A 121896-nucleotide genomic window follows, 5' to 3' on the forward strand; every position below is an offset into this window, starting at 1 on the left:
AGCCATTTTATGGTTTTTCTTCTAACCACAAGTGCACATTAAACTAGATTTCCAGATATATTCATTAAAAGGAAAACAGTCTACCTGCCAAAAAATCTTGGCCATGTCCTCTGGCCCTGGGTGACAGCGGGAGCTATTCATCCTTTCTAAATTAGTGAACGTTCACATCTCTGTCTGCAGGGGTGTGTGGCGGACTCAAGTACTTGTTAGCACTGCCTCTGATCATTAGATGGACAAACCTTGTGTTTTTCTGACACTGTCCTTACGTCTTCTTGCCCATTAGTCAGGCAGGATCAACAGAGCCCAGGGAACAACTGGCCCAGGGCTACACCCCTGGGAAGCAGAATGGCTCTCCATGATCTCCTGAACTCATCTGAGATTTCTTACTTTATTCCAAAGAAGGTTTGCTTTCTGAAAAAAATTTTGGCCACACAGTGCCATATGCAGGACCTTAGTTCCCTGACCAGGGATATTGAACCCATGTTCCCTGGAGTGGCAGCATAGTCTTAACCACTGGATTGTCAAGGAAGGAAGTCCCCAAAAGAAGGTTTCCTTTGCCATAGCAACCGATTACACCACAAAAGCTATTATTGTTAATATACCTTTAGAAAAGTCAAGGCACACAGGATAAATCAAAAATGCATCCTCAAGGAACTTGATTCCCTTTTCACTGTACCTGTTATTCTTGGTTATGCAAAATGTTATCAGTGCACATAGGCTACTGTCAAAATATTTATACAAGGCAATGAAAACATGCTTAGAATGTAATAGTCTGCAAGATCCTAATTGCCTAACGACAGTTCAGAGTGCTACAACACACTGCTTCAGTCTCTGGACCACCCAGATAGAATGCTGAGGTATACTCTTTTAAATGAATAAAAATAATTGGAGTTACAAGCACAAAGATCTTAAAAACATCAAGTCATCATTGCCAGGTTCTTTGACAGGGCTCGGAAACACATATGCTTTCATAGTGGCCTTAAATAAAATATCTGAATTTGATGGTGGTTTTAATGTATAACACATTTAATTTCATGAAACCCATCTGTTGAGTTGGTGATGTTTCCATTAGCTGTTTATTGTTTTAATAGATATATACTACTTCAGTAATATGAAAAGGAAAACATGCTAGAAGGTAAGTTATGGGGTGTGTATATATGTATATACACATAAGAAATATTATCAATAATACTGTAATAACTTTTTATGGGGACAGATGGTTATTAGACATTGTAGTAATCATTTTTTGTGTGTATCTAATGTAAAATCATTTTGTGGTACACCTGAAACTACCGTAGTACTGTATGTTAACTATGATACAGTACAAAAAAAACAGTGTAATAATTGAAAGAAAAGCATGCAATGTTTGCCTTCCTATATTTTTCTTACAGTTAATTTACTCATCCCTCTACACGTTCACACACCACACTGCCACAACTTGTAGACATATACATGTCTGTGTACATGTACTGCTGCTGCCGCTAAGTCACCTCAGTGGTGTCTGACTCTGTGTGACCCATAGATGGCAGCCCACCAGGCCCCCCGTCCCTGGGATTCTCCAGGCAAGAACATTGGAGTGGGTTGTCATTTCCTCCTCCAATGCATGAAAGTGAAAAGTGAAAGTGAAGTCGCTCAGTCGTGTCGGGCTCTTCGTGACTCCATGGACTGCAGGCTACCAGCCTCCTCCACCCATGGGATTTTCCAGGCAAGAGTACTGGAGTGGGTTGCCACTAACATACAGTATATATGTAGATAGACTTATTTATTTTTATCAAGGTAAAATTATGATTTGCATATCATTCTGTAGTTATTCCCACTCTCTACAACATGTTTATTTTTCTTAGTTAATACCTCAAACTTCCTTAATTTTTAAATACTGAAAACATTGGATTAAATTAATACAACACTGTTTAGCTATTTTAATTTTAATTGTTTTCAATTTTATTTATAACAAACAATGCTGGAATGCGCTAACTTATTTTTTCATAATAAATATACTTCGTTTGGACTTCCCTGGTGGCATAGAGGGTAAAGAATCACCTGCAATGCAGGAAACCCAGGTTTGATCCCTGGGTCAGAAAGATCTCCTGGCAAAGGAAATGGCACCCCACTCCAGTATTCTTTCCTGGAGAATCCAATGGACGTAGAAACCCTGCTGGCTACAGTCCATGGGGTGACAAAGAGTCAGACACAACTTAGCCACTAAAGGACCGCAACAAATACTTAGCTTGCTGCTGCTGCTGCTTCTAAGTGGCTTCAGTTGTGTCCTACTCTGTGCGACCCCATAGCTTAGGGGTACTCATATTTTCGACCCTTCCTATCTGAGATGGCAAATGTGAGTTTTTTCAAGATCCCAACTACTATACTGATGCAAAGTGTTGGAAACCACTCTTTGAACTGCTACTGATGCAGTGAGATCACAAATCAGATCACGTCATCATTAGGAATTATATCCTTGGCTACTTCAGTCTCCCCTACATGAACACAAAAGTCTATTCTTTGTGTTAAGCTTGTTCCTGTCAACATGGGGTCTCAAAAAGTCAGACATGACTGAGTGATGATGAAAACATTAACATTGCTATCACTTGTTTCTGATCTATTATAAAATATTTTTCCTTGCAAAGGAAACTAAAACTTTATTTGCTTTAAAGCAAATAAAAGAAATGCTACATTTATTCCCTCATTAGATCTGTATTCAGGGTGTTGTGTAAGATGAGGAAATTAAGAACCCACCCAGCTAAGGTTACTGAATGGTGGTTTGGCTGGAAATTTCCAATAATGTAAATAAACTTAACCTAATGATGTGAATGGTGTATTTAGGGACAGTTCAGTTCAGTTCAGTCGCTCAATCGTGTCCAACTCTTTGCCACCCCATGAATTGCAGCACGCCATGCCTCCCTGTCCATCACCAACTCCCGGAGTTCACTCAAACTCACGCCCATTGAGTCAGTGATGCCATCCACCATCTCATCCTCGGTCATCCCCTTCTCCTCCTGCCGCCAATCCCTCTCAGCATCAGAGTCCTTTCCAATGAGTCAACTCTTTGCATGAGGCGACCAAAGTACTGGAGTTTCAGCTTCAGCATCATTCCTTCCAAAGAAATCCCAGGGCTGATCTCCTTCAGAATGGACTGGTTGGATCTCTTTGCAGTCCAAGGGACTCTCAAGAGTCTTCTCCAACACCACAGTTCAAAAGCATCAAAAAGAAGTGCTCAGCCTTCTTCACAGTCCAACTCTCACATCCATACATGACTACTGGAAAAACCATAGCCTTGACTAGATGGACCTTTGTTGGCAAAGCAGTGTCTCTGCTTTTGAATATGCTATCTAGGTTGGTCATAACTTTTCTTCCAAGGAGCAAGCATCTTTTAATTTCATGGCTGCAGTCACCATCTGCAGTGATTTTGGAGCCCAGAAAAATAAAGTCTGCCACTGTTTCCACTGTTTCCACATCTATTTCACATGAAGTGATGGGACCGGATGCCATGATCTTCGTTTTCTGAATGTTGACTTTAAGCCAACCCTTTCACTCTCCTCTTTCACTTTCATCAAGAGGCTTTTTAGTTCCTCTTCACTCTCTGCCATAGGGGTGGTGTCATCTACATATTTGAGGTTATTGATATTTCTCCCGGCAATCTTGATTCCAGCTTGTGCTTCTTCCAGCCCAGCATTTCTCATGATATACTCTGCATAGAAGTTAAATAAGCAGGATGACAATATACAACCTTGATGTACTCCTTTTCTTATTTGGAAGCAGTCTGTTGTTCCATGCCCAGTTCTAACTGTGACTACCTGACGTGCATATAAGTTTCTCAAGAGGCAGGTCAGGTGGTCTGGTATGCCCATCTCTTTCAGAATTTTCCACAGTTTCTTGTGATCCACACAGTCAAAGGCTTTGGCATAGTCAATAAAGCAGAAAGAGATGTTTTTTCTGGAACTCTCTTGCTTTTTCCATGATCCAGCAGATGTTGGCAATTTGATCTCTGGTTCCTCTGCCTTTTCTAAAACCACCTTGAACATCTGGAAGTTCACAGTTCACTCATTGCTGAAGTCTGGCTTGGAGGATTTTGAGCATTATACTACTAGTGTGTGAGATGAGTGCAATTGTGAGGTAGTTTGAGCATTCTTTGGCATTGCCTTTCTTTGGGATTGGAATGAAAACTGACCTTTTCCAGTCCTGCGGCCACTGCTGAGTTTTCCAAATTTGCTGGCATATTGAGTGCAGCACTTTCACAGCATCATCTTTCAGGATTTGAAATAGCTCCACTGGAATTCCATCACCTCCACTAGCTTTGTTCATAGTGATGCTTTCTAAGGCCCACTTGACTTCACATTCCATGATGTATGGCTCTAGATGAGTGATCACACCATCGTGATTTTCTTGGTCTTGAAGATCTTTTTTGTACAGTTCTGTGTATTCTTGCCACCTCTTCCTAATATCTTCTGCTTCTGTTAGGTCCATACCATTTCTGTCCTTTATTGTGCCCATCTTTGCATGAAATGTTCCCTTGGTATCTCTAATTTTCTTGAAGAGATCTCTAGTCTTTCCCATTCTGTTCTTTTCCTCTATTTCTTTGCATTGATTGCTGAAGACGGCTTTCTTATCTCTTCTTGCTATTCTTTGGAACTCGGCATTCAGATGCTTATATCTTTCCTTTTCTCCTTTGCTTTTCGCTTCTCTTCTTTTCACAGCTATTTGTAAGGGACAGTAGTCAGAAATCAAATACACAATGTAACCTGCCCAGCTCCTTAGACAGAGATTAACATTGTTGATAAAGGCAAGCACTATTAGAATTACATCACTTCATTCCACTATTTCTGGTTTTCAAAGGAAGGAGTAAATCCCTGAAAGGGGCTGGGAGACACTTAATAAAAATATTTATCACTTCTAACTCCTAAGATTAGAATCTTAGGATTCTAAGTGATAGAATTCCTGTCACTTCTAAGTCCATAAAATTATTCCTAAGCAAATAACATGTAATTTTTATAAGAATAGAGACTGAGTTGTGTTCTAATAATTGAATCATTTGTCCAGTAAGAGTCATTCATCCTAGGTCTCCCAGGTCTGTGTTCAGTACCTGGGCATCACCACTTCCCCTGACATGAACAGCATCACCAAGATAACCTATCCTTTCACAGCCACTGTACAAATCCAGTGCTGTCCCTTGCAGTCCTCAGAATGGGCTATTTTTCATTTAGCAGGCTGGCTTCTATCTTGCTAAATGAGAGCTATCCTATGCACCCTCTAGCAGTTTTTTCCTACATCTCTTCTTCTATGAAATTGAAAGATTTTTCTGAAATGTTATCCCGCTGATACAACCTTGACTGCCTGTTCCCCTGGAGAGGAAACAACAGCTCAAAGAATCAAGCTATAGCTTTTTTTTCTTTTAATATCTGACAATGTTTCAGACCCTAAGGATGTTCTTAAATGGTGGCTACGGTTACACTGTACTAGTAGTGCCCAGACCTTGAGGACAGAGGGGAGCATTAGAGCTCTGGAAAGGAGTTGCGCTTTGCTAAGAACCAGACCATGGCAGTGAGCACTTGGACAACTCACTCTGTGGGCATTGACCCTGGGCGGGATATGCCTCAGTAGGCTGCCTGCTCTCTATCAGCCAGCACACAGACTGCTAGGGTTGAGATGAGGAGACCCAGGAATCAGAGCACCTGGAGAGATCCAGAGAGTCGAAGACAACTAGGAGTGGGTATCTGGAAAAGTCTTTCTATCCTCCACTTACTTCCAAGCCCCCATTCCATCCCCTCCTTTCCTCCCTCCCTCACTGCTTCCCCTACCACCACTCTATGCACTTAGAGGATAAAGCAGTGAAATTAATGCACCACTCTATATACCTGTGGATTTTTGTAGGAAATATCTAATTCCAACTAACCCCATCTTGCATCTGATCCAATCGATGTTTACTTTTCAAAGAGAGGGGATAGCGGTCTTCAGCCTGGGTGACAGGGAATTTAGGGATGTGCCTATGATAATCCCAGGGGTGTGCCTGGGATATAACTGGTGGAGGGTAGGGATTGTGTTATATATACATTTTTTAGTGATTACCTTGTGAACATTATGACCATTAAACATTGAGAAATAGTTTGTCTTTCCTCACTTATTGGGGGTAGAGGGCAAAGAATCAGGATGATCCACAGCACTGCCCGTGAGAGGAGGTGAAATCCAAAGCACTCCACAGTGAGCTCTAAGCAAACTCAAGACAAACTTTGGTTCAGGAGCTTTCCAGTCTCTGGGCTTCACTCAAAAGAAATGATCAATATGATCTCCAGGTGGGGTTTGGTTTTCTCACAGCTTATAGTATGTATAGCAAGGAGATCAAGTTAGTCAATCCTAAAGGAAATCAACCCTGAATATTCATTGGAAAGACTGATGCTAAAGCTGAAGCTCCAATACTTCGACCACCTGATGCAACGAGCTGACTCATTGGAAAAGACCCAGATGCTGGGAAAGATTGAAGGCAAAAAGAGAAGAGGGCGACAGAGGATGAGATGGTTAGATAGCATCACCAGCTCAATGGACATGAACTTGAGCCAGCTCCAGGAAATAGTGGAGGACAGGGAAGCCTGACTTGCTGCAGTCCATGGGGTTGCAAAGAGTTGGCCATGACTTAACAACTGAACAACAACAAAAGCACATATTTCTGATGTCTGGCTATTGCGTGCAGATTTGAAAATATCCCCACGCTTCAAATCACTGTTGATTTGATCACTTCAAATCACTCTAAATTAACAGAGTGGCTTAATTCCCCAGACATTACTTTTCAAAGACACTGCAGCATGAGATATGTTTGCTTACCCTGTAGTTAGCACTGCATCCAGCCACTTGATAAACTAGAATTTATGGAACAATTTCCCACAGTTCTACCCTACACAACGATAAAAGACGTAGTGTTAGAAACATTAATCCCTTGGCTGAATTCCTCCTCTCCTCTTTCTACCTCTTCACTCCCACCCCCACTTTCATCCATACCCTTAGCCTCTGAAATCCATTCTGGGGCCATGACCGCTGCAGGGTCCACATGCTGATGATGGCACCCAGTGTGCCTGTGAGATGAGCATCGCCATGGGTTTAGAAGAGAAATCAAACACCCCTCTGATGTGTCCTCAGCGACCTCAGTGCAAGGACCGCTGCGACAATGTTTCATTTACACTGTGATCACAAAAATGTCTGAAAACACAAAAAGTTTCCCACCATGGCTCTGATCTCAGTTTCCTGAGTGCAGTCCTTCACAGAGAAACGAAATGATCTTATCTAACAACTGGGTTTCTCCAAAAGGTTTGAAACACTGAATTCAATTGACGAGAACACAACTGAGCAGCTACTGGATACACTGTGAGTAGCCCACAGGTGCACAGGGGGAAACACAAAACCTGGCCCCTACTTCCCAAGGAACCACTATTCAGTGATTCCAGAAAGAAATACACGCATGTAACAATATTTTCAAATCTAACTAGGATAGTAAGTATAGCAAAGTGCAATTAAAAAAGGGAAGAATGGTGAATTTTGACTGGAAGAGAAATAGATTGATATATTACTTGTATTCATGTCTAAATATAGTTTGGAACAAACAATGATCTTTTAAGATAAGTCGTTTTTCTTGTCTTTATATTTTCCTTCCCTAATACACAAATACACATGGCATCACAATCGTGGATTTCCTTTGAAGTGGCACCATTAAGAATTTGCCATATGGGGAATGGTGGGAAGCTGGGGATTCAAGTAATTTAAAAATAATTTCAAAAGGAACTTCAGCCTTGGGGCATCTACAGATACCAGCACAGCAATCTGTTCTGAGAAGGAACATTTACCACTATTTTCTGTCATCTCTGAAACATGTCTTCCAAAAGTATAAGTCAGGATGTGTATTATCCTGTACGAGAAATAAATTGAAAATAAACCTCACTGAGAAATCACCTCTTACAAGCTTAGCTCGCTACACATATATTGTTTATAAAGTATTAGAAGTTGAAAATATTGTTCAGCTTGGTACAATGAGACTATATCTTTAAATGTCCACATATAACCAACTCCCTTTTAGATAATATTTTGCTGCAGATGAAATGATTGTCATAGAGGTGGATGACACGAAGCAGCCTTTTATGTTGCATATTCAAATAACCAGCATAGCACAGATCAAAGTACAGAGTACACAGGGTCCACTGACATATTGTCTCAATTTGTTGAAACCTTTAAAAATATCAAGTCATTTAATAACCAAAGAAATACAAGGATGGGTTCTTCAATAACAGGACAAGAATGCAAACAAAGAGTGCAAGGCAGAGATAGGATATACTGCCTGGGATGTGGATAGTGTGAGTAACCAAAATACTGAATGCTGTTCAGAATATCTTAATCAGAAAATCTGAGTAAGCCAGGTGTCTCTTTTGTTCTTGCTGAACTGTTACTCAAAAAGCCACTTTGTATCACATTAACACTCAGAAGAGTATGAGTCTATATATGACCATATATATACATACATACTGTGAAGAAAGCTGAGCCCCAAAGAACTGATGCTTTTGAACTGTGCTGTTGGAGAAGACTCTTGAGAGTCCCTTGGACTGCAAGGAGATCCAACCAGTCTATCCTAAAGGAGATCAGTCCTGGGTGTTCATTGGAAGGACTGATGCTAAAGCTGAAACTCCTAATACTTTGGCCACCTCATGCGAAGAGTTGACTCATTGGAAAAGACTCTGATGCTGGGAGGGATTGGGGGCAGGAGGAGAAGGTGACGACAGAGGATGAGATGGCTGGATGGCATCACTGACTCGATGGACATGAGTTTGAATGAACTCTGGGGGTTGGTGATGGATAGGGAGCCCTGGCGTGCTGCGATTTGTGGGGTTGCAAAGAGTCAGACAAGACTGAGCAACTGAACTGAACTGAACTGATATGTATATATATAATCAAAAATTTAGCAAAAAGCTCTTGCCAAATGGAAATGAGTACTGGGGCTCACTGCTTCATTTGTAGAGAATCCACTAGTGACTTTTCTTCCACTGTGTTCCCCCTATATTTATCATTCTTTTGTATTTCTGTTTATTAATATTTACACTATAAAGTCTGCAGCAGCATCTAAAAAGACATTGACAGCTAGTTATTGATTTTTCCCATAGGCAGAGATAATGAAAAATTGTTCTGTCATTTTGCTACTGCAATAAAATTATTAACGGCTCTTAAGGCACTAGGAGACTGAATTAATTTTGTTAATCATTGTATGTTTTGCATATTTGATATATTTCTTTAGGGAAGACTAAATCATCAAGGTCTATTGGATAGAAATTACATCTTTTAGCAAACACTTTTTCCTTAGTAAAAAATCACATCCTGAATACAGGTTAATATGTCAGGATCTCTGAAATCTTATAAAGCAAATCTTCCCATTGACTTTTCCAGGGACTTCATGACCAGACCAGCCCTCCAACTTCAGTTCCAACTCAGCCATAGGGATGAAAAAATAGCAACAAGAAAACAAAGGATTATACCTTTAGAGGCAGGACCTGTATCTCAGTTATTCATTTGACTTTGCTCAAAATAGAAATACGTTTAAATATTCAGCGTTTTTATTCACTCATTCATTGATTTAACCCAAGAGGAGAAACTAAAGGCTATTGTAAAAGCCCAGTTTTAAGGTCAGTAGAATGATTTTGCAGAGAAGGCAGTGGCACCCCACTCTAGTACTCTTGCCTGGAAAATCCTGTGGACAGAAGATCCTGGTAGGCTGCAGTCCATGGGGTCATGAAGAGTCAGACACGACTAAACGACTTCACTTTCACTTTTCACTTTCATGCATTGGAGAAGGAAATGGCAACCCACTCCAGTGTTCTTGCCTGGAGAATCCCAGGGACGGGGGAGCCTGGTGGGCTGTGGTCTATGGGTTCGCACAGAGTCAGACATGACTGAAACGACTTAGCAGCAGCAGTAGCAGAATGATTTTGAATGTTTTTGATGACCAGGGTGAAAACGGACAGGGGGTAGGGAAGATGATATTAATTCACAGGCCTCTGGAAAGCTTTCAAAATGTATTTGGAACAACCAAGTCTTTGAAAAAAAAAAAAACTTGTGAATTTAATAATTAACCTGCCTTGTTAGAGCCAGCACGTTTGCTTTACACTGATTTATGGTGCAGTAAGACCTTACCCGTAGTGTGTCTTATGTTCCCTCCCCAGCAAACTGAGGACTTTTGCACCATCAGAATGAGTGGTTTATTAGCAAGCACTTATTAGAGCCTCCAAAGTCATCTCAATATTTTAAGTGAGTATAAAAGGTTGAAACTGTTACATTTTCAGTTTTAGGAAAGCCTGGTAGAATTAGGCACAATTTGATTATAGTTTTGTTTTTTTTAAGAAAAATAATCTCTGATTATAATATGTTCCCAGAGGCAAATATGGCTGATTTTATGTCATGAAGAAATGCCTTGCTATTAGAATTGGAGCCCCTTTCTAATGCACTTAGAAAACACAAGGGTTTTAGCAAGGTATGTGAATAATGACCTTAGACTTGCCATGCCTCGTGTGTGCTCAGCTGTGTCCAACTCTTTTGTGACCCCATAGACTATAGCGCTCCAGGCTCCTCTGTCCATGGGATTTTTCCAGGCAAGAATACCAGAGTCAGTTGCCAATTCTTCTCCATGCCTACTAGTCAACAAGTCTCATCTCAGTGCAGTGGCTGGTGGTGGCCATATTGAGTAAGACTCAGAGGGAACACACAGATAAAGTGGAGGAAACTATCAAGTTGACAGCCCACGGTTAGGGCTGGGATTCTCACACAATCTCTTTGTCTTCGCTTGTCTGGTCTAGTATCTAACAGCTTTCATAAACAATTTCTTAGTCACATGATCTAAAAGAAATTTCCTACTTCACTACATATTCATAAAGCTTCTCTTACTACTACTGCTGCTGCTGCTAAGTCGCTTCAGTTGTGTCCAACTCTGTGCGACCCCATAGACGGCAGCCCACCAGGCTCCCCCGTCCCTGGGATTCTCCAGGCAAGAACACTGGAGTGGGTTGCCATTTCCTTCTCCAATGCATTAAAGTGAAAAGTGAAAGTGAAGTCGCTCAGTCGTGCCCGACTCTTAGTGACCCCATGGACTGCAGCCCACCAGGCTCCTTCGTCTGCGGGATTTTCCAGGCAAGAGTACTGGAGTGGGGTGCCATTGCCTTCTCCGCTCTTACTACTAAACCCCCCTATTTGTGTTGGGAGGAGTGGGGGATGATTATGACAAAAAATTTAATTCTAAATATCCATAAATATTTTCTTAAAAACAAATTCTGAAATCCTGTATACATTTTTTTAAACCAACTTTAAAAATTAAAATTAAAAAAAAAAAATCCCTGGATTACAGTTACATGTTTGCTGGTGTCAGCTGTCCCCTTTCAGTGGGACATCAGACACACTTTAACTTGTGGTATATGGAGATGAACAGTACATGGTTCCTGACTTCGGCAAATACACCATCAGATGCATGGTACAGACACATTGCAAATAATTGCATTACCCATGTGCAGTGTTAAATAAACCACGAGCACAAAACAGTGAAGGGAGGTCAGGAAGAGAGAGAGCATCAAGAAAGGCTGCCTGGAGGAGAAGACATGCAAACTGATCTTGAAAGGATATATACATTCCAAAGGATACGTATTAACCAAGAAACCAGAATCTTTTCAAGCTTTCCAGCTCCTTGCGTTCTAGCCCTGCCTTCTTCATCCTTTCCTGGGTTATAACCCTGGCCTCTTCCTACCTCTCTCACTGCTCCCACACCGATGGCATTCTTAGGTTTTCTAGCTCTCCTTCGTGCCTCAGGGACACCTGGAATGCTCTTTCCAGTGTCTGGAGCTGTCTTCTACACAGATTCATTCTTACCCATTCTTCAAAGCTCAGTTCATATGTTAGTTTCTCAAGGAAGCCTTCCTGTCACTACAAGTCTAAGGCAAATAGATATAAAAAGTGGTTAACATATTTGAAAAACAGAGTAACCACAAATCAAAAACATACAATAAACTCACAGAAACCAGGAAAAAGAGAACATAAATATAACACAAAAGAAAATCATCAAACCACAAAAGGAGAAACAAAAAGGAAACAGAGAGACAAAGAAGAAATATAAAATCAGTGGGAAAACACAGTTTAAAATGGCAATAAATATGTATCTGTTAATAATGACCTTAAATGTCAATGGAATAAATGCTCCAATTAAAACACAGAGTGGATTAAATTGGATGAAAAAAAAAAAAAAACAAGAGGCAACAATATGCTGCCTTCAAGAAATCCACTTTAAGGCTAAGGACACACATAGATTGAAAGTAAAGGGATAGAAAATGGTATTTCATGTACACAGAAATGACAAGAAAGCAGGGGCCACAATACTCGTATCAGACAAAATAGACTTTAAAACAAAAGCTATAAAGAAAGATAAAGAAAGACCCTATATAATAGAAAAAGGATCAAAAAAAGAAGAGGATTTTACACTCATCAGTGTATGTGCACCTAATATGTTGTTGTTTAGTTGCTAAACCATGTCCAACACTTTGGGGCCCCTCTGTCAATGAGATTTCACAGGTAAGAACACTGGAGTGAGTTGCCACTTCCTTCCACAGGGGATCTTCCTGAGTCAGTGATCAAACCCTTGTTCCTGAATTGGCAGGTTGATTCTTTACTGCTGAACCACCAGGTAAGCCCACACCTAATATCAATTCAGTTCAATTCAGTTCAGTCGCTCAGTCGTGTCCAACTCTTTGCGACCCCATGAATCACAGCACGCCAGGCCTCCCTGTCCATCACCAACCCCCAGAGTTCACTCAAACTCACGTCCGTCAAGTCAGTGACACCTAATATAGGAGCACCTAAATACATAAATACTAACAGACATAAAAGGAGAAACCGACAGGAATACAATAATATTAAAAGACTTTAATACCCCATTTATATCAATGGACAGATCTTTTAGACAAAGAATCAGTAAGGCAACAGAGAATCTAAATTATACAATAGCACAATTAAACTTAATTGATAGTTTCAGAACATTCAGTCGGTTCAGTCACTCAGACATGTCCACCTCTTTGTGACCCCATGGACAGCAGCACGCCAAGCTTCCCTGTCCATCACCAACTCCCGGAGCTTACTCAACCTCATGTCCATTGAGTCAGTGATGCCATCCAACCATCTCATCCTCAGGCATCCCCTTCTCCTTCTACCACCAATCTTTCCCAGCATCAGAGTCTTTTCCAGTGAGTCAGTTCTTTGCATCAGGTGGCCAAGGTATTGGGGTTTCAACCTCAGCAACAGTTCTTCCAATGAATATTCAGGACTAATTTCCTTCAGGATTGACTGGTTTGATTTCTTTGCTGTCCAAGAGACTCTCAAGAGTCTTCGCCAACACCACAGTTCAAAAGCATCAATTCTTCTGCGCTCAGCTCTCTTTATAGTCCAACTCTCATACCCATACATGACTACTGGAAAAACCATAGCCTTGACTAGATGGACCTTAGTCGGCAAAGTAATGTCTCTGCTTTTTAATATGCTATCTAGGTTGGTCATAACTTTCCTGCCAAGGAGTAAGTGTCTTTTAATTTCATGGCTGCAGTCACCATCTGCAGTGATTTTGGAGCCCAGAAATATAAAGTCTGACACTGTTTCCACTGTTTCCCTGTCTATTTGCCATGAAGTGATGGGACAAGATGCCATGATCTTCATTTTCTGAATGTTGAGCTTTAAGCTGACTTTTTCACTCTCCTCTTTCACTTTCATCAAGGGGCTCTTTAGGTCTTCTTCACTTTCTACCATAAGGGTGGTGTCATCTGCATATCTGAGGTTATTGATATTTCTCCCAGCAATCTTGATTCCAGCTTGTGCTTTATCCAGTCTAGCATTTCTCACGATGTACTCTGCGTAGCAGTTAAATAAGCAGGGTGACAATATACAGCCTTGACATACTCCTTTTCCTATTAGGAACCAGTCTGTTGTTCTATGTCCAGTTCTAAATGTTGTTTCCTGACATGCATACAGGTTTCTCAAGAGGCAGGTCAGGTGGTCTGGTATTCCCATCTCTTTCAGAATTTTCCAGTTTGTTGTGATCCACACAGTCAAAGGTTTTGATGTAGTCAATAAAACAGAAGTAGATGTTTTTCTGGAATTCTCTTGCTGTTTTGATGATTCAGTGGATGTTGGCAATTTGATCTCTGGTTCCTCTGCCTTTTCTAAATCCAGCTTGAACATCTGGAAGTTCATGGTTCATGTACTGTTGAAGCCTGGCTTGGAGAATTTTGAGCATTACTTCGCTAGCGTGTGAGATGAGTGAAATTCTGCAGTAGTTTGAACATTCTTTGGCACTGATTTTCTTTGGGATTGGAATGAAAACTGACCTTTTCCAGTTCTGTGGCCACTGCTGAGTTTTCCAAATTTGCTGGCATATCTAGTGCAGCACTTTCACAGCATCATCTTTCAGGATTTGAAATAGCTCCACTGGAATTCCATCACCTCCACTAGCTTTGTTTGTAGTGATGCTTCCTAAGGCCCACTTGACTTTGCATTCCAGGATGTCTGGCTCTAGGTGAGTGATCACACCATCGTGATTTTCTTGGTCTTGAAGATCTTTTTTGTACAGTTCTGTGTATTCTTGCCGTCTCTTCTTAATATCTTCTGCTTCTGTTAGGTCCATACCATTTCTGTCCTTTATTGTGTCCATCTTTGCTTGAAATGTTCCCTTGGTATCTCTAATTTTCTTCAAGAGATCTCTAGTCTTTCCCATTCTATTGTTTTCCTCTATTTGTTTGCATAATCACTGAGGAAGGCTTTCTTATCTCTCCTTGCTATTCTTTGGAACTCTGCATTCAAATGGGTATATCCTTCCTTTTCTCCTTAGCGTCTCTTGTTTTCATCCTCTCTCATCCCTTGTTACTTCTTTCACTCTGCTTCCAGAGCATCCCTCCCTCTTCCTAGGAGAGAGTTAATCTGTGAGGCTGTGTCTTTGCCTGAAATATGGAACAAGGTCGATTCCATTGTTCCCTCCCTGAATTCCATATAAAGAGGACTTGTAGTTTTGCCTTTCCCTTTCTCAACCTCAGGGCCTTCTCAGCCGAGAATGAATACAGAATGGGATCATTTAAAGCCTACCACCATTTATTATGCTTGTCTGTAGAGAAAGACAAAGTTGGGGCTGGAAATAAATGAATTATCATCCATTTTCTAGTATCTCAAACATTTCTTCCCCATCCATACCCATTCCTCCAAACCACCTACCATAGTACTAGTATTTGTAGTTTCAATGTATATAGCAATCCTTGTCTCTCTTAGGCAATTTTGGTCAAGAATTTAAATCTCAAGTAAAGTTTGCCATCTTTGGAGAAACAACTCGTCATGTAATAGGATGGACTCTCCAAGTTCTCAGCCTGTAATCCTGGAAGGAATTTCAGTAAATATTTATGTAACTAGAGAAATATATCAAATATGAAGTATATCTCCTTAAGTGGAAGAAATTTGACTTGCCTTTCAAAGCCTTAGGATAACCACAGTTTACTTAAGTGGAACAAATTTGTATCTTTGATCCAATTGATAAAGAAACCCTGGAATGTTCCTAAATCCCTCAAGGACTTGGCTCCAGAGTACAGGACTCACACTGAATGTCTGCCTGGATCTATCCAGTCTATCAACTGAGAGCTACCTGGTGCTGATTCTCACTCTACTTTGGCAAGTTTTTGCCATAATTGTTCTCTCTCTCTCTTCTGTCTCAAACGCTTCCTCAAGTTTTCTTTTTTCTTTTTTTAATAAACAGAAATTTTTTCTCACAGTTCTGGAGGCTAGAAGTTAAAGCTCAAGATACCAGCAGATTAGATGTCTGGTAAGAGAGAGCCCCCTTCTTGGCTCATAGATGGTCTTTTTCCTGCATCCTCAGTGACAGAAGGGGCAAGGGAACTTCCTGGGTCTCTTTGACAAGTGCACTAATCTCATTCAAGGCGGCACAGTGGTAAAGAATCCTCCTGCCAATGCAGGAGATGCGGGTTCAATTCCTGGGTCAGGAAAATCCCCTGGAAGAGGAAATGGCAACCCACTCCAGTGTTCTTGCCTGGAAAATTTTATGGACAGAGAAGTCCGATGGGCCACAGTGCATAGGGTCACAAAGAGTTGGACACAAGTGAACACAAGCACAAGCACAATCCCACAAGCACAAGCACACTTCCCCATTCACGAGGGCTCCACCCCCATGACTGAATCATCTCCCAAAGACCCCCATCTCCAAACACCATCACACCGGGGTTCCGGGTTCTATATAGAAATTTAGCAGAGACAAAAACGTACACTTTTATTTTTCCTAAACATTCAATAATTCAACAATTCCTATTGTTACATGCCCATGACTAGGAAGGCTACTGATTAGTGCTGGAACTGACAGTCTAAGTCCTATAAAACAGCATCTTCACCATACAGAGCTCTATGTAATGGCCAAGTTGAGGAGATAACCATGGCAATGCCTCAGATAAACAAAACCATCAGATGAAAAGAGGTTCAAACAGCAAAGTTATATATGTCCAGAGGCAGACTTCTGTTATTGAAGCTCTTACTTAGATCAAGGGATGAGGTTCAAGGTTCATATTACTTAACTATACATCCCTTAGGTACAAAATACTAGTGACTCACTTCACTTCCATGGTGATATTTTATATCCTTGGCACAAACTGGCATAGCACATGACTAATTCTAAGCGTGTAACCAATTAACTGTGGAGAGTGCTGTGCCTATAATACACATGCCCACCTTCTCCTGCTGCTGTGCCATATCATACACTCTGACCTTGGGAACCATATCACCTCAAAGTGTCCCCAGCTTTGACTTTGCTCCACTGATACAGCAAGTTCTAATGACCTAATTGTTCCAGGTCAACCCCTGCTGGGAAAGTCTGGCTCCTTGATTTTAAGCCAACAGCAGGGAGTTCAGGTTGTTTGTTGAGAATGATTGTGACTCATGTAAAATCAGAACAATATTCCCAGATGCAAAACCACTGTTGCTTTGCCTCCACATGTTAAGAAGGCCACCGTAGAGAAATGAAATGCATATGATCAAAACTAAGTGGATATAACATCCCTCTTCCTTCACCCACATGCATCTTCAGACTGCTCTCTGTGAGTTTTTCTTCTCCTACAAGGCTGCTTTTGCTGGATATATTATCCCATTTCACCAGGTTATGTGTATTCCATGTAAGTTTGCCTCACAGCCCTTCCCCCTTCATTCCCCGCATAAACCCATAGCAAGACTAAGATTAAAGTAGCTCATAAAGGGAGGAGTATATTGGGGAGTATGGTAAACTCCTGGTGTCTTCTCCTATTTGGTTAATTGCTATCTCATCAGCTATTCTATCCTCTCCATGAGAATAAATAAAATAAGGACATAACAAAGGAAAATAAAATTCTTCTCTAGTAGATGACTCTAATAGACAATTCCCTCTTTAGTTCTGGAGTTCCCTATGAAAGACCAGACAATCATATTGGTGACTGCAGTTTTCCCCTTTCTTTAGAGATAGTACTTTTTCCAAGAATCCTAGAATCTCAGCATGGGCATAGACCTTTAAAAGTCCTACGCTTTATCCAATGCAAAAATTGCCTCTTCATCCAGGAATCGGTGTCTGCTTTCAGCCCTAATCATCCTAGCAACAGACAACATTGTCTGTTCCATTTTTGGACACGTCAAGTTGATGGAAAGTTTAGATCTTGTATGACCTTGGTTAAGACTTTAGAAGCACTAAGCATTAAAAAGATTATGGTGTTTCCTGTCTTGTAGGCAATAGGTAATTTGAAATGTAAAAACATTGAATTCTAAAGTAAGGAAAGCAAATTTCATTCTAAATGTCCTCATAATGAAAACTTTGATGTGTTGTTTTAAATCTTAAATGTAAAATTCTTTTTTTAAAATTCTTTAATATCCTTTCAGCTTTCGATGCATGCTTGTGGTGTCCTATGCTTATGAGTAATTTGCTAGGAATCTATCATGGCCCTTCTAAGTTTTCCCTTCTTCAAACTCAATAGTCTTTTTCACTATACCTCAGAGATCACAGTTTTCAGAGTTTTCAGCTTTCTCCTCTAGTTGTGCTCCAATTCACCAGTGCTCTGCTTTCCACTATCAATATATCCAATTAGTTTGGACATTGACTACCCACCTCCACCCCGCCTCCTACTCTGAATATGGCGTGTCAAGGATTACCCTCCCCAGCTCATTGTTGATCACACTATTTTATTAGTTCACTGAGTTCATAGTTAGACAAAACCTCTCACTTGTATTTCCCCAAGCCTTCATACCTCTGCTTTACGGTGACATTTCGGAAATAAGGAAAAAATATTGTCTCTGGATGGACACAGTTCCTGCTCATGTCCTCAGCCAGGCACCTGTGTGCAGGATCAGTTCAGTCCAGTCTCTCAGTCGTGTCTGACTCTTTGTGACGTCATGAACTGCAGCACATCAGGCTTCCCTGTCCATCACCAACTCCTGGAGTTCACCGAAACCCATGTCCATTGAGTCGGTGATGCCATCCAACCATCTCATTCTCTGTCATCCCCTTCTCCTCCTGCCATCAATCTTTCCCAGCATCAGGGTCTTTTCAAATGAGTCAGCTCTTTGCATGAGGTGGCCAAAGTACTGGAGTTTCAGCTTCAGCATCAGTCCTTGCAAAGAACACCCAGGACTGATCTCCTTTAGGATGGACTGGTTGGATCTCCTTGCAGTCCAAGGGACTCTCAAGAGTCTTCTCCAACACCATAGATCAAAAGAATCAATACTTCTGCACTCAGCTTTCTTTATAGTCCAACTCTCACATCCATACATGACTACAGGAAAAATCATAGCCCTGACTACACGGATCTTTGTTAGCAAAGTAATGTCTCTGCTTTTTAATATGTTGTCTAGGTCGGTAATAACTTTTCTTCCAAGGAGCAAGCATCTTTTAATTTCATGGCTGAGTCACCATCTGCAGTGATTTTGGAGCCCAGAAAAATAAAGTCTGACACTGTTCCCACTGTTTCCCCATCTATTTGCCATAGGACCAGATGCCATGATCTTCATTTTCTGAGTGTTGAGCTTTAAGCCAAATGTTTCACTCTCCTCTTTCACTATCATCATGAGACTCTTTAGTTCTTCTTCACTTTCTGCCATAAGGGTGGTGTCATCTGCATATCTGAGGTTATTGATATTTTTCCCGGCAATCTTGATTCCAGCTTGTGCTTCATCCAGCCCAGCATTTCTCATGATGTACTTTGCATAGAAGTTAAATAATTGTATCCTGTGTGCAAGATACAATCTGTTTAAATCTTGGAGTTGGCCTTGCAATCTGCCCACTCCTCCTGTGTTTGTGTTGTTAATTTTCTGGAACAAAGGGAAACCTTTATATTTCTCCTTTCTACTTTTTATCTTGTTAGATTTGGCCCATTGTTCAACCCTGTCAAGCTATTTTGGGTTCCAACAGGCTTGCCCTCTTACCCAGCTGCAGAGTCCCCAAGAGATGGTGAGATATTCAGTCTCCTGGCTCCATGGTCTGACCAAACGAAAGTGAAGTCTCGAAAGGGAGTTCTTATTCATCTCATTCTAACTTAAATGAGCTACCGGCTCATAATGACAATCCACTTCAAAGTGTTTTTCAGTATTAATATCAAATTTTCCACTTTGTGGTCTGCAGAGTCTAAATTTCTTCCCCTTTCAGAAAACTGAGATATCTCCTCTTTCCCATCCAGTCTCAGGGCACATTTTCTTTGCTCCACAATTCTTCAACCAGCAATGACAATGATTTTCCATTAAATCACACAGAGCCAAGGGTAGAGGTCACCTGAAATTTCTTTTGAAGTAGCTGAACTGGATTTTTCACAAATACATGGAAAATTGCTATGATATAGGGTTTTTTTTTTTTTTTAACTACAGTTTAGAAGTTCCTTTACTCACCTTTTTCAGGAAGGGCAAACTGCTATACATTACTTATTGTATTTTGTGTGTGTGTGTGTGCAACAAAAAGCTTCCAATAACTACAGAAACAATGATTTCATATATATATATAAATACACATAAAATTTTTGTTCCTTTTCCTGTTTATCATGCAAGTTATTTTCCCTTATTTGGGAACCTTATTTGGAACAGTTTCAAAGCATAATTAGTGTCTTATCTTGTTTATGAGTTAGAATCCAGCACATAAATCTTATTTATAATTTTATATAATCATATTGCTGTAATTATGTAGCTCTATTGTTAGTGAATTGTTTTTAATCTATCTTTTAACTATTATCAAAAAAAATAGAATATACTGAGCTCTTTAGATCAAAGCTGCATCACTAGATAAAAAATCCAATCTCTACTTAGCATTGCTTCTGAATGGCATAAAGAAAAAGGTAATGGAGACATTTTTTTCCTATAAGTGAGCCATTTTAAAACTATTTAAAGTATACCTACAGAAAAAATAATTTCAGCCAACAAACATTTATTTTCCACACTTATATTGCCAAAAAGCATATTATCCTGCCCATATTCTCATTTCTCTGATTGCCAAGTTGCCTAAATAAGAAATTATGGGCATCTGCCAGCACCTTATATAGTCAAAGATTTCTCAGCTAATTCCATTGCTTTACTGCATATGTAGTGATATCAAGAAGCCAAAGGAAGATATGTGCCATTCAAACAGGAAGAATCTTTCTTATCCAAAGTTGATATGGGGCAATCACTCAAGCCTAAACTAGGGTTCAAAAGTGAAAATGGGGTACAGTGACTAGAATAGCTGGAAAAGACTTATGTATTAGAACAGTACTAAATAAAGGAGAAGTTGTATTTTTAGCCTAATAAGTCTAAGTAATGTGAAACTATTGTTACTACTATTAATAGTAAACTATTGCTACTACTTTTTACATAGTTGGATAATATGCAAAGAATCCTTAGTTTTTAGTACTGAAATCCCCCAAAGCACATGAATTTTTAGTGGCCAGAGGGGCGGGATGGGGAGGGAGATGGGAGGGAGTTTCAAGAGGGAGGCAACATATGTATACCTATGACTCATTCATGTTGATATTTGGCAGAAAACAACAAACTTCTGTAAAGCAATTATCCTTCAATTAAATAATAAATTAATTTAAAAAAATGATGATTACTAAATATTTCACAGATCAAGGGCATGGTACCTGATTCAAAGGTAAGCTTGCAAAAGTTGACAAGCAGAGAAAGGCTTTTGCTTTTATAATGATGTCAGACTCAATGGACATGAGTTTGAGCAAGCTCTGGGAGTTGGTGATAGACAGGGAAGCTTGTCGTGCTGCAGTCCATGGGGTCTCAAAGTCAGACCCGACTGAGTGACTGAACTGAACTGATTGAAACAGTCTTTCATTTAACAGGAAATTATTAGTACATATAAATGCTGGTTTAAAGCCTAGGGATATTTAATTTTATCCTAGCCATTATTCTTTATTCAGGTGCTAGTGTCCACAACTATTGTTCAAAGCGTAACAGAAACAAATCTGGTAGCAGGAAGCCCAGGGCCCACTCAAAGACACCTGTTACAACTTGAACCACAAGTGGTACATATAAGACAATGCATATGGATGCCAACAAGACAGCAGCAAGTGTAACCACTGGCAATGCCTCTCTAACACAGAGGGGATGACAACTCCATGGGAACAGTAGACACAGAGGAGCTGGAATGAAAGAAGTATCTGATCAATTATTAACAGACACTCAGGACACTAGCCAATTTTGCTGTGCCAGGCAGCAATTCCTGTTGGATGAGCTCTCCATCAGAAGATTTCTGTCCTTAACTATCACAGAAATAGACCCACCCCTGGACAGGCATGCTCAAAAGGTGTGAAGGCCAGAGTCCACCTCGCTCACCTCGTGACCCCACACTGTGAAGGGGGAGGAGCCAGACAGAGTAACAGAGGACGAGGTCTACAAATCACTGGCCATGTTTCATTTTTCATGTTGTTCATTTTTAACCAAACCTTTTATTGAACTTATAAACTGCCAAGTTAAATGTATCATTTAGTACAGTCACTTGAATAGAAAGAGCCCCACCAACTTTGCAGTTACTCTTGGGGTCCCACTAGGCAGAACAGATAAGTCCTGTTCATCACACGATAGGAATACACTGCCCTGGGGAAGCTGATCACACACAGCATCCAAAAATGTGTTTCCATGTGCTCTGAACAAAAACAAACCAAAAATAAATAAATAAATGTAGCATTTGTTGTAAGATTCATGTCTGCCCATAAAAACAATTTAGAATATTCATAAAAATATAAAGTTAAAATATTAAAAATATCCATTATCCTCCAACATAGAAAAAAGAACTACAGATAACTTCTGATTTCTTTCCCTCCTGTTGTTATTTTTGTTTTCCTAAATTTATACACAAACACATTCTTTTTCCTTGTTTCCCTGCCACCACCACCTCCTCCAATATTCAGATCACATTGTTCTGTATTCTGATTTTTCTTTAAGAGTATATAATTGGCATTTCATTTTGTCATTATTCTTAGAAATGCAGCTTCTAAAGATTGCATAATAGGCCATGATATGGATCTCTCAAATTTTGCTAATTATTTAATTGAATATTTGTGTTTTCTTAATATTGCATCAAAAGATAAAATGTCACATCAATATACTCACACAAAAATAATTGCTACATCTCTTATTATTCTCTTTGGGTAAATTCTTAAAAGTTCAATTTTTGTATCAAAATGCAATTTTTTTAAGGCTTTTAAAATATGAGTTCCGAAATGTTTTCCAGAAAGCTGTATCTATATCCCAAAAGTATAGAATGCCTCCCAGTGCAGAACATTATCATTTTTAAATTTTGGATAATTTGATGGGACAAAAACAATATCATATTGATTTTATTTGTATTTTTTTGAATATTGAGCCTGAATTTCTGATATTTATTAGCTCTTTATATGTGGTCATGTGTCAATTAACTTTAATATCTTTATTCAATACTTTGGTATCTTCCAATTTTTGTTGTTGATTCATAAAAGACTTTTACAAAATGATAGTAATAATCAGTTACATATGCTACAATATTTTTCAAAATCATTTTGCTATTAAAAATCAATTTTAGATTTTTTATAGACATATGAAGGTTCTAAAGGTTTTTTATGTTTTCAAATGTAACAATCTTCATTCTAAGATTTCTTTTTTTTCCCCTTAGAAAGCTTATTTCTGTAGTAAGTTTAGAAAAAAAAACCTATATTTTCTTTCAGTTGTTTAATGGCTTTATTTTAATATATAAATATTTTATCTATTTTGCTCAATTTTGGTGTATAGTATTAAGTATGAACCTAGTGAGGCACGGCACAGGCTTGTGGAGAATGCTGCTCACCTGGGCTATTCAGTTGTTGCCAGCAATCATGTTGTTGAATCTAAGGAAAAGAAACAGGAAATTGAAAAACCAATAGCTGTTTCTGAACTCTTTGCAACTTTGCCAATTGTATAGGGAAAATCAAAACCAATTAAAATTTTAACTAGATGAATAATTATAGTTTCAGATCCATCTCACTGTAATGTTTTGAGAGAAACTTCTTCAAGAGTCCAGCTGTATGATATTGTTGCAGTTTTTCCAAAGACAGAAAAACTTTTTCAAGTTGCTTATACACAGTGAGATATGGATTTGGTTTGCATAACTGTAACAGAGAAGCTACCTTTTTATTTCAAAAGACCCCCTATTAATGTGAGATTAAGCCCTGAGCCTTTGGAGTAGGAGTACTCCAAGACCCTACACTACCTGAGAACTAGCCCTAGGGAGTATCAACTAGTGAGAGTTCACACAAAGGAAACCATTTGAATACAAGACCCAGCATCACACAACCACCAGTAGCACCCTGTGCAGGATGCCTCATCTAAACCACAAATAAAACAAAATTGCAAACCCAATCATCAGCAGAGAGCATTACCACCTCACTCAACCTTCCCCATCAGAGGGAAAACAAACCAAAACACTCAGAACAAATCTCGCCCTATAAGAAGCTCACACAAACCACTGGACCAACCTTAGGAGGGCAGAAACCAAAAGGAAGAAAGAATTCAACCTTCTGCAAGGAAAGAATTCAACTTTCCTGAAGCCTGGGGAAAGGAGATCTCAAACACAAGAAGTTAAAAGAAAATAATGAAAAGGCAGAGAAATAATACACAAATGAAGGAACAAACTAGAAACAAAGAAGTACAAATAAATGAAGAGGAAATAGGCAAACTACCTGAAAAAGAATTCAGAATAATGATAGTAAAGATGATCAAAAACCTTGAAAACAGAATGGAGAAAATGCAGGAATCACTCAACAAAGACCTGGAAGAATTAAAGAATAAACATACAGAGACAACACAATTACTGAAATTAAAATACTCTAGAAGGAGTCAATAGCAGAATATCTGAAGCAGAAGAATGAATCACTGAGCTGGAAGATAAAATGGTGGAAATAATTTCTGAAGAGTAGAATAAAGTAAAAAAGAATGAAAAGAACTGAGGATAGTCTCAGAGACCTCTGGGACAATATCAAATGCACCAATATTTGAGTTATAGGGGTCCCAGAAGAAGAAGAGAAAAAGAAAGGGTATGAGAAAATTTTGAAGAGATTATAGTTGAAAATTTTCCCAACATGGTAAAGGAAATAGTCAAATCCAGAGGTGCAAAGAGTCCCATACAGGATAAACCCAAGGAGAAACACGCCAAGACACATACTAATCAAACTAACAAAGACTAAACACAAAGAAAGAATATTATAAGCAACAAGAGATAAGCAACAAGAGAGAAGCAACAAGTAACATACAAGAAAAACCCCATACAATTAGTGGCTGATCTTTCACCATAAACTCTACAGGCCAGAAGGGAATGGCAGGATATATTTAAAGTACTGAAAGGGAAAAATCTACAACCAAGATTACTGTACCCGGCAAGGATCTCATTCAAAATAGATGGAGAAATAAAAAGGTTTTCAGACAAGCAAAAGTTAAAAGAATTCAGTACCACAAAACCAGCTTTACAACAAATATTAAAGGGACTTACATAGTCAAGAAATACAATAGAGAAAATAAAGATCTATAAAATCAACTCCAAACAACTAAGAATATGTCAATAGGACATATATATATCAATAATTACTTTAAATGTGAACGGATTAAATGCTCCAACCAAAAGATACAGACTGGCTGAATGGATACAAAAACAAGATGCATATACATGCTGTCTACAAGAAACCCACTTCAGACCTAAAAACACATATAGGCTTAAAGTGAAAGGATGGAAAAATTTATTCCACACAAATGGGAAGCAAAAGAAAGCTGGAGTAACAATCCTCATATCAGACAAAATAGACCTTTAAATAAAGATTACAAGAGATATGAAGGACACTACATAATGATCAAGGGATCAATCCAAAAGGAAGACATGACAATTGTAAATATCTATGCACCCAACATAAAGGAGCACCTCAATACATAAGACAAACACTAACAGACATAAAAGGAGAAATTGACAGTAACACAATAATAGTAGGAGACTTTAACACTCCACTCACACCAATGGACAGATCATCAAAACAGAAAATAAATAAGGAAACACATCTTAAATGATACATTAGATGAGATGGATCTCATTGATAACTTCAGGACATTCCATCGAATTGCAGAATACACCTTCTTCTCAAGTGCACATGGAACATTCTCCAGGATAGACCACATCTTGGGTCACAAATCAAACCTCAGTATATTCAAGAAAATTGAAATTATATCCAGATTCTTCTCTGACCACAATGCTGTGAAACTAGATACGTGGAGATTAAACAACATATTTCTAAATAACCAACAGGTTACTGAAGAAATTAAAAGGGAAACCAAAAAATTTCTAGAAACAAATGACAATGAAAACATGACAACTCAAAATCTATGGGATGCACCAAAAGCAGTTCTAAGAGGGAAGTTTAAAGCAATACAATCCTACCTCAAGAAGCAAGAAAACCATTGAACAGACAACCTAACTTTACACCTAAAACAACTGGAAAAAGAAGAACAAAAAAACCCCAAAAATTAGTAGAAGGAAAGAAATCATAAAGATCTGAGCAGAAATAAATGAAAAAGAAATGAAAGAAACAATAGTAAAGATTAATAAAACTAAAACCTGGTTCTTTGAGAACATAAACAAAATTGACAAACCTTTAGCCAGACTCAGCAAGAAAAAAAAAGAGAGAAGAATCAAATTAACAAAATTAGAAATGGAAAAGGAGAGGTTACAATAGACAATGCAGAAATACAAAGGATTATAAGAGGCTATTATGAACTACTATATGGCTATAAAATAGATAGCCTGGAAGAAATGGACAGAGTCTTAGAAAAGTTCAATCTTTCAAGACTGAACCAGGAAGAAATAGAAATTATGAACAATCCAATTACAAGCACTGGAATCGAAGCTGTGATCAAAAATCTCCCCCAAAAACAAAAGCCCAGGACCAGATGGCTTCACAGGAGAATTCTATCATTTAAAGTAAAGCTAAGTAATCCACCTCCCAGAATTCTGGAAATAAAAGCAAAAATAAACAAATGGGATCTAATTAAAATTAAAAGCTTCTGCACAACAAAGGAAAATATAAGCAAGGTGAAAAGACAGCCTTCTGAATGGGAGAAAATAATAGCAAATGAAGCAACTGACAAACAACTAATCTCAAAAATATACAAGCAACTTCTGCAGCTCAATTCCAGAAAAATAAATGACCCAATCAAAAAATGGGCCAAAGAACTAAATAGACATTTCTCCAAAGAAGACATACGGATGGCTAACAAACACATGAAAAGATGCTCAACTTCACTCATTATTAGAGAAATGCAAATCAAAACCACAATGAGGTACCACTTCACACCAGTCAGAATGGCTGCGATCCAAAAATCTGCAAGCAATAATTGCTGGAGAGGGTGTGGAGAAAAGGGAACCCTCCTACACTGTTGGTGGGAATGCAAACTAGTACAGCCACTATGGAGAACAGTGTGGAGATTCCTTAAAAAATTGCAAATAGAACTACCTTATGACCCAGCAATCCCACTGCTGGGCATACACACCGAGGAAACCAGAATTGAAAGAGACACATGTACCCCAATGTTCATCGCAGCACTGTTTATAATAGCCAGGACATGGAAACAACCTAGATGTCCATCAGCAGATGAATGGATAAGAAAGCTGTGGCACATATACACAATGGAGTATTACTCAGCCATTAAAAAGAATTCATTTGAATCAGTTCTGATGAGATGGATGAAACTGGAGCCGATTATACAGAGTGAAGTAAGCCAGAAAGAAAAACACCAATACAGTATACTAACACATATATATGGAATTTAGGAAGATGGCAATGACGACCCTGTATGCAAGACAGGGAAAGAGACACAGATGTGTATAACGGACTTTTGGACTCAGAGGGAGAGGGAGAGGGTGGGATGATTTGGGAGAATGACATTCTAACATGTATACTATCATGTGAATTGAATCGCCAGTCTATGTCTGACGCAGGATGCAGCATGCTTGGGGCTGGTGCATGGGGATGACCCAGAAAGATGTTCTGGGGAGGGAGGTGGGAGGGGGGTTCATGTTTGGGAATGCATGTAAGAATTAAAGATTTTAAAATTTAAAAAATAAAAAACTAAAAAAAAAAAGATGATAAAAAAAATAAAATAAAATAAAGTAAAGCTAATGCCTAGGAATGGGGGAGCCTGGTGGGCCGCTGTCTATGGGGTCACACAGAGTTGGACACGACTGAAGTGACTTGCAGTAGCAGCAGCAATGCCTATCCTTTTAAAACTCTTTCAAAAAATTGCAGAGGAGAGATATCACTTCACCCTGATATCAAAACTAGACAAAGACAACACACAAAAAATGCAACTACAGTCAATATCACTGATGAACATATATGTAAAACAAAAAGTTCACACACCATGATCAAGTTGGGTTTATTCCAGGGATGCAAGGATTCTTCAATATATGCTAATCAATCAATGTGATACACCATATTAATTAACAAACTGAAAGATAAAAACCATATGATAATCTCAATAGATGCAGAAAAAGCCTTTGACAAAATTCAGCACCCATTTATAGTGAAAACTCTTCAAAAAATGGGCATAGAAGGAACCTAGCTCAACAGACTAAAGGCCATATATAATAAGCCTATGGCAAACATTATTCTCAATGGTGAAAAGCTGAAAGCATTCCCCCTAAGATGAGGAACAAGACAAAGGTGTCCACTTTCACCACTATTATTCAACAAAGTTCTGGAAGTGCTAGCTATAGCAACCAGAGAAGAAAAAGAAATAAAAAGAATCCAGATTGGAAAAGAAGTAAAGCTCTCACTGTTTGCATATGACATGATACTGTACATAGAAAACCCTAAAGACAGTATCAGAAAATTACTAGAGCTTGTCAGTGAATTTAGCAAAGTTACAGGATGCAAAATCAATACACAGAAGTCATTTGCATTTCTATATACTAACAATGAAAATCAGAAAGAGAAATTAAGGAATCAATCCCCTTCACCATTGCAACAAAAAGAATTAAATGTCTAGGAATAAACTTACCTAAGGAGATGAATGAACTATACACAGAAAATTATAAGATGCTAATGAAAGAAATCAAAGATGACATAAACGGATGGAGAGATATTCTTTCTGGGTAGGAAGAATCAGTGTTATTAAAATGACTATACTACCAATGCAATCCACAGATTCAATGTAATCCCTATCATATTCCCAATAGCACTTCTCACAGAACTAGAACAGAAAATTTCACAATTCCTATGGAAACACAAAAGACCCCAAATAGCCAAAGCAGTCCTGAGAAAGAAGAGTGGAGCTGCAGGAATAACCTTCCTGACTTCAGATTATGTCACAAAGCTACAGTCATCAGGACAGTATGGTGCTGGCACAAAAACAGAAATATAGACCAATGGAACAAGATAGAAAGCCCAAAAATAAGCCCATGTACCTATGAATACCTTATTTTTGACAAAGGAGGCAAGAATATACAACGGGCAAAGACATCCTTCAATAAATGTTGCTGGGAAAACTGGACAGCTAATGTAAAAGACTGAAATGAGAACACTTCTTAACACCATACACAAAGATAAACTCAAAATGGATTAAAGATCTACATGTAAAACCAAAAACTATAAAACTCTTAGAGGAAAACATAGGCAGAACACTTGATGACATAAATCAAAGCAAGATCCTCTACAACCCACCTCCTAGAGTAACTGGAAATAAAAACAAAGGTGAATAAGTGGGAACTGATTGAACTTAAAAGCTTTTGCACAGCAAAGGAAACTATAGACAAGGTGAAAAGACAACACTCAGAATGGGAGAAAATAATAACAAATGAAACAACTGACAAAGGATTCATTTCCAAAATATATAAGTAGCTCATACAACTCAAGACCAGAAAAACAAACAATCCAATCAAAAAGTGGGAAAAAGACCTAAATAGACATTTCTCCAAAAAAGACATACAGATGGCTAACAAACACATGAAAAGATGCTCAACATCACTCATTATTAGAGAAATACAAATCAAAACCACAATGAGATATCACCTCACACCAGTCAGAATGTCCACCATCAAAAAGTTACAAACAATAAATGCTGGAGAAGGTGTGGAGAAAAGGGAATGCTCTTGCACTGTTGAGGGGAATGTAAATTGATACTGGCACTATGGAAGATGGTACAGAGATTCCTTTAAAAACTAGGAGTAAAACTACCATATGATCCAGTAATCTCCCTCCTAGGCATATACCCAGAGGAAACCAAAATTGAATAAGACACATGTATCCCATTGTTCATTGCAGCACTATTTACAATAGTTAGAACATGGAAGCAACCTAGATGTCCATTGAGAGATGAATGGAAAAAGAAGTTGTGGTACATATACACAATGGAATATTACTCAGCAAAAAGGAATGCATCTGAGTTAGTTCTAATGATGTGAAGGAACCTAGAACTTATTATACAGAATGAAGTAAGTCAGAATGAGAGAGATAAATATAATATTCTAACACATATATATGGAATTTAGAAAAATGGTACTGAAGAATTTATTTAAGGGCCGACAATGGAGAATCAGACATAGAAAATAGACTTATGGACATGGGGATAGGGGAAGAGAGGGTAAGATGTATGGAAAGAGTAACATGGAAACTTACATTACCATATGCAAAATAGGTTGCCAACAGGAATTTGCTGTATGGCTCAGGAAACTCAAACAGGGGCTCTGTATCAACATAGAGGGGTGGGATGGGGAGGGATGAGGGAGGGAGGTTCAAAAGGGAGGGGATATATGTATACCTATGGCTGAGTCATGTTGAGGCTTGACAGAAAACACAATTCTATAGAGCAATTCTGTTCAGTCTGTTCAGTCATTCAGTTGTGTCCGATTCTTTGTGACCCCATGGACTACAGCATGCCAGGCCTCCCCGTCCATCACCGACTCCCGGAGCTTACTCAAACTCATGTCCATTGAGTCAGTGATGCCATCTAACCATCTCATCCTCTGTTGTCCCTTTCTCCTCCAGCCTTCAATCTTTCCCAGCATCAGGGTCTTTTCAAATGAGTCAGTTCTTCACATCAGGTGGCCAAAGTATTGGAGTTTCAGCTTCAACATCAGTCCTTCCAATGAATATACAGGACTGAATTCCTTTAGGATGAACTGGTTTGATCTCCTTGCAAGGTAATAAAGAAATTACCCTTCAATAAAAAAATTGATTTTTTTTAAAAAGTAAGAACCTACGATTTTTCAGTTCAGTTCAGTTCAGTCACTCAGTCATGTCCGACTCTTTGCGAACCCATGAATCCCAGCACACCAGGCCTCCCTATCCATCACCATCTCCCGGAGTTCACTCAAACTCACATCCATCGAGTCGGTGATGCCATCCAGCCATCTCATCCTCTGTCGTCCCCTTCTCCTCCTGCCCCCAATTCCTCCCAGCATCAGAGTCTTTTCCAATGAGTCAACTCTTCCCATGAGGTGGCCAAAGTATTGGAGTTTCAGCTTCAGCATCATTCCCTCCAAAGAACACCCAGGACCGACTTCCTTTAGAATGGACTGGTTGGATCTCCTTGCAGTTCAAGGGACTCTCAGGAGTCTTCTCCAACACCACAGTTCAAAAGCATCAATTCTTTGGCACTCAGCTTTCTTCACAGTCCAACTCTCACATCCATACATGACCACTGGAAAAACCATAGCCTTGACTAGACGGACCTTTGTTGGCAAAGTAATGTCTCTGCTTTTTAATATCCTACCTAGGTTGGTCATAACTTTTCTTCCAAGGAGCAAGCATCTTTTAATTTCACGGCTGAGTCAACATCTGAAGTGATTTTGGAGCCCAGAAGAATAAAGTCTGCCACTGTTTCCACTGTTTCCCCATCTATTTTTCATGAAGTGATGGGACCAGATGCCATGATCTTAGTTTTCTGAATGTTGAGCTTTAAGCCAACTTTTTCACGCTCCTCTTTCACTTTCATCAAGAGGCTTTTTAGTTCTCCTTCACTTTCTGCCATAAGGGTGGTGTCATCTGCATATCTGAGGTTATTGATATTTCTCCCAGCAAAATTGATTCCAGCTTGTGCTTCTTCCAGCCCAGCATTTCTCATGATGTACTCTGCATATAAGTTAAATAAGCAGGGTGACAATATACAGCCTTGACGTACTCCTTTTCCTATTTGGAACCAGTCTGTTGTTCCATGTCCAGTTCTAACTGTGGCTTCCTGACCTGCATATAGGTTTCTCAAGAGGCAGGTCAGGTGGTCTGGTAACCTTTCCATCTCTTTCAGAATTTTCCACAGTTGATTGTGATCCACACAGTCAAAGGCTTTGGCATAGTCAATAAAGCAGAAATAGATGGTTTTCTGGAACTCTCTTGCTTTTTCGATGATCCAACGGATGTTGGCAATTGATCTCTAGTTCCTCAGCCTTTTCTAAAACCAGCTTGAACATCTGGAAGTTCATGGTTCACGTATTGCTGAAGCCTGGCTTGGAGAATTTTGAGCATTACTTTACTAGTGTGTGAGATGAGTGCAATTGTGTGGTAGTTTGAGCATTCTTTGGCATTGCCTTTCTTTGGAATTGGAATGAGAACTGACCTTTTCCAGTCCTGTGGCCACTGCTGAGTTTAAGATTTTTAGTTAAATAATTAACCAATTGTCCTGACATTTATTGAGGAAACAAAAGAAAAAACATCTTCAAATTGACCCATGATGTTATTGTTATATATACTAGGTGATCTTTTATAATATGATCTATTTCTAGACTACTTTGAATCACTGGGCAGTCTACACCTTTTTCAGCACCATATGGGTTTAAAGATTATAGCTCTAGAATACAATTTAATATGTAGAAAATTTACCCTCAGCTGTCATATAACTATCTTCATTTTTTCAAAAATTTTATTCCACTTTTTTGCGTTTATTCTTCTAGACCTGTTCTCTATTTTAAATTGGTCCTCTGGTGGATATGAGATGCAAATAAGAGACTCAGAGTGAAGGTTAAGACAGAATAAATTTATATTCATACCATATTTGCAAATTGACCTAATGATTTTAAGGATTTATTCTCCATTATTGGGATACACATTAAATTATTAATTACTGAAATATACTAGAATTAGTTATCTGCTACCTATAATATACAGTTAAGTAGAATGTCTTAATAAAAATGTTACCAAATTTCATTTTAGGTAGTATCTCTGACTTCTTTCCCGTTAAATTCTTCACCAATGCTGTTAGAAAAAAGCCAAAAAGAAAGCTTCAGATTTTCTTTTTTGTTTCATTTTTTGTTTGTTTGTTTTTTGATCTTCCTTTGGCAGATGGTGACAGCAAATACCCAAACTGGCTGATGATACATCCAGAGACCCCTCAGACCTGTATAATCCTCCTACTTGAAAGCAATGCCCAAAAAGCTAAGAGCAGAAACTTTAAAGCCATCTGTCAAGTATTTATTTTACATTCTTTTCATAAGGATTAAAGAAATACAAAATATGAGAATAAGCCATAGAGCTTTGATTGCAAAATCACTGCTATAGAAAAATAAGAAACTATAAAATGAATAGAGTCAGTTACTAGAGTCAACTAGTCACACCCTCCTCCAGGGAAGGAATCTCTGCAATATCCCACGACCAATGGGCAGTTTTCTTTTGCACAGCTTACTCTTAGTGACAAGGAGCTCTCTGACCAACACCCAGACATTGGAGCAAAAGCCTAAAAATAGAAATTAGAAGCTATTCAATGAAGTAACCCCAAATTTGCTTAAAGGCAATTAACTCAAGATGCCCTCTGATCCCAAACAACAACTCCTAAAATAATTGCTAACATGTTCAATGATGTTGAAATATTGGTGTTCCACAGTAGAAGCTTATAGATGAGAAGAAACTCAACCATCATCATCAATACCAGCAAACATTTAAGGGTCACAGACTGCAAGTAAAGCTTTGAACAAGACATGGAATTCAAAGCCCATGACAGAAGTCTTTCCTTTGAGAAGCTAACAATCTAATTGACTGGTCAGGGGACACACAAGGCTCATACAGTTATATGAGGTCACACGGAATCAATGCCAGACAAGTATTAGAAGAAATAAATCTTCACGCTCTGTGTTTTGTGAACAAATTCACTTGTGGTCCAATTTACTTCCTACCCTTCATTTCCTTTCCCTGAATGTTCTGACCTTTGTATTTATTTAGCTTTGCTGAATTATATGCCTCTGATTCAGCTACTTTACTTCTTTTGCTCAGTTGCTCTGTCACATCCAACTCTTTGCAACCCTTTGGATTATAGTCCACTAGGCTCCTCTGTCCATGGGATTTCCCAGGTAAGAATACTGGAGTGTGTTGCTATACCCTTCTCCAGGGACTCTTCCCAACCCAGGGATCTAACCTGCATTTCCTGCATCTCCTATGTTGCAGGTGGATTCTTTACTGCTGGACTCCTCTTAGCACAAAATAAAGGCACTGCTGAAGGAATCCAGAGGAATAGTTACAAACTGGGATTCAAACAGCTCATCCATCAGGGTCTATAAAATCCCCACACTGGCCCAGGGTCAAGTCTTAAAGTCTAGCCTACTGTGAGGCTATCTTCTTAAAGTCATTCCTCACCAATACCAGACACCTTAGGAACATCATATTCACTTGGCAAATATTAATCCCATTATTCAAAATTCAGTTTCAAAAAGCTGCATGAAAATTTTGTTCTTTACACAAAAAATAAACCAGGCATCTCAAAACATTTTAAATCAAACAGATAAAAATGTGGCGATACACTATTTTGGACCTCTACAGGATTCATGATTTTTGCTTTTTCTAAAGGATTTATATTTCTGTGATATATATGACATCCACACTGTTCCCGAATCAATATCAAATGAAAGACCTCCCTTGCTACCTCGTCCCCAGCCTACCAAAATAGTGCTGTCTAATCAGGCATCTCTCTGCAGGAAACAGGCCTTCCTACGCAGGAAGCACAGGAAAGGGGACTGGAGACAGCCATCCCAGTGGCTTTTTTGCCAGAAAGGACAAAATGGCTCTTCTGGCAACTCCTGACTCAGGAAATGGGTGAATTAAGTAGTCAATCTGCAGAGTAATTTAGCATGTCATCTGCTTCCTGGCAACAGATATTTGGAAGCATTTGTATTTTAATTCAACTCTGTCATCATCGGAGCTAGCACGCCTTCTCTCCGAGGACCTCAAGGTCAGAGATTTTCCTGCAGTTTCTACAGAGAAGCTTCTTTAGTTCCTCCTTTCTTTCTCCAGGCCCCAGCAGTCTGGCCTCCCCTTTGATTTCTGTCAAGGTCAAGAGAACGCTTGTCTTCAGAGCTAAATATAAGTTGTGTGGAGGTGGGTGGAGGCCCCCACAGCCATGGTTCTCCTGGAAAATACACTTGCGAGGGCAAAAAAGAGAGGGGGTGATGACAGGCCCAGGAGCAGAAGGAGCATTGTTCCTTCTGGGGGACAGGGAACTGAACAAGAGGACAGTGACGTCATTCCACTTGGTCATGGGCTCTGTGGGTAATTCTGCCCACATTTTCCCTCCCTGCTCCTCCACTTCTCCATTTTGACAGTGAGCTTAACCAAACACTGCTCATCTTCTGCGTTTGCAGCTGTGAGAGAGAGGTAACACCATAAAGCCAGGGTTACCCTGCGTGTCACAAACCAATAGCCCAAAACATGCACCCAGAGGACCTCAGGAGACACATGCTGTGGGTGATGAGAACCCCACACATGGATAGAGCAGTTTCTTACAATTGGTGAACAAGTGTACCCACAAAGTAGCTAAAAGTGAAGCATGAAAAATATAGGCAGGAGCATGTAATTCTTACTGTATGCACACATCCATAGATCTTTACCACTTGGGGATGATGATGGCTAAATCCAGATGTGGATAATGAGACATCAGGAAGGTGATGATTTTACCTGGGGTGGAGGTCACTCTGTTCCCCTCTTGTCATGGGCTCCCTATGGCTTCAGCAACAGGGCCCAGGAAAGTGTATCCCAAAGTCATAGCAGCAGAGACCGCAACCAAATACCCAAGAAACACTGGGTTTGCAGTCTCCTAGAATTAAGACCCACATCTTCCGGAAAAAGCTAAGCTGAGACAGACCTTTCACATACCTTCCTGCCTTTGGCTCTCACAGCAATTCAATGAGGTCAGTAGAATTATCCCATTTTACAGATAATGAAAATAAGACCTAAAGAGCCAAGACAGTATGTCCACAGTTCATCAATGTACTGAAGGGATGATGTTGGGATTCTGAATCTATCTGATCCCTAAGTCTGCTCTCTTTCCGTTATATCACGCTTCTGCACACAAATTCTACTATCCTCTGTATACTTAGAGCTTCCTGGATGGCATGAGTGGTAAAGACCCCATCTGCCAATGCAGGAGACATAAGAGATGTGGGTTTGATCCCTGGGCTGGGAAGACCCTCTGGAGGAGGGCATGGCAACCCACTCTAGCATTCTTGCCTGGAGAATTCCATGGATGAGGAGCTTGATGGGCTATAGTCACTAGGGTCACAAAGAATAGGACATGACTGAAGCAACTTAGCACTACATATTTAAGCTCCTTAATTTGTGAAATGGGGCTATAATATCTAATTTTGTGAAACTGCTCTGAAGAGCAAAAGAAATTACACATATGGGAGCAATGTTTGTAATAGAAATGTAGAGCATTATTTTAATAGTAATTCTATGCCACAACATTTATGTCTCTTCTATCCCGGGATCAAAAAAATCCCCTGGAGAAGGGAATGGCAACCCACTCCAGTATTCTTGCCTGGAGAATTCCATAGACAAAGGAGCCTGACAGGGGTTGCAAAGAGTTGGACATGACTGAGTAAGCAGGCATGCATGCAACCCAGTTCAACTAGATTTTGAAGGGTTACATATCCAATTCTACCTGAATCATTCATTTTCTTTTAGTTTATTGCTTCAAAGTTCTCACTTAAAAATCCACCTGTACCTAAACACTACCACATTCTTTAAGGAAAATCTTGCATACAGATCAGACTAATTAAGTATGACTGCAAATTTCATGGCCAAATATCAAAACAGAAGCCTAATGGAAGAGAAGGATTTCTCCTTGCCCTAAATTTCTTCCCATTTTCTGTAGTCATCAACCTCGCTGTTAGGAATGGAGCAGTAAGACAGATTACCAGACTTGCTCTGACCTTCAAGAAATAGGAACAAAATATAAGTTAAGATGGCTTATTATTATTCTAAACAATTTGTTATTTGCTACTCAAATTTAAAAGGGGATATTCAAATTGTTATTCAAATTCACAAAAGGGGATATTCATCAAGAAAACTATCCTAAAAGTTCTCCTTCAGTTCAGTTCAGCTCAGTTGCTCAGTCGCGTCTGACTCTCTGCAGCCCCACGGACTGCGGCACACCAGGCCTCCCTGTCCATTACCAACTCCCGGAGTTTACTCAAACTCATGTCCATTGAGTCCAAAAAGTCTCCTATTAAGAAACAAATTCCAAAGTTTAGCATTTCAAAACTACATAATTTGAATACATTTTTGAACCATCTCATGGAATATTTGATTGATTCCACATGTGCCGAGCTTGTAAACAGCTCAGTAATTTCTTCACTGTTTCCAGACACAAACTAATGGCCTCGTTTTCTTTCCCTGATAGAAAATTAGGCTACTTTTTTCAGGGTCAGGGGGAGAACGTGGGGAAGCAAGGACTATAATGGGAAAATGTAGTTCATTCAGTACTTCAGGGCAGTATTAAAGATTTATAAATCTTTTCTTCACAGAGTATATTCCTGTGAAGAGAAAAGATCCCACACAACTTCAGGGATCAGCACACATATAACAAGCTAAACTTATGTCTCGTTTTTAAAAATCTATGAATTACATTGTGTGAATTTATAAAGTGATAGAAAAGAGTTGTTTCAGTGAAGGGCACTAAATAAATACAAGGACAAGATTAGCCTTTCATGAAAATATTTCCATATTCAAGAGTCATTCCATTTTTCTCAGTTGAAACTTTTTAGTTGGAGAGATGCCAAATTATGAGACATGGGGGTCCGAACACCTGGCTTTGATCCAGACTTTGTGGTCTCAAAATTATCCCATGCCTTTGAGTCAATCCCAAAGGATCTGTTGCATGATTTCTAATGTGCACTATCCTTCCATCCCCACTATGGAACCCTAAATTGATAGTGATATTTACAGGGTTATTGTGAGGATTATACAGTAATACATAATGTGTTCTCATAGAACCATGCCAAGGTGTGACATATGCACAGGAAATACTCATTTTTATCCTTGTTGTTGTTATTATTTAGATAATGGTTGCTAGATAATGGGATCTTCAGTTTCAATGCCAGCACCACATTATCTAGAATTTTCATCAAAATAAAGCTAATTCTTCTGCCTGCTCAAAAAGAACACGCAGATATTTAAAAAATCTTTTCCATTTACTCTCTAGCATCTGAGCTCCTGTGTTATTATAAATCAGCTTAATTTCCTTTATTAAGGAAGGACAGGGACTTCTCTGGGTGTCCAGTGGTTAAGACTCCCACACTTCCATGTTAGGGGACACAGGTTCGATCCCTGGTAGAGAAACTAAGATCTTGCATGCCTCATGACAGAGCCAAAAACAAAAGCAAAAGAAAGGACAGTACACCACCCCAGTATGAAAACACCCTGATCATAGTCTTCAGGAACCTATGGATGGTGTCTTGGTACTAATTTCCTGAAAGAAGGTGCTTAGTAATTGTGAATTAGCAAGCATTCAGCCAGGCAGCAGGTACTTTCGGCACTACTGCAAAGGTCCTGGGAGGGCCTGCTTTCCATAGAAATCTCTGACTGTGACTTGCCTCAGCACTTTGAGCAGAGAGTTTAAGAAGTCAACTGTGTAAAGCCCCTGAAGATGAAAGAGTGTTGACAAAGAACTATAGACATCCTCTCTGTCCTTCAGTGCCCTCCAGGCTTATGAAAGCATTTTTCTACAAATGACACTTAAATATTATTCACACCATAAACAAAAATCTTTTGAAATTATTTTAATTAGATTTGGGATCTTTTTCCCATCTTGAGATGGAAACAGATAGACGTCTGTTCAAAGAAATTATTTTCCTCTTCAGAAATCATAGGAAATACAAGGTAACCTGACAGAAACGCAAACAGCCCTAGTCCCAGAAGATTCCTAAGCTGCATTCCTTGGACCAGGTACTTAGCATAAAATTTTTCTGACACTGAATCAGGTGTTATTTCAGAAAAATAATCTTCAATAGACAGAGATTGTTTTAGCAGCTTTCCTTGTTCAGTCAAAATCCTGTTCACATCACTTAACTCTTTGAGAGACCAAAAATCTGTAAAGTACTTTATAATAAAGATCTTACTCTGTGCTAGGCACTGTTCCAGTTTTAATGCACTATTAAATTAAATAATTGAATTCTCTGGGATTAGTCCTATGAGTGTTATTATTGTCCCACTTTACAGATGAGGATGAGGTTAAGAGATATTGATCAAGATCACACATAGTACATTATGGAGCTAGTATTTAAACCCAAGATGTCTGACCCTAGAGTCCTCTATCTTAACCACTCAATTATATTGCCTTTTTTCCCCCAGAAATGAAAGTTAATGTCTTTAAAATTTAGACTATCACGTGGCATACTTCTGGGCTTCCCTGATGGCTCAGTGGTAAAGAATCCCCCTGCCAACACAGGAGACATAGATTCAACCCCTGGTTTTGGGAGATCCCCTATAGAAGGAAATGGCAACCCAAGCCAGTATTCTTGCCTGGGAAATCCCATGGACAGAGGAGCCTGGCAGGCTACAGTCCATGGGGTCACAAAAGAGTTGGACACAACTTAGCAACTAAACAACAATAGCTACTCGCACTATAACAGAATTCTCAATATCTTGCTTTAGAGTGTAATTAAAAGTAATAATGTATGCAGAGTTCAACTTATTAACTTAATGAGCTCTGATTCCAATATTTTTCTGTGTGTACCTCATTTCAGTCAATCCACAAGTGTTTATTTTCAGCAAATCTATCATCTACACTTATACAGCCTATATGACAGGGGATATTCTCAGCCTATGCTTTTCTTTGAAACAAATACTTTTCTCTAGCGTAATCACTACCATCAGTTACACAGAAGCACATTCAAGGCCATTCACACTGGCCTTCGCAGAGGAGACAAAGTTATATGAGTTAACATTTATGCCTCAATCATCTTCGCCTTTGGAGTTTTCAGTGTTGTAAGTCAGTTTGAAACATATTGCTGTCTAGATAGCAAGAAGTTATGCGGCTTAGTTTATTATAATTTTGTGAAACCCAAAGTACAATAGACATCTGAATGACTGTTAAACCAATGATTAATTTCCAATACATGCTGGAATATATTTATTGATGAATAGTTATATCAAACGTTGGAAATAACTGGACTAGCTATTTATAGTCACCAAAGTTCCTCAGTCACTTGAGGTTAGGGCTTCCCTTTCAGTTGCTATAAACACGACTTCCTCTCAAGACTCTGTTTATATGTCTGCTTGTCAACCCAGCGCCAGTCACTGGCGCTCCTGTTTTTACTGCCACTGCCCCCTCATCCTGTTTATAGGGAAGGGGGGGCACGGACACAGAATTATTTTAACTCATCAAAGCCTTGGAGAAACTACCACTTTTGTTGTGTTTTAGAATGATTCATTTTTTAGTTGGGCCTTTAGCTTTATATTGCTTTTCCAAGAGTTCATCAGCCTGAGCAAACAATTTTAAGGCAAATTATATCAAAACTAGATACCTATAGTCACAAATCTTCCTTGACCTCCTCAAAGGATAATTTACATTATCAACTCAGAGCAAAGGATCCTTTTACTCTTAAGAATGAATCTTGTTAAAATTGCCTTAGGAATTTAAAAAAAAAAAGATGATGGATATGACAGATGTTTGAAACCTATACTAATCAATTAAACCAGTTTTTTTTTTAAAGCTCCACTTTGATTTTGTTATACAACCAGGATTATGAACCACTGCTCAAAAGTCAGTATCCATGACAAACAAATGACCAAATAAATGTTTTACATAGGATTGGATCACAAAGACTCCTGCTAATTTTCCACCCAAACCTTCCAAACAGATTGGCATGAAATGGCCATACTGACTGGGGACAGAAAGCAGTCCTCAGGCTTAGAAGACCACACTGTGTCCTGGGACTCAGTTGTGCCCTTTGGCAGAGCCTCACTGTAACCTGGTCTCTTTAAGAATGGGACAAACACACTACGGGTTAGCCTCCAGAACCTTGTGAGCATAAAGAAGAAATTAGGTTTTGATCCTTACCATAAAGTTCTGGTGAAAAGAAAAGTGGGACACTCTCTTGAAGTTCAATGCAGCTCCCTCCACAGATCAAAAGACAGCCTTGAAAAGAAATTATATAATGTGTTCAGTGTAAGAAAGAAAAGGGAGATCAGAGATTAAAGCGTAGAGGTCCTATGTCTTGCGATGCCCTCCACCCACCCAGGGTATCAAACAGGGAACTTTGATAAAGATGCAATGTTGCTAAAAACCAATTCAATTCCATGTCGAGAAAGAGCAGAGCAGTGCCTGACAGTGGGAGCTGACCTGCTGCTTACAAGTAGGTTCAAGTATTCCCCTATTGGATGGAAAAGATTTCACAAAGCACCAACACTAGGGAAGTCCACTCTGTAACCATGATGGATCAGTACAGACACAAGACCACGATGTTTCAAAACAAAAACAGAAACGCTGTCCAAACAACAAAAATGAACAAACTCTCTTGTCCTGCCTAATGTAATTATGGCTGTGGATTTACTGATTATAGCTATAGCCTCAGTCTAGTCTCCCTTCCTTCTAGATCAGATCTATGACAATATCCCATTACAAAATTACCTCCACTTCCTGACAGTGTCAAATCCACAGCAAAGCCCTATTTCCTCAGGCCCTCACCCAAATCACCTAACACAAGCCCAAATCCCATCACTATGACTAGTGGATTGATTCTACCACTAGAAATTGATTTCTACCACCTTCCACAGTTCCCCATGGTGTGTGTCCTCTTTCATGACAATGAGTCATAAATAGATCTTGTCCACCCACAGGCAGATTCTTAGTGGTCTCTGCCAGGAAAGCATTGGTAATGTTTTCTTTATGCATGTAACATGCCACTTCAAGAATAAAAGAAATCCATTTCTCTGTTGATGGATGTTTTTTGTTGTTGTTGTTGTTGTTGTTGATGATGGATGCTTAAGTTGCTTCCTTGTCATTGCTATCGTGGATAGTGCAATGAACGCTGGGGAGCATGTGTCCTTTGGAATTATGGTTTTCTCTAGGTATTTGCCCAGTAGTGGGATTGCTGGGTTTAATGGAGAGCTCAGGGAACACTACTCAATGCTCTGTGGTAACCTAAATAAGAAGAAAATCCAAAAAAGAGGGGATATATTAATATGTATATGTATGGCTGATTCACTTCGCTGTACAGTAGACACGAATATGACATTGTAAAGCAAATGTACTCAAATAAAAAAAATTTAAAAGAATAGAATAAATATAAGATAGGTCCTAGTATTTGAAGTGTTCAAATGGGCTAGGAAGACCGCTAGGGAGTGGAACATACACACATAATCAAGGCTATGTGTGTACACTGGCAGAGAAATACCAGATCACTCTTGAAAACTGTCAAGAAGGTGAGAATAAGCTGTGCTTTGAGAGAGAAACAGAATTAGAAGAAGTGGAAGATAGGCACAGTGGCAACAGGATAACATTACATACCATTTCACAAGTTAGGGACCCCAGGGTTTCCTTTTTTGGGTTCAACAGTTTCAACTTTTAGCATTTTATCCCATATTTTCTTGAAAGTAATTTTGGAAGAAGAAAGACACCTAATACATTCTTTTTTTTTTTTGGCTGTGTTTTATTTTTTATTTTTTTTTTAATTTTTATTTTTACTTTATTTTACTTTACAATACTGTATTAGTTTTGCCATACATTGACATGAATCCACCATGGGTGTACATGCAATGTTCCTTCTGTGTTTTGAAGAAATGATGACCACTCCATTGTGTAGCCAAGTCCTAGAAACACAGTCCAGGAGTAAAATAATGCCTGTGCTCTGAGATTGTACATTATTCATGACACATAGAATTAAAAAAAATAATACATGAAAAGGTCACTGTTGACGTCAGCTGGGGAGATGCATATAGAGTGTCTGAATATTATTCAGTTGAATAGGAGACTCTGTCGGTGAATCAGGGCAATAAAATAGCCCCACTACTAACTGCAGTTGTATGACAGTTTTGTTCCTTTTTATCCCTCTGAGCTCCATTTCAGAAATTAATTGGTTTAGACAATCATCAAACAATATATCCCTGTGTTTCTCAAACAAATCATATCTGCATAATATTTTGTATATTTGGTCACCACTTTATCCTTTCTGTAGCTCAGTGGGTTTTTTTTTTTAACTTTTAAGGTTTTTTTTTCCTTTCAAATGAAACTTCATAGAAGCTGTGATGTAAAACAGAATTTAAAAAAGAATAGCTGAAGTGGGTGGAGGTGGGAAGGTCCAGAGTCACACTCCCCACCTGACTTCTGTGCCCTTGAAGATCCCTGAGAAGTTTCTAGAACTTCAAAGAACATGATGCTAAAGCAACTGCTCTGCTAAATCACCTCCACAGCTCATGGCTGCTACCTGTCAGTGTTTTTGAACTTGGGAAGTTCAAATTGAAACTTGAATTGAAAGTTGTGAAGTACAATTCTGTAAAGCAATTGTCCTTAAACTTTTTTTTTTAATGAATAAATTTAAATTTTAAAAAAAGTTGTGAAGTGATAGAATGGAGATGGAGGATAGATAAACTGAGATCCTTGGCATGTGGAGAGAAATGCATGGCAGAGGCTCACCCCAGGTGAGTGTTCAGCTGCCTTCAAAACTTCCATAGTGCAGCCACTATGGAAAACAATATAGAGGCTCCTTAAAATAACTAAAAATAGAGTTACCATATGATCCAGCAATACCATTCCTTGACATATATCCAGAGAAAACTCTAATTCAAAAACATACATCCCAATGTTCACAGCAGAACTATTTACAGTAGCCAAGACGTGAAAGCAACCCATGTGCCCATCCAGAGATGACTGGACAAAGATGTAGTATATGCATACAATGGAATATGACTCAACCGTCAAAAAGAATGAAATAATGCCACTTGCAGCAACATGGATGGAGCGAGATTATCATGCTAAGTGAAGTCAGACAGAAAAAGACAAATATCATATGATACTGCTTATATGCAGAATCTAAAAATAATGATACAAATGAACTTATTTACAAAACAGAAATAGGCTTACAGACATAGAAGCAGAAACTTATGATTCCCAAAGGGCATGAGAAAGAAGGATAAATTTTCAGTTTCGGATTAACAAATGCAAACCCTAACATACAGAATGGATAAACAGCAATGTCCTACTGTATAGCACAAGTAACCTTATTCAGTAGCCTATAATAAACCATAATGGAATAGAATATGAAAAAGAATATATATATATATATATAACTGAATCACTTTGCTGTATACCAGAAACTAACACAACATTGTAAATCAGCTATATTTCAATAAAAGATTAAAAAAAAATCTTCCTCTGCATCCTCCATCCAAAGTATTGCTACACTTTCTCAGGTGCTTCCTAAGTGGTCTTTTCAGCTAGTTCTAAAATGTCATCAGTTATTATCTCTACTCTTCACTCCTCCCATTACCTAAATATCCACTCAACCCTCCTTTCACTTTTGCAGCCTCAGCTGGGCACTCTTTTCCCCTCTGGTGGATACCTCCAGTGGAATCATTTTTACAGCCCAGCTCTGTACCATCCTCAGTTACCTGTCACCTGTCCATCCTTTATGTTACTCCTGTTAGGGTGGAACCAAGTCATACTTCTCCTGACTGCCATGTGTTACAAAACCTTGAGTAAAATAAGTCTTCAAGAGCTCACTTCGAGTTACAGTCCTTTATCATCTCTCTGGATACAACGTCTAGCAGGAGTCTATTTTGTTTAGGAAATAAACTTAAATATCAGGTGTCATGTCATCAGTTCAGTTCAGTCACTCAGTCGTGTCCGACTCTTTGCGACTCCATGAATCACAGCACGCCAGGCCTCCCTGTCCATCACCAACTCCCAGAGTTCACTCAGACTCATGTCCATGGAGTTGGTGATGCCATCCAGCCATCTCATCCTCTGTTGTCCCCTTCTCTTCCTGCCCCCAATCCCTCCCAGCATCAGGGTCTTTTCCAATGAGTCAACGCTTCGCATGAGGTGGCCAAAGTATTGGAGTTTCAGCTTTAGCATCAGTCCTTCCAATGAACACCCAGGGCTAATCTCCTTCAGAATGGACTGGTTGGATCTCCTTGCAGTCATGTCATAGAACATACTTTTTCTCCTACCTCTCCTCTATTTGGCTATGCTTGTTTCCTAGGTGACTATATCTAGCTTTGTGGTCCTAGACACCAGGCACACCCTAAAAATTCCTAAATGTATACCTCTAGCCTCAACAATCGGAGATGGCAATGGCAACCCACTCCAGTACTCTTGCCTGGAAAATCCCATGGATGGAGGAGCCTGGTAGGCTGCAGTCCATGGGGTCGCTAAGAGTCAGGCACTACTGAGTGACTTCCCTTTCACTTTTCACTTTCATGCATTGGAGAAGGAAATGGCAACCCACTCCAGTGTTCTTGCCTGGAGAATCCTGGGGATGGCAGAGCCTGGTGGGCTGCCATCTATGGGATCACACAGAGTCGGACACGACTGGAGCGACTTAGCAGCAGCAGTAGCAGCAGCCTCAACAATAGGGCTTCCCTGGTGGCTATACAGGAGACCCAGGTTCACTTGCTGGGTCAAAAAGATCCCCTGACGTAGGCAATGGCTATCCACACCAGTATTCTTGCCTGGTGAATTCCATGGAAAGAGGCGCCTGGCAGGCTATAGCACATGGGTTATCCCTAAATCAGATTCACAAATCAAACTGCCAGTATGATATCTACCAATGGATGTCCATGTCATGCCTCAAACTTACATGTTTACAGATAAATATATGTCCTATCCTGCTCTCCTCCCCAACCTCAGTTCAGTTCAGTTCAGCTCAGTCACTCAGTGGTGTCTGACTCTTTGTAACCCCATGGACTACACCATTCCAGGCCTCCCTTTCCAACACCAGCTTCTGGAGTTTACACAAACTCATGTCCATTGAGTCGATGATGCCATCCAACCATCTCATCCTCTGTTGTCCCCTTCTCTCCCGCCTTCAATCTTTCCCAGCATCAGGCTCTTTGAATGAGTCAGTACTTCGCATCAGGTGGCCAAAGTATTGGAGTTTCAGCTTCAGCATCAGTCCTTCCAATGAATATTCAGGACTGATTTATTTTAGAATAGACTGGTTGGATAATCTTGTTGTCCAAGGGACTCTCAAGAGTCTTCTCCAACAACACAGTTCAAAAGCATCAATTCTTCGGCTCTCAGCTTTCTTTATAGTCCAACTTTCACATCCATACATGACTACCGGAAAAACCATAGCTTTGAATAGATGGACTTTTGTTGGCAAAGTAATGCCTCTGCTTTTTAATAAGTTGTCTAGGTTGGTCATGACTTTTCTTCCAAGGAGCAAGCGTCTTTTAATTTCATGGCTGCAGTCACCATCTGCAGCAATTTTGGAGCCCAAGAAAATAAATTCTGACACAGTTTCCCCATCTATTTGCCGTGAAGTGATGAGATCAGATGCCATGATCATAGTTGTCTGAATGTTGAGCTTTAAGCCAACCCTTTCACTCTCCTCTTTCACTTTCATCAAGAAGCTCTTTAGTTCTTCTTCACTTTCTGCCATAAGGGTGGTGTCATATGAATATCTGAGGTTATTGAATTTCTCCTGGTAATCTTGATTCCAGTTTGTGCTTCATCCAGTCTAGCATTTGTCATGATGTACTCTGCATATAAATTAGATAATCAGGATGACAATATAGAGCCTTGATGTACTCCTTTCCTGATTTGGAACCAGTCTGTTGTTCCATGTCCAGTTCTAACTATTGTTTCCTAACCTGCATAAAGATTTCTTAGAAGGCAGGTCAGGTGATCTGGTATTCCCATCTTTTGAAGAATTTTCCACTGTTTGTTGTGATCCACACAGTCAAAGGCTTTGGCATAGTCAATAAAGCAGTAGTTGCTTTTCTGGAACTCTCTTGCTTTTTCGATGATCGGACAGATGTAGGAAATTTGACCTCTGGTTCCTCTGCCTTTCCTAAATCGAGCTTGAACATCTAAAAGTTCATAGTTCACATACTGTTGAAGCCTGGCTTGGAGAATTTTGAGCATCACTTTACTAGCATGTTAAATGAGTGCAATTATGCAGTAGTTTGAACATTCTTTGGCATTGCCTTTCTTTGGGATTGGAATGAGAACTGACCTTTTCCAGTCCTGTGGCTACTGCTGAGTTTTCCAAATTTGCTAGCATATTGAGTGCAGCACTTTCACAGCATCATCTTCCAGGATTTGAAATAGCTCAACTGGAATTCCATCACCTCCACTAGCTTTGTTCATAGTGATGCTTCCTAAGACCCACTTGACTGCATTCCAGGACGTCTGGTTCTAGGTGACTGATCACACCATCATGGTTATCTGAATCATGAAGATCTTTTTTTGTATAGTTCTGTGTATTCTTGCCACCTCTTGTTAATATCTTCTTCTTCTGCTAGGTCCATACCATTTCTCTCCTTTATTGTGCCCATCGTTGCATGGAATGTTCCCTTGGTATCTCTAATTTTCTTGAAGAGATCTCTAGTCTTTTCCATTCTATTGTTTTCCTCTATTTCTTTGCATTGATCACTGAGGAAGGCTTTCTTATCTCTCCTTGCTATTCTTTGGAACTCTGCATTCAAATGGATATATCTTTCATTTTCTCCTTTGCCTTTCACTTGTCTTCTTTCCACAGCTATCCTTTCCAGGCCTCCTCAGGCAATCATTTTGCCTTTTTGCATTTCTTTCTCTTGGGGGTGGTCTTGATCACTGCCTCTTGTACAATGTCACAAACCTCCATCCATGCTTCTTCAGGCACTGTCTATCAGATCTAATTCCTTGAATCTATTTGTCACTTCCACTGTAAGGGATTTGATTCAGGTCATACCTGAATGGTCTAGTGGTTTTCCCTACTTCCTTCAATTTAAGTCTGAAATTGGCAATAAGGAGTTCATGATCAGAGCCCCAGTCAGCTCCCAGTCTTGTTTTTGCTGACTGTATACAGCATCTCCATCTTTGGCTGCAAATAATATAATCAATTTGATTTGAGTATTAACCATCAGATGGTGATTGCAGCCATGAAATTAAAAGATGCTTACTCCTTGGAAGAAAAGTTATGACCAACCTAGATAGCATATTCAAAAGCAGAGACAGTACTTTGTCAACAACGGTCCATCTAGTCAAGGCTATGGTTTTCCCAGTGGTTATGTATGGATGTGAGAGTTGGACTGTGAAGAAAGCTGAGCGCCGAAGAATTGATGCTTTTGAACTGTGGTGCTGGAGAAGACTCTTGAGAGTCCCTTGGACTACAAGGAGATCCAACCAGTCCATTCTAAGGAGATCAGCCCTGTGTGTTCTTTGGATGGAATGATGCTAAAGCTGAAAGTCCAGTCCTTTGGCCACCTCATGTGAAGAGTTGACTCATTGGAAAATACCCTGATGGTGGCAGGGATTGGGGGCAGGAGGAGAAGGGGACGACAGAGGATGAGATGGCTGGATGGCATCACCGACTCAATGGACATGAGTTTGAGTGAACTCTGGGAGTTGGTGATGGACAGGGAGGCCTGGCATGCTGCGATTCATGGGGTCACAAAGAGTCGGACACGACTGAGTGACTGAACTGAAATGAACTGAACTGAACTGACTGATGTCCATGTGTCGTCTTCTCTTGTGTTGTTGGAAGAGAATGTCTGCTATGACCAGTGTATTCTCTTGGCAAAACTCTATTAGCCTTTTACCTGATTCATTCTGTACTCTAAGGCCAAATCTGTCTGTTACTCCATGTATCTCTTGATCTCCTACTTTTGCATTCCAGTCCCCAATAATGAAAGGACATCTTTCTTGGGTGTTAGTTCTAGAAGGTCTTGAAGTCTTCATAGAACCATTCAGCTTCAGCTTCTTCAGCATTACTGATCGGGGCATAGATTTGGATTACCATGATATTGAATGGTTTGCCTTGGAAATGAACAGAGATCATTGTCTCTTTTTTGAGATTGCATCAAAGGACTGCATTTTGGACTCTTTTGTTGACTATGATGGCTACTCCATTTCTTCTAAGGGACTCTTGCCCACAATAGTAGATATAATGGTTACCTGAGTTAAATTCACCCATTCCAGTCCATTTTAGTTCGTGGATTCCTAAAATGTCGACGTTCACTCTTGCCATCTCCTGTTTGATCACTTCCAGTTTGCCTTTGAAGGGTTAATAGGGTAGCAGAGTCATGCCTGCAAATGGGCCTCTCTGCTAGAGCTGGACGTCCTTGCAAACGAGGCGTTCTGCCAAAGAGTCTGGACACAGCCTTGAGTTTAATGGTCCCTTGCAAACGAGGGAGCATTCCCTTCTTGTGATAAAGAAGGAATAGAGGGCTTTGTACAAACTCTGCAGTAGACTAGGATTTTACTCCCCTTTGCTATACGATAACATGTATGCACCTGCACTGTGCTGAAAAGGCTTATTCATGCAGTCTGGAATTCTGCCTAGGGGGCTTTTATTATAAACGGCAATTAGTTTTTTGCCCAGTTCTGTTCCTCCGGCCGGAGTGTGCGTGTCGTCTGTCTCTTGTGTGTGTCGTCTGTCTCTTGTGTGTGTCTTGTTCTGTGTCATTTCACTCGTAATCTCCAACAGCCTTGATTCATGGACCTAACATTCCAGGTTCCTATGCAGTATTGCTCTTTATAGCATCAGACTTTACTTGCATCACCAGTCACATCCACAGCTGGGTATTGCTTTTGCTTTGGCTCCATCTCTTCATTCTTTCTGGAGTTATTTCTCCACTGATCTCCAGTAGCACCTACCGACCTGGGGAGTTCATCTTTCAGGGTTCTATCTTTTTGCCTTTTTATACTGTTCATGGGGTTCTCAAGGCAAGAATATTGAAGTGGTTTGCCATTCCCTTCTCCAGTGAATCATGTTTTGTCAGAACTGTCTACCATGACCTGTCTGTCTTGGGTGGCCCCACATGGCGTGGCTCATAGTTTCATTGAGTTAGACAAGGCTGTGGTCCAGGTGATCAGATTGGTTAGTTTTCTGTGACTGTGGTTTTCAGTCTGTCTCCCTTCTGATGGAAAAGGATAAGAGGCTTATGGAAGCTTCCTGATGGGAGAGACTGACTGATGGGGAACCTGAATCTTATTCTGATGGGCAGGACTATGCTCAGTAAATCTTTAATCCAATTTTGTGTTGATAGGTGAGGGTGTGTTCTCTCCCTGTTGTTTGACCTGGAACCAAACTGTGGTGGAGGTAATGAAGAAGGCCTTTGAAGGCCTCCTTCAAAAGGCTCCATGCAGGCACTGCTACACTCAGTGCCCCCAACCGTGAAGCCAGACACCGCCAACACACACCTCTGCTGTAGACTCCTGGACACTCACAGGCAAGTCTGGGTCAGTCTCTTGCAGGGTCACTGCTCCCTTTGCCTGGGTCCTGGTGCACACAGGGTTCTGTTTGTGCCCTCCAAGAGTCTGTTTCCCCAGTCCTGTGTAAGTTCTGGTGGCTCTGTGGTGGGGTTAATGGCGACCTCCTCTTACAAGAGGGCTTATGCCATACCCAGGTCTACTGCACCCAGAGCCCATGCCCCTGCAGCAGACCATTGCTGACCTGTGCCTCTTCAGGAGACACTCAAACACAGTTCTGTCTCAGTCTCTGTGGGGTCTCTGGATCCTGGTGCACAGGACTAAACTGAACTGAACTAACACCTTAATGGAACTTAGGGCCTATGACACTGACTTAGAGAAAACTTGGAAGATCAAAGTCAAGATGATTTGTTATGGCAATATATTAAGCCAACTTTCATCTCAAGTTTTCTGGTAATATGCAAATGAAAGAGTAGCTTGCAGTGAAGCATTAAGTGAAATGCCCTCCTAAAATAGTGTTGAGAGATTTTACCACAATTATCTTCTTCTTTTTTTTTTTTTTTTCTGATGAGAATCTGAAAGGTGTTATGAATAAGATTGTTGTTGTTTAGTCACTAAGTCATGTCCATCTCTTTTGCAACCCCACGGACTGTAACCTGCCAGGCTCCTCTGTCCATGGGATTTCCCAGACAAGGATACTGGGGTAGTTTGCCATTTCCTCTTCCAGGGGATCTTCCCAACCCAGAGAACAAACCCACATCTCTTGCATCACCTGCAGGCAGATATCTGCAGATATCTGCAGGCAGATACTTTACCACTGAGCCACCAGGAAGCCCTGAAGAGAATAATGTACACTTAAGTGTATGTTTTTTAAAAAAAAAACCAAGTATCTCCTTCTTCTCTAAAAATTATTTTTCTGCCAGGTCTCAAAAGCAAGTTTGGAATTTCCTTCAAATTGGTTGGTCAACCAACACCTACACCACCATCACCACCCCCAAAAAACCCCTACAATTATGTTCTGAAACACAAGTGTCTTCATCAGCATCATTTCAGGTCTAAGAGGATTCTTTTGGCACCAACAACAGTGACAGCAAATATCATTTACAGAGAAAAGACTGAGGCCTAAACAAGTTCATGACATGGCTCTGGGATGCTCTGCAGCTTTATCACCTACTCAAGTCACATTTTCTTTCGTTCCCCTTTTGGTTTGAGCCACTTTGACTTGCACTTATTTAACCAGCTTTTCCTTCTTAATCCCTTTGGGAAAACTATAGAAAACTGCTATTTCTCCTGTATTGTTTTTATTATATTTCTAATCCCCTTTCAAGGACTTGGCTGGTTACAAGAAATTGGAAAAGTACAAATAAATAAACCCCAGATGGATCCCATGTAACATGTACACTTCCAGTTATTTGTTCTACAGGCTTCAGCAATACGTGAACCATGAACTTCCAGATGTTCAAGCTGGTTTTAGAAAAGGCAGAAAAACCAGAGATCAAATTGCCAACATCCACTGGATCATGGAAAAAGCAAGAGAGTTCCAGAAAAACATCTATTTCTGCTTTCTTGACTATGCCAAAGCCTTTGACTGTGTGGATCACAAGAAACTGTGGAAAATTCTGAAAGAGACGGGAATACCAGACCACTTGACCTGCCTCTTGAGAAACCTATACGCGGATCAGGAAGCAACAGTTAAAACTGGACATGGAACCACAGACTGGTTCCAAATAGGAAAAGGAGTACGTCAAGGCTGTATACTGTGACCCTGCTTATTTAACTTATATGCAGAGTATATCATGAGAAACGCTGGGCTGGAAGAAGCACAAGCTGGAATCAAGATTGCTGGGAGAAATATCAATAACCTGAGATATGCAGATGACACCACCCTTATGGCAGAAAGTGAAGAGGAACTAAAAAGCCTCTTGATGAAAGTGAAAGAGGAGAGTGAAAAAGTTGGCTTAAAGCTCAACATTCAGAAAACAAAGATCATGGCATCCGGTCCCATCACTTCAGGGCAAACAGATGGGGAAACAGTGGAAACAGTGTCAGACTTTATTTTTTTGGGCTCCAAAATCACTGCAGATGGTGATTGCAGCCATGAAATTAAAAGACGCTTATTCCTTGGAAGAACAGTTATGACCAACCTAGGTAGGATATTAAAAAGCAGAGACATTACTTTGCCAACAAAGGTCTGTCTAGTCAAGGCTATGGTTTTTCCTGTGGTCATGTATGGATGTGAGAGTTGGACTGTGAAGAAGGCTGAGTGCTGAAAATTGATGCTTTTGAACTGTGGTGTTGGAGAAGACTCCTGAGAGTCCCTTGGACTGCAAGGAGATCCAACCAGTCCATTCTGAAGGAGATCAGCCCTGGGGGCTGTTTGGAAGGAATGATGCTAAAGCTGAAGCTCCAGTACTCTGGCCACCTCATGCGAAGAGTTGACCCATTGGAAAAGACTCTGATGCTAGGAGGCATTGCGGGCAGGAGGAAAAGGGGATGCAGAGGATGAGATGGCTGGATGCCATCACTGACCTGATGGATGTGAGTCTGAGTGACAGGAGTTGGTGATGGACAGGGAGGCCTGGCGTGCTGCGATTCATGGGGTCTCAAAGAGTTGGACACGACTGAGCGACTGAACTGAACTGAACTACTAATAAAGGTCTGACAGTGTGCACTGGTTTAAAGGACTTAAAGTCATGCTAAATTGAGACATTGTCTCTGCCAGTCTTCTGGAAATTTCTATCTGAAAATAAGAAGAACATGGAGCAGGGGCATTTCTGGGGATGTTTTTGTGACTCAGTGACAACCTGATTTATATATTTCCATCTGAGGACATCTTGGAGCATTAGATAAAAGATAGCACAAGCTACTTTGGTTTCAGCCAAGTAGGTGGGTGAGGAAATCGTTGAATTATATCAAATTGCTAGTTGGCTGGGGTTGTTTTTTTCCACTCAATTCAACCTTCTATGGGTTTGCTTCTCTAAATCTGTTCCTAGTCACAGCCATATTTAGGAATTAGATCCATTTTTCATTTCGTGACTCTTGATTCCTGATTCATCTCAGTCCACATACCCTGGCAGGCATCCACTTACACACACAGGCCGTGCTGCAAATGTTGCTTAGTAAATTAGATGTTTGGCGTGCCAAACACACTTTCCCTATACAAACCATGTTACAGATGGTGGTTAGTTATCCAGTCCAGACAGCAAATGCCTTTATATACACCATACAGGTGAATGATGGCATTGAAGACCTTAGAGAGGCTAACCCTGCTTAGAGATGTTCAGAGTGTGTTGTTCCAGGGGACTAGTGCTCACTCACTGGGCCAGCATGTTGGGGCCCCAGGGGGAGCCTTGAAGGAGGAGCCAGCTTGCTCCCCTGGAGGTTCTGAACTAGGAGATGGGCGGTCACAGCTTGTCCAGAGTGTGGGGTTCCCATAGCATGATGTTCACTCCAGAGCATGGCAGGAAGAGGGTGGTGGCAGTAGAGTTGCTGCAGCATATGGCTTTTCATTCAGGCAGGCTGCTTGCTCTCCATGCTAATGCTTTCAGGGTAGAGGTCACCTCAGATCAAGTCAGGATGCTGTCACCAAGGAGGAGGGGATGCTGGGTATTCGTAGGCAACCAGCAGTCTCTGGCCCCACACATGTCATTTCAACTAATTACAAACAGATTAACTCAACTCTATATGTTATTCACAGGGCGACGAAAATCCTGAATTAGAAAGCTTAACATAAACTTTCACTCCTGGAAGCATAGAGCTTTAGGAATAAAGAAACATCAACATCTGGTCAAATTCCAAAGCATTATAGATGTTTCCTTTTAATAGCACTCAGGAGACAAACCAGGATGTATATATTTTCGTCATCTCTTGCATTAGGAAAGGACCTCCACTTCCACTTTTAACTGACTTGTTTAAGATTCGATTTTCCCTCTACTCTGATTTCAAACTATTAAAAACAAACAAAAAGAGCTAGGCTAGGCCAAACTTGCAAGTGTTTTCCAATGGAAAATACGTCATGCTCTCTCAGAAAGCCACAAGCAAACCAGGTCTGACAGCTGACCTTGATTGATTTTTTTTCCCCTCTCTTTAGGTGGGAGGGAGGGGGAGAATTGACTTGTGATAAAATAAGAGCATTTAATTTTAAATTTTCCCAGGGTATTATGCTCTATCACTGATGCTTCTCTATTAGTCTATTCTACCACTGCTGGGAGAAGGAGGAGTCAAGAATAATGGGTTTCCTGTTCGGGTGCTTGGGCAGAGAGAGGAGCAAGTGAAAATGAGTTCAATATTAGACACATTTAGCTCATTGAGCCTATGGGATATGCACATAGTTAAGCAAATTGAAATGAAGGCCTAGCACTCCAAAGACACATCCAGCTAGAGTCACTTTGAAAGTCATAAGGATATAAAAGTTAAAGTCTGGCACAGATGTGATTATCCAGGAAAAGACAGAAAATAGCAGAGGACAGAACACCATCATTTAAAGCAGGGCTTCTCCAACTTGAAGTGCAAGCAGGTCACCTGGGCATCTTATCAGAGGCAGATTCTGATTCAATAGGTCTATGGGGCCTGCCAAATTCTGCATCTCTAATCAAAGCTCCCAGGATTGGTTGATGCTGCTTGACCTCAGATTACACCTAGAGTTGTCAGGATTTTGTGAACAGCAAATACAAAGCACACACACACACACACACACACACACACACACACACACACAATAGACCCGAACTAAAATTGGAGAAGTTGTGTGTGTGTGTGTGTGTGTGTGTGTGTGTGTATGCTCAGTCATGTCTGACTCTTTGTGAACCCATGGATTTCAGCTAACCAGGCTCCTCTATCCATGGAATTTTTCCAGGCAAGAATACTGGAATGGGTTGCCATTTCCTTCTCCAGGAGATCTTCCAGATTCAGGGATTGAACCCGAGACTCTTGTATCTCCTGCATTGACAGGTGGATTCTTTACCACTAGTGCCACCTAGGAAGCCTAGAGATGTGGAAAGGAAAGGAAAAAAGGAAAACCAGAGACTCAGGCTGAGGAAGCTGAATAAGGATATGATCATGTGTTTCAGAGGTCAAGACTAGACTGAACTGGGTATTTGGAAATGGAGAAGCCATGTGATGACCTGTAAAGCAGCTTAAAAGGCCACAGACAGACTTCAGTGCACTGAAGATTTAAGGAAGTGAAGACAGTGACGATAATCTTTATATGTCTTAGAGAAGCAAAAATATCAGCAGTGGCCTGAGAATCACCTTGGAGTTTCCCCAAGGAGAAGTGACTATTCTACTGTTGTCAAGGTGTCATGTGGTACTTTGAAACTGTCACTATTAAGGGCCTTAGTACTCTGACCAAGCAGGTTTAAATGTTGCAGACCATTTGTCTGTCATAATTCCTCCCCAGATTTCTGGGAGGAGGCTTAAACCAAAGAAGTATAATAAATCTACGTGGGTGGAACGTGTGGATCATACTCACAAAATTCTAACTAACCTATGTATACACGTGTGAAAAGTGGAGGAAACACATGAAAATGACAATAGTTGCATTATTACTGTGAGACTTAAGTAATTTTCAAAATTTTCTTAAATTAAAAGAAAGAAATAATTTATGTACATCCTTCATTTTTAAAATAGTTAAATATTTTGGATATATAATAAAAATCACAAAAAGAATATAAGATGTTTACTTGCTTCTCAGCTGCTTGATAAAATACACTGAATAATTTCTCCTTTCCTTTCCTGAATTAACATGGGAACAATATGATATTATGCATACTCTGTGATGATATATACGGACTCATTTATTTCAGATAGTATTATTTCCTTCCTATGACAAGTCACTGCCAAGAAAATGAAGTTAAAGAGTCTATTTGTAAAAGAATAAATATTCTTACTTGATAAGTATAGATAACTCACATTACAATTTATTCTTGGAGTCTTTCCCTTCCTCATCCATTCATTAATACATAATGCATTTCTGATTTTTTTTCTCACTCAAAAGCTGTATTTGGAAATCAGTTAATGAACTAAAGAAATCTGCAAAATTGTTTTTAATGGCATAAGAAAAACTCTTTGATACCATTATATTAATACTGAAACTTTTTCTGTTCTAACATGACGGCACAGATGTTTCTGTATTATAACTGAAGGTAAATTATTTAACCAATTTTCTTGGTAATTGGCAAATGGTACTGGTGAATTCATGTATTTAATCATGGACAACTTGATATAAGCCACTGCATATCTCTGTCTACTTTATTCTGTTAAAATCAAAAGCTTAAAGAGGAATATGTTCCTGGGAGTCTAAATGCCTTCAGGAAACTGTCTAGCTGGTTCAGAGTGCCTTCTACAGAGAGGTGGAAGAAGCACACAGCAAGACCGTCCGCAGTATGTGAAAAGCAGTTAGTATGCCTCCCAGCCGCTGATGTGTCATCATTCACAAAGCACTACAAATATGTGAAAAGGTTAAAACGAAATTGTCTGCTATCACATGGCTCTGACCTAAATTTCTGCCTGGAAAACAACATAGAGGATATTTAACTTCTCATTTTCTATGATGTATAGAAAATATTTATCAGCGAAAGTAGGGAAAAAATGGATTGCAAAGCAATAAATTAGCTACAAAAGAGAGAATCTATCTTACCATACCCTTTCCCAAACTAAGTATTATCACTTCTTGAATCTTTGTCATTTGCTGACTGAAAAATGGTGTATCATCAATACTTTTACGATTGCAAGGCCCATGGATTGTTAACCTCAATGCATTCTCCCTCCCATTCCCTTCCTTTCACTCTGCTTCGCCTGATCCTTCTCAAACACTCCCTCCCTCCCATCCAAATGGCCCTACAGAAATGTTTTAAGATTAATATCCCCTTAATTTCTTTGGTCTCTCACAAAGTGGTACTGTAAAAATATCTCTTTCTCTGCCATGTGCTTTACCATGCTTTATAGTTCCTAGCGTCTTTTTTTATTTCTATGTTTATCCTTATATGGGCTTCCCAGGTGGCACTAGTGGTAAAGAATCCACCTGCTAATCAGGAGACCCAAGAGATGCAGGTTCAATCCCTGGGTTGGGAAGATCCCCTGGAAGAGGGCATGGAAATCCACTCCAATATCCTTGCCTGGAGTATCCCATGAACAGGGGAGCCTGGTGGGTTACAGTTCAGGGGGTTGCAAAGAGTCGGACATGACTGAAGTAACTTAGCCCATCCTCGTGTAGGAAGGGGACTTCAAACTGCATATACATTGTATGCTTCAATGAGTTTCAGATATAGGTTTGCATGACTGTAAGCTGGTGAGAAGATCTGCCCAAAATCTACATGCATGTGGATGCAAGAAGCCTTCTACTCTAAGAGAAGAGTGAGGTATGACAATGAGCTAGTTTTCAGAAGGGAGAAATAGTTTGACTGTAATATGGTAACTACTTGGGACTTCCCTAGTAGTCCAGGATTTAAGAAACTCCATGCACCCAATATAAGAGGCACAGGTTCCATCTCTGGTTGGGGAACTGATATATATCCTGCATGCTGCAGGGCACCACTGGAAAAAAAAAGAAAGAAAGAAAACTATCACAGTAGCTAGCATTGTGAAAGCGTTAGTCATTCAGGCCTGTCCAACTCTTTGTGACCCCATGGATTGTAGCCCATGAGGCTCCTCTGTCTATGGAACTCTCCAGGCAAGAATACTGGAGTGGGTTGGCATTCCCTTCTCCAGGGGATCTTCCCAACCCAGGAATCAAACCCTGGTCTCCCGCCTAGTAGGCAGATTTTTTACTGTCTGAGCCACCAAGGAAGCCCCTAACTTCCTACAGACTTATCTTAATCTTATTGTGAACAGTAACACTCAAGAAGAGAAATTAAAACTTTGCTTTCCCAAAAGTTCTATTTGGTCACAAACAGAAATGACTTTGTGCCTGTTCAACAGAGAGTAACAGTAAAAGGGGAGAAAAGTACTCCTGACAGGTCACATGACAACAGAACACCACTCTCTGCAGGACCTATGGTCTCCAATAGTCTTGCTGCTGCTGCTGCTGCTGCTGCTAAGTCGCTTCAGTCGTGTCCGACCCTGTGCGACCCCAGAGACGGTAGCCCACCAGGCTCCCCCGTCCTTAGGTGGATAAGAAAATGTTGGAGTGGAGAGAGAGGATAAAAATCAATGTCTGATAGAAACCAAATACAATGTATCCAATTCTCCTTGGGGACTCACAGAAGACAATCAACTTCATAAAGATCTAAAGTCAAGGAAAGAAAAGCCAGTAAAAATGTGTTTCAGGAACTTCCTTGGAGATCAAATGGTTAGGACTTCACCTTCCAATGCAAGGGGAGCAGATTCAATCTGTGGTAGGGGAGCTAAGAGACAACATGCCACACAACCAAAAAAATCAAAAAACAGGAAACAGAAGCAATATGGTAACACATTCAATGAAGACATTAGAAAATGGTCCACATTTTTAAAAAAATCTTTTAAAAAATGTGTTTCTTTTAAAAAAAAAATCTCATGGGATTGATTTTCATTTTGTGCAATTAATACATTTTGGAACCAAAATTCTCTTAGTTTCTGAAATGGTATATAGAAGGAAATTTCATTATGCTTAAATTTTAAGCCAGGTGTATTTGCAATTCTGGAAAAAATGTTTGCTGGTTTCTTCCCAAATGACTCAGCAGGTAAAGAATCCACCTGCAATGCAGGAAATACAGGAGATGTAGGTTGGTTCCCTGAGTTCGAAAGATCCCCTGGAGGAGGAAATGGCCACCCACTCCAGTATTTTTGCTTGAGAAATCCAATGGAAAGAGGAGCCTGGCAGGCTATAGTCCATGCATTGCAAAAGAGTCAGACACGACTTAATGACTAAACAACAACAAATACACATCAAACTAAAAGAGGGCCAAAAGTATCAGAAGAGAATATTATTTCAAGTGATAATTAAAGATCAGATCGTTTTTTAAATGGATGTTTATTTTGCTTTAGGAAAGTACTTTCAAATTTGCATTTGTGACAATAGTTATAAATCTATTTGTTATTTATCTGATCAATAGCTACTGAATTTCTCTTTCTGATTTAAATTCTCATCAGCACCCACAATTCTGTAATGTTTTTAGCATGGAACTTTCCACCAAGATTTAGAGCCATTTGCCTTTGAATATTCATGTGCTCAATCCCATCAGAAATGAGAGAGTATAGTAACACAAATATTATATATGCAATTCCACCTCTGAGGAAATGGTGTTCTGTTTTATTTTGTCTTGAAAATATTAATATTTTACTAAAATATGCCAATTTATTTGTTAGAAAAATATATAGATTCATCATTGCGGAAAAAAAAATCTAAAAAATCTGTACCATTATTTACCACAGAGTTACAGAGTTATGCTGAAGAACAAAGCCAACAGAAATCTCGAAGATCATTCTCGTTGGATATCCTTGTGCTCTACAGACAAGAAATGAGCTTATTGTTACCCTGTGATAGATCCAGCACTAGAACGTTAGCTTCCCAGCCCAGTGTTTTTCCCACGTTGCTAGAAAACTGAGTCCTTGGGTTTTTCCAACATCAGCTTTTAGAATGATGCTTTAACTGTTTCCCCTTGGGCTCAGAGAAGAAACAAGGTTCCCTTCTCTGTTTCACTACCCTGCCCAATCTTAAGCTTTGCCTTAGCACACAGCATATTCTTTTAACTATTGAGTTGTTAACAGGGAATAGCTCTTCAAAAATGTAGGAAAGTGAAACAAACACTACAGTGGGTGATGAGAATCAGGTGCTCACTTATCTCCATTGTTCCTGTCCATTTTCGAAGTTTTATCTCAAATACTTCTTAAGAGGAAGGACATTTGACTCATGCAACCTGGAAGAATTCTTAAGAGCATTTGGACTTTGTGACCTCCTGCCGTATTCCATTCTCTTCATTCTGAGTAAAGTTAACCACATATTGTTGACTAAAGAATTTTCTCTAGGCTTTAGACCTCTTCCTAAACTAAGTGGACCAATTTCATCTACACTCTAACATACTACTGTATGGATGAGCAAACGTCCAAAAGCTCTAAAGATGTGTATCAAGTCAGAAAGTTTTCCAATTCATTAACATTGAAGAGTGAAGCATGGTCATTATATTCACTGCCAAATTTCTAGGAAATTGACCAAGTACCTGACTTCGTAGTCATTGGTTATGAAGAAGAAAACTGGAGCAGCAAAACATAAAGCAGCTAATAACCTGATAGCAGTGAAAGAAGAGCCAAAGAGAAGACCAGAGATGAATTACAGCAAGGCCATCTCACTGTATCTGGTTGAGTAAGTGCTAGAATGGGAAATCCAAGATCAAGTTCCATGTTCCATGGGTTATGTTACATAGAGTGCCAGGAGCACTTGCAGAAAGCTTAAGAACTTTCTTAAGCACTTAAGAAAGCTTCCATTGGCTTTCCTTTCATTCCACAACAGAGGGAAAAGAAGATACTGTCAGAAAGTGCCTGGGCACCTTTGAATTTTTATAAAGATACAAGAGGCTCCTCAGGCTATTTATTACTGTGGTTGGATTTTCCACCGAGACCAGTTTTGCAGGTGGTTTTTCTAAAACAGCAAGCGTTGAGTCTTGCTGACATTCCAAGCTCTATCTTCATTCTAGTATATACTAAAAACTTCAGCATTGTCTAAGGACCACAGTTAGATTGCATAATATCCAGAGATTACCAAATCCTTTGTACAACCTCTAATTTTTGACATTTTCCACTTCGCTTTCAAACTTTAAATATGTCATTGCTATTTTTACCCCTTCTCTAGTTTATTTGGTCCTTAAAACTGTTGCTTAAGTCAATTTCTTCATCAATGGGAGAAAAATATTACAGAAAGAAGACTCTCAGATAAATATTTCCTAGCTAGATTCTGTCCAGTGGAGTTATAAGAGGTCCATGATGCAGGATACCTCTGAGCAAAGCTCAAAGGCTACATAAACATATGGTTTATAAGGTTTTGGATCTGTGAATCATAGCTATGCCCTGGCAGGGACATCAAGATGGCACTTTTATTGGTGTGTTCCAGAAAGGCACTGGACAACAGAAGAGGGGTATGCATCTGAAATTCAGAGCTGACAGAGAGGTGGAAGGGACTTACACAAGTCAAACAAGGGAGGTGACCAGGGAAAGTCAGTGGATTATATAGGTCCTCACTCTTAGGGCCTCCCTGTCCATCAGCCCTTTACCCCTGGTTTTTGGCCACTTCCCTAATATCGCCTGGCCTGCCAACAGCTAGCAGAGGCTACCCCAGGTAAACACGGAGACACTTATGTGTGGAAGTCGTGGTGGCAGCAAGATCAGGTTAGGTTTCAGTGAAGCCATTTAAGTCTCAGTGGAAAGTTTTTTTTTTTTTTTCTGCTCAATAACACATTCATACCAACTGAACAGGAAGCAGACAAGTTCAACACAAGTTCAACTTGCAACCCCACCTCTTCCCTGTGCCATGGTTTAAGACAGGCTGCAGGACCTAAACTTAGTTTCGCATTACACCCACACATACTTTGGCTCCATTGTAAAGAGAGGTCAGCAGACAGCATATAAAACATGAAATACAAATCAGAGTTCTTGTGGACACGTTGCCAGGAGATCTAATCACTGGCAAATTCTACCTCTCAGGACTGTAATCTTTGGCTCACCTCCGCTGCCTGCCCCAGATGGCCCGTAGGTGGAGAGTACAAGACCAAGCCCTTCTATATCCCAGGAATCATGCTCATCACGTTCTCAGTGACAAACAATCTGAAGTGACAGTGTGACAGCAAAAGCAGATGGCAGTCATAGTTTTAGTCATTTCTCATATTTCTCCATTGTTTTTACAAACCAGGGAGACGGCTGATGGTATTAGAAATGAGATGTCAGTGACCAGCAGGGAGGAGATTCCAGCAATAGTGAGGGAACAGGGGTGAACAAAGTCAGCTGGACATGACAAATGTCAGATTAGATCAATAGTCAAGTCATACACATGATAAATAAAAATGGCAGCGAAGTATAAGGAAGGGGGTAGACATGTATATTTGATGAGACCACACCAGCATTTCAAAGGTTCCTGACACAGAAAGGGAATTACAGGATCAAATAGAATCGAGAAAAACTGAGTTAAACAAAGCCAGATTTCTTTGTGCAGGATTTCTCAGAGCCTTTAGTGTGCTGTTGTGTATCAAGAAGCAATTTCACTTTTTATTATGGACATTTATTAACATCTCATGGGACATGTCTTCATCTGATAAATACTAAACAGTTGCAATATTGTAAGATTTCTATACAATATGAAGATTTAAGAAAATAATTACCAATATTTCTATTCATCCCATTATTTTAAGTTCCACCATTTGTTTGAGTAATGATAGCACTAAAGGATCCAACAGACAATGTTAGAAAAACATCTAAAAAAGTGAAAAATGATGTAAAGCAACTAAATTTTGATCTAACAATTGACCAATAAACCATCATCCTTATAAAGTCAATGCTTTCAAAAGCAGAAAGTAATTTCTAGAAAATACTGAACATGATTGAGTAAAGATTTACAATGTAAAAGAACTTGCAGGAAAACTGCCAAGGGGAATAACTTATATGTGGCTTCAGAAGAATTATGTAGTTGATGAAAGACTGTAATCGGTAATGTGATTATTATATTGTCTCCAATAATAGCTACTTCCTCATTAGCTCATATATTAAGATGCTCACTTCCTTTAAATAGTCACTGATGTCTCAAATATCAGTTTTTTGGGTTGCGTTTTTTTTTTACTGTAACAATATGGGGAAAGACTACCCCTGAGATTAAAAAACAAGAGGCCCATGAACATACCTTGTCATATACTTTTGAAAAGTTGAAAATCTACAAAAGAAAATATTAATAAAGTAAAAAATTTTAAATGATAATAAATTGTTCTCTTGAAAAGAAATGGAAAATGTTTTAATACTCTCAGCAAAGAAGTGTTTTCAGAAATGTAGACCTGAATATTATTCAAAACTATTTTGTTATTTAATATAGTTTGTAGACTGAGATAGACAAGCCCTTGTGAAAGTATTTTTGCTCACTCACGTCCATCTCTTTTGTGACCCCATGGACTATAGCCCTCCACGCTTCTCTGGTCATGGGATTCTCCAGGCAAGAATACAGGAGAGGATTGCCATCCTCTTCCCCAGGGTATCTTCCCAACCTAGGGATCGAACTTGAGTCTCCTGCATTGCAGGCAGATTCTTTACTGTCTGAGCCACCAGAGAAGCCTAAGATAAGCCCCTAGGAAGCATTATTACCTTAAATTAGTGAAATTTTAATTAGGCAAATTTGCTTCATCTCTGAAATATAAGTATGTTTGTATATTTAGTTACCAGAACAGTGGTGTGAGATTGGGATGTTGACAGTGAAAAAGAATGCCTGGTTGTGAATTTTGCTATTGTTATCGAATTCCTATGGATTTTTAAACTTGCTCAATGGTAATGTGGGCTTCCCTGATAGCTCAGCTGGTAAAGAATCTGCCTGCAATGAGGGAGACCTGGGTTTGATCCCTGGGTTTGGAAGATCCCCTGGAGAAGGGAAAGTCTATTCACTCCAGTATTCTGGCCTGGAGAATTCCATGGACTGTATAGTCCATGGGGTCACAAAGGGTTGGATACAACTGAGTGACTTTGACTTCACTTCACTTCACTTCACTTCATGGTACCTTAGGGCTTCCCTGGTAGCTCAGTTGGTAAAGAATCCACCTGCAATGCAGGAGACCCTGGCCTGATTCCTGGGTCGGGAAGATTCCCTGGAGAAGCGATAGGGTACCCACTCCAGTATTCTTGGACTTCCCTTGTGGCTCAGCTGGTAAAGAATCTGCCTGCAACATGGGAGACCTGTGTTCAATCCTTGGGTTGGGAATATCCCCTGGAGAAGGAAAAGGATACCCACCCCAGTATTCTGGCCTGAGGAATTCCAGGGAATAAAGTTTGGAGAAGGAAATGGCAACCCACTCCAGTATTCTTGCCAGGAAAATCTCATGGATGGAGCAGCCAGGCAGGCTATAGTCCTTGGGGTTGCAAAGAGTTGGACATGACTGAGCAACTTCACTTTCTTTCTTTCTATGGTACCTTAGAACATGAGATTCTGACTAGCTCTCTTACACACACAGACATAAGTGTGTATTTATGTATAAGTATGTGTATGTGTGTGTACCTATGTGTATGTGCACTCCTTGGTTCTTTCACTTATACTGTATTGGAGGTCAAGTTGTATCAATGCATGTAAAGCTGCCTTATAATGTTTTAGATGGCTGCTTAATAGTCCATCTTATGGCTATTTCATAGCTTAATTAACTGGTTGTCTGCTTTCAAAATTTTAGATTTTATTGGATTTTGTTTTTGCTTTCAGTATTACAGAAATGTTACAAAATATGTCTGTAGATACTTGAATGTTTCTGAGCATATTCATGTGATTAATTCCTAAAAAATAAAACTGCCAAAGCAGAGTCTGTGCATTTTTGAGTTAGCTAAATATTTTTAAAATTTATCCTTAAAACAGGTTTTTACACCAAGGCTAACTACCCTCAAGACAACCTGATTCCCCTTTTCTGTATCTGGCTCTTATTTCTGGACTCCAGCCTGTTCCATAAATTATTGTAACTTTACAGTTGGCTTTATTTTCTCTAGGATGAGTTTTCTTTCCTTATTCCTTCCCATTCTGACAATTTGTGCATGTTTATTTTCTCATATGAAATTTAGAATCAGTTCAAATAGATCTAAAAACTTAGCAAGAATTAATATACTTATGACACGGAATTTTATATTCAAGAACAAGCTATGTCTTTCTATTTATTCACCTGTTTTATATTTTCAGTAGCATTTTTAGTTTTTATTTATATAAATCTTGCACACTTTCTTTTTATATTACGTCTAAGTGTTTTATCTCTTTCTCTCTATTGTCTCTAAATGGGACATTTCCTTCTGATATATTTTTTACCCAGGTACATGAAAATTTTTTCTATTTTGGCTTGTTAATTACTAATGTTTTCTTAGTTGTCTTATGGATGTAAGTTTTTCAGCTGATTATCTTGAATATTCAAGTATATGATTATATCATTTGTAAGTAACTGTCATTTTACCTCCTTTCTAATTTTATGCACTCAAGTTTTAAAACTTATTTAGTAGCATTGGCTAGTATCTCTAGGACAAGAACAAAAAAACATTTTAAACTCTACAGCCCGCTTGTATACCAAACTCCCTAACAATATTTCATAAATAAACACCTAGGTGGTGGAAAATTTTTGTCTTCCTCTCCCATGATGATGTCTCACTGTTCAGATGCTTCTCATTTCTAGGTTATTTATTATCCTAACTTTGAGGAAAAGGGAACAAAGAAGCAGTTTCTTTTTATGTAGCAGTTTTACCTAAATTTTCACCCCAAACTCTTTTTGGTAGATTAAATTTAAAGTTCATGTTTCTATAAAGAAACTACAAGTCTTAAAGCTCCAGGAAGCTAAAGAAAACCTCTGACCCTTTTGAAGCATTCCATGGGATTTTAATGAATCTCCTCTGTTTTCAGTGGTTTGGATGTTTGTGCGGAATACTGAAATAGAGAGCTGCTAGTGTAGCAAGATAATCAATTGAGAATTAATTTTCTAACATCTTAAGATAATAGCTGAGCTTGAGATCCAAGTCTGGTATTCCCTGACACAGAAAGTAATTTGTGACTTTGGTGTTCAGGTGTGAAACAGAAGATGTAAAGCCACCTGAAGGCAATTCATCATCTAGTGTGTTTTTTTGGAAATATGAACTTACTAGGAAAGGCTGACACAGAAAGGATGAATATCCTAAGACTGGGAAGAGATCAACTTAGAAGGGGCATCCCCTCCTACAGCAAAGATTCGTACTCCATTTCCATGCTGCACGTAATGGGGAATGGCTGTGTGACATCTTAGCTTGGTTTTTGATACGGAAGAACTAGGGCAAAGACTAATATCATCAAACTTTGCTTAGGAGATGCAAGCTCAGGGCAGTTAGGATAAGGGAAACAGGGAGAGGGAGTGTGGAAAGATGAGAAACAATGTGATACAATGAATTATGAACTGAATCCCACTTCAGAAAGCATGAAGATATCACAGGCTGCTTAGCAGGCACGTTCAGTTGGCATGAAGGTCTTCTCCTGGTGAGTTTGCAAGGAGGAACTACACTTGTAAAAGTCCACATGGACCAAAAAAGACAGGTAATTGATCTTGGCTCTCTCCCATTTCTCAGTGGTCAAGATTCTCCTCCTAGAGAGGTAACTCTCTGAACTTCTGTGTTTCTCTTCCACTGGCCCTTGGTGGCACTCGGAAAATCATATTCCATATCGTGCCAGATGGTATATCATCCAAGCCTGAAATACAGGGGCAGTGATAGTCAGATGGAGCATCAGCCAAGGGAGGTAAAGGAGGAGACAACTGGGAGAACTAGAAAAGTCATACAAGGTTTGTGTTCCCATAGAGTGCAGGGCCAGGCCTGAAAGCAGCAACTGCAAAGACAACCACAACTGTGCTTCAGTCTCATTTTTCATACATGTCTTTGTATGATCCTAGGGATCCAAACCTGACACTTCAGAGACCAGAGGCTCAGAGTCAGATTTAATAAGATATTTTTGAAACAGGGCAATGTGACATCTCTTCCCATTAAAAGTTGGGAAGGAAATTCATTATCAGTGTACTAGAAAAAAATACAGCACAATCATATGGCATATAGCAAGGGCTCATTTTACTGATTCAAAATTCTTTCAAATTCCCATGAACCTTCCTAAAATTGTTCAAGGACAGCAATAAAGAAATTTGTTGACACTCCTCACTTTGATTTTAGAAGAAAGGAGCAAAAATATCACAAAAAAGAACTTACCTGTCTATTTCTATAGTCATTCTTACCTTCATTTAATTTTGAGATGTGACCTCCACTTTCTAAAGAGCAGTGTTACAACAAGAGCTTAATATGTGCTAGACATTTTCATTTTTTCATTTGATCCTCATGATAACCCCTTATGGTTGTATTACTTGTCTATATTTCATAGAATCTAAGTGTAGAAAATGAGATCTTAGATTAAGTTGCTCAAAGTCACATTGCTGGTAAATAGCACAGACAGATCTTAGAGAAGATGATGAAAAGTGCCCAAAATAATCAATCACTAATGCATGTGAAACAATCAAAGTGAAGAAAGCACTAAGAATTACAGACTATTTTTCCTTACCTGTTATGAACCTTAAGGAAAATTTAATAATAACTTTGTACCAATTTGAAGTTAATCATATGAGACTCTTTTTTCCTTTCAGTGAGACACTAGCATTATTTTTTAAAAAAAGAATTAGCACCAAGTAATAAACTTTTTTTAATATTACTCAAATTAATAAATCCATCATCTGGAGAGGTCAAGCGTACATCACGACCAGGAATTGCAAAAGGAACTGCAATTTTAAAATTTGATCAAGTTAAATGTTGTCTGTTTGTTGCAGATAAAAAATGACATTCACAAATGAAATGGTCACATCTTTTCAGCATGAGTCCTTATTTTTCAGTATTTATTGTACAAGTATTGTGTGTCATATTATGGACTTTATTGCAGACATTCATCATCACTGGATATGATGTTGAAAATGGGGCTTTGTTTTCTTCTTCCATGTTGGCTCAGAAAGGGCAGTCACACACATGTGAATGGACTGAGCATGACAGTGAATCATGGAACAAAGGACTATCATTACTATTTAGCACAAGTGGAGAAGGTTTCATTTGCATAATTACCTAACTTTTTTTTTTTTTTGTCTCACAACTTTTTTGTCTCACTACATAGAGTAGTCACTGGGATGTTTTTGCTAATTTAGAAAAGTAACTCTAACTGTGATGAGGATGCCTTGGAATGTGGCTTAAAGAGGTGCCCTTCAGGATAAAGCACTTGACCTTTTAGAAAGGGCAAGAAAGTTTTTCATTTTTATATGTAAGTTTGCTAAAAGAGAGTGCATTATTATTATATTATTATTATTATTATAAAGCCTATTGTACTTTCTGTTCAGTCATAGAAAGCTTTGAACAACACAGTCAAATGTACACAAATGCATTAATCTCAATATTGATGTAAGATCAGTGTGATGTATGAGTGCTCGGTCATGTCTGACTCTTTACAACCCTATGGACTGTAGCCCACATGGCTCCTCTGTCCATGGGATTTTCCAGGCAAGAATACTGAGTGGGTTGCCATTCCCTATTTCAGTGGATCTTTCCGACCCAAGGATCGAACCCAGATCTCCATGTCTCCTTTATTACAGATGGATTATTTACCTCTGAGCCACTGGGGAAGCCAAACTCAATATTGCTCTGTCTCAAATCTATAAGACTAGCTCATATTCACCAGAAGCAATTTATTCTAAATTGCCCAAATATACACAGAAAAATCCATTCTTATCCCAATGTCCTGATGTATTTATGATAAAGCAAGGAATCTGCTTTTTTCTTTCCTCAATTTCTGTTGAGTATTTATCATGTGTGGTATGAAAACAAAAAATGTGAAAAACAAAGAAATGATGTCTTCTAAAGACAGAATCAAAAACCTCATTTTGACATTGCCCCTATAGAACAGCCAGGGTGATTTTCCTATAATATAAATCTGATCACATCAGTCTTCTAAGTGAAGCCATTTGATGACTTCGCACTTCTCTTATCGAGCAAACTCACATCCTACTTGTAGCCATATGACCCCTTGAGTTAACAGTCCAGCCACACTGCCCACCTGACATGCCACTGTGCTTCGTGCTCTTTGCTACCTTTTGTCCTCAGCTGACCATACTGTCCATGCCTATGACACCTTCTCTACCACTGCCTCTCCTACCCACATATAGAAGACAGCACTTACTTGCCTTTTTGCTTCTCAGTCTCCTCCTATAAGCTGTAAGTTCCCTGAAAGCAAGAACTGGAATTTGTGGCTTAATGCCTGACATATAGTAACCGCTCATTTACAGAGTGCATGAATGGAGATCTTACTATCCTCGAACTACTTACAAGCGATTAACATGTGACAGGGCAACTGTTGAGGTTTCTATTAACCTGTAACAGAATAATCATATGATATTTTTATTTGCTTGACATCTGTTATGGTGAAGGATAAGTGGTTCACTGTTCCATTTCCCAGACTTCCTTGAAGTAAGACAAGACTAGATATATGACCTTGAGAAGTTACTTCACCTTTCCATGCCTGAGTTTCCTCATCTGTAAAATGAAGATGCTTTCTTGTGATGTTGTTGGAAGGATGAAATGTTAATAAAGCATGAATCTTGTTTAGTACTGGGCTGGAAATATAGTAAAAACATCATAAGTGTTTGCTATTGTAATCAGTGCTTGTCACACACAAAGACTGACAATAAGTCTTGTTTCACATAGAAATTTTCACCTGCACAATTATCTCATTCTTTTCTCTCCACATGGAGAAAGAGCATTTCTAAGGTCCTTTCAGCTCTAAAATAGGTTGTAAAATGTCTCCAGAAAATTATGCGTTTGTAATAACCCAGAATGAAAGGCAGCAAGGTGGGAGAGACTCTCAAGATGGCCTTGATGGATGTAAAGAACAGGGAAGCAGTACAGTCCAAAAAAATTTTCCGAAACAGCAGTTAAGGGGGATCAAGGGCAGAAAAGATGATTTGACAAAAAGCATTGCATTTTCATTTCTTCTTGTTAACTGTTTCAGCTATCAGAGAGGAGATACCCTCATGATGACTTTAGCCTTTGTGTGTTGGTAATTTCAATTATCTGCACAGACAGAGGGAGACAATAAAACAGTTGGTCTCTAGTCTCCCTGTGGAAATAGAAAGGATCCTATTGTAGAACCTACAAAACCACTGTCAAATTAAGCTGAGTCATTTAGGATTGCATTTGGTGGCATGGAACAGAAACCAACCAGAGCAGCTTAAACAAGCAGAAAGCTATAGATCTCATTTTACAAGGACTCTACAGGTGGAAAGTCCACGGCTGAAACAATTGTTCAAGGAAAAAAGCTCTTACTATACCATATTTTGTCATCCTTAACATGGGATCCTTTGTCTTATGATCACAGGATGGCTGCTGCACCTTCATGTATAAAGTTCTCATTCCAGGCAGGAGGAAAGGAAAAGGGCAAAGGACGACAGACACATGTCAAGTGAGATTTTTCACCTTTTATTAGAAAAAATGGGATTTTATTTTTTGGAAGCTCCACCAGTAGACTTAACATTTCATCAGCCAAGAATGGGTCATATGACCACCACTAGTTGCAAGGAATTTTGGGCACATTGCCACTTTAAGCAAAAGCATGGAATTCTTATACCACAGAGACAGATAAAATAGACTCAGTGTAGGCAACTAGCATGTCTACCACAAGCCTCCTAGTCAGTAAAGTAAATTAGGCTAGACTAACACACAAGGAAACACATAATATAAATGTTGTTTAGTGACATCTGAAGGCTGACAACAAGACAACAATTCTACAATTACAATTCTACATTACTTAGAAATTAATCAGGACATGGAAGCAACCTAGATGTCCATCAGCAGATGAATGGATAAGAAAGCTGTGGTACATATACACAATGGAGTATTACTCAGCCATTAAAAAGAATATATTTGAATCAGTTCTAATGAGGTGGATGAAACTGGAGCTGATTATACAGAGTAAAGTAAGCCAGAAAGAAAAACACCGATACAGTATACTAATACATATATATGGAATTTAGAAAGATGGTAACAATAACCCTGTATGCAAGACAGCAAAAGAGACACAGATGTATAGAACAGTCTTTTGGACTCTACGGGAGGGGGAGAGTGTGGGATGATTTGGGAGAATGGCATTGAAACATGTATAATATCATATAAGAAACGAATCGCCAGTCTAGGATCGATGCAGGATACAGGATGCTTGGGACTGGTGCACTGAGATGACCCAGAGAGATGGTATGGGGAGGGAGGTGGGAGAGGGGTTCAGGATTGGGAACATGTGTACACCTGTGGCAGATTCATGTTGATGTATGGCAAAACCAATACAGTATTGTAAAGTAAAATTTTAAAAATAAATTAAAAACAGAAAAAAAAAAGCACATTTTAATGTTAAGTACCCCGTGGTGGCTCAGATGGTAAAGAATCTGCCTACAATGCGGGAGATCCCTGGTTCGATCCCTATGTTGGGAAGATCCCCTGGAGAAGAGAATGGCAACCCACTCCAGTATTCTTGCCTGGAGAATCCCATGGACAGAGGAGCCTGGTGGGCTACAGTGCATGGCATCAAAAAGAGTCGGACACGACTGAGCAACTAACACGTACAAGCCATTTATTCAACTGAACTCCAGGAGTTGGTGATGGACCGGGAGGCCTGGCGTGCTGCAGTTCATGGGGTTGCAAAGAGTCAGACACGACTGAGCAACTGAACTGAACTATTCAACTTTACAGTTATACTAATTAAGACATAAGAAATGTCTTATATTTAAAGAAATATATTCTTTAAACCCCCCCAAAAAAAGAAATTAATCTGATTTAACCTTCCTTCTGCTTCGACTCCTTGATCTCCCTTGTTTCCTGCCCCCTGCCCCAAAAGAAAATTGTGTTTAGCACACCAAAAATCTATTACCAATGAGCCAAAAACTTTCCAAATAGATTTATATGCCATGTTACTTAACATTTTTCAAGTTAACAACTCTCAATTTTTTCTACTCAATTTTCTCAGATCTTCATAACACATTTCTATGTTAAATTTGTCACAGTGTCTCTCAATTTCTTTCCTTTCTACCATTACTCTTCTGAGAGTGACAGAAGTAAATGTTCCCAATTGTTAAGTCCCTGGAGATTCTAGACTGTAGGATCCACAGTTACTCCTTTGTCTTTTCAATATCTTATGATATTGAAATATAAAATATAGGGAAGCTTGGTATAGGGGATGCACAGCATATATAAAGGAAATCTCTAGAAGTAAATACTGTGTTGACTTTAAAAAGAAAAGTGAGGAAATGTGAAGGCCAGCAAGTTTCCTATGTGTAAATATGCACCTAATTCAAAATAGTTGTATAACATCATCTAGGAGATATTCAAAACATAATCCAAAGAGATAGCCCTAAATATCCAAAGCTCTACATTTTCTAAAACAAGAAAATATCCAGAAAATTCAAAGCCAGAATTCTTGTATCAGAAATTGCCCTTGAACTTGGAATGCCAAAATAATATCATGAAAATGGGTGAAAGCTTGACACAATCTGCTGAGAGGCAAGAAGAGAATCTGGCAGTTTACGCTTATATTTTGGCTATTGATTATTTCCAGATAACTTAAGGAAAATTGACTGTGCAAATCAGATTCTCTAGATTTTAGGGATGATCCAACAGGCTCCAAATGCTCCTTTACACAATCACTGAGACTATACATATGTGAAGGAGTGATAATCACATAGGAATTTGATCAAAATTTTAGCCTAGGATGAAGAAATATATTTAATCACTGCTACAAAATCAGTTTCATTAGTACAGAAAAGTTGTTTTCACTTTGATAAAAAGACAAAGCAATCCATGAAATCATAGTGTAATACTTGGACACATACAAGTTACAAAACCGCTCAAACCATTCTCTGCAATCTAACAAGAAAAACAGGTATTTGAGCATCAGGAAAGGTGTGTACTGACCTCATGCCTTCAAGGACAAAGAATTGTTTGCTCTTATTGTTGTTCTTGCTGTTGCTGCTATTGTTTTTTGTTTATTAATTTTCAATGTTCTCTTAATTTGCTGAGTAAAATATTTTTAGTTTCTCATTCCATGTTCTGGAGGTAAAAATACATCTACTATATAAATATAATTAGCCAAGTTCCAGGATCAGTTAAAGAAAATTAATGACACATTTGTCCAGATCACATGTCAGTATGGCTGGTTGAAACCAGGGTCAAAGAAAGCATACTCTGTTAATAACAGTAGAGAAAAAACAATGGAAGCTGATAATAAACCACTAGCCCATTGGAAGAGATACATTTAAACAGGACCAAAAGAAATGCCAATCTGTTGAGAATGAAAATCTGGAATCACTTTTCAGTTGGCTGAAAAAACAGAAAATACCAGTATATGCAAATGATAGAGTGTCTCTTAGCCCACTCTCAGATTCTGCCTCTAAAATGTAACAATTTATATTTTAAACTATGGTGCAACATCAAGTCTGCACTGTTGAGCTATTGATATTCACCATGGAAGAGACAATAGTCACTACATTTCCCAGCCATCTTTGCAGCAAGGAGGAAATGATATGGCTGAGTCCCCATTAATGGGGATTTGAGTTGAAGGAAACCTTCTTACTAGCCCAAGCCAATTAAAAAGTTCTGGTGAGTTGTCCACATTCCTCTCTGCTATCCACATGCCTAGAAGCCCTCCAAAATGACAGTTTCAAAGTGAAAGCAACCCAGATCCCTGAGTCACTGTTGGAACAGAGGTTCTGAACTGACTTGTTTGGCTTGTCTCATTCTGTGCCAAGAGCAGGACAGAGTTGAGTTGCAATTAAGTTTGAACTTATTTGAGTGTGTTCTCATATTTCTCTCCACTCAGAGGAATGAATGGTCACACTTGTGAAAATGGAAATTTTCTTTTCTCTTTTTTCATTTCTCTTTTAAAGAAAAAGGTTTTAAAAATTCATCAGTTTGACAAGTGAAGGACAATAAGTGCTCTTTGTCTTAACATGATTGAAACTGAAAGTGACGTCATTTAGTCTTGTCCGACTCTTTGCAATCCCGTGGACTGTAACCTACCAGGCTCCTCAGTCCATGGGATTCTCCAGGCAAGAATACTGGAGTGGGTTGCCATTTCCTTCTCCAACGCATTCATGCGTGCATGCTAAGTCGCTTCAGTTGTGTCTGACTCTGTGTGACCCCATGGACAGCAGCTCACCAGGCACCCCCGTCCACCGGACTCTCCAGGCAAGAATACTGTAGTGGGTTGCCATTTCCTTCTCCATTAATAGCATGACTGGTCACATATTAAAAAACTGATACATGAGTTCATTTAGCAAGTATTTATTGAACGCTGCTGAGTATCAGGTATAGTTCTAGGCATTTGGCATCTGACATATACATGTCAGAGAACCAAACAAATAAAGAGCACTGCCTTGAAGAAATGTAGATTTCTGTCAATTGCCAAATTATGTTGAAACAATACCTCTTTTTAAAAAATCATTCTCTTGATCAAATAGTTTTAAAAAATAATTTCTCCAACAGTTCAAATTTTTATAGTTAGTATGATCTTTATCAAATGGCATTACCTTCACCATCCCCATCTCCATAAAGAAAACCTACTAAATATATGTACCTCTTAATTTTCTATGAAATCAGAGCTTTGACTTTGACTGGTTACAACAATTCATATTTGTTTACCATAAAGTCTTTAAAAGTGAGTGCTATTGTTGGTTCTCACAGGTGTTCTTTCCACGAAGGTGAGATAGCAGCAAATGATGTCAAGAAATTAAAACAAGTAATGAGTTTAAGAGACTGGTTATGCACCTTCCTTGTGGGCATTTAAAGAAGAAAAAGGAAGATGTTTCTCATTGTAACACACTTGTATATTGTAACACTGCTTTGCATATTACTATCAAACCTGTCAGGTCTCATTTCAATGTTCTTAATAACTTCCTCATGTTTTGATCATAAGAGGTAGCAACCTGTTGCCAAGCTTGAGTATCTGTTCTCTTTCAATATGGAAGGACTGAAATTATCTGGTAGTCTTGAGTTCACTTACCTATTATCTCTTTTTTCTGGCCATGCTGCATGGCATACAGGATCTTAGTTCTTCAAACAGGGATTGAACCCATGCTCCCTGCGATGGAAGCGCAGAATCTTAATCACTGGACCACCAGGGAAGTCCCTCATAGAATCGCTCTTAACCTCAAATATTAAGTCTTCAGAGACACCTTGCCATATATTTACTGTATTTAAAGTATCAAGAGAATGAAAGATATTAGTAGAACCATTAACATAACAGAAAATTCTAAATTGTGTACACAGGCAAGCAAAACTTGTCACCACAAAATATCTCTTTGGCATGTAGACTATTTTGAGCTGAAAAATATCAAGGCCCAAAGGACTCAAGAAGGAATTTTGGCCTTCCTCCTAACTGCCTTAAAAAAAAATTTAGATAGAGGGCCTCTTCCAGAACAGAGCTATCACCAGAGATATCCATTAAGAATAAGGGCTAGGGTTGGTGGGGGGAACTCAGCAAGGCCTAGAGATCAGAGTCCACTCTTTGTCACATTGTCTCCATGAAGCCCAGCAAGCTTTTATTTCCCAAATAATTGCTTTTCTATCTTCACGTGGATAGTCTTTCTCCCCCTCGAAATCCCAAACCACTGCCGCTAACCTCCTCTTTTGTCTTTAGCTGAAGATAATATTTAAAGTGAGGTTTTCAGTCATTTTGGCAAATTTATCAGTTCTTCTGGGCCTCTCCCATGTATACCTGCTATTAAACTTTTGTTTGATGTTTTCCTGTTAATGTATTTCATGGCAATTTATTTCTTATCCCAGACAAAATATCCCAGAAGCATAGAGGAAAATTTCTTCCTCCCTGACATGAACATATTATTTTGAGGCACATTACTACTTGACTTTATTTTGATAAGTTGATGTCAAGATTAGAAAGCAACTGAACTCAGACAATGCTTGTATTTGGATTTTCCTGTGGATTATGACAGGAAGTAGACATTGGAGGTCATGATCTCCTAAAGCTTGGAGAATAGCACAAGGCAAAGGTTGAATTAAAATGTTATAATATTACTAGTAGTTCAGTTTAGTAGCTCAGTCATGTCCAACTCTTTGTGACCCCATGGACTGCAGCAGGCCAGGCTTTCCTATCTTCCCGTAGCTTACTCAAACTCATGTCCATTGAGTTGGTGATGCCATCCAGCCATCCCATCCTCTGTCGTCCCCTTCTCCTTCAGCCTTCAATCTTTCCCAGCATCAGGGGCTTTTCCAGTGAGTCATTTCTTCACATCAGGTGGCCAAAGTATTGGAGTTTCAGCTTCAGCATCAGTCCTTCCAATGAATATTCAGGACTGATTTCCTTTGATAGTCCAAGGGACTCTCAAGAGTCTTCTCCAACACTACAGTTTAAAAGCATCAATTCTTTAGCGCTTAGCTTTCTTCACAGTCCAACTCTCATATCCGTATATGACTGCTGGAAAAACCATAGCCTTGACTAGATGGACCTTTGTTGGCAAAGTAATGTTTCTGCTTTTGAATATCTAGGTTGGTCCTAACTTTCCTTCCAAGGAGTAAGCATCTTTTAATTTCACAAGCTGGTTTTAGAAAAGGCAGAGGAACCAGAGATCAAATTGCCAACATCTACTGGATCATCGAAAAAGCAAGAGAGTTCCAGAAAAACATCTATTTATGCTTTATTGACTATGCCAAAGCCTTTGACTGTGTGGATCACAAGAAACTGTGGAAAATTCTGAAAGAGATGGGAATACCAGACCACCTGACCTGCCTCTTGAGAAACCTGTATGCAGGTCAGGAAGCAACAGTTAGAACTGGACATGGAACAACAGACTGGTTCCAAATAGGAAAAGGAATATGTCAAGGCTGTATACTGTCACCTTGCTTATTTAACTTCTATGCAGAATATATCATGAGAAATGCTGGGCTGGAAGAAGCACAAGCTGGAATCAAGATTGCCGAGGGAAATATCCCTAACCTCAGATATGCAGATGACACCACTCTTATGGCAGAAAGTGAAGAGGAACTAAATAGCCTCTTGATGAAAGTGAAAGAGGAGAGTGAAAAAGTTGGCTTAAAGCTCAACATTCAGAAAACAAAGATCATGACAACTGGTCCCATCACTTCATGGGAAATAGATGGGGAAACAGTGTCAGACTTTATTTTTCTGGGCTCCATAATCACTTCGGATGGTGACTGCAGCCATGAAATTAAAAGATGCTTACTCCTTGGAAGGAAAGTTATGACCAAGAGCTCAGAAAGGTTAAACAAGCCCTAGACTCTAAAGCATCTAGCTAATAATAGACAGGGCTGATATTTGAATTTTGGTTTAACACTGTGGCCCATATTCTTCCAAATATGCCACAAATCCAGTTCCTATAAAAGAGAACACAAAATTGGATGATTTTCAATGGCTGCCTGAGGGTCTAGACTTTGTGTCAAACAGGTTTAAAGGCAACATCACCATGTGAGGCTGAGTGACAGACAAATTTCTAAGTTGGTGGAGGAGTAATTGGTACTACAAGGTGTCCAAAGAGGAGACTCAATGGATAGAATTAAACCAAACTAGAGCCGTTGTTGTTACAGCTTAGCTCTTAGAGCCTGTAACCTCCTTAAAATAGCACCCTATTCTTTTAGGCAAAAGCCTGACACCTGTACTGCTCTGAGCCATAGGACTTTCCCAGGGGGTCCATAGGTAAAACAGGCTTCTCCTCTCATCTGAATTCCAGCATTTTAAGGGGACCTAAATTTCAGCAGGTTCTGAAGATATAAGAAGTCCAGCAACAGCAAGACAGGTGCCCTCATTTTTAAAACCTTATTCAAAATAACTGTCATCCTTGTCTTACCCTTGACATTGAGGGGGAAAGGAGCTGAAGATCCCACAAAGATAATAATTATGGTCTGGCATCCATGAAGCCACAATGAGCTCCTGTATCATGAGGCCAGGGTTTCTGCAGTATTCACTGGAATTTAAAGGACTAATTAATTACCCTCCCTTCCCTACTGGGTTCAGAACAAACTGAGAAATGAAAGGAGGATTCAAATGAAAGGTCAGAAGGTCAATTCGATTGCTGATGAAGCTGGATTTAGAATATTTTGACCGAAGCCAAAAGGGCTTCCTAAAATGCAGATTTACCAGGTATACCGACTTTCCAGAACCGTCTGCCATAGGCCCAGCTGTGCGTTCCCTGTCCCCACAGGCAGAAACTGCCCAGAGCTCTGCCAGATAGAGAAGAAAACTTCCACTCCTTGGCAGGGCAGTTGCGAAGGGAGAGGGCAAAAGATGCTGCCATATGCAATAAGGGGTCTCTGCTCCTTTGTCTGCCTTCACAGGAGGATCACGGTTGAACCAATGTCAGATTCTTGCTCTCTCACCAATTAGATAAACTAGTCTTCTTTCCATGGGTGGAGGAAATGGTGTAGAAAAGTCAAAAATTTAGTGTCTTCCTCCTCAAAGTCTACCCTTGGGCCAACATGGTCAACCTGGAAGCTTCCTGGAAATAAAGAATCTCAGGCCCTATCCTCACTTGTCTTACTTACTTACAATCTACTTTTTAACAAAGTCCTCAAATGATTTGTATGCACATGAAAGTTTGAGAAACAGTGCTTAACAGAAGTGCTGTTACAGAGATTTCAGGACAGAGCAAAAGAATTTGCCCAATAGAACCTTAAACAAGATGACCAGAGGGTCCAAAGGCCATCTTCAGTATTTCACAGTGAAGCTTAACCCAATGTAGGTAACAGGATTTTAACGAATATTTGGGATTTTAAACTAGAGTTATAGTTCCAGTTGTCTCAAATTAAATGAATTAGGTAAATTCCTAGGCTACTTTGAGTGAGTCCTTGCCAAGGTAAAGACAGAAAAAATAGGAAAGAAAGCATGCTTTTTTTTTTTTAGGAGTTCTTGGCGTCAAGCATATAAAGAACTGAGAACCACCATCAAATGGAGGAATCTAAATGGCAAATCCTGCATCGGGTGCTTGTGTGGATAGTTCTCTGCCTATTTCTGGCTTCACCGAATCTATACTCTGTCGTCTTTACTTTATAAGCAGCTTAGAGTTGCAAATACAAGTTAAGAACTCTCTTGATGGCACAAGAGATGGCACAGCTTTCTGACAGATTTTGTCTTATACAAGTCTCAGTTATTTACTCAATTCTTTGATAACCCAAATATTATATACCATTTTCTTGCCTTGGTGGTCAGAGTTGCAATCAGTTCTGTGACATTCACACTGGTATAAACATAACCAAAAAGTATCTTTTTATTATTTTTTTATTGGAGGACAGTTGATTCACAACGCCATGCTAGTTTCAGTTGCACAGCAAACTGAATCAGCCATACACACATACATACCCACTCTTGCCAAAGAGTAATCTTAACCATGTTTATTTGTCTCTTCCTCAAATGCCAGTGGTAAATTATTGCCGGCACAAGTCTCTTACCTCTTTAGCCACAACCTGCCCTGTGTTTGAAAATTTCGACCTCAAGTTGTTTTCACAATTCCTTCTAGGGCTCAGTGGAAGAACCTCTGCTTTATCAACAGCACGCTCTACTCTCTTTCTTGGAGTTTGTACTACTTGTGATCTGATCTTTCTTCATGACCATTGATGGCACAAAGTGATAGGTGGATGAAGTCTTCACACCCAGTGCTGACTATTAAAAAGTGCTTGGTTGATAAGAACAGAAATAACTCGCTCTTGCTCTCCAGACCCAAACAGGTATTACCTGGCACATTACAAATGAGCTATTCCATTTACTTAATGTTTCTCTTGGTTCCCTGTTAAGTATTTCAAACATTCTGATATTGCTCATAGTTCTTTCCTACAAAGTCCATCCATTGAAATATTTTCAATGGCAGTATGCCCAGTAACATATGAGTTATAGCTTTCCCTCCCCCCGTCCCAACAGTATACATTTACACAGGGCCTATCAGCATATAACCTCAAGACATTTTGGCAGTAAACTATTTCAGAAGCACACAGGGGAGAGAGAAGATGAATACCTAAGTTTGATTTACTAAATGGCTTTTCTGCTTAAGATGAAAATGTCAAAGGCCCAGATAATGGGGGGGGGGGGGGGGATCATTTTCCTGATGTGCTGTTCCTCCTTTGTGAATCTGTCTTTGTTCTGAAACTAAGCTCACCTTAGAAGTCTTATCAGCATAGCACAAAGAAAATTAGACATTTAGTTACCAATTATCTGATTTATGGGATTAATATAAACTGCTTAGATAATCCAAGGCACAAAGAACCTTCTGAACGGTGATTTGAGTCAGTTAATCAGGAAATTAAAGAAGTGTCATAAATTTTGATAGGTGGGGTACAGTACTAACTTGTTTGTATAAGTTGACTAAATTTTTCTGGGGAATTTATCCTTTTTCATTTCATCTTAGGTTGTGTCAAACAAAGTCACCAACACCAAGCTGCTCTGATGTTTGAAAATGATTGCCTATAATACTAAGATAATTTTATTTATAGAAATAAAACTATTTTTTAGCAATAATAACCAAACAGCTAATGGTCTATCCTCTAATATTTTGAGATAATGCATTCCACTTCCATTTGAATAGCTACTTTTCTAAAGCTATTACGTGTTTTAGTACCATTTCTTGCTGACCTTGCGTACAAACATTGATATAATGGTTTCATTTAAGTGTACATTTGGAAAACATACTCCCAAAATGAAAAACTAGCCTTATTATAGTCAAGTCCATTTAAATTTTAGCAAACTATTATTAGTAATGTTGGAGGAATGATGCAGAATGCTATGCTTAAGAGGAATTTTATTAGAACCGATTAAGCAGTTTACAGGCTTCCCATGTGGCTCAGTGGTAAAAGAATCCTCCTGCCTATGCAGGAGATGCAGGAGACTTAGGTTCAATCCCTGGGTCAAGAAGATCCCTGGAGAAGGATATGGCAACACACTGCAGTATTCTTGCCTGGGAAATCCCATGGAAAGAGGAACCTGGTGAGCTACAGTTCATGGGGTCTCATAGACTCATGTGAGCAGCATAGCAGCAGCAAGTCGCTCACCTCCATTTTCTCACTTGCTTTCCACAATAATTCTGTGAGATAAGCAAATCAGGTAACACTATTCCTATTATTTTACTGTTTGGGAAACAAGCTCAGAGAGGTGATAGAACCTGCCAGAGTCATACAGTTAATGATGGCTTTGGACAAAGACCCAGGTCCTCTGACTCCTTGTCCAGTTCTGTTGGGTTGTAGCAAAGACCCAGGGAAACATTTCTCACACAAAGATTGTAAAAACCCAAGAGAAATGAAATTGTTCTTGTTTTACTTTTTAAATTTTCTAACCAGATTACCAAGGAATCTTCTTTAAGTTCAAGAGATCTTTTTTCTGTGAAGAAGGCTGAGCACTGAAGAATTGATGCTTTTGAACTGTGGTGTTGGAGAAGACTCTTGAGAGTCCCTTGGACTGCAAGGAGATCCAACCAGTCCATGCTGAAGGAAATCAGCCCTGGGACTTCTTTGGAAGGAATGATGCTAAAGCTGAAACTCCAGAACTTTGGCCACCTCATGCGAAGAGTTGACTCATTGGAAAAGACTTTGATGCTGGGAGGGATTGGGGGCAGGAGGAGAAGGGGATGGTAGAGGATGAGATGACTGGATGGCATCACTGACTCGATGGACATGAGTCTGAGTGAACTCCGGGAGTTGGTGATGGACAGGGAGGCCTGGCGTGCTACGATTCATGGGGTCGCAAACAGTCGGACACGACTGAGCGACTGAACTGAAATGAGATGTGTCAAAAAGAGGAAATTTAGAATGTTTTTAATTTAGTAAAAAATTCTTATGTAGCCTTTTAACATATACCCAGGATAAGACTCACTATAACTAGAAAAAATAATACTTTTTACTTTTTACATATACGATTTACATATAATTGTATATAGGTCATCTCATTTAATGTTCATGATAACCCTATGGTTGATAGAACAGGTGGAGAAATGGAGTCTCAGAGTGTCCAAGTGACTTGCAAAGATTTCCAGCTGGCAGAGATAGAGTCAAAACTCTGATATATTTCAAGGATGATGTTCTTTCCACTACTCCATAGCCTGTGGTCACCTTCTATTAGATGAGGCTTAGCAGAATTAACCTGGCTCCCTGTGCCACTAGGAAACAATCGACAAATACTGTGTAGCACATCTGATGCTATGAAAGTGTTCAGTGAAGGAAGTTAAACCACAGGTACTTCTCCCAAGGGTATGGACTACCAGTCATCTTTAGTCCTATGCTCTGAGAGGGAATAGTCATAGTTTGTACTCAACTCTTCTTTGGATCATATCATCATAGGCATTTTGCTGTCCTGTTTTTGGAAGCAGCCCAAATCTGATACCCATTTGATAGAAGAGATTTGGAATACAGAAACATCTTAAGAATTAACTTTTACCTGCAAACCCATTAAGAATGCCTGACTTGAAAGAATGACACCTGTAACGGACTATCCACATCCTGCCTTCAAGCTGCATTTCTTCATTCTTTTTTCTTTAACTCCAAATTGCAATCTGTGACAATTTACAGCTGATAGTTTACAAAGTGAGTAAAGAAGATAAACTTGTCCAAAGTTAGTTGTACAGGGCTCCAAACTGATATCGACCGTAAGGAGAAAATACTTGCATCTCAAGATACAGAAGGGGAAGTTTCCAGACATTATGTTATCCACATACAAGGATGTGAGGAAAACATGATTTAATTAAGGATTGTGAACAGAACACACTTCAAATGTCCTTTCCATCTTATTTCCCAGTAGCCTCAGCATTCAACAAGAACATCTACTACGCAGATGATAAATTTGTTAATCTGTTTTCTGCAATAAAGCTTATTTCTGTGAGTGCATTACTCATTCAAAAAGTTCTAATATAATAACCCTATGTGCGAATTTTCTTCTCCTAGTAATCTTAATTATCCATTTTATTGCCATGTGCTCAACTGTCAGCATACTATTTGCCAAAAAAAACTTTTTTGAAAATAATAAATTCCTAAAGTTTTGAGTTAATAAACTTGATGGCAATCTTGAATTTTATTATTAAATTTCCTCAAAGCCCCGCCCCCCAACACACACACACCAAATGACTACTGTAGGCCTACAGCACAGTCGGTATTCTGTTTTACAATGTTTACCACCCACTTCAGACCACTTTCACAAGCATTCTGGTTATGAAACAGCCCAGTTCTGGCATGTGGTAGGCTGCTACCAGCCTTACATAAGCCAATCATTGACCAATTATATATTTGGGGAAAATGAAAACAGAAAGCATGTTACTTTGTTCATTTTCAGAACAAGGTATTTTCAAGTCTCTAAAAGTCTCTCTCATTCAATCATCTATTCAATTATTTATTCAAGCATTCATTGAGTGCCCACTATGTTCCAAACCAGCCTAGGAAACACAGTACAATTTTGCCACCCAGACCTTCCACCCCATTCCACACTGATGTACCATTTTACAAAAATATGAAGTTCAGTGGAAGAGAAAATATAGTTAATTATGATGTTATTAAGTAAGCACTAATGGAAATATAAGCAGCAGTATGACTAAAAGAAAATTCAGTTGAGCTTGCAATGTAGTTATATATATAGTTTTTGTTTGTTTAGTTGCTAAGTCATGTCTAATTCGTTTGTGATCCCATGGATTATACAGCCCATCAGACTCCTCTGTCCATGATTTTCCAGGCAAGGATACTGACTGGGGTGGTTTGCCATTTTCTTCTCCAGGGGATCTTCCTGACCCAAGGATTGGTCTCCTGCATTTAGGAGGAGAATTCTTTACCTGAGTGGTTTTATATACCAAGCCACCCTATGTATCACTCCCACCCTACTCACAACGATTCCCAAATGAAACCTATAAGTTTGTTCTACGCTGTCTCTGAGCCTCAACTTCTCTGCTGCTGCTGCTGCTGCTGCCAAGTCACTTCAGTTGTGTCCGACTCTGTGCAACCCCATAGACCACAGCCCACCAGGCTCCCCCATCCCTGGGATTCTCCAGGCAAGAACAGTGGAGTGGGTTGCCATTTCCCTCTCCAATGCATGAAAGTGAAAAGGGAAAGTGAAGTCGCTCAGTCGTGTCTGATTCCCAGCGACCATGGACTGCAGCCTACAAGGCTCCTCTGTCCATGGGATTTTCCAGGCAAGAATACTGGAGTGGGGTACCATTGCCTTCTCTGCTCAATTTCTCTATCTTCCACCATTAAGCTGCTGCTGTTGCTAAGTGGCATCAGTTGTGTCCGACTCTGCGTGACCCCATAGACGGCACCCAACAGGCTCCTCTGTCCCTGGGATTCTCCAGGCAAGAGTACTGGAGTGGGTTGCCATTGTTTTCTCCCCACCATTAAGCTAGTGCCTTCATTTGAGGATGTCTCAGAAAAAGCTACTGCTATAATATAAATCACCTTGAGTGATATACATGGCTAAACATTTTTGTAATCTTAGGCAAAAATATTTACTGATTTTATTTTTCAATGTAGAAAATAGTCAAAAGCCAAGATCATCTGCTAAATTTGTTACACGTTTTCCTGTTCTTTTAGAATGTTTGAAATGTCTTACATATGGCAAATTCTCACTCCTTTAAAAAAGTAAATAAAGAAAATCTAATTTAAAATTGAAATTGTTTCATCCAAATGTGTTTTATAATAATTCAATTTTGTTTGAAGACGACCATTCTTTGTTTTTATGAGGTTTAATATGAGATTAAAGATGACAGTGTCTGTGTGAGAGAGAGAGAGAGACAAGGAGAGAGAGAAATCTTATAAAAACAGGAAGGTGCATTGTAATGCCTGGTGAAATTCAGTGCCATGAAGATAATACTTAATTTGGGTAGTGATCTGGGTTCATCCAAAGTTTAGGCAAAATCCAACCTTGGCCAATGCTGTGCTATGCTTAGTCGCTCAGTCGTATTCAACTCTTTGTAATCCCAAGGACTGTAGCCTACCAGGCTCCTCTGTCCATGGGATTCTCCAGGCAAGAATGCTGGAGTGGGTTACCATGCCCTCCTCCAGGGGATCTTCCCAACCCAGGGATCGAACACAGGTCTCCCGCATTTCAGGTGGAGTCTTTACTGACTGAGCCACCAGGGAAGCCTGATGTTTGTTTCTCTAAACCATCTTCCTCATCTTTATCTTCCTCTTCCTCTTTTTCCTCATCATTACCACCACCACCATTATCATTATCTCTACAATTTATCCAAAAATTGCCAACTCCAGGCAGAATTCTGGCTGTTTTATGCATCATCTTCACAACAACCCTTCTAGGAAACTGATACTTAGATTAAGTAAACTGTCTATGCAACTAGCTAGAGAAACCGAACTAGAATTAGAATATCGCAGCACTGTTTATAATAGCCAGGACATGGAAACAACCTAGATGTCCATCAGCAGATGAATGGATAAGAAAGCTGTGGTACATATACACAATGGAGTATTACTCAGCCGTTAAAAAGAATTCATTTGAATCAGTTCTGATGAGATGGATGAAACTGGAGCCTATTATACAGAGTGAAGTAAGCCAGAAAGAAAAACACCAATACAGTATACTAACATATATATGGAATTTAGAAAGATGGCAATGATGACCCTGTATGTAAGACAGCAAAAAAGACACAGATGTGTATAGCGGACGTTTGGACTCGGAGAGGCAGAGGGTGGGATGATTTGGGAGAATGACATTCTAACATGTATACTATCATGTGAATTGAATCGCCAGTCTATGTCTGACGCAGGATGCAGCATGCTTGGGGCTGGTGCATGGGGATGACCCAGAAAGATGTTATGGGGAGGGAGGTGGGAGGGGGGTTCATGTTTGGGAATGCATGTAAGAATTAAAGATTTTAAAATTAAAAAAATAAAAAACTAAAAAAAAAAAATAGTTAAAAAAAAAAAAAGAATAAAATACATCTAAGTGTCAGACCATTTCCACTAGTTTCTTAGTAAAGGCAGAGCTGTCTTCCATCTCAGCCTAGTTGCAGAACAACCCATGTGCAGGGCTCTAGGGCATGCTTCCATGGGAGCGTGGAGCCAGCAGCCCTACAGCACAGCACTCACGTGACCTCAGCCTTGTGACTTGCTTCTGTATCAGCTGGGATAGTGTGACAGAAGTCTAGGAGAAGAAGAGTGTGTCCTCAGAGAAGGTCATCTTTAATCCTTCAATGGCTTCTCTGTGACTCTCTGATTCTAAGGCTGATTTTGCATTAGTTTCATTTTCTCTCTTTTTTTTTTCCTTCCTCTTAATCACTTTTTAAAAGAAGACTTAAATTTTCAGATCAGATACTGTAATTTAATAGGAATTTAAGAGGTAACTGCAGATGGTCAGAAGGTGCCAAGGGAGGTTACTATTGGCTCCTTTCCCTCCAATCCTGCAGCAAATGCTGCCATCTGCTCTCAGGGAAGAGCTCAATAAAAAATTCCATGAATAGAATTAAATTGCTTTAAATTCACTACAATTACTTCTTTTGTTGGGAAGTGTATTCAATTTATTAGATTTTTACCAATATCTTCAACCCTTAGGTATCTTGTAGAATGTGTGCTGATACAAGGCAGGAATTCAACAGAAAACATGCTATTTTTTTCAATACAGATTTTAACACTTACATTCAGTTCAGTTCAGTCACTCAGTCGTGTCCGACTCTTGCGACCCCATGAATTGCAGCATGCCAGGCCTCCCTGTCCATCACCAACTCCCGGAGTTCACTCACACTCACATCCATCGAGTCCGTGATGCCATCCAGCCATCTCATCCTCGGTCGTCCCCTTCTCCTCCTGCCCCCAATCCCTCCCAGCTTCAGAGTCTTTTCCAGTGAGTCAACTCTTCGCATGAGGTGGCCAAAGTACTAGAGTTTCAGCTTTAGCATCATTCCTTCCAAAGAAATCCGAGGGTTGATCTCCTTCAGAATGGACTGGTTGGATCTCCTTGCAGTCCAAGGGACTCTCAGGAATCTTCTCCAACACCATAGTTCAAAAGCATCAGTTCTTTGGCTCTCAGCCTTCTTCACAGTCCAACTCTCACATCCATACATGACCACTGGAAAAACCGTAACCTTGACTAGACGGACCTTAGTTGGCAAAGTAATGTCTCTGCTTTTGAATATACTATCTAGGTTGGTCATAACTTTTCTTCCAAGGAGTAAGCGTCTTTTAATTTCATGGCTGCAGTCACCATCTGCAGTGATTTTAGAGCCCAAAAACATAAAGTCTGACGCTGTTTCCACTGTTTCCCCATCTGTTTGCCCTGAAGTGATGGGACCGGATGCCATGATCTATGTTTTTGAATGTTGAGCTTTAAGCCAACTTTTTCACTTTCATCAAGAGGTTTTTAGTTCCTCTTTACTTTCTGCCATAAGGGTGGTGTCATCTGCATATCTGAGGTTAGGGATATTTCTCCCGGCAATCTTGATTCCAGCTTGTTTCTTCCAGTCCAGCGTTTCTCATGATGTACTCTGTATAGAAGTTAAATAAGCAGGGTGACAATATACAGCCTTGACATACTCCTTTTCTTATTTGGAACCAGTCTGTTGTTCCATGTCCAGTTCTAACTGTTGCTTCCTGACCTGCATACAGATTTCTCAAGAGGTAGGTCAGGTGGTCTGGTATTCCCATCTCTTTCAGAATTTTCCACAGTTGATTGTGATCCACACAGTCAAAGGCTTTGGCATAGTCAATAAAGCATAAATAGATGTTTTTCTGGAACTCTCTTGCTTTTTTGACGATCCAGCGGATGTTGGCAATTTGATCTCTGGTTCCTCTGCCTTTTCTAAAACCAGCTTGAACATCAGGGAGCTCACGGTTCATGTATTGCTGAAGATAAACAATTTTTCTATATGGAACAAAGTCTGTAAGAACTCAATAGGTATAATACAAAAAGAAGAAAAAAAGAAAACTTAGAGCCACATATACATTTTCAGATATATTGACAAACTCTAGAAATCACATCTTAAATACCATGGGTAAGAAATGGTATGGACCTAACAGAAGAAGAAGATATTAAGAAGAGGCTGCAAGAATATACAAAACCATACAAAAAAGATCTTCATGAACCAGATATCCACAATGGTGTGATCAGTCACCTAGAGCCAGACAGCCTGGAAAGTGAAGCTAAGCGGGCCTTAGGAAGCATCCCTACGAACAAAGCTAGTGGAGGTGATGGAATTCCAGTTGAACTATTTCAGATCAAAAAAGATGATGCTGTGAAAGTGCTGCACTCAATATGCCAGCAAATTTGGAAAACTCAGCAGTGGCCACAGGACTGGAAAAGCTCAGTTTTCATTCCAATCCCAAAGAAAGGCAATGCCAAAGAATGTTCAAACTATCTCAAAATTGCACGCATCTCACACACTAGCAAAGTAATGCTCAAAATTCTCCAAGCCAGTCTTCAACAGTATGTGAACCATGAACCTCCAGATGTTCAGGCTGGATTTAGAAAAGGCAGAGGAACCAGAGATTCAATTGCCAACATCTGTTGGATCATCAAAAAAGCAAGAGAGTTCCAGAAAAACACCTACTTCTGCTTTATTGACTATGCCAAAGCCTTTGACTGAGTGGATCACAACAAACTATGAAACTGGACATGAAACAACAGACTGGTTCCAAATCGGGAAAGGAGTATGTCAAGGCTATATATTGTCACCCTGCTTATTTAACTTATATGCAGAGTACATCAGGAGAAATGCCAGGCAGGTTGAATCACAAGCTGGAATCAAGATTGCTGGGAGAAATATCAGTAATCTCAGACATGCAGATGACACCATCCTTATGGCATAAAGAGAAGAAGAACTAAAGAGCCTCTTGATGAAAGTGAAAGAGGAGAGTGAAAAAGTTGGCTTAAAGCTCAACATTCAGTAAACGAAGATCATGGCATCCGGTTCCATCACTTCATGGCAAACAGATGGGGAAACAGTGGAAACAGTGGCTGACTTTATTTTGGGGGGCTCCAAAATCATTGCAGATGGTGATTGCAGCCATGAAATTAAAAGAAACTTACTTCTTGGAAGGAAAGTTATGACTAACCTAGACAGCATATTAAAAAGCAGAGACATTACTTTGCTAACAAAGGTCCATTTAGTCAAGGCTATGGTGTTTCCAGTAGTCATGCATGGATGTGAAAGTTGGACTGTGGAGAAAGCTGAGCACTGAAGAATTGATGCTTTTGAACTATGGTGTTGGAGAAGACTCTTGAGAGTCTCTTGGACTGCAAGGAGATCCAACCAGTCCATCCTAAAGGAAATCAGCCCTGAATACTCATTGGAAGGACTGATGCTGAAGCTGAAACTCCAGTACTTTGGCCACCTGATGCAACGAGCCGACTCATTGGAAAAGACCCAGATGCTGGGAAAGATTGAAGGCAGGAGGAGAAGGGAATGACAGAGGATGAGATGGTTGGATGGCATCACTGACAATACACATGAGTTTGAGCAAGCTCTGGGAGATGGTGAAGGACAGGGAAGCCAGTGAGCTGTAGTTCATTGAGTCGCAAAGAGTTGGACATAACTGAGTGACTGAACAACAACATATGGTAAATGAATATTTGAAAATGGAGCCAAGAATAGTCAGTGGTGGAAAAGATGGTCTTTCAAATAAGTGGTGCTGCAATAAATGGATATCCACATCAAAAGAATGAAACTGATCCCTACTTTACACAACTCAAGAAATTAATTTGAAGTGGACTAAAGACTAAAATATAAGACATAAAGCAAACTCCTAGAAGTAACCAGTAAAAGTGCCCGTTTGTCTTAGCAAGGACTTTTGGGATATGACACCAAAATCATAAGCAATAAAAGCAAAAACAAATAAGCAGAACTACATCAAATTAAAAAGCTTCTACACAGCAAGAGAAACAATCAATAAAATGAAAAGGCAACCTACAAATGGGAGAAAATATTTGCAAATCGTATATCTGATAAGGAATTTATATCCAAAATATGTAAGAAACACATATAATTCAATAGCAGAATAATGACAATAATCTGACTTTAAAAATGAGCAAAGGATATGAATAGATATTTTTCCAAATATATATACATGGCCAACTGCTGCTGCTGCTAAGTCGCTTCAGTCATGTCTGACTCTGTGCGACCCCATAGACGGCAGCCCACCAGGCTCCCCTGTCCCTTGGATTCTCCAGGCAAGAACACTGGAGTGGGTTGCCATTTCCTTCTCCAATGCATGAAAGTGAAAAGTGAAAGTGAAGTCGCTCAGTCATATCCAACTCTTAGCGACCCCATGGACTATAGCCTACCAGGCTCCTCTGCCCATGGGATTTTCCAGGCAAGAGTACTGGAGTGGAGTGCCATATGTTCAGCATCACTAATCATCAGGAAAATGCAAATCAAAGTTGCAATGAGATATCACTTCACACATGTTAAAATGGCTATTACCAAAGAGACAAGAGATAAATGTTGATGAGGATGTGGAGAAAAAGGAACCCTCTGGTTCCCCTGGTTCCCATTGGTGGAAATGTAAATTGGTACAGTCACTATGGAAAACAGTATGGGGGAGTTAATTCAAAAAACTATAAATAAGACTATCATATTATCGGGCTTCCCTTGTGGCTTAGCTGGTAAAGAATCCACCTGCAATGTGGGAGACCTGGGTTCGATCCCTGGGTTGGGCAGATCCCCTAGAGAAGGGAAAAGCTATCCACTCCAGTATTCTGGCCTGGAGAATTCCATGGACTGTACAGTCCATGGGGTTGCAAAGAGTTGGACACGACTGAGCAACTTTCACTTCACTTCATCATGTTATCTAGCAATCTCACTCCTGGGTATAAATTCAAAGGGGGAAAAATGCCTATTTTGAAGAGATATCTGTACCCTCGTGTTTACTACAGCATTATTTACAATAGCCAAAACATGGAAAATACCCAAGTCTCCACTGCCAAACAAATAGGTAAAGAAAATGTGGCATATACATGAAATATTTATCAGCCATGAAAAGAAGTAAATCTTGACATTTGGAGAACATGGGTAAATTCTGAGGGCATTATGCTAAAGTCAAAGAAAGAAAGAAAAATACTGAATGGTCTCATTAAATGTGGACTATTGAAAAAAACTGAATTCATAGAAACAGGATATAGATTGTGTGGCTGCCAGAGGTGACATTGTGAGGGAAACAAGTAAATGTGGTCAAAGCGTACCAATTTCCAGTTATAAGATGAATAAGTTCTAGGGATCTAATATATAGTACAGTGACTATAACTGATAACACTGTTTTGTATACTTGAAAGTTGCTGATAAAGTAAACTTTAAACATTCTCACCACACAAAAAATAAATGAATAAAATGAAAATGGTAGCTATGTGAGGTGACGGATATGTTAACTAACCATATTATGGTATGCATTTTGCAATATATATATATATATATCAAATCTTCACAATGTATAGCTTCAACTTACGCAATGTTACATGTCAATTCTTTTACAGTAAAATGGGGGAAAATATTTGTTTAAAGAGTCTGATAGGCAGGTGAGAAGCTCAGCTTTCATTTCAGTGGACACATACTTCCCTTGGAACATGATATCTCTAAATCAGCTGAGACTAGAGTTGTAGAGATTAGATGAAAGACTTTAGTAAATGGTACATATTAAGCATTTCATGTAAAGAACTACTTCATTATACATCCCTTACACACACACCTATGTCTTCTGGTTCTAGAAGAATAGCACCATGGACCATTGGCTGATCCATAGTATATGCTGCATCTGGCAAGACAACTACTGACTTGGCAAGATAGTATCTCCCAGCTGGTATTTTGGCAAAGCTTTAAGCACATTTTTCCATTGTTCTCTCAGGCCAGATACTTCTGAAAGGTGGATCAATAGAACAGATGAATCTCAAAGGGCATCAACCAAATATCTTTTTCTGTACAGTGAGTTCCTAGATCAAAAACAATGTGTGGGACACCAAAAACATGTAGAAATAACTTCATAACTCTATAGCAGAAACCTAAAAGCTGTGAAAGCAAACTAAATCCTAAATTATTGTCTATTGTAGTAATAAGGATTAATTGAAGGAGCCCTCAGCATGGCTGATTAAGAAATGGGAAGAAAACTAGAACTTGATGGGTCTAGAGGTAAAGGACAAACAAAGCTGCTAAGCCAACCCCACTGCAAGGAAGCAGGTTTACCATCCACAGAAGTGTCCAAGGACGTCTGGCAACCCATGTAGAAAATGCCCACCACTTCCCAAGGGGCCTTAGGCTTGGCAAATGGGCTGCAGGAGAAGTGAGTGCCTTATGGCAGAAGTAATATTCACAAATCAAGCAGTAGAAACCATGGGAGCTGTCCCCTGGAGGCTGTCTCACTTGTTACAGAGTCCAGACAGTAGCTGAGTATTTGTGGAACATGGTCACACTCTCAGAAAAAAGGCTGGACCCAAACAAGGGCTCAGGAGCTCAGAGAAGGGCTCAGATCCAGAAGTAACTATATGGTCTGAGGAGACTGACCCCAACCTACTCAGTATGTGATTTCAGGTGACAAGACTTTTCCATATGACACATGTTGGTGAGGCCAGGGCTATCAAGGCCAAGTAGAGCTGAGAAAGCAAAGATTGACACCTTTGTTTTATTTATAACTCACCTATGCTTATTAAATTCTCCTTTACTTGTGTCTTATTCTTCCATATCTTCTCCTTGACCCACATCATTTTCTATAAGAGACCCTACATGCCTGTGCTCTGAAATAGATAAGGCCCTAAATATTAGTTTTTCAGCCTTGGTCATCTTCATTCTCAGAAGAGTCTAACACTAACTTGTCCGTAAATTTGCTCAACTGTGTATCAAACTGCATTGGTTATTTTAAAGGTATTAAGACAAAGTAACAAGGATTTACTTTCAGGAACCTTGTAATCACTCCCATGTAGAGTACCACTGTAAAGGTTGCCCATTTCAACATCAATATAACATCCTGGACTCCCTTGGAGAGCATTTTTTAGGCAGAGTGGTGTTGCAATTGCTAAGGCAGCTGCATTCTTTCTGGAGAATAGCAAAGAGTCTTTGAAGCAAGCAAAAACATATAGTCATTGTGTATGTTAGCACTGCCCTTGAAATAACAAAAGCCTTTTGATAGAAGTTCTAAGCTACAAGTGTTTCCAGGGATGCTTGAGGATAATGGGCATAAACTCACACTCCTGCATTTACAGTTGGCTCATCTCTTTTGTGACTCTTCCTGGTGAACAAAAAACAAGAATGAAATAGACATGAAATGAACATATACTGTGTTGTGTGGGGGCATTTTACCTAGTTTTCAAAGAATGGTTTAGCACACTGAGTTCAAATATAGGGAATTGTGGGAGTTAAATGAGTTTATAAAGTACCCACGGCTGTATTCAGTCCAAATATGAGTCAAAGAATCCCACAAAACTCATATTATAAATGTGTCAAAGAGAATCAGATTAGAGCTTTGTGAATTCCTGAGGGTTTTTCAAGTTAAATCACCAATTTTAAAAAATGAATAAATGCCAAAGTAAAACCTTTTCTTAACAAAAACACTTTAATAGTAGGCAAACAAAGCAACAATTTCTAAATCTCTGCTGATCCCTTGGTAGTCCAAACCTCTTACCACGGCCCCAAGACTGTAGTATCTGGGTTTTCATCCACATGCCAGCTTCACCTTTCTTTCTGTCACACAGGTCGCCTTGCAGCTAATTTTTTTTTATATTTTGGGTTTTTGCACATTAAGTTTCCTTTGCCCTAGAAAAGTGTGCCTTCCTCCGTATCCACCTTACATGACTGGCTTCTTCTAATCCTTTAGGTCTCAGCCTAAATGTGACTTTCTAAGAGAGATCTTCCTAAAATTTTGGTTCAAAACAATCTCCACACAAGCAGGCTTTTCATGGAAATTCATAAGCTAATTGTGAAATATTTATGGCAATGCAAAGGGCCAAGAATACCCAAGAGAATCTTAAAGAAGATACCAAAAAGCACTAAGGGTAAAAGAAAAGAATGATAGATTGAAATACAATAACATAAGATATCTTCAGTTAATGATACCATTAAGACTGTGAAAAAAGCAAGACATAAATGTGTGTGTGTGTGGGTATGGGTTTGTGTAGTCTTGCATCCAGATATATAAAGAATTCTTCTAAATCCATTAGAAAAAGAAAGATGACCCAGTAGAAAAATGGGTAAAAAAACCTGCACAAAACTTCACAGAATAAAATAAACAAATGACCTATTAACAAATGGAAAGATACTCAAACATCTTAGTCATCAGAGAAATGCAAATTAAAACTACATTAAGAAAAAACACATACCCACCCTCTAACATAGCTAAAATTTAAAACTCTGACAATATCAACTCTTAGTAAGGATGTGGAAACAACTAGTTATCACTGTTTAGTCACTTAGTCATGTCCAATTCTTTGCAACCCCATGGACCACAGCACTCCAGGCTTCCCTGTCCTTCACCATCTCCCAGAGTTTGCTCAAACTCATGTCCATTGAGTCAGTGATTTCATCCAACCATCTCATACTCTGTCATTCCCTTCTCCTGCCTTCAATCTTTCCCAGCATCAGGGTCTTTTCAGATGAGTCAGTTCTTCGCGTCGGGTGGCCAAAGTATTGGAGTTTCAGCTTCAGCATCAGTCCTTCCAATGAATATTCAGGGTTGATTTCCTTTAGGATTGACTAGTTTGATCTCTTTGCAGTCCAAGGAACTCTCAAGAATCTTCTCCAACACCACAGTTCAAAAACATCAATTCTTCAGCACTCAACCTTCTTCACAGTCCAAATTTCACATCTGTACATGACTACTGAAAAAACCATTGCTTTGACTATATGGACCTTTTTTGGCAAAGTGATGTCTCTGCTTTTTAATATGCTGTCTAACCTTGTCATAGCTTTTCTTCCAAGGAGCAGGCGTCTTTTAATTTCACGGCAGCAGTCACTGTCCTCTGTGATTTTGGAGCCCAGAAAAAAAAAAAAAAAAGTCTGTCACTGTTTCCATTTTTCCCCCATCTATTTACCATGAAGTGATGGGACTGGATGCCATGATCTTAGTTTTTCAAATATTGAATTTTAAGCCAGTTTAAATTCACATTAATTTCTGTAGGAGTTAAATTCACATTAATTGCTGTAGGAGTGTAAGCTGGTACAACCATTTTGAAAAATAAAATTGGTACATCTACTAAAGCTGAGCATATAGCATTCACAGTCAGCCATACAGTCACTCCTTGTTATCTGCAGGGAGACTAGTTCCAGGATCCTCATGGATACCAAAATCCATGGATGCTCAAATCCCTTATATAAAATGATGTAGTATTTGCATATAACTAACTACATCCTCCTATTTACTTTAAATCACCTAAAGATTACTCATAATGTCTAAAACAATCTAAACACTATGTAAATAGTTGCTGGCATGTGTCAAATCCAAGTTTTCCTTTCTGGAACTTTCTAGAACTTTGTTTTCTCAAAATATTTTTTATCTGCAGTTGATTGAATCTGCCCATGTGGAGGGGCACCTGTACTATGAGCTAGCCATTTCTCTCCTAAGTATATAAACAAGACAAATGTATGCATATGCTTTGCAGACAGCATGAAAAAGGTACATAACAACACCTCAGAGTATAATAGCTTGAAATTGGAAACAGTGCAAATATCCACCAAGCACCGAATGGGAATGGTTAAGTAAAATGTGACTTAGCCATTCATACAACAAAATACCAAAGAGCAATTTTAAAAAAGCAAACATTTAACAGTATAGAAGAATCTCACAAATATATGCTGAGTGAAGTAAGCTAGACACAGAAGACTATACACTATATGACTTCATTTACATAAACTGAGAAAATAAACTGATCTATGGTGCTCTTGCTGTAGTGGAAAATACCATTTGCCCACATTAAAATTTTTTTAAAGTAGTATGTAGAACTAATGAAAAATTTATTTCTCTTTCCCATACTATATTTCCATGTCTTTCTTCTCCATCTTCATGTGATTAATTAACCAGATCATTTCTAGGTCAGAACTTCCAAAGCAATGACAAGGACAAACTGTGAAGACATGCTGACTTCAGCATATGGGTAAATATATTTGTCCAGTAAAAACTGAATGTTTCTTTAAAGAATAAAATCATATATTTGAAACAAAACAAAATAAAAATGTATGCACTCATCCACACTAATATACTCAAAAACGCAGGATCAGCCTAGGACCTTGCTAAGATTTCATATGTATAAATAATATGAGCAAGGGTTTCCCTCCCTCTAGAGTGGTAAGTTGTGAGAAAAATGGAATCTGGAGTTGCCTACAGTCATTTTCCCAAACCATGAGCAATAAGCCATCCTTTTTAGATAACAGATAAAAATGAGGCCAATATGTAAGCGAGGTCAAGAAAAACAGTATGTAGAGACAGAGCCCTGAAACAAATTTGGGCCCTTTGATTCATAACTTTTTTTTCTGCTTTAAAGAGTTTGCATTGTGTTTTCATTATTTGCAGTTAAAAGTTCGTGGGTACTCTAGACCAGAAGACAAATATATTAAAAAAAAAAGTTGGGGGAAAATTAAAGATATCTGTCTGTGTTTAAGCTATATAGGTTTTCATTAGGCATATTTTAAAAATTTTCCAGACTGTTTTAGCAAACTTCTTATAGTTACCAATTATTTACCTTGAGTTGGTTTAATGATGTCTGTCAAGTCTCTCACACTCAGTTCTTTCAGATAAGCTCTAAATTATTCATTTTTTAAAAAATACATAGGTTCCTTGCACACCCACTAGAATGATTTTAAATGTTTTACTGATCATAGCATCTTCATCAACAGAAGTCTAGGGAAGGAAAAGGGGACAAAATTCAGAGCAACCATTTCCACAGTTTTTATTAACTTTGTGAAACAGTGTGTCAAGAGAAAATATCACAAATTAAATTGAGTTTTCTGTATTAGTTATAGATTTTATTTACTCATAAATTTTAAACTTCATCTAAGGTGCTTGTTTCAGACTCCCAAATCAATGTAGTTCCTTTTGCACTACTAATATTTGGAAAGGTCAAGTATTTCAAAACATCTTTTACATCATGAGTTGCCCCAAGAAAAGAATATCTGTTTCTGGTCATTTTAAGGAATGTTGTTAAAAATTGTCTGCATATAAGTTCAAAGGCTGTGACTTAAAGGACTGATTTCTGCTATTGAATAACCTGCCATTTGGTTTGTGAAGAGATATCTTCTCCATGAGTTATGAATAGTCATCAAAGTAAAAGACAGTAACTGTTCCAAAGAGCAAAGCCATGAGAAGCCCCACAACTTCAAGTATCTCACCTCTTCTAGGAAGAATGGGAGGCAATGGAGTAGTATGATATTAGACTTAGAACCCAGAAAACTTGCAACTGATCTGTATACGTCAACGAAAGAAGAGAAAATACAGAACATGTCCTTGGGTACTGAGAATCAGTACAAATCCTGCGGGGCTTCCCAGGTGGCGCTAGTGGCAAAGAACACGTCTGCCAATGCAGGTGCCACGGGAGGCACTCGTTCAAGCCCTGGGTCGGGAAGATCCCCTGGAGGAGGGTACAGCAGCCCACTGCAATATTCTTGCCTGGAGAATCCCATGGACAGAGGAGCCTGGGGGACTACAGTCCACGGGATCGAAAAGAGTCTGACATGACTGAAGCGACTTAAGCACACATGCACACATAAGCCCTGTGATCTAGACCAAAACTCAAGAAACAAACCCAAGGAATTCAAACTAAAAAATGCTTACATTCTTAATGTTCACAATCGCTCCATGAATCTTTACCGCTGGGGACCAAAACAGCAGGGACAAATAAACTATCATATGAACTTATCCAAACTACTGAGAAGTAACTCAAAATATATATCCTGGAGATGGTTGTTGATGCCCATCAGTCACACTGTCAAGAAGCAAAATATATTTACTATTGAAAATCTAGTCAAACAAGTAACCTACTTTACCTTACAGTCATAACCTAAGAAGTACAGCCTCTCTCCTGTTAGTGCATATATACACATGTATCTAGAGTAACATATCATTGTTAATCATTTATATTTTTCAATTTTTTATACACTGCAAACAATGGTTTTCAAAAATTAAGGAGAAAATACAATATCTCCAGGGGTCATAGCAATTCATCTTCAAACAATGCAAATCCAACAACACATGAGTCATACACTAAGTGAGTCGGTCAAATCAGGGGCTGTGCTAAACTGGTGATTCATCATCAAATTGAATTCACATTCACGTTTTTCCTGTCACTGGAAGGCAAACACAAGAGGTTAAATTATTTTTAAAATGTATCTTCTTGACAAACACACCAGATTTGCAAGTGAAACTGGTAACTTAGTTTGATGTCAAGCTTCTCCAAAGTAAATCAAATAATGGAAGTAAATAGCTCAACCTAGACTGAGTTCTGTGTATCAAAATCCACTGAGAGGTATCAATCACACATAAGAGAGAACCTGGAATGCCAGGTTTTGACCTTCTATACGCACAGCAGGGGCTTATAAAGGGTAATCAAAGCAAGGGATGGGGGCACTGAGTTCCCACAATCTTCCTGTGTAATGTGGGCAGACCTTTGTATTTCCTGGAATCCCAGCTTCACTGCCAATGAAATTTAAGTGGTGCAAATTAGCCTACATGTCACACCAGTTAGGGTGGAGATTGAATGTATGGTTTGCTCGCTAAACCCCCAAAAGAAAAAGAAAAATGAAAAGCATCTCTACTCTGGCCCTGGGCCAGCAATACCTGTCATTCCCACTTACTATTGCTTTTGAATTAAGGCATTCATTCTCAAATATGGTTAGTGATAGGGTCACCTGGGGAGCTTGAATAAATATCATTGTCCAAGCCCAATCCCAAACCAGCTAAATTACCACCTCTGGAGGTAGGGTTGAGGCACACACTGGTCATTGTTATTAATTATCCCAGTGATTCTGATTCATTGAGATCTGTGAGAAGAGTCACACAGCTTTTATATCATCTGGGAACTAACTTGTTAGAAATGAAATTCCTGGGCCCCACTTCAGATGGACTGAGTCAGACTCTTTGGGGACAGGATCTAGCAATATGATCTGAATTTTCATTAGCCCTCCAGGGGAGATGTAAGCTAAACTTATAGAATATTTCAGTGAATAAGGTATTGAAGATTCCAGTTAAAATTCAATGTTATCTAGAAATAGTATCATGTTAAATCACTACACTGACTGTAGTACTTTTATTTAACCTGTTCCTGAAAGAAAAGGACAGACAATAAGAAAACTTAGATGGAAGAAGATGTAGAAAAGAAGCTGTCTGACACAAGCATAATGTGAGGCAAAAATATGAGCCACTAATACAAGCCACTCTGCAGTATCACATTTTCTAGCTTTTATTTTTTTATAATTATTAAAAGATAAAAAGAGGACTTCCTTGGTGGTCCAGTAGTTAAGAGTCTGCCTGCCAACGCAGGGGACATGGGTTCGATCCCTAGTATGGGAACCAAGATTCTGCATGCAGTGGGGGCACCTAAGCTCACCCATCGCAAGTACTGAAGCCCGCTCGCCCCAGAGCCCATGCTCTGCAACAAGAGAAGCCACCGCAGTGAGAAACCCAAGCCCCACAACTAGAGAGTAGCCCCTGCTCACCACAACTGCAGAAAGCCTGCGTGCAGCAGCAAAGACCCAGCTCACTCAAAAATGAAAGAAATACAAAACAATAAATATTAAAAGACACAGGTACAATTACATTGAATAATACTGATTCAACCTAATCAATCCAAGATGTTATCACTTCAACATTAATCAATATAAAAATCATTGGTGAGTCATTTTACATTCTGTTTTAATACCAAGTCTTCAAATTCTGGCATGTATTTTGCACTTAACAGTTGCAATTTGGGCCAGCTGTATTTCAAGCTCTCAATACCTCATGCAGCCAGTGGCTACCATATTGGATAGAACACGTCTAGATGCTTGCTTCTCAAACTTCAGCATAAGATGAATTACTTCAAAATCATAGAAAGGCACAGTCTGATTTAGTAGATCCAGCATAGGGCTGCAGAGTCTCTTTTCTTATAAGCCTCCAAGCCTGGCCAGCTATACAATTTTTTGAGGACAAACACAAGATGATAATGCAGAGTTCCTCATTTAAAAAGCAGAAAAGAATTGCCTCCAAGGGTTTTAAAATATAAAATTTCTTCCTCTTTCCTATGACCTCTCTTCAACCCGACATAGTGTTTTGTCTTTGCTAATTAATGTTACACAGCTTGGGCACTGGATGGGGAGGGGAGAGGAGTGTGGAGAAGGGGTTGAGCAGAGAACTTCGCAGTCAAAGAAGGGGCTACCTTGTGGTTCTATATGTGTGAATGTGCCACTTCATCTGGTGTACTTTAGTTTATTCATTTATTTTTTGGCCACAACATGCAGCTTGTGGGATCCTAGTTCCCTGAACAGGGATTGAACCTGTGCCCTTGGCAGTGAAAGATCAGAGTCCTAACCACTGGACCACCAGAGAATTCCTTGCTGTTGTTCTTTATGTTATAAAAGCTGAAACTCTATATACAGAATGAATAAATCTACATACACAGTAGTTCTAAAATTTCCAAGATTTTATACCACAAAAGTAGGTCTTTTTGCTTCCCTGTGAGGAGAAATTGCCTCTTTCAAACCTGAATCCCTTTACCTCCAAGGAAAGGAGGCTTGACTCTGAGAATCCCTGGCTGTTGCTGCTGCTGCTGCTGCTAAGTCACTTCAGTCGTGTCCAACTCTGTGCGACCCCAGAGATGGCAACCCACCAGGCTCCCCCATCCCTGGGATCCTCCAGGCAAGAACACTGGAGTGGGTTGCCATTTCCTTCTCCAATGCATAAAAGTGAAAAGTGAAAGTCAAGTCGTTCAGTCGTGTCTGACTCCTAGCGACCCCATGGACTGTGGCCTACCAGGCTGCTCTGTCCATGGGATTTTCCAGGCAAGAGTACTGGAGTGGACTCCCTGGCAGCTTGACTCAAATGATACAAATAAGCTGACCTTTTAAGTAAGGAGAGGTATTTAAAGAAAAAGCCAGCATCAAAGAATTCTGACCTTTCCTTTCCAGGATCGTCCTCCTGACATGCTGACCCAAAAACACACAGAATCTGACCATTTATCAGAAATAGTGTAGAAAAATTGGACATAGGAGAATGACTGGAAACTCTTATCCCAACTTTTTAATTAACTGATTGATAATCTTCCTTAAATCACAAAGGTTCTGAGGTAACTTAGAAGAATATATGCCATATAAGTATACAATGAAAATAAACACCAAGAAAGATATAAATCAGATTACATTGTTAGAATCAGAGGAAAGAGCAGGACAACACTTTATAGGCCAAAATGTCCAACTGAGGAACAATGGTTGGTTTGCAAATCATTTCTCGCCACCCAAAGTGAAAATGGGAACCCTGTCAGTGTTATTGTTTTCATACAGCCTTCATTAGGAGAAAATACCAGTTTCCCAGAGAAAGCAAAAGACTTTCTGTACTTAAATCTGAAAGAAATTACTCACCTGGATGCTAAAAATTATGTTGGAGCCTGTTTTCAACAATATTAGAAGGGGGAGAGTGGGGAAGTTGCCAGAACAGTCTTCCTCACCTATTTTTTATGGTTTCTTTGTAAAAGACAAAAGCACACTTGAAAATATGAAATAGAACTAATAGGTCTGTATTCCCTGTCAATTCACTCCTCTGATTCAATCCATATTGGATTAGTATATGTACATATGTTCTCACAGTTGATATTGATCATTGGTTGGAATATTCCCTGGAAAAGGAAATGACAACCCACTCCTGGAAAATTCCATGAGCAGAGAAGCCTCGCAGGCTACATGTAGTCCATGGGGTCAAAAAGAGTCGGACACAACTGAGCACACACACACACGGGGGAGAGCGCAGGTGGACACATAGGACTTGCTGACAAGCATCATACCAGTTCTTCGAGCTGGCGAGGTCTACTGTTGATTGGCTATCTGACACTATGACAAGCTGCAACAGAGACAGAGTGGACAGGCATGGTTGCATGGTCTCTGATGAAGACAGCCGGACCCCACCTGAAGGCCAAGTTCTTACAATCTATTACTATACTTATGGCTGAAAGCCACCTTCTTCTTCTTCCATCTCTTAGAGGGCAAGTCATGCCTTTCTTTATACACAGAATGAAAATTAGATAATGCAAAAGAGTGCAGGCATTTATTGAACTTACAGCAGTGACTACAATAACCAGTAGCCTCTTGAGAATGTTCAGATATTCTGGATTAGTGTAAATGATTCAGTTCTAAATAAAATGTCAGCCTGCCAGTGTCAAACTGCTAATACTAAAGTGTTAGTCACTCAGTCGTGTCCAGCTCTTTTTGATTCTAGGAACTGAAGCCCTTCAGACTCCTCTGTCCATGGAATTCTCCAGGCAAGAATACTTCAGTAGGTTGCCATTTCCTTATCCAGAAGATCTTCCCATCCCAGGATCGAACTCAGTTCTCCTGCATAGCAGGTGGATTCTTTACCATCTGAGCCACCAGGGAATGCTAAAGTAGTTATTAAAATAGATCCAAGATACATGACCAAATGAGGTGACTGTAACATGTGAAATATGTGAAGCTAGGGCTGAAGCCCTTTTTGAGCATGAAATGAATGTCTTCTACAGATGCAGTATCATAGAGATCAAGAGAAAACTATCAATAAAGGGTCTATTACTAATAAATTACAAATTCTTTTATTTCAGAAATAATTTGCAGACCTTTGAAATCAAAGTGTGTAGATTAGTGTGTAAAGTAAGGGATGGGTAAGCAGTAAAGAGTCAGTGGGCATGGGAGTCTGATATCAAGAGAAAGAGAAAACCAACCTTTTACAGGGTGAAAAGATGGAGAAACAATTACTTATAAACGTAAACTCTATGAACTTCAAGTTCTAAAATTCTATGAGAATATGATCATAAAGCAAGTAATAGATTTTAGTCTTCAAATCAACTCTCTCGTATCTGTTTTAGGTATGAAAAATTCTGGATGGCTACTTCAACTTACAGTAAAGTTAATGTATACACTTCAGAACTTAAACAAAGCATCATCACTTTTATATGCTAAGAATTTATTGTTTTGCCATAAGATTGGAACTCTGATTTCTTGAGAATTTATTGAAGACATTTTTAAAATCCAACAAATGGTTAAAAGATGTGTCAATAGTCACTCTTGTTTTAATTAGTTTTTCATTTTAGCTGTTATACATTATTACTTTAGAATTTTTACTACTAGTATTCACTTTAATGAATTGGATATCATTCTTAATGGAAGAAAAGCAGTTTAATATCATCTGAAATTTGGTGGAGCCTTTGTAAAGTTAATTTTTCTCCAAAGATGGATCTTAAAAGTGCTTCAACCTCATAAATTTGGAGCCAAAGTCATGTCAGTTTAACTTGAATGCTCGGTGACCCAAGAAGAAGCTTACTAACAGCTTTATTAGGCAGAGGAATATTGCTGAGTCTAGTAAAATTCTCACTGTCCAATCAAGTCTTCAGCAACTGAGTTCATTCTCATTCTCTTCAACTTCACAGCAGAAAGAATAACCTTGAGATGCAGGTCTCCCAGGGACTCAGCCTGCTGTATTCAGAGCCCAGCACCGCTATGAAATTAGCACCATATTTCTATCCTCTGCAGAGGAATTCATGAGTGGCCAGAACTCCCACTCCATATCACAGATCACAGTTTGTAATCACAGACTGATGTGATTATTTAATTCATGTCTGTTCGTCCAATAGAACATTGGTGCCCACACGGTGGGCACAGGGCTTACTTTGCACACCTCACTGCCCTGCATGGTGCCAAGCCTTCACTGGCACGTGGTGTGTGTTTGTTGACTGAATAAGTGACAATGTATGCTGGGAACAGACTAACAAACTTCCTTATGTCTGCCTTACCCTTAATCCAAATGGGGGAAACAAAGAGGGATTTGGTTCTGAGTCTCATTTACACTTTAAGCTTTTCTAGTTATATTCTGGATAATATTTTAGTTAGACCGTTTTAGTTTAAAGAGTATATATTGATTGATAGGCATTTCATGTGTTCACCTTTATTTGGTAAACAACATATATGAGTGAATCACTATGTAATACACAGGAGGGTGCAAGGTGGCACAGAGCTAAGGGACAATGACAGAGAAGCTGCCCAAGACACAAGGGCCAAGAGGAGCTGAGGGTTTTTAGGAGACCATAGCCTCATAACCAAATTACATCTACTTTTGGGAGAGTTGCTGTTCAGGATATGACTGTGCACAGTCTGGAGGCTGCCATAGACACCAACATAGAATTTCTGATCTTCTCTCATCTCTCATTCTTCTGTCTCACTACCACCTCCTACACCCAAAGCTGGGGAGGGCTAAGAGATCCGTGTTAGAATGAAGAGATTGTATCTTCCTATTTCCTGCCTTAAGCTTTTGACAGGAAATCTTGACATTTTTCTTTCTCCTTTAGATTGATTTTTTCCCCAGGATAGATTAAATTAGAATCTCCTCCTGCCCCATCTTCAATCTTTTAATGCACGTGTGTGTGCGTGTGTGTATAGACAGATGGATGTGTGTGCTTAGTCATTCAGTCATGTCCAACTCTTTGGACTGTAGCCCACCAGGCTCCTCTGTCCATGTGAACTCTCCAGGCAAGAATACTGGAGTGGATTGCCATGCCCTCCTCCAGGGGAATCTTCGACCCAGGTCTCCCACATTGCAGGTGGATTCTTTACCGTCTGAGCCACCTAGGAAGCCCAATAATAATGGAGTGGGTAGCCTATCCCTTCTTCAGGGGATCTTCCCAACCCAGAAATTGAACCGGGGCCTCCTGCATTACAGGCAGATTCTTTACCAGCTGAGCTACCAGATAGATAAATAGACAGATAGACAGATAGATGATTAAGTTGTTAAGGGCATTAGAACTTTTTTTTCACTCTCAGGAAACAATCTGGCAAGCTAGTCAGACAAGCACTACTCATTCAACCACCCCTGATCTAAAGAAGAAGGACAGCCCACACTGGGTGGGGGATGGGGGAGACGAGGTGGATTGTGAGGCAGGGTCACTCCTTCTGGTTGTCCCAGAAAGGGTGTCCTTTCTCAGTGCTGTTTGGTCAAACTCCAGGGTGCATCTGGCACCGAGTTCTTATGCTGATCACAGCACCTTCTGTCTACTTTGCCCTTCAATTCCATGTGAAGAATTCCAGGTTCCCAAATTATCCTCTCCATCTCACTCACCTCCACCCAGTCTCTCTGTACCCAGATCTGGGAAGCCAGACAGCAAACCTACAGTGCTGATACACTGGTAAGAGTTAAAGCAATTACACTTTTTATATTATATTTATATTTATAATATATTTATATATGTAACCAGATGTAATGCCTTAAACAGTAATATATTTATATTTGAAGCCAAATGTAATGCCTTAAGCAGAGAGCAGTGAACCTCTACAGGTGGCATTTGAAGGAGCACAGGGCAGGAAGACGCCCTGAGCCAGCAAAGGTGGGGGAATATTAAAGGCTAACAATGGTGACAGTCGGATTAGGGGCTGCGGTTCTTGGAATACACAAATACATATAAGCAGGTCAGCTTACTCAGTAATACATATAAAACTGGTGAGACAAAAACTCAGACACAAGCATTTGGGAAACATGATGGAAGCAAGCCAAAAAGAGCTGTTTAGTTGGTGACATTCCTTCCAGTTCGGGTCAGAGGGTCACTGTACAAATACACTGTGTCCACACTCCACCAGCCAAGCGTTCACCACTTGACCCCTCAACCACTGCTCCCTTAAATCTAGGTCACTAAAACAAATTCCTCTCCATGTATGCCTTTTCTGAAAACCTGGATCTTAGTGTGGACGGTTTGAACTCTGTTTATTAACCTAAGCTACAGAGAAATGCCTTACTGTCTCATCCTCTGAGGGCATGTAGACTTAGATTCCTTTTCCCCTTTAGCTTTCCTCAGTGAATTTTCCTAGTAATCCACGAAGAGAAGTAGGGGTTACTTTAAACAGTTTTTTTCAATTTTCATCTCTCAGTGACCCTGAGCCGTAAAGTTAATCATTACTATCAAAGAAGCTCTCTTATCACTTACAATTGAGAACAGAACTGAACTTTTTCTCAAAAGCATCTTAACTCTTCAAACCCAGCCAAGTTTTACAGCAATCAGAAAAAGCTTTCCTTGGTCAGAGGAGAGGGATGGGCAGGCCCAGGTGAGGCCATAAGAAGCTAATGATGGGCCAAGCAATGTGGGAAAAAAGCAGTAGCACCATGATTCCAAGACGGGCCCCACTGGTTCTCGAGGCCAAATGCTTCTATGGCAGCAGCTCTGTATTTCCTCTTTGCTGCCATTCCTCTGTCTTACCTCTTCTTCCTCTTCCTTGCCCTTTTTATTCAGAAGAAAAACAGCAGTGATGAACCATCACACAGCATCTTATCTTCAGTATTTTAGTTTGCTAACTATGTAGGCTGAGTGCCTGGTCAGCATCCTGTGTGTCGCGTCTATTCCCCTCTCCCTGATTTGGTCTCCCTGGTCTTCTCTGATGGCTCAGTGGGTAAAGAATCCACCTGAAATATAGGAGACACAGGAGATCCACGTTAGATCCCTAGGTTGGGAAGATCCCCCGGAGAAGGGCATGGTAACCCACTCTAGTATTCTTGCCTGAAAAATCCCATGGATAGAGGAGCCTGGCAGGCTTGAGTCCTGGTGTCCCAAAGAGTCAGACACAACTGGGCAACTAAGCAAGCACAAAAACCTAAAATCTAATCTAACCTAGCCTTTTCCCTCCCAAATTCCTCATCTTCTCTCCTCCCCAACATGGAGACCTACTTATCCAGGGTCTAATCACATAACCTCCTTCATTCCTAAGAGGATGAGTCTCATGAGGCCACATTCAATAATTTTTATTAGTTTCAGAAAATCTGCAAAACAAGGCTGCCTGATGCAAACAGGGAGGAATTTTATGTGCTTATGGAGACCGAGAAATCAAGAAATTGTAGCCTTAGGCATCAGTACGGGCAGAAGAGAAATCCTCCTGTGAGAGCAAATGGCTACTGGAGCATTACCAGTCCACCTGCAGTTGTAAGATAGTCAAGAAAGAGCAAGGACACAAAAGGGGCCACCACCATAGGTCACGCATGCACCAGGTACTTTAAATACATTAATTCAATTCCATTCCACAGATATTAAGAGCTGACAATGAACCAGGTGCTATGACACATGCCAGAGAAACAAAACATAGGTTTCCTGTCTTCACAGAACCTGTAGCTTAATGGGCAAGAGACTTATTCTATGGAATGAAAAGCGTTCTGATGGGAGAAATGGGTGAAATCAGGATCCCCAGGAGGATTCCTATGCAGCCGAGGTCCTGGAAGCTTCTGTATACATTAACATCTCAGCTGGGAACTGAAAGCTGAGCAGGAATTAACCAAGCAAAACTGAGAGTTTAGTCTTGGCCACAGCCCTGTGAGATGGATTCTACTTTCCCAGGAAGATAATCAAGCCTAGCAGGATCAAATAGTTACTCGAGTTCCCAAATCCAGTCGGGGTGGATAAGGGCTGGGTCCTCATGACACTCGAAGCCCAAAGCTGGGCTGGATCCTTGTACCACACCACACCTCTAACCAGACCTCACTTCTTTATCTCTTCTAGCCACCTTTCAGGATGAGAATATCTGGCGAGAAAGGAAGGGAGGACGATACTGACCTGTGGGGATCTTATCACTAAGCAATAAGGTTCCCCGAAACAGCATCCTTCCAATCACCTCAGAGTTCCTGAACATTCTCTCTCCCCAGGACAAGTTCGAGTGTTCAAGTAAACATATTCCTGGAAAAGGGCATGCAGAGGGTTTCCAAAACCAAACAGAAGCTTTATTTGGAGCAGATTTATTCTGAGGCCCTTCAAAGCAAAGTCTTTTGCAAACACTGTAACATCTTTGTTCTTGTAAAAGGAGGTGCACCTGGATTATTGGGAACTGGCTTTTCACATCACAGCAAATCTCAGGAGATCAGAGACTGTTCAGAGACCATAGGACAAAAAAAAAAAAACACTTTCTTAAAATGTTGGCTTTCACTCTGACCTCATTCATAGGCTCGAAATCCACTGAGAAGAACATAATAAGGTGATTGACGTAAATGCCCACTACTAAGTATATTTATTTAAAACCCGAGTGGCAAAAGGTAAACATTGTAAGATATTAATGAAGAAATAAAATAAATATTTGACTTTTTTTATTTAGTGATGTCAGGCTGTTTGGGAACCTGCTTGCCAGATTTGAGCCCAACATCTTGTAGGTCACATGAAAGTCTGCTGGAGTAAAGAAAATTTTCTTTTGATGTGAATGAAGGTGAGAGGCAGGTAGCCTGTGCTGGACACATAGATGTAGAGAAGTCATTGCCACTGGAAGTCTGTTTGCTGTGCAGGTGATGAAAAGAAACACAGGCTTTACTTTGCACTCAGAGACCAAGATAGAAATAAATATCCTTGCAACCAGTCTAGGCAAGGAAGTCTTCTGAGGATGCTAGCTGAGCCTTCAAGGAGATTCATGTCAGCTGAGGATGTGCACGAAGCTCACATACCTACTGACTGGCCTGGATATCTCTAGCAGACACCTGAAAGCCTCATTTTGGTGAGATGCATTTCTTTCTTAGCTCTCTGCCCTTCTTTACACAGTGAAGTTCAAAAAGCCCTCTGTTGGGAGAAGCTTCTCTGGCTGCAGCCTTTTTAAACATTAGCAGGTTGCTGCTGGGAGCCTGGCTCCAGGTGAATGCCAACTGCCAGCGCTCTCTCTTTTCTAACACCGAACACATTCACCCTGACCTATGCTCATCTCATACTTTTCTATGCCTACCAAAATTATCTCAAGTCACCCAAAGATTAGTTCCAACTTTCTTAAATCTAAAAAATAAAGATGTTCTATAGTTCTGCCATTCCACCAGGATTTCCCACATCTCTGTTCTTGAAAAGACCTGATCTGAATTCATCCCAATATCAGATATGAAAAGTAAGTGTTAGTCACTCAATCATGTCTGACTCTTGGCAGCCCCATGGTCTATAGCACACCATGCTCCTCTGTCCAAGGAATTCTCCAGGCAAGAATACTGGAGTGGATAGCCATTCCCTTCTCCAGGGGATCTTCCCGACCCAGGGATAGAACCAGCGTCTCCCTGATTGCAGCAGATTCTTTACTGTTTGAGCCTCCAGGGAAGCCCCCCAATATCAGATACCAGTTATTAATTCTCTCTCCCTCCCTCTCTCTCTCTCACTGCATCCCTCCCAGCCACCACCAGGGTGAACTTGAAAGTACTAGTAAGTCAGAGATAAGTCAATGAGCTAAGAAGCGGGCCTGTAATTTATTACATTGCGAGAGCTCACATTTCTATTGTCATAATCTGGAGTTCCCATTGAGTTAAGTAGCTTCCTGTTCTCTGCCTTCGCCCTCTCCCTGCCTTTAGCTCCCAGTACACTTGCACCCTAGAGCCCCTGACCGGAGAATACTAAGAACACTGTGTGTCATTTCAGTTCTTACATTTTATCTATAACTTGCTTCTCATGTTCAACAAGGCTGAGACAGTGACTGGAAATAGATCCAGACCTGAGAGGCAGAAGCCAACTGGCTCATAGCCACTCACTTTGGCCCTGTTGCTTCTTCTAACCTAGGGTAGTGGTCAAGAGCATGAATTCTGGAGCTGCATTATTCAAGCTCATATGCCAAAATCGCACTTGCAAGTTTTGAGACCTTGGTCACTTTACCTGTCCTCTGTGCCTCTGGGTCCTCATCTGAAAAACAGGGAAGGAAACAGTGCTGATCTCTCCGGGTTACTTCAAGGATTAAATGATTTAATAGGTGTGAAGCATTTAGCACCTTGTAGGCCACAATAAACACTAGCGATTGCTACACCAGGCAAGACAAGCTCTGATCTTAGCCAGTAAAGGTTGATGCTTTCCAAATTTTTTTTTTTAAAGGAGAGAGAATTTAAACAATTTGTTTTTTTTTTTATTTTTCCTTGACACTGCTTTCAAGTGTTTGGCTTAATGTTACAAGGGAGTCCTGGGAGGTATTTTGAGGTAAAACTCATCATAGCATAGCATAGATATAGAAAAGCTTTGCATGATTGAAAGATTTCACAAAATAAATATAAAGTAAGATGGATCCTCCCTCTGTGGATGTGGAGAAACTCAAAATGAGACAGATTCTTCTGAAATTTCTTTGTGAAAAGATGAATTGTGCAGCTGTATCATAAGCTCTGGTAACCTATAAATAAATCTCTTTCTTCAAATCATGTTGTTAGAAGACAGCTTTTTATGTTGTAGCTTTTCATAGAAATAATTGATGCTGTTATGTTTCTAAAATCCTTCATCCTAAGAAGAGAAGACTTCATCTCTAACTTGCCATCATATTTATATTCTGTCCCTGTCTGGATGGTATTAAATGTCTAGTCACCAGGAAACAATCAGTGCAATTGCAGTCGTCAAGCACATGAAGGCACCATTCCTGCTGGACACGGTTAAATGCTGAGTGTAGGAATGAATGAAACAGTTCAACAGTGAAGCACTGAGCTGTTGTAGCAGAAAACCTATTTCTCTTGGGACTAATACAAAATAATTTCCCAGATGACACTTAACCTAAGAGTACCATTTCCACCCATAAAGCCTAGAAGTTATGGAAACCTCTCCCCGCCACAGCCATAGAATAATTTCACAGACATTCACAGGCATTTTATAACAGACATCTGAGCAAAAGTCTCCCATGACACCAATTTGCATTGCAAAGAGTTGCCTTTGCAACCTTCCCAGTATTTGCTCAGTCGAGTGGTAGAGCAACCATGGTCTTGTTTAATCAGTAATTCTTTTTTTCTAAAATCAAGAGAATTAAACCCTGACTTTTCTAAGCTAATGAGTATCTAAAATCAAAACTCAAGGACCTCTTCTTAGATATGTCCTTTCATCTCCAATCTATGCTGTTAACCCTTGGGATGTGGATAACCTATAAGTGCCCCAGTTTCCACATTTTTTATGTCTGAGCCTGACCCTGAAAAGTGCTTCTGCTATTCTGGCTACTGGTTAGGTCGATGGTTTGGCTCAACATATATTTATTACCTTATGATGGGCTCAGTTCCCCTCAAGCTCTCTTCTTTGTATCCTCTCTGAGAAGCATTGCCTTTGGCTCTTTCTACCTAAAGACAAAATGTCAGGCTATCTGGTCAACCAAAGAGCCCCACCTTGGACTGGACTCGATAGGGTCAAAGTCTTCAGTGATCAACCTTCTCTTTCCTGTTGCTGACTCCCATTTATTCTGGCTGAAATACACAGAAACCACACATTGATCCATTTCATTCCAGGACTTCTCTTACATTGTTACCTTCCTCTGGTCTTGCAGTTCCAATGGCCAGCACTGTCAGTAAAAAATATTGTCTTGCTTTAGAGTCTGGGTTCAATACCTGCTTAACCCTTGATAGCATAGGTAAAGGTGCTGTTTATCTTGTCTCTGTGGATTTAAAGAGGGAAAAAATTGCTTCAGTTCAGAGTCTTCTTACAAAGATGATCTGCTCCTTTCTCTGTGGGATTTTTTATTCCCCCATTTCTTTTTAGAAAACTTCTCCCTTTACTCTTATCTACCAGTGTAAATGAAAGGTCATCTCTGTGTGTGTCTAACTGAAGTTTATCTCTAACTGACAGTCTGTCTCTAACTGAAGAAAAATCTAATGACACTTTTAATATCCATCAGCATAGTGCAGTCACATCCATTATTATGGATCACATAGAAGAAGATGGAGCAGTTTTTGAAAGACATGCTTAGAACCAACCAATAAAAATAGAAGTATCTACAATATTTGACATTTTCCAGCCAAATAATAATTAACTCACTATCAAGAATGGAACAGTTTCTAGTCCATGTTCTGGATAAGCTTCCTGGGTTTTTTTGTGTGTGATTTTATGCAAGAGTATAGAAGATCTCAAAAGTCAGAGAAATCTAAATCCAGATGCTAACATCTGCCATTAATGTGCATAGAAGAAACTAAAATCAAATAGAATTTTTTTAGACTTGCAAATCGGACACCTCAAAATGTACCTGAACTAATTTGAAAGGAGACTAGATTCAGCAACTAAAAGGCTAATGCTGTCTCTAAGATGCAGCCAATTTCAAATGAATCTTGCCCTTCCATTCCATTTTCCACTATTTTTTTTTCAATTCTGAGAACTCTTAGGATACCATTGTCAGTGTTGGAAGCCCAATACCATGAAGAGTCTAAAGAGGAAAGATAGGCCATTCATTAATAACAGTGACTCTTTAAAAGCCAAATGCTTACTTAAAACATTCCACAGGAATGCAATGGAGTTCTCTTTTACATACTACTCGAAGTTTAATACTTAACCATATCATGGTCCAGTGCTTTCAGATCTGTCCTGCCCTGCAGCATGTACCCAAGCTTCACAAGTTAATGGGTCATTCATCGCAATGGATTTTTCTTAGCTCACCCATTTGCTTCAAATTCAGGATATACTGCCAACATTTCACTCTTTCACAAAATTAATATAGTGCTATTAGGACTTGGTGTATTCTGAAAACATCTAGCAATCTTAATTCCACATTCAAATCTTTGAATCCAAGAAATTTATCAAAAAGATAAGAGGCAGAGCAAAGGAGAACACTGTGTATAGTTCCAGTTAATCAATTTTAACTGTTTTTCATTTACAGAAATTTAAAGATAGTGACTCAATATAAATTAAAGTATTAGAAGACTAAGAAAGAAATGACCTTTTAATGAAGGCTTGTTTAATTCCAGTGGCTTTGCTAAGTTATCCAATTTAATTCTCCCAACAAAACTGCAAGAAAGGCATTATTATACTCACTTTACAGATAATGAAATTGAAGCTCAGAAAGGTTACCTGCCCCAACTTAAATTTATTAAGTGGATATACAAGCATTAAAAGTTATATATGGAATCAGAATTCAAATCCAGGAACACCCACTGAACACATACTGCCTTCCTAAAATCAATAGATGGTGCCATTATTGGAACCATCAATCAATATTTTCTCTTTCATGTGAATAACAAAGTTAAATATACATTATTGAGAGTGCTCACTCTTAAAGAAGAAATTTTCCAAGACTGGTAGTTCCAAATCTGGCTAATCACCTGGAAAGCATTAAAAGTAAATATTTCCTAGGTCCAACTGCAGACCTACTGAGTCAGTAGTCTCCATAAACACCAAGTACAAGGCAATTTTTATAAGCAGCCCATCAGGGAACTATTGACTCTTATGACAGTAATAATAAAAAAGAAAACACTACCCCCTGGAGACACAACATCAGTTTTTTCAAATTATAGCAACAACCTTTGTTTCATTTCATCCCCATGTCATGTACACTTGCTGGGCTGGTTGTGGGGTAAATGTTTTATCCTTTATGAATGTAAGCAGAAATCAAGTCTGATGGGGGAGGGAAACTTGAAGGAGCTTCCTGTACTTTCTTAGGTAAATATGAACCACCTAGGAAAATGAAATCAGGTTTCTATAAACAGCGTTAAGAATATAAGTTTCACTTACTAGATGTTCCTCTTCCCCTTTCTCCAGGATCACTCTTTGGAGAGTTTTAGGAGATGAATTGTCTCCACACAAAATTCATATCCTGATGTCCTAACCCCAGACTTCAGAATGTGCAGATGTCATTAGTAAGATGAAGTCACACCAGAGCAGGGTGGACCCCTAATCGAATATGACTAGCGTTCTTACAGGAAGGAGAAATTCGGACACACATTCATGTACAGAAAATAACATATGAGGAGGAAGGCAGAGATTGGGGTGATCCAATAAACCAAGGAAATGCCAAAGACTGCCACCAAACCACCAGAAACAAGAGGAGGGGCATGGAACAGACTCCCTCATTGCTTTCAGGAGGAACCGACTCTGCGGACACATTGATATCAGACTTCTTCCCTCCAAAACTATAAGACAATACATTTCTGTTGTTTAAATACCACCTTGTTTGTGATACTTTGTTATGGTTGCCCTAGCAAACTAAGAGATAGGAAACATCCCCCACCTGATGACTAGATTGCTTTTTAGCATTTAAAATTCAAAAAATCAATAAATACATTATCAATAGATTTCTGAAAGGCAGTTATGATAGTCATAGCTCTTAGGAGATACAAGTATCTTCCCTATAATGAATTAACTCAGAGAAATTGCTAACTTACTCTAAATGTGTTTTTTGTTTTTTGTGGGGTTTTGTTTTGGGGGGAAGGGTATTTTGGTGTTTTGAGGAAGAAAAATACTACCCCAAAAAATAATAAAATGGAAAAAAAAATGTCCTCATCCACCCTACCTTTAGGCTTTATCTCTCCTCTAATTAGTAGATAAATACCAGTTTGTATGGCAGTCATATAAGATAATATGCAACAAAGATAATCATGATCCAAAGCTCCATTCCACTTAGCTCCAAATGTTATGTCCTCACACTCCCAGGATCCTAGGATAAGGGGGCTTCACACTGTTTCCATTGTCTCCACGGGGTATAGAAGTAGTTACTTTTCAATTATACAGTAAACATCATATGATGTCCCAAAGCCCATGTAGATATTTCAGAAAAAACTTGCTCCAAGATGCAAATAATTTAAGGAAATAAATTGAACCTAACATGTCTTGGTCTTTCAAACAAAATTACTGCAGAGTAAGAGCTACAGGGCTTGATTATGTATTTACCAGGTTCCACCTCTGATAGTTCATGATGCATCGTGGCAGCCACACACCCGTTGTTTTGGTGGACAAGTCCTTTGGACTGGTTGTTCTTCAACTAATAAGCACACTTTCTAGTTTTGAATAAAAGATTTTGTAAAACCAGTCATGTATATATACTGTGATTTTTTTCATATTATATAACCTATTTTAAAGGGCACATCTCATGGGTGATTTTTATGATGCAAAGAGGTGTATGTGACCAATTAAAAGTACTTACAAGAGTACAAACACTATGTCAACATAACTAGTGTTCAGTCAGTTATGTAATATTTCCAAATATCTGAATATTAGGCCACATATTGACCAAATATACGTGTGTCTTCTCTTAGCGTGACATCAAGGTTATGCTGTATTTCAAAGGAACCCAACATGAGTTACTACATCAAGCACACAGTCCACGCAATTCAGCATTTGTCTGAAATGGTAACCTTGAGAGAGGATACATAGGAGTCTGAGAGCTAAGCTGAAAGTCTGAACTCACTCCTCTGTCTACTTCAGCCCAAAGTGCATGGATGGTACTTCATGCTTTACACTTACTTGTGTAATAACAGATCAAGCCTACATTAGGAGAACATGGAGAGGAAAAAACCAAAGAAATAATCTGGAATGATGCCACAGATTTCACACGCAGTCGACTGCACAAGTAAAACTTTCCCATGGAGAAACGAAGGCTGTGTGTATACAAGTGCAGCTAAATCAAACAGAATTACATTTTTGGGTTTTGGCTGATTCACTACTGCTTATCTACAAAGCCACAGGATGGCAATAGAGAAATTCCTGTTGTGCAACTATTGTCCAAATGGTTTTATGGAAAAAAAAAAAAAAACACACACAGGGGGCCAAGGGCTTTGGTTCTAGTCCAACTTGCCTGAGTTCTGGGCATAAGTGCATTTTAGGGAAGCCCTTGCTCTTTCTGGCTACGAGTATACATAGCCATGGTCTTTCATGATCTGACTCTATCTTTTCAGCCCCCACTGGCACACCAACAATCACCCCACTGCTGTTCCAATCTATGGTCTTCCAAAACTAAAGAAAAACAAATACAAATATTCACTGGAGACCTCCCTGAAGCCAAAAACCATTGTTGGTCCCAAAGTTACAAGAGGGAAAGAAACAGAAAGAGATCCCTTTTCCATAGCAGTTACATTCTAACAAACAGACACTGACACTAGACAAATAAATGGATGGTATGTGTGGCAGAGATGGCCTTCTGTCCAGCAATATTTCCACTGGCTGTTGACCCAGACGAGGATTACATTTCCTGGCTTCCCTTTCACCCAGCGATGTCCATGTGACTAACTCTTGCCAATGTCATGTGAGCAGAAATGATGTCTGGCACTCTCAGAACAGAATTTTTAAGAATCCGGCATGCATTGGAAGGACTGATGCTGAAATTGAAGCTCTAATATTTTGGCCACCTGATTCAAAGAGCCAACTCATTGGAAAAGCCCTTGATGCAGGGCAAGATTGAGAGCAGGAGGAGAAGAGGGTGACAGAGGGTGAGACGGTTGGATGGCATCACTGACTCAATGGACATGAATTTGAGCAGGCTGCAAGAGATGGTGAAGGACAGGGAAGCCTGGCATGCTGCAGTCCATGGGGTCACAGAGTCGGACACAACTTACTGACTGAACAACAACAATGCCTTCTCCCCTTCTTATTCTTATTCTGGTTCCTGTTGGATGCAGAAGACACTGAATTTCCAAAGGCAAAGCCCTGGGATAGAAGGATCTGGGTCCCTGCCTCCAACATAAAGGCGACTCTTTGCAGCTTCCTCTGATCCTCCAACTTAAGATTATTGCTCTATCTACTGTGTCCCCATAATGTGTTTTAATCACCTTTCATATGAAACTTACCACATTGTATCATCATTCTCTGTTTACAAGTCTGACTCCCCACAGCATGTACTCTTGAAGAGATGAGATAATATTCTACTCACCTCCATGTCCCCAATTTACAACCAAGAGACTGGCTCCTAATAGTCTAATCACTGCCTCTCCAGGACGGCAGGCACTCTTGCCTAATCTAATCCATTTTCCAGACTCCAGTCAAAGTAATTTTCTTAAAAGTGTAAATCGGATCATGTTATCCCCTGCTTAAAACCCTTAATAGACTTTCCAATTGCTCTTAAGATAAAGAGCAAAATTCTTTCCATGGACTCAGCTTGGGCTTTCCTCTCTACCTTCATGGCTCACCAGTCTCCCTCCACCCTTGACCCTCCAGCTACCTGGCCTCCCTGTCCTTCTAGAGTGCCAGTTTTCTCCTTGAAATTAAGCTCTTCTCTTTCCCTCATCTGACACTCTTCCTGACCATCAGATATGAGTTCAAATATCATCTCCTCTGGGACACCTTCCTTGACCTCAAGCTACTTGGGAACAACTTATGAAATGCTCTCAAAGTACCCAATCTTTTTTTCATAGCGCTTGTAGCTGTAATTACCTAGTCATATGCCTGGTTACTTAGTTAATGTTTGTTCCCATTTAAATCTGGAAAGCCCACAAAGACAGAGACCACCACATAGCTTTGTCTTTACTGTATTCACAGCGCTGACCACAGCATCTGACTCATAAAAGTACTCCATAAATCTTTCTTCACTGAATGAATTTCTCAAATGAGTAATTTGATGGTTCAAAAGTTTTACTTAATATTCTGTAAAATATAACCAGTTTGGTTCTTCCATATACTTATATTTCCTACACAGAAAGAGAACACTAACAAAAAAAACACAGAAACACACAAACATATGTACACACAAAACCAGATTTAATGAGTTTTCATACAGATCTTTAAAATACATAACCAAACACATCAGGTTGTGGTTTGTAACTTCAAGCTATACCTAATCATTAAAAAGAAGAAGATGTATATGTGGCTAAACCAAGGGCTATTCCCTCTTGAACATGAGTTATCAGGATATCTTGCTGCCTGAATATTTCAGAGTGTACTGTGGGGCTGGAATCGATGCTCATGGAAAATTTCACAAAGATAGTGAAAGGCAAGTGTGTGCACTTTTGTGTGTGTGGATTCAACTAAGAATCATTTCTTAAGCCTATCCCACAAAGTGAAAAGTGAACTCTAGCTGTCTACTTGCTATACCTTAATGGAATTTTTTTGACTATAAGTACCGTGAACTTCCATATGTTCAAGCTGGCTTTAGAAAAGGCAGAGGAACCAGAGATCAATTGCCAACATCTGCTGAATCATCAAAAAAGCAAGAGAGTTCCAGAAAAACATGCTATTTCTGCTTTATTGACTATGCCAAAGCCTTTGACTGTGTGGATCACAATCAACTGTGGAAAATTCTGAAATAGATGGGAATACCAGACCCCCTGACCTGCCTCTTGAGACACCTGTATGCAGGTCAGGAAGCAACAGTTAGAACTGGACATGGAACCACAGACTGGTTCTAAATAGGAAAAGGAGTACATCAAGGCTGTATATTGTCACCCTGCTTATTTAACTTCTATGCAGAGTACATCATGAGAAACGCTGGGCTGGAAGAAGGACAAGCTGGAATCAAGATTGCCAGGAGAAATATCAATAACCTCAGATATGCAGATGACACCACCCTTATGGCAGAAAGTAAAGAGGAGCTAAAAAGCCTCTTGATGAAAGTGAAAGAGGAGAGTAAAAAAGTTGGCTTAAAGCTCAACATTCAGGAAACTAAGATCATGGCATCTGGTCCCATCCCTTCATGGGAAATAGATGGGAAAACAGTGGAAACAGTGGCAGATTTTATTTTCTGGGCTCCAAAATCACTTCAGATGGTGACTGCAGCCATGAAATTAAAAGACACTTACTCCTTGGAAGAAAAGTTATGACCAAACTAGATAGCATATTGAAAAGCAGAGACATTACATTGCCAACAAAGGTACATCTAGTCAAGGCTATGGTTTTTCCTATGGATGTGAGAGTTGGACTGTGAAGAAAGCTGAGCACCAAAGAATCGATGCTTTTGAACTGTGATGTTAGAAAAGACTCTTGAGAGTCCCTTGGACTGCAAGGAGATCCAACCAGTCCATCCTAAAGGAGATCAGCCCTCAGTGTTCATTGGAAGGACTGATGCTAAAGCTGAAACTCCAATACTTTGGCCACCTCATGAGAAGAGTTGACTCATTGGAAAAGACTCTGATGCTAGGAGGGATTGGGGGCAGGAGGAGAAGGGGACAACATAGGATGAGATGGCTGGATGGCATCACTGACTCAATGGACATGAGTTTGAGTGAACTCCGGGAGTTGGTGATGGACAGGGAGGCCTGGCGTGCTGCAATTCATGGGGTCGCAAAGAGTCGGACACCACTGAGCAACTGAGCTGAACTGATTAGTGTGGTAAGGGAAAATATATAGTCTCTTTAGGGAAAACGCCACTTGCTCACTTTCCCTCTCTTACACACTAGAGAAAAACAAATATAAATGTGCAAAATGGGCAAAATACTAGGCATATATAACTAAGCATGCATATTTCTCTCTTTAAAGTTGGTTTTCAGGAATTCCCTGTCAGTTCAGCAGTTAGGGCTCTGTGCTCTCACTGCTAAGGGCCTGGGTTCAATCCCTGGTTGGGGAACTAAAGTCCCACAAGCTCTATGGTGTGGCCCAAAAATAGTAATAATAATAATAAATTAATTAAATAAAGTTGGTTTTCATTAAGAAAACCAATAAGAATATGAGAATTCCTTACATTGTTTTCTTTTTATTAAAAAAAAGTATTTCTAGGATACAATTTGAAGAAGTATTTTAACTTTTATAAAAGACAATATTAAACAAAAGTGAAGATAGTATAATGAACCCCCTGTTTCTGCCATCAAACTTCAATAACTGTCACTATTCTATCATTATTCTTTCCTCAGAAAAATTTCAGGAGGGTATAATACACATCAAATTTAAGTTGTCCACCAGAGTTGCCCCAGTTGCCTCACCATCTGCACTCTCCACTCCTAGCACTTCTCTGGTCCAACCAGAGATTCCTTGCTTTTCGCGATCTAGGATACGCTGTACTGCCGTCATCATGGCAAATGGTAGAGAATTTTTCAGTGACCTACTCACGAGGATTCCCTAATTAGAACATCTCCAAAGTAATCCCACTCTTCAGTACTAGGCTCACATCAGAAGCATCCTGAGATGACGCTGACATGAACATACTCAAGATCAATTTTTAGAAATCAATGTGCCACTCAGAATCTGACACAAACATGCTCATGACTCATAATCTCTTTTTGCACAGGCTGCCTTACAAATCCATGCAAAATGTAGTTCAGTTGCAGCTATTAACATTTACAATTAGACTTCTTTTTTATGATGCTGGGTTTGGATTTACACTGGTATACTCTTCCTTGTTTTTCTATTCAAGGAGCAGTCTAATATTTTTATACTTTGTCTTGTATTTTAGAAATTACTCCGAACCTGGCTATCATCCTGGTTTTTTCAATAGCTTTGAGCCAAGCACATGAAAAATTTGGCTTGACTAAAGGAAGACAGAAATGAATATTTGAGTCATCCACCATTAAAGTAACCCAGGGAATAAATGGACTTTCTGTCTTGATCCAAAAGAGAAGAGAGGTCTTTGGGTCTCATCTTGAACTTGGTCTAGTAACCTTGATAAAATTGTTTCTGCTCTGAACTTGGAGTCCACAGGCACTAATGGCTTTGAACCCTGCGCTCAGTCTCCTAATGAGTGATCTTGCTGGCAGGAACAAAGTTTCAGCTTGCTGCTGAAAGACTGGGAGTTGCATTCCAAACCCCACAGTCTCCCAGCCTCTCTGCCTCCTTTACTGTGAACACATCTACAGAGATGACCTGCACTGATTCCCACTTAGACATATCTTCAGTTGGTACTATTACATCTGCTTTGCTGATGTACACATGTGCTTATCTATTAGAACGTATGCATATGATATACACTCTCTTGAGGTGCTATCCAAATTTTCTACTTTTTAAAATACCTACCACACAAAGCTGAGCTTTATTACCTCTTGATGTCTCCTTGGACTTGACAGATACAGTCAATTCCACCAGTTTCCTAGTCTTGGATAACAGGAAGCTCAGAAAGTCCTAGGTCCTTATAAGGCCCTTCTAATCTCTGCTCATTAATTCATTCAATTACAGGTAATATGTTCAAGGCACTAGATGTTAGTTGTTCTCCACCTGACTTTCCTTCAGTGACAAGGCCTCTTTTCCAAGGACCTTTCTTCCTGTAGCCTTCTGAGTAAAGCCTGGCAGTGCCAGTTTGTCTAGAAATAATTGACTGCTTCTGCTTCATATATCTCTAATTCATCAAGTATAAAGCTCAAGAAATGACACCTGAGGTGGCAGGTGTCCCCGCCACCTAGCATCCCCAGGAATGTCATAAACACCCATCTTGCCCTGAAATCGCTCCTCCCAAATGTTCAAAAGTCCGCTTGTGCTGTGCTGTGCTTAGTCACTCAGTCATGCCTGACTTTTTGCGACCCCGTGGACTGTAGCCCACCAGGCTCTTCTGTCCATGAGATTTTCCAGGCAAGAATACTGGAGTGGGTTGCCATGCCCTCCTCCAGGGGATCTTCCCAACCCAGGGATCGAACTCAGGTCTCCCACATTGCAGGCAGATTCTTTACTATCTCAGCCACCAGAGAAGCTCAAGAATACTGGAGGGGGTAGCCTGTCTCTTCTCCTCAAATATCTGCTTAGTCTTAGAGAACTCAGTCATGTTCTTAATTTCCCTGAACGTCAGGAAGCAGGCACACATCTGCCCATACCCACAAGATGGGTAGGGTGTAATGAATGAACCAGCCAGTGCAAAGTGTCCCCTGGATTTCAGAGAGGCGGTGAAGCTGCCTTCCTGACAATGACCTTGGTCCTAGTGAGACAGGAGCATCAAAAAAAATTCAAGGCAGATTCTGAAAGCATCATTCTTTAACCTCTACTCAAGACTGTGAAGGATGCACTAACCACACTAAACTCTGCACCTAGAATGTGAGTGCAAGACCAGCCTCTAAATCCTCTCCCATTCTGGGCTTGAACTCTCCCCCAGCCATAGCAGTCATTGTCCCCAAAACTCTCTATGCTCCCTGTTGAGGCAGGGAATCAAGCAACAAGGCAGGTGACTGGTTTTCCAGAGCTGCTAAGCCTGGGCTAACACAACCTCTGTCACCTTAAAAGCCCTCTCTAGTTCACACACTTAGAAAAACACTGCCAAGTGCATACAGATCTCTTGGATCATTTTCAATTACTAAGGGAAGGTAACAATAGTTAAAGAAAACTAAAAAATACCCAGGGCGACTGTGAAATCTTTTCCTTCCCCATTCTTTTGGTAATTTGTTCTGATTGCAACTATTTCAAAAGACAAGATTACACACCAGGGAATCAAAAGGATAAAAAAGAGAAAGCTGTTCCCTGCTGGAGCCCTATCAAAGCTCAACTCATGTTTGGAAGCAAAGGCAAAGTGT

The 121896-nt window shown here is 39.6% G+C and overlaps 2 long non-coding RNA genes across 5 annotated transcripts; one reads left to right on the plus strand and one right to left on the minus strand.

The window, feature by feature from the left end:
* Nucleotides 1–23332: 23332 nt before the first annotated feature.
* LOC138445349 (uncharacterized) lies at nt 23333–107594 on the minus strand. 4 transcript variants are annotated; one of them, XR_011258821.1, is made up of 3 exons: nt 107441–107593; nt 106100–106302; nt 23333–23372 (listed from the first exon to the last, which is right to left on the minus strand). It is a non-coding gene; the product is annotated as an uncharacterized lncRNA (long non-coding RNA). The 4 variants fall into 4 exon arrangements; XR_011258818.1 differs by lacking the exon at nt 23333–23372 and adding an exon at nt 65025–66442 and having other exon boundaries at nt 107441–107594; XR_011258819.1 differs by lacking the exon at nt 23333–23372 and adding an exon at nt 93255–94675.
* Nucleotides 107595–108045: 451 nt separating this feature from the next.
* LOC138445350 (uncharacterized) lies at nt 108046–114577 on the plus strand. Its single transcript, XR_011258822.1, has 2 exons — nt 108046–108362; nt 113312–114577. It is a non-coding gene; the product is annotated as an uncharacterized lncRNA (long non-coding RNA).
* The last annotated feature ends 7319 nt before the right edge of the window (nt 114578–121896 follow it).

This window comes from Ovis canadensis, chromosome 8, assembly GCF_042477335.2.
Source record: "Ovis canadensis isolate MfBH-ARS-UI-01 breed Bighorn chromosome 8, ARS-UI_OviCan_v2, whole genome shotgun sequence".
Taxonomy (NCBI): domain Eukaryota; kingdom Metazoa; phylum Chordata; class Mammalia; order Artiodactyla; family Bovidae; genus Ovis; species Ovis canadensis.